Source organism: Nyctereutes procyonoides, unplaced genomic scaffold (genome assembly GCF_905146905.1).
Source record: "Nyctereutes procyonoides isolate TBG_1078 unplaced genomic scaffold, NYPRO_anot_genome, whole genome shotgun sequence".
Lineage (NCBI taxonomy): Eukaryota > Metazoa > Chordata > Mammalia > Carnivora > Canidae > Nyctereutes > Nyctereutes procyonoides.
This window is the reverse complement of record NW_026575042.1, coordinates 2396967-2541145: the sequence shown is the minus strand read 5'-3', so window position 1 is coordinate 2541145 and position 144179 is coordinate 2396967. Positions and strand designations below refer to the sequence as shown.

The 144179-nt window shown below is 41.3% G+C and overlaps 1 protein-coding gene and 2 pseudogenes across 1 annotated transcript; 2 read left to right on the top strand and 1 right to left on the bottom strand.

The window, feature by feature from the left end:
* The first annotated feature begins 70393 nt into the window (after positions 1–70393).
* On the top strand, positions 70394–87169 carry LOC129507289 (RNA cytosine C(5)-methyltransferase NSUN2-like; annotated as a pseudogene).
* Positions 87170–92120: 4951 nt separating this feature from the next.
* Positions 92121–120771, top strand: LOC129507288 (RNA polymerase II subunit A C-terminal domain phosphatase SSU72-like). Its single transcript, XM_055321628.1, has 3 exons — positions 92121–92208; positions 93525–93681; positions 120126–120771. The coding sequence occupies exons 1-3, from the start codon at positions 92121–92123 to the stop codon at positions 120754–120756; spliced, it is 876 nt and encodes a 291-aa protein (XP_055177603.1). The 3' UTR covers positions 120757–120771.
* Positions 120772–137023: 16252 nt separating this feature from the next.
* LOC129507416 (U4 spliceosomal RNA) lies at positions 137024–137087 on the bottom strand (annotated as a pseudogene).
* Between the last annotated feature and the right edge of the window lie 7092 nt (positions 137088–144179).

The window sequence follows — 144179 nt, the reverse complement described above, 5'->3', positions numbered from 1 at the left end:
TGTTCTGCCTGTAGGAAGTCTGTGCCTTCCCAAGTGCAGCATCAGTGTTTACATTCTTAGATAATCCAAAAGGCCCATTTTATTGCCAATTCCAGGCTTTCCAAAACTCCAGTTTAAGGAGGTGTGTCTAAAGCACGAATAAATGGAATGGCTTGAGTTGGTCTCCCTTCTGCATCCAGAGAATTTGGGAAACAGCGGAGAGTAGGTATACTGCCAACCTTCGAGAAGAGGAAAGACCACACCTCCTGACAACACCAGGGGGCTGGAGGACTGTGGCCAGGACCCAGGTTCTCCCCCATGACTGACCCAGAGCCCCTTCCTCCCCCCCTCCCTCCCCTCTGAGCTCCAGAGCATGCATTGTTTTCTCCTCATTTGGGGAGTGAAAACAATCCTCTCTTGTCACTGGGGGCACATATAGAGGTGGGTGGAGCACAGGGGTGAGGCCATGTCTCTATTTCATCACACATAACGTGGGGGCAATGTTATATCTCCCTCTCTGGGAGCCTTGGAGAGGTGTGGAGGGCACCTGGACCACCCAGCACACTTGGGAATTCCAGAAGCTGCCACCTTGTCCGCACATCACTGTCCCTTCTCGGCAAACCTAAAATCCATCTGTCTTTGATAACCATTCAAGATCTTTTGACATTTGGAGGAGAGAGAGAGGAATGTCTCGTGCTGGGAGGTAAATACTGGGGCCCAGCCTGCAAAGACTGTTTGAGAGGCAATTCTGAACAGCAATGCCATCAGGTCAGAGAACTCCAGGGCATTGCCTCAGGCTCATGCCTCTGGAACCCTTTCATGATCAGAAGGACTCTTTAATTTCAAAATCAAAATCTCTGGCAAGGGCAGCCCAGGTGGCTCAGCGATTTAGCACCGCCTTCAGCCAGGGCGTGATCCTGGAGACCCAGGGATCGAGTCCCATGTCAGGCTCTCTGCATGGAGCCTGCTTCTCCCTCTAACCTGTATTTCTGCCTCTCTCTTTCTGTGTCTCTCATGAATAAATAAATAAAATCTTTAAAAAAAAAATCTCTGGCAAAACACCAAAATAGAACTGAGCACCTTAGTCAGCAAATTTTGCTTCCTAAGGAACTGTCTCCACAAGTGGAAACACTGATGGTAACTAGGAGCAGAAAGAGTTGGGGCCCAGGAGCCCTGCCTCCACCAAGGCCTGACCCTCATGGGGTGGCCAGAGTAACGTCTGGTCCCCAGGGCAGTGTAACAGGGTGAGCCCAGGAGGGACATTCCTCCAAAAGGATTGCAAGGTTTTGGTAAATTATACTGGTGAAAGCCAGAGAAATGTTCAGGAATGGATTCTAAGGGTGTTTGACTAAGGAAGATGGAATAGAGAGATTCTGAATTCATGTGTTAGCTCAAGCAGTTGGAAGTGGCTCTAAAAGATTGCTTTGCTGATTGGCTATAAGTTAAACTCAGTGGTTCTACATTCAGTAGCAAGGTTCTAGAACTTTCCTGGGATAATGCAGAAGGAAGGACGCAAAAGCTTAGGATGGCTGGGAGGTTGGAGTAGGTTTATCACCTGCAGTCTGCACACCTACTTCCTCACCGTCCCCAGAGAGGGCTCAGAGGACACTCTGCTAAGGCTCTGAGAAATGTAGTGAGGTGGCACCAACTGCCTTGATGAGCTCTGTGGTGGTCGGGCTCTGTAGGCTGGGCAGGCTGGTGGGGATGATGGGGTCACTGTGTGCAGAAGCCAATGACAGAACTTAGTCTTCCGAGACAAGGTCGTAGTTACCAAATGGGCATCAAAATGTTTCCTCAATATTGCTAGCCAGCTCTCCTACTGACATTAATTGTATGTTTCCTTTTTCCATTATTTTTCTGTGATTTCATTATAGAAACACCTGAACACTCTGTAGCCCATGTTGGCTGTGAATCATCTGAGTCCCTCTACTTTGATCCTTTTTAATTTTTCTTCCTAACATTTGATATTGGAGGAAAACACTTCCAAGAACATAATAGGTTCTACCAACATGTTACGCTTTGGCATAAAGAACTCTGAGCATTATTTAGAAGGAATGTTCCAAAGTGTGTACCACTCCTCAGGGATCCCCAACACAGAGCTTTATAAGACCTCCCCAATGTGACATTTGGGTTATTTCTGTAATGAGCTGCCAGTGACAATGATGATGATGGTGATGATGGTGGTGGTGGCTGTATTTACTGAGCCTGTGGATTATCTCTTTTATTTCCTCTGACAGCCAAGGAGGAAAAGTGTTGTTATGGTCCTTATTTTACAGATAAAGAAACTGTCAGCTCATCTTTGGCAGTCTGTCTCACTGACCTTTACCCTTTACCTTTCCACCCCAGGTACCACCCACGCTCTGTGGGAGTCTTCTCTGAACTCCAGCCACACTGCCCTCTACTTGATGAGTACTAGGTGGTCAGACCCTCAGAAGCAACCACAAAAGGTGGGCAGTGTTTTACAGTTAAATGTGCTGAAGCATCAGCCCTGGGAAGGTGGATTTCATAAATGGCAAAGCCTCACGTGGACATGTTGTCTAGTTCAATTATGATAATGCAATCCCCTGTTCTACATGATGCAGATGAGGCTTGAGATAGATGAGTCAGTGCCTCAGGGTCATTCAGGGGTGAGTGATGGTAACTCTCATTTTCTGACTACAGAGCTTCCCCAGAAGAAGCAAGGTCATAATCTCAGACACCTCCAGAAGCCGCGCATGGTCCTATCAACAAATCGTTCAAACTGGAGGAGGCAATAGAAGTGGTGTTTCGAAATGTCTCCCCGTGCCCTTCTGGCAGTCAACCTGCTCCCCTGAGCTTCCCACCAGTTCAGTCTGAGTCAGTGTTGTGGATAAGCTGCCTCATTCTTCATTACCATTTCCTTGCTGGTCTGAAGCCATTGTGGAGTAAAGGAAATAAAAAGCATTAACTATGAAGCAAAATTTGCTCCAAAGGAAAGTTAAAAATGTTTACAAAGTACATCTAGCCCCTCACAAATTTTTATAAAGATTAAATTGGCTGCTCTCAGAAAAGTTTACTTTGAGACCCACTGCCTTGGTTTTCTCCATCTACAAAATGGGAACAACACTGTGATCTTTTTTGGTGCCTCTTGAGGACAAGGGGGATGGAAGTCAGGTCTATCTTCGGCTGAGAAGACAAGCTTTGCAGAGAGTCTTCTCCTTACAGCCCTTTCTCTTCAGCTTCCTTTGAAAGCCCTGCCCACTTCTCCTGAGCCCCCAGATCTGCAGCTGTTGCCTAAGAGTGAGAGGACAAAGCAATAACATCAGCTAGGTGGTGGGCTTGCTGCTTTGTCTAAAGAGCACTGTATCGCCAGCCAGCCTGGGTTTTGTTTTCTTTCTAAGAATGAAGAATGGAAGGAACAGAACTCCTGGACCCTGAAACAGGAAACTCTTCATCCTCTTGCCATCTGCGCTTAAAAGACCCATGAAAGCATGTCTCTAGAAGCATTGCGTGAAACGAGAGCTAAGAGGTACTTACAGGTTCTGTGACGTCAGCTGTGCCTTATCGGTATGTCTTTAAAAAATACACAAGTGCAGGAGAGAAATCCCCAGCGATCATGCCCACCACCCCTCCCAAGTTTTTTCAGCCCAGACTTAAAAACAGCAGGTCAGTGATTAGGTGAACTTCCTTTGGTGAAGAGAAAGCACGCCCCCATGACATTCAGCTGAGTTCCAAGGTTGCTTTGGCTGAGTCTGATGTTGAGTGACTAGAAGGGTGACCAGTTTCTGGAATTTTTTTGTAGAATGAAGGAGGCTGGACATCCTGTGTTGTGTCCAGAAAATGGATGGAGAAGCTCAGTGGTACCTGCAGGTCAGTAGGGCTTTGTGCCTTATGACGAGGTATTCTGAGTTGGTTGCAGCCTGGCTATGGACAAAGACACACATTGTCTGATTTTGAGGCTCCCATATTAGCAGTAAGGAAACTGAGGCATGGGGTGAATGGAAGCATGTGGACATATTCTAAGGCTGTTGAATGCAAGAAGGTCAGATGGAGCCACATCTTCATATCCGTGCTGATGTCCACCTTCCACCACATTGACATTCGTATGGGGAAGGGGTCCTTGGTCTTTCTGTGTCCTAGATGGACCTCTTCTCATAATATCATCTTTAAATACTTATGTTAAGATACCTAGGATCTTAAAAGTGCTTTATCTGAAGTGTCAGGGATATTTGTCTAAGTATTACTCATTCCATTTCATCCATAAGTTATTACACATAGAATTTTTTAAACAGTGTTACCAAGGAAGGTGTGTGGACGTCCCCTCTGCCTTGGTCCATCCTACCTTCCTGTTCCTCTGAATAACTCCCTACCCCAAGCATGTGAGCCCATTCATTTGCAGGAAAGCTGCTCCTGCCCCCAGGACTCAGAGGCATTTTTTGAAGTGTGCTGCAAATGGCCAGAGTGCCAGAGGAATTCACTAGCTCCAGTTGATCTTGGGCTTGTTTAGGAGCTAACAGAGGTGGGTCCTTGAGCCCCTCCAATAATGACATTCTACAAAAGTCATGTCAATGGTGTGCCTAGGTCTAGAGTCCGGGGAGTGGACCTTCCAGGACACAACTACTCCCAGCCACCAGAAACTGTCAGAAAGATTTAGACTTGTGATTTGTCCTTCACTTTTGCTAGTGATCTCTAAATAATGGCTGAGTAATCTCCTAACAGACTGTGAACATGACATTGCCGTGAGCCATCACAGGTGGGTGAGCACAGGTGTGAGTGTGTGCACCAGTATTTCCCCCAACTCAGGGCTGTGAGTGCAGGAAGGGTGGTGACTCATCATTCTCAGAAGTCTGTTCCCATTATCTTTTCTGGAGTGTTTTGTGCTGTTGTAGAGGTAGTTCATTCTGTTCAACAGAACCTCCCCTTGCTCCTGTGTTAAATCACATTTCATTAAAAGATTTTTTTTTTTCTTCAAGACTACATTAGTTGCTGCATTTTGTAAGAGATCAGAATGCAAACCTGGTGTGATAGAGGCCAGGAATTGTGAGAGGGAACAGGACTTCCTCATACAAAAAAAAAAAAAAAGAAAAAAAATTAGATCTGTGCTGAGAACCAGAACTGCCCAGCAAGGCTTTTGAAGTCTCAATGCCAGTCAAGGTCTTCAAACAACAACTTCTGTTCTTCCCTGAGAGGAGCTGCTTGATCAAGCTTCTCCAATGTATGTTTTGTCTGCAATGGAAGTGCCAGGGGTCAAGATAGGAGGGGCACACAGGAGCAGAGCGCAGCCCACCTGACTGGGGTGGCAGGGCTTGCTCTCAGCACAGCCACCTCCATCTGGGCTAGGGATGCTCAGGCGAGTTGGGAGGGCCTCTCCCCAGTCCTAAGCAGGCAGCAGGAGAGGAGAGGAGAGGCAAGGCGATAGGCAGGAGAGGAGAGGAGAAAGGAGAGGAGAGGAGAGGAGAGGAGAGGAGAGGAGAGGAGAGGAGAACAGAGGAAAGGAGAAAGAGGAGAGGAGAGGACAGCAACCCCGTGGCTGCCTCAGCTCCAGTCGTTGGGCGATGGGGCTTTGTGTTGGAGAGAAAATGGAGACAGGACTGGCTTGTTCATTTATTAATAGGCGTTTGTCACACACCAGGTTAGGAAATAATCCCCCTATTGTCATTATGTCTTAATCCTCCTGTTGTCAATATGTCTTCCAGGGCTTGCAGAGGAGGGAGGTGCTTTTTCAAAAGAAATCTCTTTTCAGAGATGAAAATGCGGATGAGCTTCTCTTTATACAATGGGGCATGGCCCTAAAATAAAATGTGTCTCAAACATGATACTTAAGATACAGAAGAAACTTAAGATATAGAAGAAACTTCCTTTTCAGTAGCGTTGTAGATCTCTTGAAGAAGTCACTCCTTAGGAGGTTTTTGTATCAATAGAGGTTTCTGTATATTAGGTTTCTTTAAAGCAAGGTTTTTCTGTATTTTGCTTGGATCCTAAAATAGTAATAAACAGCATCATTTAGGAAAGCCAAGGAGCTGACAGCCCTTTTGGAAGCTCTTAGTACCTCAACTAAGTCTAATCCACCTCTGATAAATGCATGTGGGACTTCCGCCTCCCTGGATCATTCCCTCACACACCCATTGAGATGACCCCAGTTTTTAAAAACTGCAACAGCTTTTGAGCAGTTTCAAACTCAATGAAGAATTACAAAAGCAGAGTCTCAGGAGCAAAGTAAAAACAGGCCTCTTTCAATCATGATTACCAGTTAAATCTTTCAGAGTAGAGAAACCTAAGCGCTTTCTATCCCTCTGACTGCATGTGAATGCTGAGTATATCCCTAGAACAACCAAAGGGACAGGATGTAGCCAACTTTCATTTAGCTGAAAAGAAAACAGGAAAACACACACACACAACACACACACACGCACACAACTAACTAAGGCACCACATTCACCGTAGAAAAGAAGAAATCCATGATGCTAGGTAGCATTCATGGCAAAAATGAATTTTCTGGCAGTGAATCAACCACTAAAAAAAGCTTCCTGGAGCACATGGCACAGAGCAGCCTTCTCAAACATGTCATGTGCTTATTATTTTGCTCCCAGCCTTTATTCCCCACACCACCCCAAGGCTGCATTCAGATACAGCAATTCAGTGCAAGGAGGAGCTTCTCTGTGAGATTAATCACCAGCAGGGACCACAAGTGTCTGGCTGGGATGTGTGATTGATCCTGCCAGAGGATATGCAATGGGAAGCTAAAGCTGCCTTTTATTCAGTAAGCAAGGTTCAGAGACGTTTGCATTCTGCTAGGTAAGCATGACTCTCTCAAGACCCAAGTTAGATGGACTGCCCACTCAGCAGGAATTCTTGCCAAGGTAACACACAGTTGTGCCTCAGTGGACTTGCCTGAGCCATGGAGGCCAGAGATTCAGAACTGCTCATTTTGCAAATAGCATGATTCCATCATGTTTTAATTACATGAAGTGTTACAAACCCATTCTATTCAAGAGACTGGCAGGTGGAAAATGGATTAAGATCCCTGCAGTAGACTTGAGGTATATAGGATTTTTCTAATCACTGGAGGGTGCTAGATGCTGGAATTTCCTAATTTTTGCAGAAAAAAAGAGTCTTAGGGTTTTGTAGACATTTTTGTCACATTCTCCTTTCTCCACACCCCTTAAAACTTAAGTGTAGGATTTATGAACAACCAAAATGAAAAGGAAAATACTGCATTTGGTATCACTGTAACTGGGAACAAATAAATGCTAAAGAGAGTTAGTAATTCAGGAGGTCTATCTGGATTCAGATGCCAGCAAAAGAAATGGTATCATGCCACCAATGTGTTTTGTAGCCTTGAGGCCTGGAGAGCCAGTAGGTCTGGGCTCAAAGCATGGCTGTATGGCGACTTTCTAGCTACAACTCTGGGTAAGTTAGTTGTAATTTCCAAGTTTCCATTTTATTTTATTTTAATTATTTAGTACTTTTATTTCTCCATTTTCTTAAGGTGGGAAATGGATAAAACAGTACTATCTCACCTCATTCAGAATTCAACCAGATAATGTGAAGCATCAAGTCTGGAAATAATAAGTACATAGACCTCCACTAATGATTGGGATTAATTTATCAGAAGACCTAGCAAGATCTGGAAGAAATAGGTGGTAGTTGCTTCCCATGTTGCCAAGGGAGGCATATAGCTCTTCCCAGGAGCAAAATACCCTCCTTGAATCAAGAGCAAAATCCTGTCTTGAAATATTAGTACCAAGCAGGTTTAATACTCTGCCCTCAAGGTTATCCTACAAGTGTCTAAATGCTCACATCAGAATGCACATTCAGCTCTGCCCACACATAGGGGCCATCTGAAACCTACGCATGTACACCGTCACTCAGAAACCACTCATTCCTCCATACAGGATGGTCTGTACATATATAACTGCTTTTTCCCTGCTCACTATGGTATACACATCCTTTTGTCATTTTAAATTGCTGCATAGTTATTTAACCAGTAAATTCTGGACATTTAGATTATTTCTCCTTTCCTTTTGCTATGAGTAACTGCAGTTAACATACTTAAACTTCTTGGCATATTTTTTTCTTAGAATCCTATGAAGGGAAGTGTCAAGCCGGTTATACTGGTTTTAAGGACTTTTGTTTCATTTTGCTAAATTATTTTCAAGAAAGAGGACAGTTAACACTCTATAAACAGTAAGTGAAAGTGCCAGTCTCCTCATATGCACACCGACTGGACTTAATAAATGTCTGATCTTCCAATAGCATTTTGAACACCCTGGAGCAGTTGAATTTGGATCATTAGATAAGGCAAAACATCTGAGGGGGGGGAAATAAAACCACCTGAGGAAATTCATGTATTTTCCTATAATGGCCTTAAACTAAATAGGGGAATTCTTTTTTTTGCTCTCTCTCCCTTCCTCCCTTATTTCCTACTTGCCTGCCTGCCTTTTCTTTTGAATCATAGCTGCATTGACATATTTTTCATAAAGCTCAGTAAGAAATTCAAACAGCGCTACTTAGAGTAACAGCCTGGTGCTATCTTAGAAAGTTAAACAGTCTATGAACCAAGCATACAGGTTGGAAAGACACTTGCATAAGAGCTTGAGAGTACCCAAGAATGCACACAGCAGCCCTAATCACCAAGCTAAGAAACTGACCTAGCTGTACATCCTCAGGAAAATGGATGAGGAAACTGTGCCATATTTCCACGGTGGACTGTCATGTGGCAGGGAAATGGGTTGAACCACCACTAAATGCAACCACATGGATGAATCTCAGAAACAACTTTGAGTGAAAATAGCAAGTTGCAGAAGATTAAGTCCAGTATGATACAATTTGTATCAAGCTCAAAAGCAAACCAACTTAAATAACATATTGCTTTAGGGGGGTACATACATATGTGATAAAAACATTTTTTCATCAGATAAAAAACTAAAGAAAACCCACCTAGCGGTCTCAGACTAAAGTTCGAAGCTAACTCTTATGCAAAAGGTACTCTAGGGGTCCTTTGGGGTAAGAGATATAAGCCAGGCTGGTCTATCACTTAACAGCAGTGAGTAGGGCTCCATGCCCTGAGCTCCTGTTGAGCAGCATGCCAGCTGCCTCCCCCAGCTTTTGCACATAACCCTCAATCACCCTGTAGTGTAGAATCAAGTCCCCCATTTCTCTTTTTTTTTTTTTAAGATTTTTATTTATTTATTCATGAGAGACACAGAGAGAGAGGCAGAGACACAGGCAGAGGGAGAAGCAGGCTCCATGCAGGGAGCCTGATGTGGGACTTGATCCTAGGACCCCGGGATCACGCCTTGGGCCAAAGGCAGGCGCTAAACCGCAGAGCCACCCAGGGATCCCCCAAGTCTCCCATTTCTAACATCAGGTCTGTAGGAGTCTAAGAGGTTGAGTACCTTGTCCAAGATCAGGAGGTGGCAGACCCAGGACTCAGTTCCCATGAATCTCAGTACAGATACTTGTTTTCTACCCTGGAATGCCTCTTAGCCACCAGAGCTACCAAGGACAACACAGAGGCCCGTGGTAGAGATGCTAGAAATGTCTCCTTATACCCAGATTTCTGTAATTAGCAGGTGACAGAGTGGAGTGTATATCTGAAGACCTTAAAAGACATGCCCGTGGGGAATTGTACCACAGACTTTGCATCTGGACTACAGTAAGCTGTAAATGATCGTGAGTTTTGACAAATTCTACAATCTATGCTAGGATTAATTTGTCTCTACCCAGTGCCTGCCTCATTCAGAGTGATTAACATGTATTAACTCACTGAATCTTCACAGCAATGCCATGCATTAGGTGCTGTGGCTATGCCCTTCTTACAGATGAGGAAACTGAGTCCAGAGAGGTAAAGCAATGTGCCTTAGATGTTACAGAGGTAGAAAACAGTCCAGCTAGGATTTGAACCTGGGAAAATCTGACTATAAGGCCCATGTTCCTAACTCCTCTGGGTCTGACAGGAGGTACTTTCCCCCTTGTCAGGTGCATACCAGATAAAGGTGCTTACAGGAAGGGGTACACCTCTTCCAATAATTCACACTAATGATCCCACAAAGCCGTAAGGAGGTTGGCATCAAAAATAGTGGGTGATATATGTTCACTCCATTCTGCCATCTTCAGGCCTCTGAGAGCCTAGGAGAAAGACATGCTTAGCAGATTTTGGAAAGAGTCTGGAGGCCTGCTGAGAGTCTTGACATTCTTGTCTGAATGACATTGGCAATGGCAGCTGTCCAAACACTGTGGTTGACTTTTAAGCCATTTCATTGAAACCATATTTAAAATTAAAAAAAAAAAAAAAGAGGAAGAGGAAGGAGTAGATGCCAGAATAGGAGAAAGATCTTGGCAAAAAACTTCCTATGCACTTTTTTCCACCATTGGATTGACCAGACAGGGCCACAAAGCTGATACAACAGGATTAGCAAAATTGCATTGTTGGACATAGGCACAGCATGACACGTGCTACAGCAAAGGCATTTGGCAGGATTAACCTGCCAAGGATAAAGATGTAGCAGACAAGGGACTGAATTAATGGACTGGCATGACGGAAGCGGGGAAATCTATTTGCATGCAATATTAACTGTTCTAATAAACTCTGGGCTGTGCTCGGCAGGCCAAGCCATCCTCCTTGAACCAGGAGTTTTTATTTTGAAGCCCACCTGGAAGGCATCAGCCAAGATGCACTAAAGAAAGCAGCATTCACAGCTTGCATTTGAGTTTATTTTTGCCATTATCCTAGAGTAGACATCCTGTCTTACATGCCTGAAACAGTTATTTGTGACTACTGGCTGTGCAGGATGATCGCGGTACCTCGGAGCTTTGATGCCAAGGGGTCCTCCATCTAGAGGGTTATTGTCTATGAAAAAGCAAGGAAGAAATGTAAGTACAAAACCACTCTAGAAAACACCTCCTTGGAGTGGATTCTTTTGCCTGATTTGTGTATTCTGATTCTCTTGAACATCAGGACGGGAGCAAGGTGAACAAACGAGACCGTCGATGACACAAATTTTAGGAGGTGCTCACCATCCTGCCCCTGCGAGTGGAGTCAGCATCTGAGAGCAAGTGACTCACAACCCTCACCCAGGCCTTGCCCTGCTGAAAGCGCACATAGAAACAACATAAGCTACACCTGTTCAAAACATGGGTGCACTTAAATCCACTGACCAGAGACACCAATGCACCACTGGGTTTAGGGAGGTGCAAAGGGAGGGGGCCACCCAACACAACAAGACTGTGTTGTCCACCAGGTTACTGCTATGAGTGGGTGGAGACCTCTGCTCCTCGAGGGGCAGGTGCAGGCGTCATCCATCAGCTCCAGTGTGTCACTGGTGGGTGCTGCTTGAGGATGTTAACTCCCTGACATCCCGCTGACACACTCCGGCTCTCCTTCCTGATCCAAGTAGCCCCCAGGCCTACCACATCCTGTATGTGGGAATGGTGATGCTGGACACCAACCGTGTCTGCCACATGCAAGATTTAATTTGCCTCTGAAGATGCTGGAGCTGTATCCAATTCCTCCTGCTCTGAGGCTTATTAGGAATGTCAGTTTTTCAGAGAGTCCTAGATTTAAACCTGGTTTATCAGATTGGAGTCCCTGGGATGGGAAGTGGATTCCTGAGCTTCAGTCCCAAACCAGCTGAAGCAGGATCTAGAGTGGGAGTGGAACCCTGAGCCAGCCAGACTGGGGCTGGTGTCTGTGGTGACCCTTGTTCAACATGTTGGGGTTGGGGGGTGGCTGATGAGGAAGCACCATGCATTTCTGTCACTGCCATCTTTTTCCAGAAGTAACAGGCAGGAAAACAGTTGACTTGAGACCTCTGATGTTATAAAGCTTAGATAAATGCCATGTACTTGGGATTGCCAAGGCAAGTAAGTGGTCTGGTCATCATGTTCCTAAAAACAAAACAAAACCGAATTAGTGGCCTTGACCCCACCAAGTGTGTAGTGAAGGAATGACACCAGCAAGGCCAGAATAGAGAATAATGAGGTAAAAGGCTTGGGTTAAAATCGGTGCAGAAGTTTAGAACACCAGAAATCTTACATTCTCTTAAAATGCCCCTGTGTGGCTCAGGTCCTCAGGAGGGCAGAAGCAGCTAAGAAGGCCCCACAGTGGGAGAGGACAGGGTACTCCACAGGGATGAACAATACAGGAGCCCCCAGCCCTGGGGCGGGTGGGGGCTCTAGCCAAGCCCAAGGCCACCCGCCAGGTCAAACACCCTGTTATAGGGAGAGGGGTACCTTCTTGAGCTCACAGAAGGCTCCATCCACAGGAAAGGCCCAATCATTGACATTGCAGAGGACATTAATGGTCTAGACCTGTGTTCCAAGATCCAAAAGAGAGGGCATGCAGCCAAGTCCACAGGGAGAGGTGGTGATGGTGGACAGTATAGGGAGCTGAGCCCCCAGGACCTGTGGGATCTCACAAGGAATTTGGATTGCATTCTGGGTGTGATGGGAAGGGAATAAGGGCCTAACATAGCAGAGTGACATGCTCTGATTTTATGTTTTAAAAGGATCACTCAAGCTGCAGAGTAAAGAATGACTCACAAAGGGACAAACTGGATGTGTATTGTGTTATCCTGATATGAGGGTGAGAGTCTCCTGGGGGTGCAGGGTGGCCATGGAGATGAAGAATGTACTTCAATGCCAGTGACCCAATGGCAAGCTTAGAACTGAGCAGAAGAGACGTCATGGACACTGTATAACAAGTGCCTTGAAGGAAGAGTACCAGATGCCTGGAGAGCATGTCATGGAGGAGTCCAATCTTGTCTGGGCGATGGGAGTCAGTCCAGGAAGTGACTTTGGAGTGGAAGTCTGAAGGAGGAGTTGGTACTAAACTATGCAAGGTGGGGAGGGAGGATTTCAGGTGAAGAGGCTTATGCAAAGGCCCTGTGGCAGGAAAGAGCAGTTAGAAGAGCACAGAGAGGAAGAGGACTGTGAAGAATAAGAGAAAAAGAGGGCCAGGCTGCCCTTGCACAGTGCCAACTGCTTCCAAGCATTTGAGGTTAAACCATGGTCACTTGTGGCTTTTGAGACAATCATTTCTTCATTTCACTTTGACACTCTGAGCACTGATAGGTTCTAGATAGAACCAAGAAGAGGTAGCTGTAGATAGCTCTATCCATGGCCCCAGCTTCTCACTTATTCCCAAGTCCCCTTTTGGCCCTCGGATATAGGAATGGGACAGTGTGAGTCCCTAGATATGGTGTTGTGGCTTCGTAGGAGTCTGTACAGGTGTCACTTGGCACCACTACAGCCTTCCCATGTGCATGGCCTTAGCCAAAATGCATTAACTTTGCTAAAGGCTCTGGCCACTCAACAGTAGCAGTTAATAGTCCCCCTTTGCCTTTTCTTTTTTTTTTTTTACAAGGAGCTAAGCTCACTTTCTAGGACTTGTTCATTCTCAGAGTAGGTGATTGTTAGTCCACAAGACAATCTACCAGACAGGCCAGCACCAACGGAAAGAAAAATCTTGAGGTCTCTCCCTCAAAGCTCAGAAAGCTAGCCACATAGCTCAGCACCAGTACTTACTGAATACACACATGTATCAAGCATTTGCTGTAGGCAAGGTTTTCTAATCTTACTACACTGTTCTGCAGATATTAGAACTGAGGCCTAGAGAGTTCTACAACAAGCCCTAGGAACACAGGGAGAGACAGGGTCAACCTGGGGCCCAACATAGGCAACACACATGTTGTAGACACCTCAGGCTAGCAGCGCTGTGGACCACAGAGGCCTCAGTATAGACATTATGGCCTGATGTCCCAGCAGGATTCTTTGATAGTAGGCATAAAAATCCAATTGTTTCTGAACTCAAAAGCAACGGTGATTTACATGGCACAGCTATGGTTGATCAATTACTCAAACTTTCTGCCTCCCCCAATTCTGGCAAGAACTTTGGTGGAACTTCTGTGTCACATCCAGTGCTAGGAACTTGCCAACTTGGTGTCCTTAAAATAAAGCAGGTTCTAAGATGGATGGCAGAAAGTGGAAAATATTTCTCTTGATTGGGTAGCTAAGAGCCACATGGCCAGGCAGGAGTCACTTTTTAGCCAAAGAAGCTATTCATTTAAGTATTTATTGACACCTGGAAGTGGGGATTCAACTTCAAATGCTATTTTCATGTCAGTTTATGTTACAGAATTTCATAATGGTGATAAAACACAAGCAAATACTGAAATGAGAACTGCTAAGTTCTCATATATCTCACATCTCTCACATATCTCTCATATATCTCACATATCTGCCAGCTGAAACTGAGTGCTGGATCAGGTCACCTGCTGATGGAAAGGCAGAGCATGGTGATCACTCGTTTTCACACTGACCCCCTGATTTCCTTTCAGGCACCCTCGGCTTCTGTTGGTTTGCATGACAACCCCAGATCCTCAGTGATGGCCCTGATTTTGTGCTTGGGATGTGTTTCCACCCTCTGGAGGATGAGTCCAGAAATACTCTCCATCCCTGGAGGATTCCACTCGGACTCTGGCTGTCCTCAGTAGGTGTGGGAACCTCTCCGTGCAGCCTTCAGGATCTGAGGACAGATGGAAAGACAGGAGGTGGCGGGGGGGGGGGGGGTCGTGGCAGTTACTCCTCAGAACATGAAGTGAGAATGGTCTCTGGTTTCTGTGTGTGGCAATGGAGTGATGGGAGTCCCCGCATCCCTGCCATGTAAATTTCAGTGAAGAAAAAACTTTTTCTTAGATTTGGTTACCATTGCACCTCCCAGGGCAGAGATGTGCAAGCTGTGGGGGGGTATGTTTCCCTTTGAGGATTTGTTGAAGGCAGTAGAGCCCCCTCCCAGAAAGGCACCAGTACACAGATAAGTTTGTGTCGCAGGGCCTGGGCTCCTTGGAGCTACTAATACCACCCATGAATCTGGAGGATGGCAAGGCTGGCAAAGGACACGACAAACAAAAGTGTGGGATAAAGATAGGGAGGGAGGGAGGGAGATGACATGTCGATTCTGCTTGCATTCCGTTCTAACCCACAGCTGTCTCTGTCCCCCCTCCACAGGCCAGCAGCAACAAGGTGGTGACCGCATGCCTGCCAGCCACCCCAGAGACCTCCAGGCATGGTGTGGTGGGGCAGCTGGTGTTGTGAATCAGGCCGTTGCCAATCAGAGAACGGCTACTTCACAACACCAGGGTCACACCCCATCACAGGCACCGGCTGCCGTCAAGGCTGCGCAGCGGCTCATCTCAGGGACACAGCCAAGCCCTCTGGAAGCCCAGCATGCATGCAGCTGTGGCTCTTCCTGCACAAACAGTTCTGCTCATAAAAGAAAAACCACTCCTGGCAGCACTGCCATCCGCCGAGGAATCAGTGCTATGGGCTTTCCACTGTGAAACGGAGCTTTCATCCCTGGAAGGGTTAAGTGCCACTAAACTGAATGTTTCCTCCCAGATGCCAGAAACCCAAAGGGTGGACTTGGGTCTTGGTTTTGATATGTGGCGGTGGTAGCTTTGGAAAGGGCAAGGTGGCAGGAAGGGAAGCCCTAGTTACAGGTGGTGGCCTCAGGGGACACCCCTGGAGAGATGGAGGCCTTTGGTAGCCACACAGACAGGGGACAGGTTCCCTGGAGAGTAAAGGCCTTTCTTTGAGTGTGAGAGTGCCACAGCTCTCCGGGAGGCCTGTGTCCCAGCGTGGCTGGATGAGAGCCAACAAAAGGACCCTTCCTAGAGGGTTGACTTCTCTGGCAGGCCCATCCTGGTAATATGTCACCTGTGCTGACAGGTGGGCTTTCTTCTACAGGACCTCACAGCCAGGGGGCCAGCAGCATTGAAATCTAACAGAGGTGCCCAGAGCTCATGCCTGACTTAAATCTTACACATGACACCATCATATTTCAGAGCCAAGCAGGGAGTTGAGAGATGGAGTGGCTGTGCTGGCCAGTGTCCTTTCTGAGGCTCTAAGGAACTGGCTGTCTGTGGGGCACAGAGAGCACCCGGAGCTACTCTGATTAGCCAGGCTCTGTGTCACCTCCATGCTGTGCCACTGTCCCATAGGAAGCAGAGGGACGTAGGAAGACAGCCTGGTGGAAACGCACCGAGCAAGGTTGCACAGAGCCTGAGATAAGCAGAACAGCCCTGGGTCCCTGTCCCCTTGGGTTCCGGGAGGGGAGTCTGCTGCCCCTCACCCACCCCAAACCACTGCATGTCTGACATTTGTACCAAGTTATGCCTGGGACAGGTATCTTAGAGTTGAGAGTCCTAGTTTCTCGGAAGTTCCTGCTGCCTTTTCCTGGAAACCCATGCGCCGCCTGCCTCGGAGAATCCATCCCCTCAGCAGCGCCCTGACCACCAGCACAGTCCAAGCCAATGTGGCCCGTGGCGTGGCCCTCAGGGCGGCCGGGGGCAGACGTGGAATCTGCCCGCACAGCACACCCCAGTGCAGCAGCCTCAGCGGGGGGCCGGGCGAGGCTGGGGCCTTCCCCAGCGCCCGCAGGTGCAGGCCCTTGTGCGGCTCCGCTGTCTGCAGCGCCCCGGCCCTCGCCATCCTCCCCGTGCTGTGCAACCAGTTCTCGGGCCCAGGCTCCCCACCCCGGAGGCCCGGTGAGGTACCCGGCGCAGTGAGCGCTGCAAGCTGGACTCTGCCTTTTCATTTAGCCATTGCGCATCCAGTCATGGGCCTTTCCCTGAGGGCGCGTCTTCCCCTGGCCGTTTATAGGCTCCCTGAGGGCAGGGACGTTCAGCTTCATTCACTGTGCACCTTCCAGCCCAGCTCCATGTCTGGCACTGAGTAGTAGCTCAGTATGTCGTTCAAGACACGAAAGAGGACAGCCCGGACTGTGAGGGCCTTTCAGGGTCACGCTCTAGTCCTCTTGCCCATTGGAGCTCCAGGTTTATTTTCCTTTCAGTGACATGATAATAAGAGCAGGCACTTACAGCATACAGACGGTATGCCAGGCACTGCTCTGGGCACATGGTATCCATTTAGCCACTCATTGCCTCGGTTTCCCCAAAATGGGCAGGTCGCATGACCATCTTATCAGCTAAGTACTGAGGTTGCACCATCCACGCTGTTGTTACCCAAACCCAGGTAGCCTGGCCCCAGGGTCCCCGCCGTGAGCCGCTGCTGCACACTGCCGAGGAGCTAAAATGCAGGGGACAAGGCTGGCATGGGAGGCCCCCGGGGCTTGCTCCCCGGAACCCAACAAAGCCCCCTCCATTCTCGGAAGCTTCCACTCTGGTTTCCTTAGCCAGATAGACCAGGCACTATTCTGTTTGTGCCTTCCTGAAAGGTTAGTTTCTAACCTTGTTAAAAGCACTTCATAGGGAAACCTGATTAAAAACCTAATAAAATAAAAAATGGGGTCAAGTCCAGAGAGAGAGAACTATTTAAGAAGCAGAGGAAGCTCTACTTAATTTTGTTGTTAAGCCAGTGAAGTCATCCGGAGGTTTGCACAGTTCCCGTCAGAGGTGGGAGGTTGCAAAGGCAAGTGTGTGCACTCAGAGAGCGGGCCCCGGAGGCACAACCTTGGGCCTCTCTGCACAGTGCTTAGCCCCAGGCAATGCCCCATGCCTGGGCCACCCTCCTCTGCCCACAGAATGATTTCCAAAATGCATCCTGCCTCACTGAGAAGGGCCTGCCCTCATTCAGGACACCCCAGACCCTCCACTTACGTAGACTAGATGTCACCTGAGCAGAAAGAAATTCAAGTGTCTACCCCCCCCCCCCACCCTCTTCTGAAACCCTGGCTTAGCGATCTGTACCACTCACCTAACCTTGGGGGTCCTGCATTTGCAGCTACCACATTTCCAAGTACAAGATTCTCTCAAGGGGTCCCACTGCAGACAACCGAAAGCCTTGGTGGTGCAGGGAGCTTATCGAAGACATACTTTTCCACCCGCCATCTTATCTTTCAAGCTGGTCACCATCTGCTGACCCTTGGTCAGTGCTTTTGGGGGAAGCTAGGTTTACAAAGGACTTTTGTTGAGTAAATACTTAACAAGAAAAGCAGAAGCAGTGGTTCTAAGTGTGAGCAGCATCAGCTCTGCCTGGGAACTTGACATGCAGATCCTCCGTGTCACCCTCCAGCCCTGCTGAATCAGAAACTCCGGACTGAGGCCTGGCAGTCTGTGTGTGAACCAGCCCTCCAGGTATTCTGAAGTGCCCCAAATTCGAGGACGATTAAAGTAGAGTGAAAGATGGGGAAAAACCCCTCTCGGTGCCATGTGATAAAAGGGCACAATAAGGGAATGCCCGTGCCTGCGGTCAGCACCAGTGTGAGAAATAGGGGATCTACTATATGTTGAATAATAACGTTTTTAAAGTCACTTTTTTGATTTTTAAAAGTAAATCCTCGGGTGTTCTGAACTATGGAAACCTGACCCTTCCCTTCTTCACCTGAATAAACATGCCCAGAACATTTTTTTCTCACACAAGGACGTTGGAAGGTGTATTATTTTCCACCAATCTACAGACTTCAGTTTTGCTTTGTTTTGTTTTTCACAATTACTGAAAATGTATTGAATTCTTAACACAGTATCTGGCATATTTTAAAGGCTTTATATTTCTTTAACCTGCACTCACGACCACCCCATTTAAAGAAGTGAAACTAGAAGCAAGAGAGGTTAAGTGGCCTGTCCCCCCACCCCCACCCCCCAGGAGGGTAGAGCCACAGACGTGCTCAAGCAGAGCAAGGGCGCAGACTGGAGCCCCATGGTGTCCTCAGGCCTGCGCTGAGACCTGCTTTTGATTTGCTACCTGCATACAGAACAACTGGGGACCAGGAAAGCTAGTGGTGCCAGGTCAGAGCACCCTGAGTCCGAGCACGTGAGAGCTATTTATGATTGGCAGCTTACTTGGGGAAATCTTGACTCTAAATGCCATAAAGACAAAACATACCAGGCAGTCATGGGAGGTAAATTATTTTACCTTGAGGTGGGGTTTTTTTTGGTTGGTTGGTTTGGTTTTGGTTTTTGTAGATGTTTTTGAGGAGTAGATTCTCTTGTTTTGTTTTGCTGTTGGTTCTCACTAGGCCCCGTGGATGGGCTTTTACGTTTTCCTTGTGCAACCACAGCCAAGGACACTTCCAGCTCCATGCATCAGTCTCTCGGTAGGTCCGGCCCCAGAGAAGAGGCTTAAAAAAAGGTAATTTGAGAGTTTCTGTTCATTGTGTAACAAGGCAAAAGTTTCCACATACTACAGTGAGATGGTCTGTAGGAAAGCTGTGCACAGACCCTTTGCTGGAATTGAAGAGTCCACAGGCCTCCCGAACAGAGTCGAAGTGGAACATTTTAACCATCACAGCTCCATTTTTTATAGTTGGAAAAGTGGAGGTTCAGGAAAGTCAGGTAACCAGCATTAGGCTCTACAGCCTCACCCTCTCTTTCCAGAACCATGATGGCCAGAGCTTTCTGCTCCTGAACAAACACAGTGACCCAGCTCCCCTGCAGGTGTTGACTGCCTGCAGGCACTGGCTGTGTCATCTCATTTAGGTACAGGACAGCTCTGGGAAGGGAAGCAGTGCTGTCAATCCCATTCTTCCGATGAGGAACAGTCTCAGAAGAGTGAAGAAATTTGCTCAAGGTCTCCCGGCTGGTGAATGGGCTGTCAGACTGTCGGACTTCTTCCGACCCTGCTGATGGGCTTCATCCTTCTCCTTCCTGGGCAGCTGTCCCCCTGCCCCACCAACAGACCGCACCTTACCCTGGGACTGCTTGCTTTCAGAATGTTCCAGCTGGGGGCACCCAGGTGGCTCAGTTGGTTAAGCTGCTGCCTTTGGTTCAGGTCCTGATCCCAGGGTCCTGGGATCCATCCCCACATTGGGACCCTTGCTCAACAGGGAGCCTGCTTCTCCCTCTTCGCCCCTGCCCCTATGCACACGCACGTGTACTCTATCAAATAAATAAAAGCTTTTTTAAAAAATGTTCCAGCTGACAGCGTAAAACACTGGAGCTTGGGGAGAGAAAGCACTGGAAGTGTGGGTTGCCCTCCTGTAGCGAACCTCCTCTATGCAGATTTTCTCAGGCCTCACTCAAGTGGACAAGGGTGTGTGTGTAATTGGCTTTTTGACTGTGAAACTCACCTTAATTCTCTTCTGTCTTTGCCTGTACCGTCTCTTCCTGTGCATTGCCTGCAGGAATACCCTTCAGTGTTTTAGAGGCACAAAACAAATAACAAAAAACAAAACATTGTTCCAGCACCAAACCATTCGAAATCAAAAGTATTATAGATGTATAGGGTAGAATGTGAAAGTTCCTTATAATCCTATCCCCAGAGAAAACCACTTAGTTTTTAATTTTTTTTTTTATGATTACCAAAGCCATACCCTTTTAACAATACATCAAAATGAATTAAAAGTAAATACAGGGCAGCCTGGGTGGCTCAGCGGTTTGGCGCCTGCCTTCGGCCCAGGGTGTGATCCTGGAAACCCAGGATCGAGTCCCACGTCGAGCTCCCTGGGTGGAGCCTGCTTCTCCCTCTGCCTGTGTCTCTGCCTCTCTCTCTCTCTCTCTCTCTCTCTCTCTCTCTCTCTGTGTGTCTCTCATGAATAAATAAAGAAAACCTTATTTAAATAAATAAATAAAAGTAAATACATGCTTCATTGCTCAGTCATCCTTGGCAGGCACAGGACCACATCCATGTGTACGGCTTGCCACATGAGTTACCAGGTCTCCCCATCATTGAGCCCTTGATTTTTGACCCAGAGTAAATAGAATAGGCAAGGGCTGACTTGTAGTGGTTTTGAAACACTCAGTCTTGAGGTTCTGACCTTCACTGCCCAGGGTTCCCTGGGATCCGCCCCCCCCCCCCCGCCCCCCACAACCTCACTCCACCTTCCTGCTAGTCCTCAGACTCCCTGCCCCTAAGGCCTTCTCACCCACCTTTCCCTGCAGAGACTTCTCTTCCCCCAGGTGTCAGGTTGACTCCCTTCCTCCCCTGAGGGCCACCCTGAACTTTCCTTTGAATGTGTGCCACTGGCCACAGCACAACCCTTCCCTCCCATCTCCCTACCTTGCTCCGCCTTGTCTCCAAGGCATATGTATCACCTTTAGACTCTGATATAATTCACCTGTGATCTGGTCTCCTCCCACTAGATGTAACCCCCTGAAGGCAGGGATTATTGTCAGCTCTGTTCCTTGATAACAGCTCCAGCATGGTGCTGGGCACACGCTAGGTGTTCAGGGCATGTCTGTCGGATGAGCAAATGTGGGACCCATCTTTGCCAAGGCCGAGGAGTAACAGCCCTTCTCCTGCTGGCCCCCAGCTTCTCCATCCCAGCCCCTCCCATAAATGGCTCCCTCTCCCCTCTCCCGCTGCATTCACATGGCATTTAAGCTCTGGGAAGCTTAAGTTTCCAGTGCCCACAGGAGAGGGCTCTTGGCAAAGGCAAGAATGACTTTTGTGGGGCATTGTGACCAGAGGCTGTCATAGACAAGCCCAGGAATTTTGGATGCATCTTGCCAAGTTTAAGGACACAGAATACAGCTTCCCTGAGCTCCAGACCAGGTCAAGTTCCCCCATTACTCACATGGCACCCTGTACTTTAAAACCCTTTACGCTCTTAAAGAACTGGTTTTGCAGTATCCTTTCTCCACCAAGCAGCAAGCTTCAGAAGTGGAGAAGTAAGACTCCCCAAGACCTGACGATACCCGATACCCGGCACATAGTAGGTGTTTTGACAGACTCTGTCTCCTGTAGTGCCTTGCTCTGTTCTGGCACACAGGGATACTTGACACTTTCCCCATTCTGCAAAAGACATTCAGTGCCTCTCTATTCCCAGAGCCACCAAACAAATTCAGAGACGACTGCCAAATGGATGGTACTACCAGCTTGGGAAGAGAGTGACTCGGTAAAGATGCTCCTATTTCTCCCCATGGAGTGGTAGGAGTGACCTAGGACCTAGAGGACAGACCTAAACTGTGACTTGCAGCCAAAAGCATTCATAATTTGTCTAACCAGAACTGTTCTATCCGAATTATCACCCACAACAAGAAGCCTGGAGGTAGGGAGTCCAGGACTGATGCTGTGATTTAAGGATGCGATTGAAAACCCAGGCTTCACCTTTCTGTTTTACCACCTTGTGGTCACAAGAGGGCTGCTACTGTTCAAGGCATCACCTCCACATTCCTCGAAGAAAAAAGGAGAGGCAGAATGGCCAGAAATATCCCTCTATTTATCAGGACACATAGCTTTCCCAGAAACCTCCACACAGCCACCTTCCACTTACATCTCACTGGCTAGAACTCCATCACATGGCCACCTGGAGCCCCTAGAAAGGTGAGGATTCACCTACGGAGAGTGGACAAGATGCAGCAGTGAGGGAGGAGTGGGTCTAAGAGCTGTAGAGTTAGCCAATAGCATCTGCCAAAACTATGAAAGTTATTTTTTATAGAACTGCTTTCTTACTACAAAAGCAATGTGTTCCAGTTGGCTGCATTTTTTTGACATGGATAAAACCATACTATAGGTTGCTTTATAATGACCTTTTCACTTGAAATGGTGAAAAATCTTTCCAAATTATTAAATAGTCTTTACAGAATCACACTTTATGTCTCTGTGTTCCATTGAATTAGAGACCATGGTTTATGCAGCCCCTTCATGTTGGGCCTTTCGAGGTTTATAAGGGTACAGTGTGACAAACCAACACCGGTGACTCTCCTCGTAGCTAAACGTTGCTCAGCATGCCCCTTTCTCAGAATGTATCATAAGGGAATAACCTTGAACATGCACAGTATTGAGAGCTTCAAGATGGCCTACCAAATAGCCTTCCTGGATGGATTATTCCAATGTACCATCCCCCCAGCAGATACCAGTGCCCTTTTCTCCCCCAGTTTTACCAACACTGACAAAAAGACTGGGGAAACAGGGACAGTAGCCTGACCCATTCCCCTCTTTCTTCAGATGAGGGGACAGAGGCAGCACTTGCACTAGAGTCTCAGCTCAGCCAGCCCTGGAGGCCGAGCCTCCACACTGCGTTGGGCCACATCCTGGAGCACCCTTGGGGTAGAGAGAAGCACCAGGATGTGGGAGAGTCTGAGGGGCCTCGGGAGGCAGGAGGAGGTGCCAAGCATTCTCAAGAAGAGAGGGCCAAGCCTGAATGCCTTGAGGGCACAATGCCCAGAAGGTCGTGGGTATTGGGAGTTCTGGGTCAGGGAGTCACCCTGGCAAGACAGATTTGCTTCTGACTTAGCACCGCAGTGCCACTCAAGCTGCAGGACCATAAACTGTTCACTTCCTTGTCTCTGGGACCAGTAAGATGGGGAAGTACGGCTCAGATCCAGGTCCTCTTGCTAGCTGTTCATGCCTTGGTATGAACTGAATTGTCTCCCTGAAAGTTCATATGTTAAAGCCCTAACCTCCGGTATCTTAGAATGGGATATTTGGAGATAGGTCCTTTAAGGAGGTAATTACAGTGAAATGAGGTCATAAGGGTGGAGCCTTGATCTGATAAGACTAGTCTCCTTACAAGAAGAGGAAGAGATACTAGATCTCTTCCTCCCTGAGTATACACTAGAAGAAAGGTGATGTGAGGACACAGCAAAAAGCTGGCCCCCTATAAGCCAAGTAGAAGGGCCCCAGAAGAAACCAAACATATCATCCCCTTGATCTTGGCCTTCCAGGCTACAGAACTGCAAGAAATACAATTGTGTGGTCTAAGGCCCCAGTGTGTGCCACTTGGCTGTGGCAGCCCGAGCCTACTAATGTGCTGCTCCCACAGGTGTGGGGATTGATGCTGCTTCCCTGGCGTTCTGAGCCACAGGTATCAGATACCCTGCAACCGGAGGCTGATTGTTTCCAAGCCTTGAATACTTGGTGGGGCAGATGCTGTGGACACCCACACATTATCCAGGTGGACTCTGGTCCCTGGCCATAATCAGCAGTTCCCGGCCTGCATTCCTCCTCAAGTTCTGTACCTGAGGCTCTTTCTGGTGTCCCCAGAGCCTGCTCAGCCTCTATGCAGGCCACATCTGCCAGCACATGGCAGGGAGCCAGCACCCCAGGGCTGTCTTCCACCAATGAGGAATAGAAGTCAAAATGGTCCCTGTATTCTGCATAGTTCCTCTGCATAGTCCCCAGCAGTCCTCAAGCACATGTTGACTGGCTCACTGATGCCCCTTTACAGGCTCATACTCCTCCTCTCTGTAACACCACCTGTCAGCTCCTGCTTCCTGGGATCTCCTCTCAAAGAAACTGCTCATCTCAGCATCTGCCTTTGAGGGGACTCAAACTAGGCACATAAGATAAACAACTGTGTTTTGAACCCAAGACAGACTTAGGTGCATATATATATGTGTGTGTGTATACACACACACACACACACACACACACACACACACACACTACCCAAATATAATGTATTCTCTGGGGACAATGAGCAGTCCCTGAAGCTGCAGAGCCCAAGTCCTTATCACAGGGATGACAGCAGCTGAAGCAATGCCCCCCCCCCACCCCCCAGAACATGGAACCAGGAGTGTTCAAGCCACACGGACCTGGTCAGATCCCAGCTCTGTCTGCCTCTCCCTAGCAGGGCCATCTCAGGGTAGATAACTGGCTAGGTCTCCATGTCATCAACTGTGGGACTAGAAATATCACCAGCCTCACAGGACCGGTGAGAAGCCCGAGGAAGATCAGGTGAGAAAAGCACCTGGCCCACAGTGGGCACTCAGCAGAAGGCAGCCGGCTTTTCTTTTTGAGGCAGCTGTGGAGATGTACTCCTCAGCTCTGGCTTCCAGAAAGAACTTGCTGCTCTGTGGCAAGGAGTAGAGTGGGTCGACAGCATCTTTAGCTGTGCCTGAGTCTCTGAGCAGGCTTCTGCTCAGGCAGCCCCCAGCCTATGACTGAGCACAGCAGAGTCCTAAGGCCAGCCCCTTACTTGCAACATGGACCTTCTCTGAGGGGAAGTCTTTGCTCAGGAGCCCCCCACTAGACGAGCTGAGACTCCATCAGACACACATGGCAGCTGGAAGTTCTCCTGCCCAATTCTACTTCCTCCCCTTTGTACCCTTCACTGGCATTGTCCCTCCATTCCCCACCCACACCCCCAAAACCTCTCTTATTCCTACTTCCCTCTCAGGTGAATCCTCCCAAAAGATGGTGCTAAGGCATCTTTCCCTTCCTGTCTTATTTCTGAATTTACACAAAATAGCAACAGAGACACATTTTCATAGGGTTCCATCTGAGGGTCTCAAGTCTTTTAACCTGGTGAGATCCCGCCAAAAAAATTAGGATCACTCAGGCTCTTCCACTGAAAGCCATAGAAACAACCTTAGTTAATTTAATAGGAAAAAGAACAAGAATTTATTGAAATGCTATGGAATACTCAGTTATTTAAGTAAAAGCTATAAAGAACCATGCTCCAAAAGGATGGGGGCCCAACAGCTCACAATCTCCTAGAATTATGAGCTTTTTTTTTTTCAGGACACTATTATTGACATCAATAGCTCCAGTCAAATTTTAGTTCTTATAACATCCTACTTAGAGTACAAACTCCAGGGGTTTGTAATTGGTGCAGGGTGATTGGGATACCTTGCAAAGCAACTATTTTTTTACTGATGGACAGAACCACTGACACTGCATCCAAAGTAAGACCAAGGTGTCATTAGGGTCTGCCAGATGGCTGTCAGTTTTGGTAGAACCAAATAGAAGAAGCAATGCCCATCCTGCCCCAAATCATGCCAAGAGCTCAACAGCAATGCGTTGCTAATATATCTCCACCTGTTCACTCCTGCCCAACCACTATCCATTCCTTCCCTAAGTGTTTTGAGGTTCTTGGTTTCATATTATTGCACCTAATCTTAACATTTTCATCTCCCCAAAGTATCAGATAAGCAGTCAAGTAGGTGTTATTTCAAAAGAAATATTTTGGTTGCCTCCAAAAGAAAAATGTGGAGGCCGAGAAAAATTAAGGCCATACCACCTTAAGTTCAGCGTTAGCACAAGTACAGCCATCCCAGGCCCCTGTGAATAAGAGCTGAAATTTACAGTACTTCAGTTACAGAAAAAAAAACAAAAACAAAAACAAAACACCTTACTGCTTAACGCCCTAGAAAGCCCCATATTAGAATGAGAACAGAGCCCAGCCAGTGGCAGGAAGCCCCATATCAGAATAAGAACAGAGCTCAATGCCCTTGAAAGCCCCATATCAGAATGTAAACAGAACTTGAGGAATTCCTTCCCCCCCCCCTTCTGAAAATCCTCTAGACCAGCCCATAAAAATCCAGCTGTAACCCACCTTGGGGTCCAAGTCCCTGCTCCACTGTGTCGGGTGCACTTGGACCCAAGCTCGAGCTTGTAAATAAACCCTCGTGCGCTTGAATCTGTGTCGGCTCCTTGGTGGTTTCGGCTCCTTGGTGGTTTCTCGGATTCGCAATCTTGGGCACAAAACAAAAAACATCCTTTCCCCATGCAATTCTTTCCTCCACTCTCCATCCTGATGAAAGACATTCTTGGTAGCACCAACTGCATCCTCAGGCTCTCTGGAATTCTGGCAACCTTTCAAAGGTCTCAAGATTTATTAAGATCTTTAAAGGCTATTTCACATTGTTCTAACTTCTCAGATTAAGCTCCTTATCCCAACCCTAGAACACTTTTGAGAGCTCAGGAAATCCATTAAGGTGCAAGAGGCTGACAGCTGGGCCAGGAGACCCACAGCAGGAGATGTGGCACCCTGTTCATATCCTCTAGGTAGGGATTCACCTTCAAACACTGAAGGCTGCTGCCTGCCAACACCTGTGATTCTCGGCCTAAGGACTTGTGGGGTTTTGTTTGTTTTTGTTCTGAATGTTTACAGGTCAAGCGGAGAATGTTAATGTCCCTGGGAGGAGCACTCACCCAAGGACAGAGGAGGCTTTGCTAGACAAATCCACCATCCTCCTTGCCCCTTGGGAGGGTAACACAGTCTCCAAAGTTCCTCAGGGGACAACCCTTTGTCTGTAGCAGTCATTTCTGAACCCGCACCTTTCCCAGCTGCTTCTCCTTCCCTACCTCACTTCCCCATTCTACTGATGATTCCATGGATCACCAAGTTACTTGCACATAAATCCTTGTCTCAGTGTGTGTTCCCCTGGAAGTAGACCTCAAGACAAAGCCCATCTTTGCATCTGTTAGTTTCTTTCCAGAAAGACTTGGAGAACAGCAGCACCCCTCCGCTGCTGGCAGAGGTGTGGGAAGGAAGCACCAGGCAGAGCCCCGGGCCAGCTGGGGAAATCCAAGTGGGAAGGCTGCAGCTTTCTCCCCTCAACCACCAGGAGACCCGCCTCTGTGTACCGAGCTGCAGGTCTGCCCCTGGGCCTGGGGGAGCCAGGAGGCTGCTTCTGGGAATAGAAGGGATGCAGATGCCAACAGCCTTTCACTGCCTATAGGCGTATTTCACACTGACAGACTACCGGGGGTGTAGGACTATTTTTATTTAAAACACTGGTTGCCATGGTAACGTCCACATGACCCAATACTTATTCTAAGTCACACAGAAAATACCCTTGGGAAGGGAGAGAGAGAAACCCTGTGAGAATGCAGTGCAGCTAGCGGCAGCTCCTGGGAAAGAAGGCCACCCCAGCTCGTGGTCTGAGCTCCTGCTCCTACACCTGCCCGAGTCCTCCAGGACTTTCACTTTGCAGTCAATGAAGAGGTTTAAAGGTGTGTGAGGAGTGCCACGATCTACCAACCTGCTATAGCTCCTCCTGGAAGGTCAGAAGTTTCCTCTGGAGTGACCTATTTCACCTCAAGATGGGTGCTCAGAATGGGCCCGGGGCACAGGGTGGGGATGCCGGCAGGGGGACCGATGCCCAGCCCCATTCAGCTTTCCAGAGTCTGCTTGGGCTGCAGGGAGGTCACAGGGCCACACACAGGCCCTGTGGCAGAAGAATGGGGGCTGGGAAGGCAGGGCCCACTGTGCCACCTGGAGAGTACCTCCAAGGAGAAAAGGAAGCCATGGGAAAGGAATTGGCTTTTAAGAGCCAGAGGAAGAGCTCATTCTACAGCAGCCTCCACCTGCATGCCTCCCTGACCCCGGTGCATTTCAGCTTCTGCACATCTTTAGAGGTTTCTTTACCTACCGGTTAGCATAAATCCCAGATTGGCAATGTTAACATCTGAGACCCTCAGAGACATGGAGGACCCAGGTGTCCTGGCCAGACCTGCTAGGGATTGGTCAGAGGCCGTGCAGCTATTGGTGGTTCAGTGTAGTAATTAGCATAATTCATAACTGTTCACATGAGTATGGGGGAGTGGATGTGGGCCATCCTTGAGGAGTGCCAACTGGACAAAGGACACCAGGCCTTTCCCTTGCCCCAGCAATTCAATAGTGATTACAATAATAACAACAGCTCACACTGATTGAACACTCAATATATGAGAATGCCTGGCTCATGTGACCTGCAAGGCACCACTGTACCATACACATGATAAACTCCAGTTTCCCATCACTGAGCTTCAGTAACTTTCCAAGCAGCTGCTATGCCACGGAGCTTCAACCTGAACCCAGATCTGTGTGACTCCTCAGTAAGTGCTTTTTTATCCACATAATGCTGTGAAAGTAACCATGTAGGACTGCCTTGCCCAGGAAGATGGAAGCAGAAGAGCAGATGGAAGTATACGTGGAAGCAGGGAGGAGCCAGCTCTGCCTTGTGGATGTGATAGAGCTGGAGGGTGATAGGTGCTGGCCACGTGTCTGTAGTTTCAGTTCTTTGTCCACTTTTGTTATGATCTCTTCACTGCCCAGGCCTGGTTTGGCTGCCGTAACAACCCCTCCACACTGTCAGTGGTCTACCGCTTTGTCCTCCAGCCACAACAGCGAACTCAACTGAACACGTGGGATGGTCCGCAAGCACCCAAGAGTTAAGGCTTCAAAAGCAGTGAAGATGGGGCTGGCAGAGATTCCTTCAAAGGGTCCCCATAGGGCTAGAGTCCTAAGTTCCGACTATGTAACCTGCACATTCACGTCCACCATGTCCATTGTCCTCCCTTCTCTGTCTCACTTCCCCACACTACCATCATGCTTCCTGGGATTACCTCCTAAGTAAAGCACCTGAGTCTTTGTTTCTGTATCTGCTTTGGAGAGAACCTGATGTAAGACACAACTTCAAATGGTCCAGGGAGTATTGAATGAGGCTGCATGCCAAGTTCCAAGTAAGGGAATACTTTAATGACATCTAATATCTTTTTACATATAATACATATCTGGGAATGGAGTGGTGTTTGGCTATGGGTTTAGTTTTGTACATTTTGTGGCTTGTACATTCCCTAAACTAGAAAGCCCCTAATCTGGGATTCAGTTTGGCTATGGTGATCATCCACCAAATTCTTAATCCTCACATGGATCACTAAGATTCTATCTTCTATATTAGTTTTTCTAATAAAATTCCCCTAAAACCCAAAGAAGTTGCATGGAGTAGATAAGGCATCAAACAAAACCTGCATTTGGTGATCTCGTCTGTCACCCTGCAGGCTCATGGTGTCTTCTTGCTGCCCAAAGAGAAACCTGCCCCCACATACATGAGAGCCACTATGCTTCTTCAATCTAACCTGCCTCAGCTACCAAAACTAAAGCTGCACCATGAACAAACCTGTACCGTTGTTCTTTATTGCAGCAGGCACCTCAGATGGAGGAGCAGAGTGGGCATACCCCTAGCTGTACAGTGGAAAGCTGGAAGTGGGTCGTTCCTTCCCCTCACACTTGCACCAGGCTTCAAGTTTCTTTTGAATACTCTGCTTTCAGCTGCAACTTTCATACGCTTTTTTAATTCTACTCCATAATGTATCCATATCTTAGAAAAATAGAATCGAGGCCACACCCCTGCCAACATGTTGAATAGGAGTCACATTTCCTGACCTCCAATATAAAACCCCTTGATTTTATTTAAGCTGTTGGCTTTTGTGTCCTCTAATTCCACAGGCTGCTTTGTGTTTTCAGAAAAGAAAAAAAAAAAAGAAATCAGAACACATGTGACAGGATATTTGAATCAGAAAATTAAAAAGAGGTTTTCTCGTCCACCCACAGCACCCTCTCCTATTTAGAGCAGTAAGCCTCAAACTTTCCTTTAGATGAGAGCCACGGGGAAGGGAGGAGCTTTTTAAATGCAGCTCCTTAGTCCCACTCCAGGAGGCTGATTTTAGGCTTTGAGATTCTTTTTTAAGCTGGGACGCTGGTCATTCCAATAAAGGTCATATTTGGACTCTCACTTTGTTCCTTTAAATCATAGTTTCTCAAAGAGAGGTTTCCCTAGGACACCCCTCTGCCCACCTCTGCCCTAAGCTCCCATAGATATTCAGAGGATCAGAGAATGCTGCCTCTTTGCCTGTCAAAGGCAAACAAACAGCTTGAAAATCTGATGCTTCACAAAGAATGATGTACCTCAAGGATTAAAGCCCTCAAATGAACCATACTGCATAAATTTGATTTTTTAAATCCATGATTATTTATAAATATTCTAGGACTATGAGCTACCCATCATGCACAGTCCCTAAAGATGAAATTTATTACATCAAATAGTAATGGAAAAAAACACACAAGCTGCCCCTTGGAGATGTTTGGCATGGACACAGCAGGTATATGTCCTGCAGAGAGAAGTCCTTTGGAGTTTCTTGACATCAAAAGGGGAACATCTCCACCTCCATCCAATATTCTTGGTTAATTCTGTTCAGAAATATTCCACCTGCACATTCCTTAGGCTTCTTGTTTCACACACAATTGTCTCCATTTGGATCAAAACTCAGGGAAATAAAAAATATACATACCAGCATCAAAATAGCTAATAATGAAAGAAATTTAATCTATTCGTTCCCTACAGGCACCTAAGCAAAAGCTTGCTCCTTTGCAGTAGATCTCGGGAGAGACTTTAGGGAACAAGAGCTTATGCTTGTTTTCGACTATGTTGCAGATTTAACTAACAGAAAGGGAAGGAAATTAGGAAGCCCTGAAATTCCAGTTAGAAAGAGATCTCCAATACATTTCTGTCATCATCAACCAACTCTGTCACAGATATGGAGGGAGCTATAAATCCACACATAGACATGGGGGATAACTTCTCTTTAGACATAGGTCCAGTCCACTTCCAGGAAGGAGTCATTCTTATAATTAGAAGATTTGAATACAGTACTTTAAGTTTTCCACTATGTCTCCATCAGTTTCCATGAAATATGTGTCCAGGAATACTGCATTACTGTTTCCAGTGGCTAGGAGAATGAAGAAGTAGGACATGGAAGTGTTCTTTATTGAGCTTGTTTACCCCTGGAGGCCACCAGAGTTTAATGCCACCCCCAAATATACTCTGAGAGCTGGTGTAGAATGAACACTTGAAAGAATTGGAGTTATTTGTACTTGAAGCCTACTCCCAGGGTCTGTTAATTCCCTGGAGCCTCTGGTGAGTCCATGGTTAGGAAAATGTCTTCTGCCACCAGACTAAGTCCTCAGGTGACAAAATGTAGATGCTGGAAGCTGGAAGTCTGATGGCAGGGTGGTAAGAGCAGGAGGACCTGGACACTAACAGAAAGAGTTACAGGATTCTTAGGCTAATAGAATTATTTGCCTCTTCACTATTTTATCAAAGACTGCTTTCTATTGGCAGTAAGACCAAGGGAAGGAAGGAAGGGGATGAAGGGGGAAAAATCCACACTTGTCACCATATTTCTAATGTAGCATTTCTCAAGTGTAGGAAGTGGAAGAATGATCTCCAGGGGGAAGACAACTGGTATGGAAACATTGTGATATAATATCACATGGAGCTAGAGCATACTGCTTTTTTAGAATATGAGTATAGAAAGAAAAACTTAGGAAAATGTGTTTGCCATACACAGAAAACAAAGCAGTGATTCCCAAGTTGATAACTCTTAAGTAATAAAGTCTTGGGACAGGTGGCAGATTCTGAGAAGTTTGGTGGTTAATAAATAGTTTGGAGTTTTAAAAGGTTGGAAAACACTGCCAGTGTGAGTAAGGCCAAGAGGCTAACCACTATGTGGCCAGAGACCTGGGAATAAATGAGAGCTTCCTGTGATTAAAAAAAGAGAGAGAGAGAGACTTTACAATAGAATGTGTTGAGCAACCCAGCCTCTCTTATGAAAAATCTGGCACCATCTGAGTTTTACCCTGAAAGGAATTTTAACCCTGTACCCTGGAGTGTCACCCTATTTTAGGGTGCTCTCACTCTGATCCCCAAGAAGTACTGACCACCAAGAACACTCAGCTTTTCAGATGTATTCTGAGCTCCTCAAAAAGCAAACTCTGAGGCAAGGTCTGTTTGAGAATAGTTTATTTGTAGAGTGCTAAGAAGCAGGAGTGAAGTAGTAGGAAACAGAAATTGGCAATAAAAAGTGCATTAATGAGGAGGTTACTACTGTGGATGGGTGGTTTCAGTCCTACTTGGGACCTTCTGGGGAACCATATGGAATCTGCTTTCTGTGAAAAGCTGCACAATTGTTCCTAAGTCTCTGTCCTCCAGAGGCATTAGCCCCCTTGCACTTTTGGGTGACTGCAAGTAGAGTTCCATGGACCTCGTCAGGTTTGGAGAAAGCTCAAGAGCAAAAAAGCCAAAATAAATAAAAGCTATGGGGACCATTCATAGTGTACATAGATATCTGCTCAGATATCTTTCAGTTCATCTGATGCAAGGCATCTCCTACTATTGCACCCTCATATCTGCCACAAGACTCACCCCAATGCCATGCTTCCATCTAACAGAAGTACAACAGAGGCACTGGAACTAAGTCATTCCTATCCAGTGCAGGACTCCTCTAAAGGGCAATCTCTGCACATGGATTCCCCATTGCCTTGGCCAAGATTGTCTCAGAGTTATACTGCGGTCTGAGGAACTCCCTGCCTACTTTTGCTTCCTCCCCTTTATGCTTCACAGAAGTTTCCCCTTATAAATCTTTTGTTCATCTAACTCTGCTTTGGGATCAGCCTCTGGGAGTACCTGAAGTGACACAAAGCTTTCAGAACACTATTAGTTTGGCGGGAGCTGTCCACCACTGTGGTGCTGAAATCAGAAGTAGGCCAAGGAGATGTAATACATCACAAAATATATCTGTGTTTTCCCTTCCTAGTTGTGAACCATTAAATGGTGCAACATATTCCCTTGGTTCTCCTCAGCCTGGGGGAAGTAGCTGGTACTTTCAAAAGACTTCTTTAAAAGGGAACCCTCTTACACTGTTGGTGGGAATGTGAACTGGTGCAGCCACTCTGGAAAACTGTGTGGAGGTTCCTCAAAGAGTTAAAAATAGACCTGCCCTACGACCCAGCAATTGCACTGTTGGGGATTTACCCCAAAGATTCAGATGCAATGAAACGTCGGGACACCTGCACCCCGATGTTTCTAGCAGCCATGTCCACAATAGCCAAACTGTGGAAGGAGCCTCGGTGTCCACCGAAAGATGAATGGATAAAGAAGATGTGGTTTATGTATACAATGGAATATTACTCAGCCATTAGAAACGACAAATACCCACCATTTGCTTCAACGTGGATGGAACTGGAGGGTATTATGCTGAGTGAAGTAAGTCAATCGGAGAAGGACAAACATTATATGTTCTCATTCATTCGGGGAATATGAATAATAGTGAAAGGGAATATAAGGGAAGGGAGAAGAAATGTGTGGGAAATATCAGAAAGGGAGACAGAACATAAAGACTCCTAACTCTGGGAAATGAACTAGGGGTGGTGGAAGGGGAGGAGGGCGGGGGGTGGGGGTGAATGGGTGACGGGCACTGAAGGAGACACTTGACGGGATGAGCACAGGGTGTTATTCTGTATGTTGGTAAATCAAACACCAATAAAAATTAATTTATTAAGAAAATATATACTATATGTTAACTAAATTGAAAAAAAAAAGACTTCTTTATGGGACGCCTGGGTGGCTCAGCAGTTGAGTGTCTGCCTTCCACTCAGGGTGTGATCTGGTCCAGGGATCAAGTCCTGCATCAGGCTTCCTGCAAGGAGTCTGCTTCTCCCTCTCTCTCTCTACTGTGTCTCTAATGAATAAATAAATAAATAAAATCTTAACAAACAAACAAAAAAAAACAAAAGACTTCTTTAAATGCCATGAGGTATAAAATGAAATTTCCACAAGACCACATAAAGTAGTTTCCACTGCTGTTCCTAGGAACGTGAATGCTGCTGAAATCTGGAGTCACTCTCAGATGTTCACAGCTCCAAAACCAGAAGTAGAGTGGCTTCTGCCTTTTCTGAATTCCAGATTCTTACAAATGTCTTACATCAGCAAAGCATGATAGGAACCCAGTTGGCAAGATTAATTAGAAATGAAGCTCCATATTCTCAGGCTTCAAAGTGCAACCTGGAAAGGAGAGCACTGGGGAATGTGAATAAAGTTGAAGTCCCATAGATGATTCCTGGGATAGAGGGCAACCTTTTATTGTCATCAGATGGGACAGTCTCATGAGGGATCAGGAATCTGCAAAGAGATGGTGAGGTAGAAAGGAGAGAGCACTAAGTTTGGATTCTGGCAACAAAGCTTAAGTCTCACCCCTGCTAGAGACCAGCTGTGTGACCTTGGGCAAGTAATATAATCTCCCTGAGTCCCAGCAACCTAATTTGTAAAGGAGAGGTGACCCAGAGATTCTCAAACAGTGTTCCAAGGAACCCTAGATTACTGAGAAGTTTGAAAGGAGAAAGGAAGCCAGGACCACCTGAGCCACAGTAACCTCACCTTTATCTGATTCGAATTCTAGTGTTTTCCAGGATTTTCTCTGAAACTTAAAATAAAAATTTGAAAAACTTATACCCAGATGATCTTTAAGGCATTTTCTATCCTTATCTTTTTTTAAAGATTTTATTTATTTATGAGAGAAGAGAGAGAGAGAGAGAGAGAAGCAGGCTCTGCGCAGGGAGCCCAATGTGGGACTCAATCCTGGAACTCTAGGATCATGTCCTGGGTCAAAGGCAGGCGCTAAACCACTGAGCCACCCAAGGATCCCCTATCCTTATCTTTCAAAAGTCTATGGGACTTGAACAAAATATGGTGCCTGCCTCACAGAAGTATATGAACTTTGGAAGCTACCTAACATCTCTGACTCACTCTTCTCATCTGTAAAATAATGACATCATCACTAAATAAATCCCTGTAATGATATTTTCAGGTGATTTTCACACATACCAATGCCACATTCATCCCTTTAAGGGACTTGCTATCAGTATCTCCATTTTATATTTGAGGAAGCTGAGGCTCAGAGAGCTTGAGTAACAAATCCCATTATTCAGCAAGCAAATATCCCAATATCCATCAGGCTCCAACATCTATGTTTTCTCAACTCTACCATCTATCTGTTTTGGAGTGGTATGAGGAAGAAATAAAATTATAAATGCCATGATGTTTTAAAAATCATGATATAAGCATAAAGAACTACTATTCTGTAGATAAGAAAAATAAGACCCATCTATATACTGCTTAGAAGAGACTCATTTTAGATGTAAGGACACACACAGACTGAAAGTGAAGGGATGGGAAAAAATACTCCATGAAAATGGAAATGAAAAGAAGGCTGAAGTGACTATACTTATTTTAGACAAAATAGAGTTTAATACAAAGACTGTAATAAGAGACAAAGAAGGACATTATAAAATGATAAAAGGGTCAATCCATCAAGACATAAAATTTGTAAATATTTATGCACCTAACTTAGGAACACCTAAATATATAAAGCAAATATTAATAGAACTAAAGGGAGAGATAGCATTACAATAATAGTAGGGGACTTTAATACCCCACTTACATCAATGGATAGATTATTCAGAGAGAAAATCAATAAGGAAATATTAGCCTTAAATGACACATTAGACAAGATGGATTTAACAGATATATACAGAACATCCCAATAAAAAAACAATAGAACACACATTCTTCTCAAGTGTACATAAAACATTCTCTAAGATAGACCATATGTTAGGCCATAAAACAGCTCAATAAATTTAAGAAGATTGGAATCCTATCAATCATCTTTCATCTTTTCATCTTTCTTGTAATTAGAAATCAATTACAAGAAGAAAATAGAAAAATTCACAAATATGTGGAGATTAAACAATATCCTTGTAAGCAACTAATAGATCAAAGAAATCAAAAGAGAAATTTAAAAAATATCTTGAGACAAATGAAAATGGAAACACAATATAACATAACTCATGGTATACAGCAAAAGAAGTTCTTTTAAGATTTTATTTATTTATTCATGAGAGACACAGAGAGAGAGGCAGAGACATAGGCAGAGGGAGAAGCAGGCTCCCATGGGGAGCCCCACACAGGACTCAATCCCAGGACCCTGGGATCATGACCTGAGCTCAAGGCAAACGCTTAACCACTGAGCTACCCAGTGCCCCAGCAAAAGAAGTTCTATGAGGGAAGTTCATAGTGATAAATACTTACCTCAAGAAACAAAGTCTCAAGTAAACAATCTAACTTTATATCTTAAGGAATTAGAAGAAGAAGAAAAAACAAAGCTCAAAGTTAGTAGAAGGAAAGAAAAAAGATCAGATTGGAAATAAATGAAATAGAGATTAAAAAGAAAATAGGAAATATCAATGAAACTAAGAGCTGGTTCTTTGAAAAAATAAATAAAATTGAAAAAAAATTTAGCTAGACTAACAAAGAAAAAGGAAAGAAGAGTCAAATAAATAAAAATCATCAATGAAAGAAGAGACATCATAACTGATAGCATAAAAATGCAAAGGATCAGAAGAGACTACTACAAAAAAAAATTATGTGCCAAAATTTGATCATCTAGAAGTAGACAAATTCCTAAAACCAATATTCCCAGACTGAATCAGGAAGAAATACCAAAATGAACAGATGGATTACTAGTAGTAAGGAGATTGACTCAAAAATCAAAAATCTCCAAACAATCAAAAATTTAGGTCCAGACGGCTTCACTGGAGAATTCTACCAAACATGTAAATAATTAGTACCAAACATTTTCAAAGTCTCCCAAAAAATAGTAGAGGAGGGAACATTTCCAAACTCACTTTATGAGGCCAGCATTATCTTGATACCAAAACAAACAGGACACCACAAGAAAACTATAAGTTAATATTCTTAATGAACATAGATGCAAAAATCCTCAACCAAATATTAAGAAAATGAATTTAACAATACATTAAAAGGATCGTAAATCATGATCCTGTGATATTATTCCATGCAAGGATGCAAAGATGGTTCAACATTTGTAATTCAATCAATGTGATACACATTAATAAAATGACAGATAAAAATCATGTGATCATCTTATTAAATGCAAAAAAAGCATTTGACAAAACTAACATTCATTTATGACAAAAACTCTCAACAAAGTGCTTACAGAGAGAATGTTCTTCAGCATAATAACAGTCACTATGACAAACCCACAGCTAACAACATATCTACTGGTGAAAAGCTAAAAGCTTTATTTCTAAGGTCAGGAATAAGACGAAGATGCCCACTCTTGCCACTTTTATTCAACATAGTATTGGAAGTTTTATCCAGAGCAATTAGGCAAGAAGAAGACATAAAAGGCATCCAGATTAGAAAGGAAGGAATAAAAAGGTCACCATTTGCAGATGCCATTATATTTAGAAAACCCTCAAGACTCCACCAAAAAACTGTTAGAGCTAATCAATAAATTCAGTAAAGTTGCAGGAAACAAAATCAGTAGATAAAAATTTGTTGTGTTTTCATATACTAATAATGAACTATCAGAAAGAAATCAGAAAGAACTATCAGAAATACATTTACAAATGTATCAAAAAGAATACAATACCTAAAAATAAATTTAACCAAGGAGGTAAAAGATCTGTATACTAAAAAGTGTAAGACATTGATGAAAGAAAAAATTTTTTTTTAAGATTTTATTTATTTATTCATGAGAAACAGAAAGAGAGAGGCAGAGACACAGGCAGAGGGAGAAGCAGGCTCCATGCAGGGAGCCTGACATAGGACCGATGCCGAGTCTCCAGGATCACAGCCTGGGCTGAAGATGGCGCTAAATTGCTGAGCCACCCAGGCTGCCCAATGAAAGAAATTGAAGAAAACATGTATCAATAGAAAGATATTCCATGTTCATGGATTGGAACAATCAATCTTGTGAAAAGGTCTGCACTACAAAACAACCTACAGATTCAATACAGCCCTTTTCAAAATTCCAATAGCTTTGTTCAGAAATAGAATAAACTATTCTAAAACGTGTATGGAACTACAAGAGACCCTGAACAGCTAAAGCAATCTTAAGAAAGAGTAACAAAAGTGAAAGTCTCATGCTTACTGATTTCAAATTATACTACAAAGCCATAGTAATTAAAATAGTATGCTATTGGCATAAAAACAGACAACATAAATCAATGGAAAAGAATAGAAAGCCCAGAAATAAATCCACACACATAAGGTCAATTAATTTACAACAAAGAGGCCAAGAATATACAATGGAGAAAGGACAGTCTCTTCAATAAATGGTGTTTGGAAAACTGGACAGCCACATGCAAAAGAATGAAACTGAACTACTATCTTACACCATATACAAAAAATTAATTGAAAATGTATTAAAAACTTCAACTCTGAAAACCACCTGGACCCAGGACCCATCTACGTATGAGAAAATGGTCAGCTACACATGGTCAATCTGGCCTTGGATGGTGTCAGGAGTAGCCTGCAGAAGCCAAGACCTTTCAGACTGTTTCCCAAAGGCTTCTCTGTGGAGCTTTGCATGAACAGGGAAGATGATACTGCACAGAAAGAGAAGACTGATCATTTCATCCTCACATATACCCGGGAGGGGAATCTTCGGTACTCTGCTAAGTCTCTCTTCGGCCTCATCCAGGGCTTTATCTCTGACAACGTTGATCACATTGATTCCCTTACTGGGAAGGAGAGACCTGAAACCATAAAACTCCCAGAGAAAACATAGAGGCAGTAAATTCCTTGACAAGGTCTTATCAATGACTTTTTTGGATTTGACACTAAAAGCAAAGGCAACACAAATATAGACAACAGCAAAAATAAACAAGTGGGACTACATCAAGCTAAAAAGCTTTTACACAGCAAAGGAAACCATCAACAAAATGAAAAGCAACCTACCAAATGGGATAAAATATTTTGCAAGTCATATATCTAATAAGAGGTTACTATTTCAACTATATTAAGAACTCACACAATACAATAGCAAAACACACAAACATTCCAATTAAAAATGGGTGATAGATCTAAATAGACATTTTCTAAAGGAACCATTCAGATGGCCAACAGACACAAGAAAAGATTCTCAACATCACTGGTTTCCAGGAAATTACAAATAAAAATGAGATATCACCTCATACCAATCAAAATGCCTAATGTCAAAAAAAAAAAAAGAAATAATAAATATTGGTGAGGACATGAAGAAAGGGAAACCTCGGTAGGAGATGTGCAAGACGGCGGAAGAGTAGGGTCCCCAAGTCACCTGTCCCCACCAAATTACCTAGATAACCTTCAAATCATCCTGAAAATCTACGAATTAGGCCTGAGATGTAAAGAGAGACCAGCTGGAACGCTACAGTGAGAAGAGTTCGCGCTTCTATCAGGCAGGAAGACGGGGGAAAAAGAAATAAAGACACAAAAGGCCTCCGAGGGGGAGGGGCCCCGCGAGGAGCCGGGCTGAGGCCCGGGCGAGTGTCCCCAGGACAGGAGAGCCCCGTCCCGGAGGAGCAGGAGCTGCACCAACTTTCCCAGGCGGAAAGGGGCTCGCAGGGAGTTGGAGCAGGACCCAGGAGGGCGGGGATGCCCTCGGGCTCCCGGGGACACTAACAGACACCTGCGCCCCGGGAGAGTGCGCCGAGCTCCCTAAGGGCTGCAGCGCGCACGGTGGGGCCGGAGCAGCTCGGAGGGGCTCGGGCGGCGGCTCCGCGGAGGGGGCTGCGGGGCGGGAGCGCGAATCCACCAGCGCAGGCCCCGGAGCACAGGGCGCCGGGACACAGCCCAGGATCCGGCCTCCCCCGGGACAGGCAGAGGCCGGGAGGGCCCAGGACAGCGAGGACGCTCCTGCCCCGAGCTGAGCACATCAGCGGCCCCGCCCCGGAGCCTCCAGGCCCTGCGGACGGAGAGCTCTGGAGCTACTGCGGGGGCTGACTCCAGGGCTCCAGAGCTGGCCCCGCCACTACGGTTGTTCCTCCTGGGGCCTCACGGGGTAAACAGCCCCCACTGAGCCCTGCACCAGGCAGGGGCAGAGCAGCTCCCCCAAGTGCTAACACTTGAAAATCAGCACAGCAGGCCCCTCCCCCAGAAGACCAGCTGGACGGACCAGTTCCAGGGGAAGTCAAGGGACTTACAGTATACAGAATCAGAAGATACTCCCCCGTGTTTTTGTTTGTTTGTTTTTTGTTTTTTGTTTTTGTTTTATTTCTGTTTGCTTCCCCCACCCTTTTTCCCCTTTCTTTCTTTTTCTTCTCTTTTTTCTTTTTTCTTCCTTTTTTCTTTTTTCTTTTTCTCTTTTCTTTCCTTCTTTCTCTCCTCTTTTTCTCCTTTTCCCAATACAACTTGTTTTTGGCCACTCTGCACTGAGCAAAATGACTAGAAGGAAAACCTCACCTCAAAAGAAAGAATCAGAAACAGTCCTCTCTCCCACACAGTTACAAAATCTGGATTACAATTCAATGTCAGAAAGCCAATTCAGAAGCACTATTATAAAGCTACAGGTGGCTCTAGAAAAAAGCATAAAGGACTCAAGAGACTTCATGACTACAGAATTTAGATCTAATCAGGCAGAAATTAAAAATCAATTGAATGAGATGCAATCCAAACTAGAAGTCCTAACGACGAGGGTTAATGAGGTGGAAGAACGAGTGAGCGACATAGAAGACAAGTTGATGGGAAAGAGGGAAACTGAGGAAAAAAGAGACAAAAGACCATGAGGATAAATTAAGGGAAATAAATGACAGCCTGAGGAAGAAAAACCTATGTTTAATTGGGGTTCCCAAGGGTGCCGAAAGGGACAGAGGGCCAGAATATGTATTTGAACAAATCATAGCTGAAAACTTTCCTAATCTGGGAAGGGAAACAGGCATTCAGATCCAGGAAATAGAGAGATCCCCCCCTAAAATCAATAAAAACCGTTCAACACCTCGACATTTAATAGTGAAGTTTGCAAATTCCAAAGATAAAGAGAAGATCCTTAAAGCAGCAAGAGACAAGAAATCCCTGACTTTTATGGGGAGGAATATTAGGGTAACAGCAGACCTCTCCACAGAGACCTGGCAGGCCAGAAAGGACTGGCAGGATATATTCAGGGTCCTAAATGAGAAAAACATGCAACCAAGAATACTTTATCCAGCAAGGCTCTCATTCAGAATGGAAGGAGAGATAAAGAGCTTCCAAGACAGGCAGGAACTGAAAGAATATGTGACCTCCAAACCAGCTCTGCAAGAAATTTTAAGGGGACTCTTAAAATTCCCCTTTAAGAAGAAGTCCAGTGGAACAATCCACAAAAACAAGGACTGAATAGATATCATGATGACACTAAACTCATATCTGTCAATAGTAACTCTGAACGTCAGTGGACTTAATGACCCCATCAAAAGGCGCAGGGTTTCAGACTGGATAAAAAAGCAGGACCCATCTATTTGCTGTCTACAAGAGACTCATTTTAGACAGAAGGACACCTACAGCCTGAAAATAAAAGGTTGGAGAACCATTTACCATTCAAATGGTCCTCAAAAGAAAGCAGGGGTAGCCATCCTTATATCAGATAAACTAAAATTTACCCCGAAGACTGTAGTGAGAGATGAAGAGGGACACTATATCATACTTAAAGGATCTATCCAAGAAGAGGATTTAACAATCCTCAATATATACGCCCCAAATGTGGGAGCTGCCAAATATATCAATCAATTAATAACCAAAGTTAAGACATACTTAGATAATAATACACTTATACTTGGTGACTTCAATCTAGCGCTTTCTACACTCGATAGGTCTTCTAAGCACAACATCTCCAAAGAAACGAGAGCTTTAAATGATACACTGGACCAGATGGATTTCACAGATATCTACAGAACTTTACATCCAAACGCAACCGAATACACATTCTTCTCAAGTGCACATGGAACTTTCTCCAGAATAGACCACATACTGGGTCACAAATCAGGTCTGAACCGATACCTAAAGATTGGGATCATCCCCTGCATATTCTCAGACCATAATGCCTTGAAATTAGAACTAAATGACAACAAGAAGTTTGGAAGGACCTCAAACACGTGGACCATCCTGCTAAAAGATGAAAGGAAATTCAACCAGGAAATTAAGGAAGAATTAAAAAGATTCTTGGAAACTAATGAGAATGAAGATACAACTGTTCAAAATCTTTGGGATGCAGCAAAAGCAGTCCTGGGGGGGAAATACATAGCAATACAAGCATCCATTCAAAAACTGGAAAGAACTCAAATACAAAAGCTAAGCTTGCACCTAAAGGAGCTAGAGAAAAAACAGCAAATGGATCCTATACCCAGCAGAAGAAGAGAGTTAATAAAGATTCGAGCAGAACTCAACAAAATCGAGACCAGAAGAACTGTGGAACAGATCAACAAAACCAGGAGTTGGTTCTTTGAAAGAATTAGTAAGATAGATAAACCATTAGGCAGCCTTATTAAAAAGAAGACAGAGAAGACTCAAATTAACAAAATCATGAATGAGAAAGGAGAGATCACTACCAACACCAAGGAAATACAAACGATTTTAAAAACATATTATGAACAGCTATACGCCAATAAATTAGGCAATCTAGAAGAAATGGACGCATTCCTGGAAAGCCACAACTACCAAAACTGGAACAGGAAGAAATAGAAAACCTGAACAGGCCAATAACTAGGGAAGAAATTGAAGCAGTCATCAAAAACCTCCCAAGACACAAGAGTCCAGGGCCAGATGGCTTCCCAGGGGAATTCTATCAAACGTTTAAAGAAGAAATCATACCTATTCTACTAAAGCTGTTTGGAAAGATAGAAAGAGATGGAGTACTTCCAAATTCATTCTATGAGGCCAGCATCACCTTAATTCCAAAACCGGACAAAGACTCCACCAAAAAGGAGAATTATAGACCAATATCCCTGATGACCATGGATGCAAAAATTCTCAACAAGATACTAGCCAATAAGATCCAACAATACATTAAGAAAATTATTCACCATGACCACGTATGATTTATTCCCGGGACACAAGGCTGGTTCAACACTCGTAAAACAATCAATGTGATTCATCGTATCAGCAAGAGAAAAACGAAGAACGATATGATCCTCTCATTAGATGCAGAGAAAGCATTTGACAAAATACAGCATCCATTCCTGATCAAAACTCTTCAGAGCGTAGGGATAGAGGGAACATTCCTCAACATCTTAAAAGCCATCTACAAAAAGCCCACAGCAAATATCATTCTCAATGGGGAAGCACTGGGAGCCTTTCCCCTAAGATCAGGAACAAGACAGGGATGTCTGCTCTCACCACTGCTATTCAACATAGTACTGGAAGTCCTAGCCTCAGCAATCAGACAACAAAATGAAATGAAAGGCATTCAAATTGACAAAGAAGAAGTCAAACTCTCTCTCTTCACCGATGACATGATACTCTACATAGAAACCCCAAAAGCCTCCACCCCAAGATTGCTAGAACTCATACAGCAATTTGGCAGCGTGGCAGGATACAAAATCAATGCCCAGAAGTCAGTGGCATTTCTATACACTAACAATGAGACTGAAGAAAGAGAAATTAAGGAGTCAATCCCATTTACAATTGCACCCAAAAGCATAAGATACCTTGGAATAAACCTAACAAAAGAGGTAAAGGATCTGAACCCTAAAAACTATAGAACACTTCTGAAAGAAATTGAGGAAGACACAAAGAGATGGAAAAATATTCCATGCTCATGGATTGGCAGAATTAATATTGTGAAAATGTCGATGTTACCCAGGGCAATTTACACGTTTAATGCAATCCCTATCAAAATACCATGGACTTTCTTCAGAGAGTTAGAACAAATTATTTTAAGATTTGTGTGGAATCAGAAAAGACCCCGAATAGCCAGAGGAATTTTAAAAAAGAAAACCATAGCTGGGGGCATCACAATGCCAGATTTCAGGTTGTACTACAAAGCTGTGGTCATCAAGACAGTGTGGTCCTGGCACAAAAACAGACACATAGATCAATGGAACAGACTAGAGAATCCAGAAGTGGACCCTCAACTTTATGGTCAACTAATATTCGATAAAGGAGGAAAGACTATCCACTGGAAGAAAGACAGTCTCTTCAATAAATGGTGCTGGGAAAATTGGACATCCACATGCAAAAGAATGAAACTAGACCACTCTCTTGCACCAGACACAAAGATAAACTCAAAATGGACGAAATATCTAAATGTGAGACAAATTCCATTAAAATCCTAGAGAACACAGGCAACACCCTTTTTGAACACAGTAACTTCTTGCAAGATACATCCACGAAGGCAAAAGAAACAAAAGCAAAAATGAACTATTGGGACTTCATCAAGATAAGAAGCTTTTGCACAGTAAAAGATACAGTCAACAAAACTAAAAGACAACCTACAGAATGGGGAAAGATATTTGCAAATGACGTATCAGACAAAGGGCTAGTTTCCAAGATCTATAATGAACTTACTAAACTCAACAGCAAAGAAACAAACAATCCAATCATGAAATGGGCAAAAGACATGAAGAGAAATCTCACAGAGTGAGACATAGACATGGCCAACATGCACATGAGAAAATGCTCTGCATCACTTGCCATCAGGGAAATACAAATCAAAACCACAATGAGGGGGATCCCTAGGTGGCTCAGAGGTTTAGCACCTGCCTTTGGCCCAGGGCGTGATCCTGGAGTCCCAGGATTGAGTCCCACGTTGGGCTCCCGGCATGGAGACTGTTTCTCCCTCCTCCTGTGTCTCTGCCTCTCTCTCTCTCTATCATAAATAAATAAATAAATCTTAAAAAAAAAAAACATAATGTGATACCACCTCACACCAGTGAGAATGAGGAAAATTAACATGGCAGGAAACCACAAATGTTGGCGAGGATGCAGAGAAAAGAGAACCCTCTTGCACTGTTGGTGGGAATGTGAACTGGTGCAGCCACTCTGGAAAACTGTGTGGAGGTTCCTCAAAGAGTTAAAAATAGACCTGCCCTACGACCCAGCAATTGCACTGTTGAGGATTTACCCCAAAGATACAGATGCAATTAAATGCCAGGACACCTGCACCCCGATGTTTCTAGCATCAATGTCCACAATAGCCAAACTGTGGAAGGAGCCTCGGTGTCCACTGAAAGATGAATGGATAAAGAAGCTGTGGTTTATGTATACAGTGGAATATTCCTCAGCCATTAGAAATGACAAATACCATTTGCTTCAACGTGGATGGAACTGGAGGGTATTTTTTTTTTAAGATTTATTTATTTATTTATGATAGACATAGAGGGAGAGAGAGGCAGAGACACAGGCAGAGGGAGAAGCAGGCTCCATGCAGGGAACCCAACATGGGACTCGATCCCGGGACTCCAAGATTGCGCCCTGGGCCAAAGGCAGGCGCTAAACCGCTGAGCCACCCAGGGATCCCCCAGAACTGGAGGGTATTATGCTGAGTGAAGTAAGTCAATCGGAGAAGGACAAACATTATATGTTCTCATTCATTTGGGGAATATAAATAATAGTGAAAGGGAAGAGAAGGGAAGGGAGAAGAAATGTGTGGGAAATATCAGAAAGGGAGACAGAACATGAAGACTCCTAACTCTGGGAAATGAACTAGGGGTGGTGGAAGGGGAGGAGGGCAGGGGGTGGGGGTGAATGGGTGACGGGCACTGAGGGGGGCACTTGACGGGATGAGCACTGGGTGTTATTCTGTATGTTGGCAAATTAAACACCAATAAAAAATAAATTTATTATTTAAAAAAAGAAAGGGGAAACCTTTGTGCTCCATTGGTAAGAATGTAAACTGGTGCAGCCATAACGGAAAACAGTATGGAATTTCCTTAAAAATTTCAAAATAGAACTACTATATGATCCAGTGATCTCACCTCTGGGTATTTATCTGAAGGAAACAAACACATTAACTCAACAAATATATGCACCCTCATGTTCATTATATATATATATAATATTCATTATATATATATTATTCAGCCATTAAAAAGATAAGGAAATCTTGCTGTATATGACATCATGGATGGCACTTTAGGGTATTATGCTAAGTAAAATAAGTCAGTGAAAGACAAATACTGTATGATCCTGTTTATATGTGGAATCTAAACAAAGAAAATAAGCTTATAGATACAGAGAACATATTGGTGTTTGCCAGAGATGGGTGAAATGGGTGAAATGGGTCAACAGTACAAAAAGAAAGAAAAAAAAGAAAGAAAGAATTGCTATTCTATTTTAGAGTCAGAATTACTTTTGTACAAGTGAACGTAACTCCTTTCCATAGTACAATATCATGTTAAAAGTCTCTCTGGTTTATAACTCACTTTCAACAGAATTTACAATACTTTCCCATTATACATTCTGGACTCAGTCCATGCACCACTCCTGACAAGCTGGGCCCTGCCTCCCCCTTCCACCATGGATCTCAGCCTCTTTCTTTGTATAAGTGTCACATGTTTGTTAGGGACTAGTTTGGCTCTGGAGCTAGATGGCCTAGGTGTGAGGTGGCTTCTGCATTTACAAGTCTTATGGCCTGGCGTAAGTTACTTACCTTCTTTGCCTCAGTTTTCTCACCTGGCAAATGGGGATGCAGTGAGCTTAACTAGCTGTTCAGTTTGAGGGAACAATCCTCCATAAAAGTGAAGGATTCTCACTTCTGACTCCAACTGCAAGCTGGAGAAATTCCCAAAACTACCCACAGGTTCAATAATTTGCTGGTAAGACTCACAGAACTCACTGAAAACAATTATACTCAGAGTTTATTACAGTGAAAAGATGCAGGTTAAAATTAGCCTCAGGAAGCGACTCACAGGGCTGAGTCTAGGAGGGGTCCAAATATAGAGCTTCCAGTTGTCCTCTTCCTATGGAGTCCTGGATGGCATTACCTTTTCTAGCCACAGTGTAACAATACACACGGGATATTGCCAGCCTGGGAAGGTCACTGAGTGTCTACTGGTGATTGACCAAATACTGCTTAGGTGGCTAACCTTTAGTCCCCTCTTCCTCCAGAAGTCAGAACTGATAAAGCATGGCCTAAAGTCTCTATCATGAATAACGTTGTTGGAATATCTGGTGGCTGAAGCCCCCAGGCACCTATCAGGCAAGACATACCAGGGTCTAAAGATCAACCAGACCTAGGGTCAAGTTCATTCTTCAATACAGCAGTTCAATAACAGCTCTTATTTCATGGGCTCATTGTGAGGAGTAAATGAGTTAACACAAGTCTACCCAATGCAATTCCAAAATCCCAAATACTCTGAAAACTGGAATTTTCTCACAAATCAGTTAGTGGCAAAACTTACAGCGCAATTAGTGGGAATTTTCATTTTCCCACAAATATCCTGCATTTTCCTACAGAAATATCACTTGGGTGTGATTTAGGAGAGAGTGCTACAAACCCCTCCAGGGGGTACAATAGTATACTCAGCATCTACCACACATTGCCCTTCTAAAACCCCAAAGTCTACCTGGCCCCAGGGACTTGGATTAGGAGTTGTGGGGTATAAATGCAGGTGCTAATAAGCTTCTAGCATATAGTAACCATTCAATAAATGACAACTATTATTTTTTTTAAGTCAGTGGCTTTATTTTTTAAAATTTATTTTTATTTATTTTTGATAGACATAGAGAGAGAGAGAGAGACAGCGACACAGGCAGAGGGAGAAGCAGGCTCCATGCCGGGAGCCCCACAAGGGACCCGATCCCGGGACTCCAGGATTGCGCCCTGGGCCAAAGGCAGGTGCGAAACCACTGAGCCACCCAGGGATCCCCATGACAACTATTATTATTATCTAGTGACATAAATAAAAATGTAGTAAAAGAAGAAAACACCCCTGGAAGTGATCAAGACCACTGACTGAATATTCCTCCGGCAAAATTTTACCCCAACAAATTTTCACGAGAAAATTCCAGCAGAATATACAGTAAAAATAAACTTTGTAGAATATTGTCCTTGTTAGCTTTAGTATCATAAGTATTACATATTATACATTTTGACATAAATACAAATTAAACATTGCCATAACAAAGTTAAGCAGGGTTTGCTGAGAATTGGGGGAACAGAGACTGTATCATGGTAGTTTTGAGGGTTTGCCACAGGCTTTCAGCCCTTTGTGTTTATTGACAAACTTAATGTATATTTAGTTCTGAACTGCCTGAAACTTGTCACCTGGTGAATTTCTTAGCACTTCCTACCAATGTTTAGACAATTCCATTTGTTGCTCCCTGAGGCTACTAATTAAGCGTTTACATTATTGTTTTTCCCTCTCTAAAAAAAAATTCTTTAAAACCGTCCTTATGCGATTGTGTCAAAGGAGTAGAGTCATGCCTGAAACCAGACCACTGGGAAAGGCAAATTAGGATAGAAATGTCACAGAAGAAAGGGAAATTCACAAGAGCCTACTCACATTACAAGCAGGGAGGAAAACAGAGCTATCCGGGAGCTAGCCTTTCCACTTGTTTCCACATGGTCCTTTCTGGAAGCAGTAGGGAAATGGATACGTGGACAGAGAGATTGATCAGAAGACAACTACCTGGGGGGGGCAGCCCCGGTGGCGCAGCGGTTTGGCGCCGCCTGCAGCCCAGGGCGTGGTCCTGGAGACCCGGGATCGCCGGCGTCAGGCTCCCTGCATGGAGCCTGCTTCTCCCTCTGCTTTGTCTCTGCCTCTCTCTCTCTCTCTCTCTCTCTCTCTCTCTCTGTGTCGCTCATGAATAAATAAATAAAATCTTTAAAAAAAGAAAAAAAAAGAAGAAGACCTCTAATTTCCAATCCCCAAATCCAAAGAGCTCTGAAAACAGAAAGATTTATCTGTCACTTAGTTACAGACCTGCCCTGGACTGATGAGGGGCTATTTTCAGTCTTTATGCTGTTCAATGTGAAATATTCATAGTTTTGGCTACAGAAATATTAATGTCTTTGATTACAGGGTACTTCCCCAGGCTCCACTGGGGGTGTTAAATAATATATGTGCTGAATTACCTTTCTAAAAATCCCCAAAATTCTGAATTTAGAAATACATCAAGGTTTTTGGATAAGGGATTACAGTCTTAAAATTGCATTAAACCCCAAGGAGTAGATGTTATCTTTTATCTTAAGGATTATAAAACATATGTAGAGATGTTAAGTAACTTGCTCAAGGTCACACAATAAGCAGCAAAATATTATAAACTTTGATAGGACAACTATGTCAGTTGCAACTTCCAATGAACAAGACTTTGAATGACACAACTAGGAAACTGATGGTTCCTGAAGGTACACTGAAAATTATGAAGAGAGCTTTTGCCACTGGCAAAGTTATGCTGCTGAGATTTCAGACCAGGTCCCAGAGAGGCCTTCTATCCCCAATTTCAAAGAAACCATGCCCTCTGACTTTAAGAAAATAAATTTCTTCTCATCCCTGAAAAGTAGAGGAATATGAAAAAGAAGTTGCCTGGCAAAGAAAAAAAAAACTCACCAGACTGAAATCAAAACAAATCATTTTTTGCATATTAATCAGGCTTTTGATTGAAACTGTGATGGTTGCTTCGAGAGAGGAATATTAACAGTAAAGTGCTGCTAATTTAAGCACAACCAATTTAAAAAGATGTACCTAGAAATGGCCACATGGGAGAATCACTTAAGCTGCATCAACCACCCACTTCATTTGGTGGGATATGCCTGGTTTGGGAGCTCCAATGTCATGACATTTGCTCGTCCCTGAGGGGGACGTAATCCACAGATCTCTGGTTTTCAAGATTCCATCCCAATTTACTCCTTCCAAGTAAGCAAGAAAGGTCTGGAGGAAGGAGCCTGATCTTGGGCTAAAAAAACTATCGAGGAACTGCCACAAAGTTTGAGCTCCATTCCCATGATGCTAGAAGGCCACCCCTTCCAAGAAGGCAGTAACATAAAATCAGCATTGGGCTCAATGGTAAACTTCACCTGTTAGAGCTCTTCCCAGATCCCCTCTCACTGGTTCCGTTTGTCCCTCCATGAGCTTCTTAATGCTTGTAGCCATAAGTCTCTTGGAAAGACTACTGGAGCTACTGGTGCAGCTTTGCCTGCAAGCACCATGCTTTCATCCCTGGGGTGACTGTAGACAAAGCCTGACTAATGCAAGAGTGTGAAGCTTTGCTACCTTGCCTCCAGTCCAAGCAAAATTTAGGCCCCGGAGCTCCTTTGAGGGATCAAGTCAAAGCTGTGACTTTGCCTGAAATTGCCTTTCTGGACTGCTTCTCCCTCTTTCCCCACAGTCCTTTACTGATATTCTAAGAGCTTATCCTTTTAAAAAATCATCCCTTGTGTGTTATCCCACCCAAAACCATTATATCCAAGGTTTTGAGATCTCCATATAGAAAGTACATGTTACACGTTGAGGTGAATCATGAACCTCAAGTAAATCCTCTGTATTTCTGGAAAGGACCTACTTATTTAAAGATTATTTCATGGGTGAGCTCATCATTTGCCACCTAGGTCTGCATGGGGATGAGGCAAAAGAGAATAAGCTAGAACCAGAACAGAAAACATGATCCACTCAGGTGCTCATCTTTCCTCTCTCCAGAGCTATGGATAACACAAAAGTATATCTGTGGTGGAGGCTTGTAGCTATCCCAAGGACTGGCCTCCCTTCTCTCTCATAACCATGGAACCACAGTTATAAACTAGACAGATACCTACCCAGTCAGCTACCATTCTAGTTAGATGTGGCCATGTGGCTAGATTCAAGTAAATAGGGTGTGAACTTCAGTGATTTGCACTTCTGAGGCATGCTTCCCTTCTCCATCACCCTATGTGGACATGGTGAGAAGCCATCACAGACAATTTGGATGAAGGATACACTGATGTATGTCAATTATTTCTCAATAAAACTAGGCGCGCGCGCGCGCACACACACACACACACACACACCACACACACACCCTTACAGACCCCTGATAATCTCTTTCTATTACTACCAGGCTCACTAAGCACCAGAACAAGTAGATTTGATTTTAAAGGTTCTAATCATTTTGTTGGTAAATACAATTTTTTTTGTTCCCAGATATAAAAATTCCCTGGCACTACCAGCTATCTATGTGCAGAGCAGGTCCAGCAGCCTATAGGTGGGTGCTAGCCATTGGAAGTGAAAACACACTGGGGGCCACATGCATAAAAATGGTACTTGAATCCAAGGGAACATGAGTAAAGTGCTGACAAGGCCTGCTTAAAAAGGTTCTTTCTAAAATTTTCGCCTGGAGATCCCAAGTGATTACTTGTGGCACTTATTCATGTAATCCTTTTTATAGGAAACAAGTCCGACTTTCACCTGGACATTTCTATTAGTTATGTTTTCAAGGGCCTAACATGGCATTTTTGTGGCAGCAACAATGAGAGACAGTTACATTTCATAGGTTTCTGCAAGTTCTAGAGAAAGGATAACAAATTTTAGGAGTTCCTGAGAGGGTCCTTTATTCCCCACTGATAGCTCAAAATATTCAGCAGCAGAAGGGATCCCTGGGTGGCTCAGCAGTTTTGCACCTGCCTTTGGCCCAGGGTGTGATCCTGGAGTTTCAGGATCGAGTCCCACATCAGGCTCCCTGTATGGAGCCTGCTTTCCCTTCTGCCTGTGTCTCTGCTTCTCTCTCTCTCTCTCTCTCTCTCTCTCTCTCTCTCTCTCTCTCATGAATAAATAAATAAAGTCTTTAAAAAAATATTCAGCAGCAGAAGTCATCTGTCTGATTCCCGAATATAGAATAACAGTGACCAGATTTATTCCATACCTATTTAGGAACAATCACAGCATTTCATTATATAAAAAGGCACTTGACAATATGGCCTGAGATGGATACATGTAACTCAAAACAAACTAGGGCTGAATGACTGAAAGCTGTACACACACACACACACACACACAGGCACATGCACACTCCCTCTCTTCTCCTCCTTCTCTCTCTCTCTTTTAAAAAGCTCATCTAACATCATTTATACATATTAAATTGGAAAAGATGATAAAGAGTAGTAAGTCTTGGTGATGGTGAGTGAGGGTGCAGGAGCATAGGCACCCTTAGGTGCTGTTGATTGGGAGGCAAATTATATCAACACTTCTGAAAGCCAATATGTTTCAAAAGACTAAATATATGCATGTACTTTGACCCTCAAAAGATCTGTGTTTAGGAAATTTGAGGGGTGTATAGTTCAATGAATTTTATACATATGTAGATTCAGGAAACCACCAACAATAAGCATACATTAAAAACCTCAAAAAATAAATAAAAAATAAAAACCTCTGGTGTGGGACACCTGGGGGGGCTCAGCAGTTGAGAGTCTGCCTTTGGCTCAGGTCTTGATCCCAGGGTTCTGGGATGGAGTTCCGAATTGGGCTCCCTGCAGGGAGCCTGCTTCTTCCACTGCCTGTGTTTCTGCCTCTCTCTGTGTGTCTCTCATGAATAAATAAATAAAATCTTTAAAAAATAAAAATAAAAACCTCTGGTGCTATTCCCTTGAAGTCATTCTCTTCCTACCATAATTACTGGGAACCAGTGATTTGTTTTTCAATCCCTTCAGTTTATTTTTTCGAGAATGTCCTATAACTAGAATAATATTATGTAACCTTCTTTCACTCGATACAATGTGTTTTAGGCTCATCTAGGTTGTTGCCTTATCAATAATTTGTTTCTTTTTATTGTTGGCAGTGTATTCCATTGTATACATGTACTGTAGTTTATCCATTTGCTAATTAAATGATATTTGGGGGATGCCTGGATGGCTCAGCGGTTAAGCCTCTGCCTTTGGCTCAGGGCGTGATCCTGGAGTCCCCAGATCGAGTCCCACATCGGGGGACTCCCTGAATGGAGCCTGCTTCTCTCTCTGTCTGTGTCTCTGCCTCTCTCTCTCATGAATAAATAAGTAAAATCTGTAAAAAAATAAATAAAAAATAAATGATATTTGGGTTATTTGCAGTTTTGGGCAGTTATGAATACAGCTGCTACAAATATTTGTGTACAGGTTTTTAATAAACATAGGACTTCAATTCTCTGGATATCCAGTAGTGGATTGCTGAGTTATACTGTAAATAATTGGTTAACTATTAAAGAAACTATATTTTTACAAACAGCTGAACTATTTTCAAAATTTACATTCCTACCAACAACATAAGAGTTTCAATTATTCCACATCCTTTTAACACTCAGAATTGTATTACTTGTTTTCATCTTCTGCTAGATGTATAGTGTTATCTCATCACAGTTTTAAAGTACACTTATCTAATGATTGTGTTGAATATCTTTTTGTGTGCTTATTTGCCATCTGTATACTATCACCAATGAAATGTCTGTTCATGTCTTTTGCTAATTTTTTTTAATTGTTGAGTTTGAGAGTTCTTTATATTTTGGATATGATTCCTTTGTCAGGTATATGATTTCTAAATATTTTCTACCAATCTGTAGCTTCTGTATCATTCTCTCAAAAGTGTTATTTGCAGACCAAATTTTTAAATTTTAGTGAGGTCCAATATATCAGTATTTTTCCCTTATGGATCATGCTTTGGTGTCATTGTCTAAGAGCTCTTTATCTAAATTTAAGTCCTAAAAACTGTGTCCTATGTTTTATTATAAAAGTTTTATAGTTTAATGTTTTACATTTGGATCTTTATTATTTCAGTTAACTTTTGTATAAAGTATAAGGTGTAGATTGAGGTTTATTTTTTTTTACCTGAGGATGCTCAATTCTTCCAACACTGTTGAAAAAGCTATCCTTTCCCCCATTGAATTACTTTGAGTCCTTGTAAAAAAAACAGTTGGGCATATTCAAGTGAATCTATTTTTGTAGTCTCTAACCTATGTTTATTTGATTGTTATGCCTATCTCTTCATCAATATCATACTCTCTTGGTTACTGTAAGTATTAAAATCAAGTAGTCTAGTTTTTCCAACTATATTCTTCTCTTTCAAAATTGTTTTAGCTGTTCCAATTTATCTGTTTTCTGTAAAATTTAGGATAGTTTTATCTACATTTACCAAAAAACCTTTCTGGGAATTTGACTGATACTAAATAATCACTGTACATTATTAGTATATAGAAATATGACTAGTTTTTATATATTGATCTTGTATCCTGCAAACTTGCTTACCTCACTTATCAGTTCTAGGAGATTTTTTTGATGATTCATTGAGATTTTCTACATAGAAAGTCATGTTGTCTATGAAAGGGTATCATTTTATTTCTTCCTTTGCAACTTATACATATTTTTAGTTGTTGTTCTTTTGTTTCATTTTGTTATTTGTTTCTTTTTTCCCAATTCCATTAGCTAAGACTTCCAGTGTCATGTTGAATAGCGGTGGTGAGAAGACATCTTTGCCTTGTTCCTAGTGTTCTAATGTTAGAAGGAAATTATTCTACCTTTTACTAACAAGCATGTTAACTGTAGATTTTTTTTTGTAGGCATCCTATATCAGGCTGAGGAGATTCTCTTCTACAATTCTGCACCCACTTCTGATATGTGTGTTTTCTACACCACTAAGCAATTCTGACACCAGCTCGGCATCTTACATTTCAATTCAATTCTGACACTATCTGGAAATAGCATGAGATTCCATGGGCTCAGTCCCACGAGACCACTCCCCTTCCCACTTCAGACAGCAATCACAAGACCAGGTTGTCACCTGTGCTTCTGACCAGCTGGCTACAGATTGGAAGTTGCAACAAACATCTCCTCTGATTTGACTAATTTGCTAGAGCAGCTCAGGACTCAGAGAAACATTTTACTAGATTATCAGTTTGTTATAAAAGGATCTAACTCAGGAACAGCCAGATGGAAGAGATGTGTAGGGCAGGGTATGTGGGAAGGGATGTGGAGCTTCCATGTCCTTTCCAGGCATACCACTCTCTCAGAACCCACCACATATTTACCAACTCAGAAGTTCTCTAAACCCATCCCTTTTGAGGGTTTTTGGGAAACTTCATTACATAAGCATGTTAATTAAATCATCGATGATAAAATTCAATCTCTGGCCTTTCTCTCTTCCCAGGAGGTATGTGTGTTGGAAAGTAGTGGCTGAAAGTTCCAACCATTTTTTTTTAAAGATTTTTATTTGTTTGAGAGAGAGAAAGAGAGCACAAATGGGGGGAAGGGCAGAGAGAGGAGGAGAAGCAGACTCCCTGCTGAACTTGGAGCCCTGGGCAGCCCCACTGTGGATCACTCTGAATCAAGGCGGGGATCACCAAGGGTTTCAACCCTAGGACTCTGACATCAGGATCTGAGCTGAAGTCAGGCACTTAACAGACTGAACCACTAAGGCATCCCTAAAAGTTACAACTTGCAAATCACACTGTTGATTCTCCTGGCAACCACCCCTATACTTAGGTGCTTTGTAAAAGTCATCTATTAACACAATAAGAGACACTTTTATTGCTCTTATCACAGGAAATTCCAAGGGTTTTAGGAGCTCTGCCAGGAACAAGGACCTAATATATATATTTTATTATAAATCCCAATAATGCCTTAAATTCTTAGTTTGTTGAGAATTTTTATCAGGAATGTGATGTGGGGCCACATAGCAAATGGTCAAGAAAGAATTTTTGAGACATTTTTGATGCAAAAAAAATGTGCTTTTTTTTATGGAACAGGGAGAGGATCTATGGGCAGAAAGAGCTGCACTGTGATTGTGTGGAGCAACTGATTATATACTTTTTAAGTTGGGTAGGGTAAGGATAACAGAAGTCTCTAAAGGGATTTCCATATGTTAAAGAAGACACAGAATCCTGGAGATGGGGCTATATTGTCAAGCTAAGGTTGCTTTTACTCTCTAGCAAAACATCAACATTAAGGCGGGCCTTGAGTTCCTTAAGGAATGTCACACTCTGCATGTCTCAGATACCTTTCACTGGGTTACAAATTGTCAGGAAATTTAATTGTATCTACATTTCTCTTGTCTTTGTTCTCATCAGAATGGCTGTTGGAATTTGTCAAATGTCTTTTCTGCATCTATTGATTTGATCATATGGGGTCTTTTTTCTTTAGACTACCAATGGTGAATTACATGGATCAATTTCTGAATATCGAATCAGCTTGCATTCCCAAACTAAACCCCACTTGGTCACATGTATTATCCTTTTTATATATTGCCTTTTATAATTATAATTTGCTAATATTTTCTTGAGCACTTTTATATCTACTTTCATGAACAATGTTGGTATGTACTTTCATTTTTGTACTATCTCTGTTTTGGTATCAGGGTAATGCCAGACTCATAAAATGAATTGGGAAGTATTTCTCCTTCTCTTGGTATCAACTACTATCCCCACTTGACAGGATTACCTGGGGACTGGGATATAAGACAAAATAAATCCAGGAGGATTTCTGCCTTTCTTTTTCTTTCTCCCACCGCACCCAACCGCCCACCCCCGCCCCCGCGCCCGTGTGTGTGTGTGTGTGTGTGTGTGTGTGTGTGTGTGTTAAGTGTTAGCTTTCAGGGATCCCTGAGTGGCTCAGAGGTTTAGCGCCCCCTTCCGCCCAGAGCCTGATGCTGGAGTCCTGGGATAGAGTCAGGTCGGGCTCCCTGCATAGAGCCTGCTTCTCCCTCTGCCTGTGTCTCTGCCTCTCTCTCTCTCTCTCTCTCTCTCATAAATAAATGAATAAAATCTTAAAAAAAAAAAAAAGAGTTAGCTATCCAACTCTTCAAGCAAGAAAGACTAAGGGATTCTCCTGGAGCTTTTCTGTGCCACAGCGCTCACTTCTGAGTCTCTGATTACATGGAGTTTGACTACTGCAGGGGGAAAAAAAAAACAGTAAACTCCCTACCAAATTGGTGGTACTTTTGTTTCTGGGTTCTTCCTCAGTCCGCCTCTACTATTTATTTTTCAAAGTCCTCAAATAGCTATTTCATGCACTCTGTCCACGTTTCCTAGTCACATAAGGTTGAAGTGATGGGTGGGTGCTTATTCTATCTTATTCAGAAAAAGAAAAGCAAGTTTAGGAATGTATCCTAAGGAAATAATCAAGTCATGTACTGATAATTGTTGCAGTAGCCCTCCCCCCACCCCCCTTATCCACAGTTTTGCTTTCTATAGTTGCATTTACTCAGTAAACCAGGGTCAAAAAGGTGATGATGATCCTTCTTGTGACAGGTTTTCTTTCTTTTTTTTAAAGATTTTCTTTATTTATGTGTCTCATGAGAGACACACACAGAGAGGTAGAGACACAGGCAGAGGAGAAGCAGGGGAGCCTGATGTGGGACTCTATCCCAGGACCCTGGAATCATGACCTGGGCCAAAGGTAGATGCTCAACCACTGAGCAAACCTGGGTGCCCCTATGACATATTTCCAGAAAGTCAATAGTAGCCTAACATTGCATCACAATGCCCACATCATTTGCCTTATTCCATCTCATCATGTAGGCATTTTATCATCTCACATCATCACAAGAAGTAGAAGGGTGAGTACAGTGCAATAAGATATTTTGAGAGAGAGAGAGAGAAAGAAACTAGATTACATAATTTTAATTACAGTATATTGTTATAATTGTTCTTTTATTATTGTTGATCTCCTACTGTTCTGAATTTATAAATTAAATTTTATAATAGGTATATATGTATAGAAAAAGCATAGTAAAAGTCTAGGTACTATTTGCAGTTTCAGGCATCCACTAGGAGTTTTGGGATGTATCACAAGAAGATAAGGGGGTCAGCTATATCCTTAAAGGATTTTCATCACAGCCATGTTTAAAATAATTGTATAGTCTGTGTTATTTTTTAAGCAATAAAATCTGTTTATTTTAACTTAAATCTAGCAGATTTAAGCAGAATATGTATTTTTAAAGGGATATTGAATGGCTTAAAGAATGCCAAGAAGGATAAAGAAGAATTAATATCTATTTTTCTGAAAATGTTCCAAAAAATAGAAATGGAAGGCAAACTTCCAAACTCATTCTATGAGGCCAGCATTATCTTGATCCCAAAACCAGACAAAGGCCCTACTAAAATGGAGAATTACAGACCAATATCTCTGATGAACATGGATGCAAAAATTCTCAACAAGATACTAGCACATCATATCCAACAGTACACCAAAAGAATTATTCATCACGACTAAGTAGGATTTATTCCTGGGCTGCAGGGGTGGTTCAACATCTGCATATCAATCAATATGATACACTACATTAATAAAAGAAAGGATAAGAACTATATGATCCTCTCAATAGATGCGGAAAAAGCATTTGACAAAATACAGCATCCTTTCTTGATAAAACCTCCACAGTGTAGGGATAGAGAGAACATACCTCAATATCATAAAAGCCATCTATGAAAGACCCACAGCAAATGTCATCCTCAACAGGGAAAAATTTAGAGCTTTTTCCCTAAGGTCAGAAACATAAAAGGGATGTTCACTCTCACCACTGTTGTTCAACATAGTACTGGAAGTCCTAGCCTCAGCAATCAGACAACAAAAAGAAATAAAGGCATCCAAATCAGCAAAGAAGTCAAACTTTCACTCTTTGCAGGTGACATGATATTCTATGAAAAAAACCCAAAAAAACTCCACCAAAAAATTATTAGAACTAATACACAATGTCAGCAAAGTTGCAGGATTTAAAATCAACACACAAAAGTAAGTGGCATTTCTAGACACTAACAATGAAGCAGCAGAAAGAGAAATCAAAGAATTGATCCCATTTACAATTGCACTAAAAGCCATAAGATACCTAGGAATTAACCTAACCAAAGAGGTAAAAGATCTGTACTTTGAAAACTATAGAACACTTATGAAAGAAATTGAGGAAGACACAATATGGAAAATCCATGCCCATGGATTAGAAGAACAAATATTGTTAAAATGTCTATACTACACAAAGTATTCTACACATTCATTGCAATCCCTATCAGCATTTTTCACAGAGCTAGAACAAACAATCCTAAAATTTGTATGGAACCAGAAAAGACCCCGAATAACCAAAAGAATGTTGAGGGGGAGAATCAAGGCTGGAGGCATCATAGTTCCTGACTTCGAGCTCCATTACACTGCTGTAGCCATCAAGTCAGTGTGGTACTGGCACAAAACAGACACATACATCAATGGAACAGAAGAGAAAACCCACAAATGGGCCCTCACCTCTATGGTCAACTAATATTTGACAAAGCAGAGACTATCCAGTGGAAAAAAGAACAGCCACATGTAGAAGAATGAAACTGGACCACTTTCTTACACCATACACAAAAATCAATTCAAAATGGATGAAATACCTTAATGTGAGACAGGAAACCATCAAAATCCTGGAGGGGAACACAGCTTTTTGTTAGACACATTTCCAGAGGCTAGGGAAACAGAAGCAAACTTGAACTATTGGGACTTCATCAGGACAAAAAGCATCTACACAGCAAAGGAAACAGTCAACAAAACTTAAAAGGCACCTATGGAAAGGGATATTCTCAAATGACATAGCAGATTATGGGCTAGAATCCAAAATCTATAAAGAACTTATTAACTCAGCACCTGAAAACAAAAAATCTGGTCAAGAAATGGGCAGAAGACATGAACAGACATTTTTCCAAAGAAGAAAGACAAATAGCTAATAGACACAAGAAAAATTATCACTTGTCATGAGGGAAATACAAATCAAAACCACAATGAGATACCGCCTCACACCTGTCTGAATGGCTAAAATTAACCACTCAGGAAACAGCAGATGTTGGCAAGGTTGCAGAGAAAGGAGAACTCTGTTGGTAGGAATGCAAACTTGTATAACCACTTTGGAAAACAGTATGGAGGTTTCTCAAAAAGTTAAAAACAGAACTACCCTACAATGCAGCCATTTCACTACTAGGTATTCATCCAAAGGATATAAAAATAGTGATTTGAAGGGGCACCTGCACCCCAGTGTTTATAGCAGCAATGCCCACAGTAGCCAGATTATGGAAAGAGCCTAGATGTCCATTGACAGATGAATGGATAAAGAAAATATGGCACATATATTGAATGGAATATTACTCAGCCATCAGAAAGAATGAAATCTTGCTATTTGCAATCATTTGCTAAGCAAAATAAGTGAGTCAGAGAAAGACAAATAACTTACGATTTCACTCATATGTGGAACTTAAGAAACAAAACAGATGAACATAGGGGAAGGTAAGGAAAAATAAAATAAGTAGAAAACAGAGAGAGGCAAACCATGAGACTAGAGAACAAACTGAGTGTTGCTGGGGGTGGGAAATGGTTGGGAGGATGGGGTAATTGGGTGATGGGCATTAAGGAGGGCACATGATATAATGAGCACTGAGTGTTATATGCAACTGATGAATCACTAAATTCTACCCCTGAAACTAATATGTTTCACTATATATTAACTAAAATGAATTAAAAATTAAAAAAATAAAACAAAAAGAATGCCAAGGAGGATGAGAAACTAGCTTAAGAGATTGTGTAATCTCAAACAATGCCCAAATTCAAGCCACTAGTGACTACCTCACAACATCATTATCCAGCTTTGGCTACTGTGAATTACACTGGAGTCTGATCACCATTAATCATACTGTAGCCATTGCTGTCCTCAGATGCCACCATCAACAAAGACAATTAGCTGTTGTTCTCTCTTGCATCCCTTGAGCCACTCATAGTGTCTCTTCTCTATAACACTTCCAGAAGGCCAGTGAAGGCTTTGTGTTTTTTAATTTATTTTTACTAACACAAGTATTAACTTTAAGCACTAAACTATGTACCAAAGGTGATAAAGGTAGAATTTTAGAGGGCAGGACACCACTGAGAACATGAGTCATAGGAAAAAAGATTTTTTGTAGAGTAGGGGCAGAGCTGGGTCATGAAGTATGATATCAGAAGGAGGGTTGTACAAGTCAGCTATTGTACAGACTGAAGTGTAACTATTTTTAAACAGTATTTCCCACTAATGGACTTAGAGCCAACCAGGGAAGTTCTAATTCTGGTATTAATTTTGTTTTCTCTCAAAGACAACCTACAGAATGGGAGAAGATATTTGCAAATAACATATCAGATAAAGGGCTAGTTTCCAAAATCTATAAAGAACTTCTTAAACTCAACACCAAAGAAACAAACAATCCAATCATGAAATGGGCAAAAGACATGAAGAGAAATCTCACAGAGGAAGACATAGACATGGCCAACACGCACATGAGAAAATGCTCTGCATCATTTGCCATCAGGGAAATACAAATCAAAACCACCATGAGATAACACCTCACACCAGTGAGAATGGGGAAAATTAACAAGGCAGGAAACCACAAATGTTGGAGAGGATGCGGAGAAAGGGGAACCCTCTTGCACTGTTGGTGGGAATGTGAACTGGTGCAGCCACTCTGGAAAACTGTGTGGAGGTTCCTCAAAGAGTTAAAAATAGACCTGAATAGACCTGCCCAATGACCCAGCAATTGCACTGTTGGGGATTTACCCCAAAGATTCAGATGCAATGAAACGCTGGGACACCTGCACCCCGATGTTTCTAGCAGCCATGTCCACAATAGCCAAACTGTGGAAGGAGCCTCAGTGCCCATCGAAAGATGAATGGATAAAGAAGATATGGTTTATGTATACAATGGAATATTACTCAGCCATTAGAAACGACAAATACCCACCATTTGCTTCAACGTGGATGGAACTGGAGGGTATTATGCTGAGTGAAGTAAGTCAACCGGAGAAGGACAAACAGTGTATGTTCTCATTCATTTGGGGAATATGAATAATAGTGAAGGGGAATATAAGGGAAGGGAGAAGAAATGTGTGGGAGATATCAGAAAGGGAGACAGAACATAGAGACTTCTAACTCTGGGAAATGAACTAGGGGTGGTGGAAGGGGAGGAGGGCGGGGGGTGGGGGTGAATGGGTGACGGGCACTGAGGGGGACACTTGACGGGATGAGCACTGGGTGTTATTCTGTATGTTGGTAAATTGAACACCAATAAAAATTAATTTATTAAAAAAAAAAGAAAAATTAAACTTAATTAAAAGACCATAAAAAAAATTTTGTTTTCTACAGTTCTATGGACACTTGTGGTTTACATCTTCATATATCTCATAGCTTTCAACCTGGCAGCGTTAAGTTGTCCCAAGTTTGCATTGCAACAACCTGGCCTCACCAGTTCCTATAAGAATTTACTCATGTCAAATATTTTGTGGTTTTGTTATACTTCATCAAGGATTTGAGGGATCATGTGAAAGGGTCCCATCTTGAAATACATGGCCTTCATCCACCTTGCTGGCTATTTTCTCTCTCTGTTTCTCCTCTTCCCCCTCCTTCTCCCTTTTTCATTCATTTCCACGTCCCCCTCCTCTCTCAACCACAAATATCTTCTCTTTGCTTTCACTAACCATTTTACTTTCACCCTGTCCCCTCAGGGTCTCACCTGCTTCCCAATGGCTTAACAAAGTACTTCTTTCAAACATATCCAGTACTCTACTCAAGAGAACACCTGGTAAAGAATATTCTCTCTCAAAGCAATCCCAGTTATGTATTTTCTTCTATTGTGAATCAGTTATTCTTACTTAAGTTTTTATTCAATAATAACTAGACATGCAATAAGCAAATGATCTGTAGAAGATTTAACCTATTTAAAAGGGGAAGAAATGAGATGTAGCTACCTATGTACTATCCCTTGAAGAAGCTTATAAAAGTACAGCCCCAGTAGCTGGGATGCTCTGAGGAGAACCCCATTGGGGAGAACAATGGCTAAAAATAGCACTTGACCTTGGGTATCTGAAAGGAAAATGATCAGAAGTGTTGACCAAAGAGTTTAAAGTATCTTTGAAGAAAAAAGAAAAATAAAAGCACACATACTTTTTTTTTTTTTTTTTTTTTTTTTTTAAGTGCATGGAAGTCACCTTCTGCACTTTCTGGAAAGGAAAAGCTATTCAGCCAAGATGTAGGCTTTCGGGCATGACCTTCAATAGGCAACAGGCAGCACTCCACATACCAAGAAGATGGTAGAGGCAACAGGGCAGCAAAGGAGAGTGATAGATGCCCCCCCAAATACTGGAGAGATCACAAAGTAAGTTGCCAGATCAGGAGGCAGAGCTATCATGGAATCGAAACTAAAAAGGGCTGCTTTCTCTCTCAGCAAAGAGATACATGTCAGATGGGCTGCAGGTTCTGGGACTGATGGCATTCATGGGGACTGAATGTTCCCACAGAGCAATGAGGGAGGAAGAATCTGATTCTAACATCTTACTACAAATGTGTTCACCAATGCCAGCACCCTAGCCACTTTGCAATGGAGATTCTTCTTAATGGGAGGAAACGAAAAAGTAAAAGAGGTTTCTTTTTGACTCTCACACTCCCCAGTTGCTGTCTTGCTCTGATCTTTCCCTTGTGTTATTCCCCTTACTCTTAACTACAAGAGAGCTCACCATGTGCTACCAACTGTGAAGAGCTCAGAAAGGAATGAGACCATCAGGATCCAGGCTGTACAGAACCTAGTAAAATTAACAGGATAATGAAACATATGTAAAATAATAATAATAATAATTGTGTCCTTAGAAATAAGGAGGAAGACTGGTTCATGTAAGAAGTAGCTTTAAGTAAAGCCACGAAGAACATACTATACTGGGTAGAGCTGGGCTGGGAAAAAAGATCTTTAGTGGGTAGAGGTAAGTCTATCTGCCACGAGCTAGTTAGTTAAATTTGTAATAACAATTTACTGACTGATACTAGATGTCAGGCTCCAGGGAACCGGCTATGAACAGAGGAATCAGTTTCTTCACTGACAACTTTGTTGTCTGATGGTATGACAGGCAGAATAATGGCCTTCCAACGTGTCTACATCCTAATCCTTAGAACCTATGAATATGTTATGTGGCAAAGAAGGATTAAGGTAGTGGGTGGTTAACTGATAGACATCTTAAATAGCTTGATGATCTTCATTGTAATGACAAAAATTCCCTAAATGTGGAATAGAGAGGCAAAAGACAAAGTGTCAGTGATTGATGTGAAAGACTTGACCAGTCATTGCTGGCTTTGAAGATGGGAGAGGCCTTCAGCAAAGAGCATAGGCTGCCTCTAGAATCTGGAAAAGGCAATAAAATAGAGCCTTGAGAAAGGAACACAGTCCTACTGACATATGGATTTTAGCCCAGTAGCATTCATTTTGGACTGCTGACCTCCATAGCTATAAGATAAGTTTGTGCTGTTTCAAGTCACTAACTTTTGGGGAACTACATGTTGCTGCCAATGCTTTTCTCTGATTAAGGAGTAAGGCAGAAAGGGCTATAGAAGGTGTGTTGCAGTGAGAGATGGCAAAATGCTTTATAAGAGAGGACTAGACAACGAAGGCATCCCCTCATTTGCTCATTTTGTGAGACTTGGTGCTATGGGAGAGATAAGGATATGACTTCCTTTGACAGATAGCATATCCTGATTAGGGAGACACCTATATGATGCAGTTGGAAGTGGTGGGGTTCAGAGCCAATGGCCAAGAAAGAATTTGAGATGTCTTTGGTGCAAAAAGGGGGTTTTATTAAAGGATGAAGATAGAACCCATGGACAGAAAGAGCTGCACTGAGGTTGTGAGGAGAGAGATTTTCTATCCTAAGGCAGGGAGGGTGATGTTAGGGCTCCAGGAAATTGAGTCTATAGGTTTCTGGAGATTACCTTTTTTCTTGTAAATCATGAAGATAGTTGCAAACTGATGAAGACTCATATCCTGTGTGACTGTGATGTCTATCAGTTAACCATTTGTTTTTCCCTTTCCTTTGTTCAAGGGCAGTCAGGAATACCAGAGGAATGTTACACATATCCCACCTTGGGGGTAGGGGGGAGGGAGGCAGTTGCAAGGTGTTAGCTTGTGCTTTGCCCTCAGCTTGCCTTCTGCTCCCTCATCATATAGAGCACCTCTCTTACTAGGCTCTTTGACCAAGCATTATGATAAATCTCCGCAAGTCAATGGATTGATAACAGTCACAAAACAAAGCATTTTGCTTGATTGGAAAGGCTAATCAGATTCTCTCAAAGCTATGTGAGCCCAGCCACTCCTGATTCCACACCATAGCTCAATGGCTGGAACTTCCAACTTCCCCTGTCATGCCCAAGGTTTCTTTTTTCCATACTTTTTACCAACTTCAAATGTAATAAACATGATAAATAGGTAAATCTGAATATGCTTATTTGTCCTCAACTAGAATATTAACTCCCAGTTCGCGATTCCCGAAAGCTTAGACATGTGGCCAGCATGTAATAGATGTTCTAATATTTGTTAACAAATTTTGAAATAATGTAAATTACTTCTGTTAGGTTTTTTCCAAAATGAACGGCGGAGAAATAAAAAAAACAGCAGAGCCAGGCAGTAGGTTCGAGAGCGCTTCCAGGGAGGTTCCGTGACTCGGAGAGGAAGCACCGGCGTTGGGGAGTGTGGGGGTTCCGGGTCCGCATCCGGGTAGGTCCCTTGCCTAATCTGGAACACTGTGTACCTAGGTGATTGGCTGGGGGTGGGTGGTCCCTGGCTGGAAAGTCCCGTCTAGGCTTTGATTTACTGGTGGTCACGGCTGCTTTGGCGGGAAGATCAGCCATTTTGACCCAATTTGAGATGTCCGCCATTTTGGGTACCCCTGTCTCTCAGCCAGCCCAACAACTTCCAAATTTTAAGTTCAAAGATCATGGTCCAAAGCTGGTGGGCTGAGTGTCAGTGGTGTTTGTTATTAGAGAAGCCATTTGAGTATTACTGTTTATGAAAAGAAGAGTCCTGAATTATGCAAAGCTTAAATTATGCAAGATTGTCATAAATGTCTCCTCATGTAAAATATAACCAGTTTGTAATTTATTACGTATTCATGCAATAAATTAGTGTGCAATCATTAAGTAAGATTTAAAATATATTTAAATATATTTTAAGATATATATATATTAAATATATATATTTAATGATATATGAAAAATATATGTTACAGTTATGTTACTTACAGTTTTGAGTTCAGATAATGGGACATAAAACTACACATAGAGGGGTTGGTGGATGGCTCACTCAGTTAAGTGTCTGACTCTGGATTTCAGCTCAGGTTATAATCTTCCGGTTGTGAGATTGAGCCCCATATTGGGCTCCATGCTCAGTAGGAAGCTGCTTCTCTCCTCCCTCTCCTTTCACTCCACCCCCTGCTGTCTCTCTCACACATGCTCTCTTTTTTAAAGGATGTAAATAAATAAATCTTAAAACTACATATAGGGACGCCTGGGTGGCTCAGTGGTTGAGCGTCTGCCTTCTGCCCAGAGCATGATCCCGGAGTCCAGGGATCGAGTCCAACATCGGGTTCCCTGCATGGAGCCTGCTTCTCTCTCTGCCTGTATCTCTCTGTGTCTTTCATGAATAAGTAAATAAAATCTTAAAAAAAAAAACCCACTACATATAGAATATGAGAAGCACATTTCTGAAATGGGAATAAAGTTAATCAGAAACACACATAAACCCAGAGTATATACCAAAACAGTTTTCTTTGCATCCTTTTGGTTTTCTTCTATTAACATGTAAAACTTGTACAATAAGAAAACACAAACCATCAATAAGTTGAGAGTCCCTGGATGACAATTTTCTCTCAGAACTGAAGGCACTTTTAGGAACACCAAAGAAAGCATCATTGAACTAACCTGAGAGGTCCTACGGCCTCCTAGAAATCAGCCATGAAAGGAAGGAGGGGCCAGCAGCCATGGGAATGCATTAGTTTTGTCTGAGAGTATTTCTCAGTTGGATTGGGCCCTCTTCATATTAAAGTTTTGTGGTTGCCCCTGGGCCTTTCCAAAATGCCAGATATTCACCCTCACCTACCTTTCCAAATAACAACACCTAAAGCTGTAGGTAACAGAAAACCAATTTATCTGGTCTCAGCTACAAGAACACTATTTCACATAAAAGAATCCAAAATGGGCAGGGCTTGGATTAGGCTTATAAAAGCCAGGTTATGGTTTCCCTTTCAATCATTCCAGTGCTTCAGTCTACCTCTAATTCTGATGCTGCAACAGCTATGGACATTTCTGGCCTCACTTGCAGGCAGATGGACAGGCAGAAGAGGTTCTGCCTCTTTCTTACACATAGAGAATGAGACTATCTTTCAAGAAAGACACCAGCTGGAGAAAGCTCGGGAGAATAGAAAAGTAAGAGGATCCTGAGCTAACCTTCTTCCATGGACACATTGAGGCAACAACTACATATAATGCAACTTACTCTGAAAACAATCTGAAGACTCCCTGAACAGATCATCCGCAGCTAAAGACATAAAGGAAAAGCTATATAAGAAGGGCAGGAGGGGCAGAAACATAATCAGAAAACAAACCCCCAGTGTGGTGACCCATAAGCAGGAGGGGTATCACAGGTGCAGAAGTCCTCCCTGAGTAGTGAAGGGATCAAGACCCACATCAGGCACCCTTAGCCCTAGAGACCTGAACCAGGAAGATAAGCCCCCATAATGTCTGCTTTTGAAAATTGGTAGCCATTAACTCGGGGAGAACCAGAGGGCTACAGGAAACCAAGTCTTCATTCCTAAAGGAGTAGCATTCTATATAACTCCAGCACAGAGGTTTGAAAAGAGCCTGGGTTGCACCTGAAGATTTACTTCAGAGTAAATCAGAGGAGCAAGGATCTGAAGGAGCTTTCTCTGGAGATAGAAGTGTTGGTGGTTGCCATTTTTCTTGTTTTCCTTCAGCTTAGCTATCTGGATGCTTGTGAGAATCAGTTCTGACAGTCTCTTCAATAAATGGTGCTGGGAAAATTGGACATCCACATGCAGAAGAATGAAACTGGACTATTCTCTTACACCAGACACAAAGATAAACTCAAAATGGATGAAATATCTAACTGTGAGACGAGATTCCATCAAAATCCTAGAGGAGAACACAAGCAACACCCTTTATGAACTTGGCCACAGTAACTTCTTGCAATATACATCCATGAAAGCAAGAGAAACAAAAGCAAAAATGAACTATTGGGACTTCATCAAGAAAAAAAGCTTTTGCACAGCAAACACTCAACAAATGTAAAAGACAACCTACAGAATGGGAGAAGATATTTGCCAATGACCTATCAGATAAAGGACTAGTATCCAAGATATATAAAGAACTTATTAAACTCAACACCAAAGAAACAAACAATCCAATCATGAAATGGGCAAAAGACATGAACAGAAGTTTCATCAAAGAAGACATACACATGGCCAACAAGCACATGAGAAAATGCTCTGCATCACTTGCCATCAGGGAAATACAAATCAAAACCACAATGAGATACCACCTCACACCAGTGAGAATGGGAAAAATGAACAAGGCAGGAAACAACAAATGTTGGAGAGGCTGTGGAGAAAGGGGAACCCTCTTGCACTGTTGGTGGGAATGTGAACTGGTGCAGCCACTCTGGAAAACTGTGGAGGTTCCTCAAAGAGTTAAAAATAGATCTGCCCTACGACCCAGCAATAGCACTGCTGGGGATTTACCCCAAAGATACAGATGCAGTGAAACGCCGGGACAGCTGCACCCTGATGTTTATAGCAACAATGTCCACAATAGCCAAACTGTGGAAGGAGCTTCAGTGTCCATTGAAAGATGAATGGATAAAGAAGCTGTGGTCTATGTATACAATGGAATATTACTCAGCCATTAGAAACGACAAATACCCACCATTTGCTTCAACGTGGATGGAACTGGAGGGTATTATGCTGAGTGAAATAAGTCAATTGGAGAAGGACAAACATATATGGTCTCATTCATTTAGGGAATATAAAAAATAGTGGAAGGGAATAAAGGGGAAAGGAAAAAAAATGAGTGGGAAATATCAGAAAGGGAGACAGAACATGAGAGACTTCTAACTCTGGGAAAGGAACAAGGGGTGGTGGAAAGGGAGGTGGGCAGGGGGTGGGGGTGACTGGGTGATGGGCACTGAGGGAGGCATTTGATGGGATGAGCACTGGGTGTTATGCTATATGTTGGCAAATTGAACTCCAATAATAAAAAAAAAGAACCAGTTCTGAAACTTTCCATTTACTTTACTAGTACTGCTCACCCTGGATTATTATTCCCTTGTACAGCTGCCCCACCTAACACAACTGCTCCAGAACGTACCCTTCCAATGTAGCTTCTTCCCTGCCATGCTCAGCTGGTAGTCTCAGTTGGGACCAGTGTTCCCTCAAAGTGACTACTGCCCTGCCAAACCCAGAAGACAGCCTAGGCACTCTGATGCTCTTTCTAGAGGGATTCCTGCCCCATTGAGGCGACCGCACCACCCACCCGTGCATCTGCAGCCACTACAGTGGTATATAAGCCAGCCACACCCATCAACATACTCACAGCAGTCACAGCCCAGTTACAACAGGAGGGCACATACAGCCCACACAGAAGATTTTTCTGAAACACCTTGTTCTGGTGGCAAGAGGAATTGCACTACTGGGCCTCACAGGATGCCTTCTACATGAGGCTACTACTTTCAAGACCAGAAGACATAGCTGACCTACCAAATGCATAGAAACAAACACAGACATTAGACAAAATGGAGGAAAGAAAGAATTTTCAAACTAAAGAACAAAACAAAACCTCAGAAAGAGCTAAACAGAATGGAGATTAGCAATCTACCTGATAGAGTTCAAAGTAATGGTCCTGAAGGTGCTCATCAGACCTGAGAGAAGTATGGCTGAATTCAGAGAAAACCTCAACAGAGAGAGAGAAAATATAAAAAGGAACCAATCAGAGCTGAAGAACACAAGAACTAAAATGAACTAGAGGGATTCAACAGCAGATTCGAAGATACAGAAGAATGGCTCAATAATCTAAAAGAGCAGTGGGGGCACCTGGCTGGCTCAGTTGGAGGAGGATGTGACTCTTGATCTCAGGTTGTGAGTTCAAGCCCCACATTGGGTATAAAAATTACTTAAATAAAGCTTTAAAAAATAAACAATTTTTTAAAAGATTGGGCAGTGGAAAGCAACAAGCAGAAAAGAAAAAAATTTTAAAAAAGCATTTTTTTAAAAAAGCAGGCTCCATACCTAGCACTGAGCCCAACACGGGGCTTAAACACACAACCCTGTGATCAAGACCTGGCTGACATCAAAAGTCAAACATTTAACTGACTGAGCCACCCCAGGTAACCCCCCCAATATTTTTTCCTGAGAAAAGGGACTGAAGGGACTTCTGGGACATTTCCTGAGAAAAAGGACTGAAGGGACTTCTGGGACAACATTGAGTACACTAGCATTCATATTTTAAGGGCTTCAGAAGGAGAAGAGAAAAAAAGAGGTACAGAAAAATTATTTGAAGAACTAATAGTTGGAAACTTTCCTAACCTGGGGAAGAAAAAGATACCCAGGTCCAGAAAGCAAAGAGAGCTCCAAAGAAGATGAGCCCAAGGAGGTCTACACCAAGACACATAATAATTAAAATATCAGGTCCCCCCAGCCAGTGGTGGCTGGTAGGTATGTGTGGGTGTGGGTAGCTACCTGCGCCATGGAGGTTGCTGGCTGCAGCTCCAGCAGCAGCAGTGGGAGCAGCAGCAGGGCACAAAGGATGGTGCCAAGATGCAGGGAATGCAATGAAGTGGATGAGAAGGCAAATATCCCCAGCTTTTCCAGGAATAATACCAGGAGCTTAAGATTATGCCTAAGGATGAGTAGGACCATGTCATGGAAGCACTCAGGGAGCCCCTCCTGGCCACGTTAGAATTACTGTTTACAAAAGCCACACAAAAGAGACTCTATTGCTTAAAGAACAAGTATTTCAAGGAACCGGATGACTTGGAAATGAAAGGTCAGAAAGTTGAAGTTCCACAGCCCCTGAGTTGATATTCTGAAGAACATGCCTGGCATACATATTTAAGTGGAAACATCTGAGAAGGTCTCCGCAATTGGAAACGTTTCAACAGTTTCTGGTTAGTGAAATTGAATATGAAAATATCAGTTGTCGGGGATCCCTGGGTGGCGCATCGGTTTGGCATCTGCCTTTGGCCCAGGGCGCGATCCTGGAGACCCGGGATCGAATCCCACATCGGGCTCCCGGTGCATGGAGCCTGCTTCTCCCTCTGCCTATGTCTCTGCCTCTCTCTCTCTCTCTCTCTGTGTGTGTGTGTGTGTGTGTGTGTGTGTGACTATCATAAATTTAAAAAAAATTAAAAAAAAAAGAAAATATCAGTTGTCAAGAAGCCATTAGCAAGGTTCCACCACTGTTACTTAATACCATCTCCATAAGATCCTAGATATGTGTACAGCATCTGGATCAAAGACCACACAACTAATCGAAATGTTACATGTTGACATGAATGTCTCTTTTCCGGAAGGGCTTGTCATCGTGGTGATGGGGACAAGTGTTGCTATCTGCTCTTTCATCAGGCTAAAATGCTGAGCAGCCTCTGCATCCATGGTGATCAACCTCGATGTGTCCAGTATATCCAGACTCAAAACAGATGTATATAAGAGGAAAGAGATTATCTTTTATAATTGCATTTTTGTTATGTCCCTTGCAGTAGAGATGGCACTATGAGAAAAAACATTGATGTTTGGAAAAAGAGACAACCTTATATAACTTGCAGCTGTAAGGTTTATAGCTGTGATATGCAATGCAAGGCTCTAAGAAGCTACTGGAAGGTGGTAAATTGGTGTCTTCTACATGTTCAATAAACCCTCATTGAAGATGGAATAGTAATAGCATCTTTGCTGGAAAAAAAAAAGTAAAGGTGCTTTGGAGCTTGCTGATATGTCTTCTGAGCTACCAGGATGAAAATGGATGCCTGGAATCACATATTGGAAGGTAGGGATGAAAGATGGACAGTGATTTACATAGTGGGATGATATTCCTCGCAGCAGACGTACCCAGGTCTGGCCTACCACACTCCCATCAAAGGATCCAGATGCACTTAGAGTGGTGTCTGAGAATATTACCAAATAATCAAAATACTGGAAGGTTCTTTGTAACAGTATGAGTGAAAAAGTCTTCAATGCTATGGCATAAACATCCACCAAAGCTGCAGGGTGAATCTGTGGAGCCCAGAGAAACTGATACAACTCTGCAAATCCCACAGAAGGAAAAACTACAGACCCCCCTGAGCTGGAAAGTAAACCAGTCAGCAGAATTGACACCACTGAGATAATGGAAAGGACTAAGAATTTAGAGAACAACCAAAATAAGAAATATGGAGTGTGTGGTCCTCCTCCATCTAAGAACAAAGTTATTTGGAATAATTTATTTTTATTTTTTTAAGATTTTATTTATTTATTCATTAGAGACAGAGAGAGAGTCAGAGACACAGGAGGAGAGAGAAGCAGGCTCCTCACAGGGAGCCTGATGTAGAACTCAATCCCAGGACCCCAGGATCATGCCCTGAGCCAAAGGCAGACACTCAATCTCCTGAGCCACCCAGGCATCGCTATTTGGAAGAATTTGAAGAAGATCCATATGTATTTATTCCTGATGATGGTCCATTATTTCCACCTATTCAGAAATTCTATGCATTGGATCCTTCATTCCCTAAGATAAATTTGTTAACTCAAACTACTGAAGAGAAGAAAGAGCAACTCTATATAGTCTCCATGTAGCTGAGGAATGTGCTGCTGAATAACAGTGACAGGATGAAGGTTATACACTGGGATAAAAGATCTATAACTCATTATGAACTGTTGGAAAACCATACTGTAAGCTTTAATGATTATATTAAGTTGTACATTAGCATTATGATATTGGTATGCAGTAGATTAATATCTGAGGTCTCAGATGACTTCTGTGCCTTTGTAATAAAAGGTAAAATAAACTGTTTCTCAGAGTTTAAAAAAATTAAAATATCAAAAGTTAAAAATAAAGAATCTTAAAAATGGCAAGAGCAAAGCAAATAGTTACATACAAGGTAAGTTTCATAAGGCTATCAGCTGACTTTTCAGCAGAAATTTTGCAGGCCAGAAGAGAGTGGTATGATATATTCAAAGTGCTAAAAAGAAAAAACCTACAACCTAAAATACTCTACTTGGTAAGGTTATCATCAGAATTGAAGGAGAGATAAAGTGTTTCCCAGACAAACACAAGTTGAAGGAGTTCATCACCACTAACCTGGCCATACAAGAAATATTAGAGGAGTTTCTTTAAGCAGAAAAGAAAAAGCCATAAGTAGAAGTAACAAAATTATAAAAGGAGAAAATTTCATTGGTAAAAGCAAATATATACTAAAGGTAGTAGATCACTTATAAAGCTTGTATACAGACTAAAAGACAAAAGTAGTAATATCAATCATGTCTATAAAAGCTAGTTAAGGGACATGCAAAATAAAAGGCAAAATATGATATCATATACATAAAACATGTGGAAAGGAGTAAAAATGTAATGCTTTTAGAATGTGTTCAAACTTAAGCAACATCAACTTAATATAGACTTCTATATACATAGGCTGTTATTGTAAACTTTATGGTAACCACAAACCAAAAACCTGTAATAGATATGCAAAATATAAAAAGAAAGGAATCCAAGCATAACACTAACAAAAGTCATCAAATCACAAGGAAAGACAGAAAGAGCAGAAAGAAACAGAGAATAACTACAAAAACAACTGAAAACAATTAAAATGGCACTAAGCACATATCTATCAATAGTTACTTTGTAAATGGACTAAGTGCTCCAATCAAGAGACATAGGGTGACAGCATAAAGAAAAATACAAGACCTATCTTTATGCTATCTAAAAGTGATTCACTCAGACTTGTAGACATATACAGACTGAAGGTGAAGGGAAGGAAAAAAGAAATTCCACGTAAATGGAAACAATAAGAGGCTGTTGTAGTAATACTTATATCAGACAAAATAGACAACAAAGACTGTAACGAGACAAATAAGAGCATTACATAATGATCAATAATCAATCCAATGAGAAGATATAACAATTATAAATATCTATGCATCCAACACTGGAGCATCTAAATGTCTAAAGCAAATATTAACAGAACTAAAGGGAAAGAAACTGACAACAATATAATAGTAGAGGACTTTAACACCCCACTTATTTCAATGGATAAATCACCCAGATGGAAAATCAGTAAGGAAACTTGGCTTTGAGCAACATATTAGATCAGATGGACTTAACAGATATATATAGAACATTCCATCCATAAACAGCAGAATACACATTTTTTTTCAAGTGCCTAGGGAACATTCTTCTGAACAGATCACTTATTGGGCCACAAAATAAGTCTCAGTAAATTTAAGAAAACTGAAATTATATCTAGCCTTTTTCTTTTTTAACCACATGGTATGAAACTAGCAATTAATTACAAGGGAAAAACCTGGAAAAAACACAAACACATGGAGATTAAACAATATGCTACTAAACTACCAATGGGTCGATGAAGAAATTAAATGGGAAATCAAAAAGTACCTTGAGATGCAATAAAAACAGTTTTTAAGAGGGAAATTTAGAGGAGTTTGGAAAGATGGCAGAGTAGGAGGACCATGAGATCCCCATCCCACTTTTTCAACTGGATATTGTGCATATCCAAGTCAACAAACTGGGCAATCTGAAGACTGGCAGAAGAAACTCCACAACTAAATGTGGAGAAGAAGCTGCTTCTGAAAGGTTAGGAAGGTCAGAAAGGCAGAGTGAGGCTGCCTGCAGGAGGGAGAGAGCTGTGCACCTAGAGGGGGTAGAGAAATGGGCCCTTGTACCAGGGAGCTCACATGGGGAAGACTAATGCTGATAATGTTTGGCTTTAAAAACCAGAGGGGCTGAATTCTATGAATTTATACAACCAATGGTACTTAACACCCTAGAGCTTTAAAATTCTGCTGACACAGCAGTGGGTAAGGAGGGGAGGATGAGTAATAGCTCTATCCACCACCTTTAGAGAGACAGCTGCCTACATGGAGAGGCAACATAAAAATGGCAATTTACACAAAGCCATGGGCAAATGGGAGACATCTTGTTTTGGAGTGTGTTGGGGTACTTCTCCAAAAATGAGGGAGGTGACAGGTGCCATTTTCCTTCCCTGTTGCCCAGCATAAACACAGAGTCACCTGTAAGAGGTGGGACTACACAGACACTTGCTACTTAACACACTAGTATGAGTTCTCCTGAAGACTAGTCTGCTCCAAACCTGATAGCCTTGGCCCTGGGCTAAGGACAAATTTTGTTAAAGCCACACATGGTCCCTAAAAGCCACTGGGTACACAGCTGCTGTGCACCATGCAGAACTGCCATGCTTGGCTCACCTACTACTCAGGGCCTAGCTACTACACTGCAGCTGGCTACACACTCTAAGCCACCATCACACACTAGGTCCAGCCCTGCCCAGCCTTGTGTCCCTGACAATCCTGGCACACAGCCCCCAACCACCACAGTGATTGGAGGAATATCACATAGAATTAGCAGCCCAGCACAAATTTTACTAACACCACTGTCCCACTTCCAAGTTCCTCAGTGAGTACACCCCCTCACAGCTGGCCTTCCTGGGTCCCACTAACAAAGAGCAAACACAGCCCACAACAGGAGTTCAGATGACTGCACTGAAAGGAAAAGTGACTCAGACTCAACAGCCAGGTGTAAGCAGCACACATAGGACAGTCTCCTAAAGTACCAGGTTCTGATAAACAGGGAACATTGCACTCCAGGACACTCCAGGAACTCTTCTTCATAAAGTCACTACTTTCAAGAGCAGAAAACACGGGTGACATTCTAAACACACAGAAATAGACACAGAGAGGCAGACAAAAGGAGACAGAAATTTCTCCCAAATGAAAACAGGACAAGGCCACAGCCAAACATCTAAGTAATACACCTAAAGAGAATTTAAAGCAATGATCATGAGAATACTCACTGGACTTGAGGAAAGAGTGGAAGACATGAGCAAGACCCTTAACACAGAGATAAGGAATAACATTGCAGAGATAAATAAACTTAATGAAATGAATAGCAGGATAGAAGAAGCAGAGGAACAAATTATTGACCTAGAAAACTGAGTAATGGGAAGTATTCAAGCCAAACAAAAGAGAGAAAAGAATTTTCAAAATGAGAATAGATTTATGACCCCATCAAATGTAATAACATATTACAGGAGATCCTGAAGAAGAAGAGAAAGAAAAGGTGGCAGAAAAATTTTTTAAGAAATAAGAGCTGAGGGGATCCCTGGGTGGCGCAGCGATTTGGCACCTGCCTTTGGCCCAGGGCACGATCCTGGAGACCCAGGATTGAATCCCACGTCGGGCTCCCGGTGCATGGAGCCTGCTTCTCCCTCTGCCTGTGTCTCTGCCTCTCTCTCTCTCTCTCTGTGTGTGTGTGTGTGTGTGTGTGACTATCATAAATAAATAAAAAATTTTTTAAAAAAAGAAATAATAGCTGAAAATTTCCTTAATCTGGGGAAAGAAACAGATATCCATATCCAGGAGGCATAGAAAACCTCCAAAGAAATGAACTAGGGGGGGTGGAAAGGGTGGGGGGTGGGGGGTGGGGGTGACTGGGTGACGGGCACTGAGGGGGGCACTTGATTGGATGAGCACTGGGTGTTATTCTATATGTTGGCAAATTGAACACTAATAAAAAATAAATTTATAAAAAAAAAAAGAAAACCCCCAACAAAAGCAGGCCCACACCAAGATATATTATAATTAACTTGCAAAATATAATGATAAATAAAAAAATCTTAAAAGCATGAGGACAAAAGAAGTTGGTAACTTACAAAAGAAAACCCATAAAGGCCTGCAGATTTTTCAACAGAAATTTTGCAAGCCAGAAGAAAATGGCATAATATATTCAAGGTGCTGAAGGGGAAAAATCTGTAGTCAAGAATACTTTATCTAGCAAGGCTATCATTGGGAATAGAAGAATAGAAAAAGTGTCTCAGACAAACAAAAGCCAAAGGAGTTTATGACAACTGGGCCGGTCTTGCAAGAACTATTAAAAGGGACTCTGAGTGGAGAGGAGAGAACAAAATGACAGTATAGGGGTAGGAAACACAAAAGCAGTAAAGATAAATATTTCTATAAAAAAATTCATCAAAGAATTCATAAAAAAAAGATATAAAATATAATAACATATGCCTAACACATGGGGAGGAGAGAAAAGAATGGGTTCAAATTTCAATGACCATCAACTTAATATAGACTGCTATATGCAGAAGGTGTTATATACAAACCAAATATCAAAAACCACTAATAAATATGTAAAGAAAAAAAGAAAGAATCCAGATATATCACTAAAGAAAATTTTTTAAAAACATGAAAGAGAGAAGCACAAGAAAGGATCAGAGAAAACCTCTCTAAACAACCACCAAAAAAAGTAATAAAATGGCAATATATATCTATCAGTAATTACTTTGAATATAAATGGACTAAACACTCAAAACCAGACACATAAGGTGAAAGAATGCATTAATAAACAAGAGCCATCTATATGCAGCCTAAGAGACAGATTTTAGACCTAAAGACACATGCAGATTGAAAGCCAAAATACAATAGCAGAATACTCATTCTGATACATTTCCTGAAGTGCCAGCTCCTGACTGTATAGGACCTCTTCATTTGGCCATTACTCTCAGGAGCAGGAAATTTAATAGGCTTTCCTAACACACCAAGAAAAACAAAACAATGACCTAGACAAAATGCCAAGACAGAGAAATTTGCCCCAAAAGAAAGAACATGAAGAGGTTAAGTAATATGCTTGAACCAGAATTTAAAGCAACAATCATAAGGATACTAGTCAGGCTTCAGAAAAGCATAGCAGACACTAGAGAATCCCTTACTGCAGAGATAAAAGAACTAAAGACTGGTCAGGCTGAAATACAAATTCTAAAACCAAGATGCAAAACTGAATGGATGTAATGACAATGAGGATGGACAAAGTAGAGAAATCAGTGATATAGAAGATAAAATTATAGAAAATAATGAAGCTAAAAAGAAGAGGGAAAGAAAAGTACTGGATCACGAATGTAGACATAGGGAACTCAGCAACTCCTTAACATATAACATTCATATCATAGGAGCCCCAGAAGAAGAAGAGAGGGGAAAGGGGGCAGAAGATTTATTTGAGTAAATTATAGCTGAAAACTTCTCTAATGTGGGGGAGGAAACAGACATCCAAATCCAGGAGGCACAGAGAACTCCCATCAAATTCAACAAAAGCTGGACAACACCAAGATATATTGTAGTAAAAAATTTTAAATATAGAGATAGTGAAAGAATCCTGAAAACAGCACATGAAAAGAAATCCCTAACCTATAAGGGAAATCACGTTCTCAGATCTTTCCACAGAAATCTTGCAGGTCAGAAGTAAGTGGCATGATATATTCAAGGTGCTGAAGGGGGAAAATATGTAGCCAAGAATACTTTACCTAGCAAGGCTGCCATTTCAAATACAGAGTTTCGCAGACAAACAAAAACTAAAGGAGTTCATGACCACTAAGCCAGCCTTGCAAGAAACAGTAAAGGGGACTCTTTGGGAAAGAAAGGCAAAAAGCAACAAAGACTAGAATGGAACAGAGAAAATCTCTAGAATCAGCAGCTTAGGGATAATACAATGCAACTAAATTCTTATCTATCAATAATTACTCTGATTGTAAATGGAATGTAAAACAGACTCCAATCAAAAGACATAGGGTATCAGAATGAATAAAAAAAACAATCCAAAAAGACCCATCTTTATCTGCTTATAAGAGACTCATTTTAGAGCGAAAGCCATCTGCATATTGAAAGTGAGGGGATGGAGAACCATTTCTCATGTTAATGGACGTCAAAAGAAACCAGAGTAGCCATGCTTCTACCATACAAACTGGATCTTAAAACAAAGACAATAACAAGAGATAGAGAAAGACAATTATATCATAATTAAGGGGTATATCCAACAAGAAGATCTAATAATTGTAAATATCTATGCACCCAACTTGGGACCCTCCCAAATATGCAAATCAATTAATAACAAACATAAAAAAACCTCATTGATAATAATACAATAATAGTATGGGACTTTGGGGAGCCTGGGTGGCTCAGTCACTTGAGCATCTGCCTTTGGCTCAGGTCATGATCCCGGAGTCCTGGGACAGAGCCCTGCATCAGGTTCCCTGCTTAGCAGGGAGTCTGTTTCTCCCTCTCCCTCTGCTCTTTCCCCTCATTTGTGCTCTCTTACTCTATTTCTGAAATAAATGTGTTAGGTTTTTTAGTAACTAAATGGAAATGAGACCGCCAAGGCAAGCGAGGGTCCAAGAACAGATTTTATTGCAGGCACCCTCGGGCGAGGTTCCACGACTCACGGAGGAAAAGAGTGAGTCGGGGAAGTCGTGCCAAGACAAGGTGGCAGGGGGTTTACATAACGTTGTAAGGCAGAACGGTTTCCTATTGGTCGGCTCATATGCAAAGGAAGGATTGCAATCCAACCAGTCAGAGTGACCCTCACTATGCAAAGGAAGGATTGCAGTTCGGCCAGTCAAAGGTGACTTCCTCCTCTGGGGTTTGAAGGGCATTGGGTCCGGTTGGGGAAGTCCAAAGGAGAGGTCTAAGGGTCTGCATCAAGCTGTCAGCAGGTCATTGGTCCATTGGCGTCCCAGGTGGAGGTGGTGACAGGAACCTCAGCCATTTGGGGTATCCGCCATCTTGAGGAGTTTCCCTTCCCGCCTGGCCCCAACAAAATGAATTAAAGCTTTAAAAAAAAATAGCAGAGGACTTTAACAATCCACTTAAAGCAATGGACAGACCATCTAAAAGAAAATCAACAAGGAAAAAATGGCTTTGACACTGGACCAGATGGACCTAACAGATATATTCAGAACATTTCATCTTAAAGCAGTAGAATACACATTCTTTTCAAGGGCACATGGTACATTCTCCAGAATAGATCACATACAGGGTCACACATCAGACCTCAACAAGTAAAAGAGATCATACCATACATATTTTCAGACCACAACACTATGAAACTTGAAGTCAACCATAAAAAAAATTTGGAAAGATCCAAATACATGGAGGTTAAAGAACATCCTACTAACAAAATGAATGGATAAACCAGGAAATTAAAGAAGAAATTAAAAAGTACACAGGGCTCAGCGGTTTGGCACTGCCTTCAGCCCAGGGTGTGATCCTGGAGACCCAGGATCTAGTCCCACGTCTGGATCCCCGCGTGGAGCTTGCTTCTCCCTCTGCGCGTGTCTCTGCCTCACTCTCTCTCTGTCTCTCACGAATAAATACATAAATAAATAGTACATGGAAGCAAATAAAAATGAAAACGTGATAGTCCAGAACTTTTGGGATACAGCAAAGGCAGTCCTAACAGGAAAGTATATTGCATTACATGCCTTTCTCAAGAAACAAGAAAAGTCTCAGATACACAACCTAATCTTACACCTAGAGGACCTAGAAAATGAACAGCAAATAACATCTAAAGCCAGCAAAAGAAGGGAAATAATAAAGATGAGAGCAGAAATAAACTATAGAATCAAAACAAAACAAAAAAACCTCCAGAACAGATCAATGAGCTAGTTCTTTGAAAGAATTAATAAGATCTATAAACCTCTAGCCAAAAACAAAATCACAAATGAAAGGGGAGAGATCACAACCAACACCATAGAAATATTAACAATTATAAAAAATATTATGAAAATTTATATGCCAACAAACTGGGCAGTTTGGAAGAAATGGACAAATTCCTAGAAACATACAAACTACCAAATATGAAACAGGAAGAAATAGAAAACTTGTATAGACCAATACCAGCAAAGAAATTGAATCAGTAATCAAAAATCTCCCAACAGACAAAAGTCCAAGGCCAGATGGCTTCCCAGGGGAATTCTACTAGACATTTAATGAAGAGTTAACTCCTATTCTTCTCAAACTGTTCAAAAAAAAAAAAAAGAGGGAACACTTCCAAACTCCTTCTATGAGGCCAGCATTACTTTGATTCCAAAACCAGACAGAGATCCCCCTAAAAAGGAGAATTATAGGCCAATATCCCTAATGGACATGCATCCAAAAATTATCAACAAGATACTAGCACATCAAATCTAATAGCACATTAAAAGAATTATTCACCACAATCAAGTGGGATTTACTCCTGGGCTACAAGTGTTGTTCAATATTCACAAATCAATCAATGTGAGACACCACATTAATAAAGGAAAGAATCAGAACCATATGATGCTCAGTAGATGCGTAAAAAAAGCATTTGACAAAATACAGCATCCATTCTTGATAAAAACCCTCAGCAAAGTAGGGATAGATGGAACATACATACCTCAACTTCATAAAAGCTATATACAAAAGACCCATAGCTAATATTTTCAATGGGGAAAAACTAACGGCCTTTCTTCTATGATCAGGAACAAGACAGGGATGGCCAACCTCACCATTACTATTTAACATAGTACTGGTAGTCTTAGCCTTAGCAATCAAACAACAAAAAGAAATAAAAAGTATCCAAATCAGCAAAGAAGAAGTCAAACTTTCACTATTCACAGACAATATGATACTTTATGTAGAAAACCCAAAAGACTCCACAAAAAAAATTATTTGAACTAATACACAAATTCAGCAAAGTCACAGTATTTAAAATCAACATAAGAAATCTGTTGTTTTTCCATACATCAGTAATGTGTGGAGGCCGAGAAAAATTAAGGCCATTCCATCTCAAGTTTAGCATTAGCACAAGTACAGCCATCTTAGGCCCCTGTGAATAAGAGTTGAACTTTACAGGAAAACCTGCAGAATGCCCTCAGGACATCCCATATCAGAAAGACAACAAAGCTCAGAATTGCCCTCAGCAAAGAATCCCATATCAGCTCTTAAGAAACTCACCCACCCTTTCCCCCATATTGGAATGGGAAAAAAAATCCTCCACCCCTTCTGAAAATCCCCTAGACCAGCCCATAAAAAACCCAGCTGTAACCCACTTCAGGGTCCAAGCGCCTGCTCTGCTGTGTGGAGTATACTTGGACCCAAGCTCGAGCTTGTAAATAAACCCTCATGTACTTGCATCGGTGTCAGCTCCTTGGTGGTTTCTTGGATTCACAATCTTGGGCACAACAAATGAAGCAGCAGAAAAAGAAATCAAGGAATCAATCCCACCTACAATTGCTCCAAAAACCATAAGAAACCTAGGAACAGATCTAACCAAAGAGATAAAAGATCTGTACTCTGAAAACTATAGAACACTTGTGAAAGAAATAGAAGAGGACACAAGGAAATCAGAAAAAGTTCCATGCTCATGTAAGAAAAAATATTGTTTAAATGTCCATACTACTCAAAGCAATCTACACATTCAGTGCAATCCCTATCAAAATACCACCAGCATTTTTCACAGAGCTAGAATAAACAATCCTAAAATTTGTATGGAACCACAAAAGACCCCAAATAACCAAAGCAACCCTGAAAAAAAGCAAAGTTGGAGGCATCACAATTCCAGAATTTAAGCTACACTACCAAGCTATAGTCATCAAGACAGTGTGGTACTGATACAATAACAGATACATAGATCAATGGAGGAGAAGAGAGAACCAAAAATGGCCCTAAAACTAATTTCAACAAAGTAAGAAAGAATACTCAATGGGAAAAAAAAACGCAGTCTCCTCAGATGGTATTGGGAAAACTGGACAGCCACATGCAGAAGAATGAAATGGACCACTTCCTTATACCATACAAAAAAATAAATTCAAAATGGTGAAAGATCTAAATGTGAGACTGGAAACCATCAACATCCTAGAGCTGAACACAGGTAGCAACCTCTTTGACATTGGCTAGCAATTTCTTACTAGTTGTCATAGGAAGCAAGGGAAACAAAAAGCAAAAATGAACTATTGGGACACCATCAAGATAAAAAGCTTCTAGATAGCAAAGGAAACAAATCTAAAAAGCAGCCTACAGAATGAGAGAAGATATTTGCAGGTGACATATCTGATAAAGGGATAATATCCAGGGGCACCTGGGTAGCTCTGTTGGTTAAGTGTCTGACTCCTGATCTCAGCTTAGGTGTTGATCTCAGGATTGTGAATTCAAGTTCCCCACTGGGCTCCACACTGGGTGCAGAGCCTACTTTTAAAAAAAGAGTTAGTATCCAAAATGTATAAAGAACTTATCAAATCAACACCCAAAAAACAAATAATCCAGTTAAGAAATGGGCAGAAGACATGAATAGACATTTTCTTTTTTAAAGATTTTATTTATTTATTCATGAGAGACAGAGAGAGAGAGAGAGGCAGAGACACAGGCAGAGGGAGAAGCAGGCTCCATGCAGGGAGCCCGATGTGGGACTCGATCCTGGGTTTCCGGGATCAGGCCCTGAGCTGAAAGCAGCACTAAACCACTGAGCCACCTGGGCTGCCCATGAATAGATATTTTCATGAATAGCCACTTACAAGTGGCTAAGAGACACATGAAAAGGTGTTCAATATCAGTCATCATCAGAGAAATACAAATCAAAACCACAATGAGATATCACCTCACACCCATCAGAATGGCTAAAATTAACAATACGGGAAACAACAGATGTGGTGAGGATGCAGAGAAAGGAAAACCCTCATACACTGTTGGTGCAAATGGAAACAGCATGGAGGTTCCTCAAAAAATTAAAAATAGAGCTACCCTACAATGCAGCCATTGCACTACTAGGTATTCATCCAAAGGATATAAAAATAATGATTTGAAGGGGCACCTGCACCCCAATGTTTATAGCAGCAATGTCCACAATAGCCAGATTATGGAAAGAGCCTAGACGTCCACTGACAGATGAATGGATAAAGAAAATATGGCACATATATATAGTGGAATATTATTCAGCCATCAGAAAGAATGAAATCTTGCCATTTGCAATCATTTGCTAAGCAAAATAAGTGAGTCAGAGAAAGACAAATAACTTATGATTTCACTCATATGTGGAATTTAAGATATGATACAGATGAATATAAAGGAAGGGGGGAAAATGAGAGAGAGGAACAAACCGTAAGAGACTCTAATGATAGAGAACAAACTGAGGTTTGATGGAGGGAGGTAGATGGGCTGAATGGGTAATAAGGAGGACACTTGTTATGATAAACACTGGGTATTATATGTAGATGATGAATCACTAAATTCTACTCTTGAAACAAATATTGCACTATATGTCAACTAACTAGAATTTAAATAAAACTTCTGGGGGGGAAAAAAGAAAAGAGAACACTCCTACACTATTTATGGGAAGGTAAATTGGTACAGCCAGTATGGAAAACAGTAGGAAGGTTCCTCAAAAAATTAAAAATAGAAATACCAAATGATCCAGTAATTCCACTTCTGGGTATTTACCCAGAGAAAATGAAAACACTAATTCAAAAAGATATACGCAACACTATATGTATTGCAGCATTATTTACAATGGCCAAGATAGGGAAGCAACCTAAGTGTACATTTATAGAAGAATGGATAAAGAAGATGTGAAACATATATATAATGGAACATTACTCAGCCATATAAAAGAATGAGATCTTTCCATTTGTGACAACACGGATGGACCTAGAGAGTATTATGGTAAGTGAAATAAGTCAGATGGAGAAAGACAAATACCACATGATCTCACTTGTATGTCCAATGTAAAAAACAAAGAGAAAAAAAGAAATAGAGTCATAAATAAAGTCATAAATACAGAGAACAAACTAGGGGTTGTCAGTGGGGAAGTGGATTGGGGGATGGGTGACATAGATGGAAGGTATTAAGAAGTACAAACTTCCAGTAATAAAATAAAGAAGTCACTAGGATAAAAAGTACAGCATTGGGAATATAGTCAATAATATTGTAATAAATTAATATGCATAAGATGATAAGCATTTTGTAATGTATATAATTGTCAAATCATTATGTTGTGCAGCTGAAACTAATACAATGTATTGTATATCAACTGTATTTCAATTAAAAAAGAACCTTCAGCACCTATTTCTAATATTCTTTGTGTCATCCAACTTTGCCAATCCAATTACCAACAAGACAATAGTTCTCTGAATGCACCAATCAAACCCACCCCTGAGGGTCAGCGTCCTCTGAAACCGAGATGTGTGAATACCAGGAGTTATTTGGGAACACAGGAAGAGTGTGTGGTTGCCAAACTGGCAGTCAACAGCATCTGCTATGACCACTGGATTCTCCCTACCAGCCAACAGGTTTTCTCGTTCCTAACTGGAGGAAGGAAGCCACATGAGGTTTCTCTTTGGACCAGCCTGGCCTCAAAACATGAGGCCTTCCTAGAGATCCATAGAAATTCCTTCAAAACACACTTGGAAACAAGATTTACAATATGGAGGACTTGCATCTCTGTTCCATAATGTCTGGTTAACCTGCATTTCCTCCTTCTGGTAGTACTTTTTATTTAACTGAGCTAAGTTATGGATTATCAAATTTGTGAGTTGCTCAGAGTTAGACCACAGCAACATCTCCCAGGAAGTCACAACCTACATCTCTGCTTTGAAGAGCAGAAGTGCTCATACAGTTGGTTGTGGATTGCAGCAAGGCAGCACAGGATGGAGTGAAAAAAACCATGGGTTTTTGTCAAAAAAATCTGGATTTGAATCCTGCCTTTGTTAGTTAATTACTGAGTGATTTAGCCTCTCTGAAACTACTTTCTCATCACAAAATGGAAATACTATACCCACCCAGAGGGCTGTTGGTGTGATTAAATCTTTTCTCTCTCTTTTCTTAGAGAAGTCTGTATAGGGATTAATCAGATCATATAAGTGCAACCAATGCACAGGTTCACCTTTATGTTTGTAGTTTTCAACATTTTGGCTCAAATTCTCTTTGGACTGAACCAGAATAACACAAAACAAGTTGACTGGCTTTTAGCAATTGTACTATAGAGAGTGGTGCTTCCTTGCACACATAGCTGAGATCAGAAGGCAATCTGTAATTCAGAGAAGTCATGAAATGCTTGCCTGGCATTTGATTTTTCTATAGAGGAAAAGTCATGATGTTTTCCAATATATTTGGAGGCATTTGTGAAATTCAAAATGGTGTAAGCAGTCACTCTGAGCACTGTCAAAACTGAACATTGTTAGTGGGGTGGATAATTTACGTTAGTGCTACTTAAATTATTGCATACTAAACACAGAATGTGCTACAAACCAAATTTTCTAAAATATGTAGGATGAGAATAAATGTTTCCATCAAGAGCATTAATTTTCAGCAAAATTCTCTTTATCTCCATTGAAGTCCCAAGGGGGAATTAATTTCTAGGTGCTCACTTCGGCAGCACATATACTGAGTGGGAATTTCTAAAAGTTCCTAATGTCTTAGAGTTTATTTCTCCTTCAAAATTAAAAAAGAAAAGCACTTTAGTTGCAGTTTTCCAAATAGGTTTGTGTACTTGAGTTTTGTTTTTTACACTTCTCATCTGATGTCAGCTATGGCAAGTTGCCTATGGGTCTAATGGCTTACACTGTGAGTAGTATGAAGGGCTTCATCAATCCTCCATTTGCGCAAACCCTGTGTCACCACAAGGAAAGGGGGTAATTCCCTCGTTAGCCTCCTTTACCACACTTGCCAGCGGACGGCCCGGAGCCAGGTGTGGGAGTCCTCAGCCTCACCGCGCGGATCTTGGCACACTTGCCGCTGACGCCTAATCAAGCTGGTCCCAAGGAGGCCAGTGCAGCTACGAAGCAAGCCGCAGCCAAGGACGCAGGGTGCTGGTGGGACGGTGGGGGGGGGGGGTGTTGAGAATGGAATGATGGCTCCCCATTTCCCGGAATAATAAATGCCATTTTCTCTTTTTCAAAAGACAGCTTTAAAAGTGTTGGGCTGGGGGATCCCTGGGTGGCGCAGCGGTTTGGCGCCCGCCTTTGGCCCAGGGCGCGATCCTGGAGACCCGGGATCGAGTCCCACGTCGGGCTCCCGGTGCATGGAGCCTGCTTCTCCCTCTGCCTGTGTCTCTGCGTCTCTCTCTCTCTCTGTGACTATCATAAATTAAAAAAAAAAAAAAAAAAAAAAAGCGTTGGGCTGGCGAGACTGGGGACCTCGAAACGGCGGAGCCGAGGCCAGCAACCTCCCAAGAGCGCCGCCTTGCCGCCCTGCCAACTTGGCTTGCGAAGACCTGGGACCCTTGCCCTAACCGGAATGCCGCCCTGCCCCCACCTTCCCGCGGAAAACTCTTTACAGACCCCCTGCGGCTGGCCTGGCCGACTGCCCGGGCTCCACCCCCTCCCCCTCCCAGGCCGGAGGCCCGGACCTCGCCCGCCGGCGGGAGCGCTCCCCGTTAAAGCCCTCTCCCAAGCACTCTCCCACCCACCGCCTGGCCCTGCTGTCTTCAATTTTCTCCGCCGCTCATTAAAAGAAAACAAAAACGTCTTTAGAGTTCTGCAGTTCACCTTCTGAAATGCTGGTACCATGCTCCAATCCTTCACTATGCGGTGGGCGCACAGATTTTTACTCTTTCCAGCAGGCGAGCAAGGACACCCGGCGCTGTGCCTGAAGGAGGGAACCGAATGCTCTCTGTGGCAATTCTCACACACAGAATTCTCACACAAGCTCTCACACAGGAGCTTTTAGGCTTGCAGCTTATCTAACCCTGATGCAAATGCTGGCCATATCATTCTCCTCAATTTATTTCCACTTCCTGTATCTTTTTCTTTTCACTAGTCACATAGTCATCTATTTTCAACAAAGGCTATATGACCTTTCATTTAGGTTTATTGGTCATAGAAACAGCAAGGCTGAAGACAATTGGAAAGGACTAACTTTGATGGGAATCCCTTTAACTGACAAAAGAGCGGCCCAAATTTAAGTGCAGGGTGGTCATGTTTGTGCTATGTCCAATCTTGCCTTGTGTCTGTGTTTCTATGTCACTGAGAGAAATGATGAAAAATGGAGAGTAATGAGTACTCAGTGTTCCAACACCTGCTTTGGAGACCACGCTCTGAAAGAAGAGTTCAGAAGCTCCAATAGCTGATAATAGCAGCTATCATTTATGGAGTGTGCTGTATATACTAAATACTGTGCATCAGTTTTCATGTATTGCATCCTTACTTTCTCAAACAGTCCTCTCTGTGAGCTGCTGTTTTCTCTACTTTAGAAGAGGGATAGCAAAGCTGTGAGGAAGAGAGGTTGAGTGTCTTGCTCAATGTTCAACAGTAATGCCATAGGATTATATCGTGGCTTCCTATGAAGCAGTGAAGGAATATCTTGTTAGAAGATCTCCACTCAATGCATAGGCCTACAGCAGTCCCAGCCAGACTCTGTAGGCAGCTTTCCAAGCTCATAGGCTAGATTTCTCTCTTCCAGAGCCTGAAAATCTTTACCCAAGGTCATTCATTGGCCACCAGAGCCCCTCTGTCAATGTGTTCAGCAGATTGTGCTAGGAAATTAATGCCCAATGATTGATCAGGACAACTCTGAGGTGTGTGTTTAGAATAGGATTCTCCAGAGAAACAGAAGTAATGAGATGTGTGTGTGTGTGTGTGTGCATGTGTGTGTATGTGTATGTGTGTGTGGAGAGAGAGAGACAGAGACAGAGAGAAAGAGAGTTTAAGGAATTGGGTCACATGACTGTGTAGACTGGCAAGTCCAAAATTTGTAGGTTCAGCTGGCATGCTGGAGACCCAGAGAAAAGTTGATGTAATAGCCCAAATCCAAAGGAAGACTGCGGCAGAATTCCTTTCTTGTTTGGGAGAGGTTAGTCTCTTTCTACTCAGGCCCTCAACAGTATGGAGGGAATATCTGCTTTACTCCAAGTCAGCTGATTTAAATGTTAATCATCTAAAAAATCAGACAGCCCAGGTGGCTCAGCGGTTTAGTGCTGCCTTCAGCCCAGGGTGTGATCCTGGAGACCCGCGATCGAGTCCCATGTCAGGCTCCCTGCATAGAGCCTGCTTCTCTCTTTGCCTGTGTCTGTGTGTGTGTGTGTGTGTGTGTGTGTGTGTGTGTGTGTGTGGTGAATAAATAAATAACATCTTTTTTAAAAATAAAATATAGGGATCCCTGGGTGGCGCAGCGGTTTAGCGCCTGCCTTTGGCCCAGGGCGCGATCCTGGAGACCCGGGATCGAGTCCCACATCGGGCTCCCGGTGCATGGAGCCTGCTTCTCCCTCTGCCTGTGTCTCTGCCTCTCTCTCTCTCTCTGTGTGACTATCATAAATAAATAAAAAAAATTAAAAAAAAAAAGTTTAAAAAAAAAAAAATAAAATAAAATATAAAAAAAAATACCTTGACAGAAAAATCCTAAATAATGTTTAATCAAGTATCTGGATATGGTGGCCTAGCCAAATTAACACATAAAATCAGCCATCACAATGTTCTGCAGTATCCTCCAAGTTTCCCAGCAGAACTAAACTCCAGGTACTCACAGTGATCTCTGCCTTGAGGATGCACTGTACTGACCCGTTTCTCTCCTCTCTCACTTCTCCAGATTTCTATCTAGTGCCTCCTGGGCTCACTTCCCAAATGTACAATGTGGCTAACTCCACATCTCCCAAAGAGAAGTCTGATCGGCTGTATTGATGCTATCAAATCAGGCCCCTTGGCCATTGACTAGTGTATATTTGGACTTCCTTTGGGTCACTTTACTCAATGTCCAGATAACCAGGGTTAGAGAAGTGGGGTCAGTGGAACAGATGTGGTAAATGCTCAATTGTCCCTCAAAAGATTATGCTGAGAGTCTTCCCATCAGTAGGAGGAAGGGCAGAAAGACCCAAAACCCAATGTGGACGGAAATCACTGTATAAATATTAGGCAGATTCCCTAAAGAAAGACTAGATTGGCTAGGATTCATTTTCACGGTCACATTATGAACTCTGGGTGAGGCAAAATAAAAAATAATTAACTTGTTTACATCCAAAGTACTTCCTTGCATTTTCTCTTTTTGAAGAGCTAGTTAACATGATATGAGAGGTATTTGAAGCTGATACAGCTTTCAGCACCCAGGAGTGATTACTTGATCTTTGTAAAGTCACAGAAATTAAACCAGATACAGAGTCAAGACTAAGCCTACAGACACCTGAATTCACATTTCAAAGCAGAAATCAAAATATCCCAAATTTACAGTCATTTCACAATAGATATGTGTATAAAGTAATCATATTGTACATTTTATTTTTTGCATGTCTATAAAAATTATTTTTAATTTATATTTTGTTGTTGATATATAATTGACATACAATATTATATTTGTTTCAGGTGTACAACATAATGACTCAGTATTTGTATACATTGTGAAATGATCACCACAGTAATTCATTTATGTAAACTATAAGACAGACAAAACCAAAGTGATAGAGGTTAGAAAGGGCTGAGGAGAGATAAGGGAGTTCCTGAGATATTCGTAAGTGATGGAAACGTCTGTACCTTGCTTTGAGTGCTGGTTATCTGGGTCTGTACAATTTTTAAAACAGTAAACTGCACACTTAAGATGTTATATTTTAATTAAAAGAAGGATGGGTCCAATATAAATAGTTGAATCAGGAAAGAAACATCCATGGACACTGAAACAATTAAGAAAAAAGGGGCAGCCCCGGTGGCACAGCGCTTTAGCGCTGCCTGCAGCCTGGGGTGTGATCCTGGAGACCTGGTATCTAGCCCCATGTGGGGCTCCCTGCATGGAGCCTGATTCTCCCTCTGCCTGTGTCTCTGCCTCTCTCTCTCTCTGAATAAATAAATTTTTTAAATTGTTGGGGAATAGGATATTTGCTTGATTGCAAAGTATCATGCCTCAAGGAAAAACCTATCTATTCCATGGCAGTTACCACCTTGGGACCAGGCATAGCACATATCAGCAGGATAATTGTTGCATGATTTGTGATACAATGCAATGGGAATTAGCACCACCTACGAAATATCTTTGCCAAAATGTATGACTTGAATCTAATCAAGCCTTTAGACTAAATTTCCAGGATACAGAAAATACAGGAAATAAAACAGTTAAGTGACACCATGAAGAAACAATCAGAAAAATCCAGAATGTAGGATACTCTGCAAGTGGCTTGGATGCAAAGTCAGTATTACTGGGCGGGGGGATGGGAGGACGGGGGGAAGAAGTAGGAAGACTATTCTAGATTAAAAGAAACTAAGCACAGATAAAAATCAAATGTGTCAGCCTAGCTGGCTCAGGCAGTAGAGCATGCAGCTCTTAATCTTGGGATTATGAGTTCAAGCCCTATGTTGGGTATAGAGCCTGCTCAATAAAAAATAAGATAGGGAGATTACTCTTTTAAAAAATTGGGTGCAGGGGCAGCCTGGGTGGCTCAGTGGTTTAGCGCTGCCTGGAGACCCGGGATCAAGTCCCAGGTCAGGCTCCCTGCCTGGAGCCTGCTTCTCCCTCTGCCTGTGTCTCTGCCTCTCTCTCTCTCTCTCTCTCTATCTCTATCTATATGTGTGTGTGTGTGTCTCTCATGAATAAATAAGTAAAATATTTTTAAAAAAATTGGGTGCAGAGCCTAGTTAATAAAAAATAAAATAGGGAGATTATTTTTTTAATGTAAAGCACAGACTTTAATTAAATCCTGATTTTTAAAAAAGGCTATAAAAGCTTTTTGGGGACAAATGGGAAAATTCAAATCAGGGAACTAGATATTAAATATTATAGAATGATTATTAATTTTTAAGGTGTGATAACAGATCATAATTATATAGGAGAATGTTCCCATTCATAGGAGACGAATGCTAAAGGCTAAAGCATTTAAAAGTGGGATGTCATGAACTCTGTAACTTCCTTTCATGGTTGAGAAAGAAATTGTAGTCACACAAATATATGGTACAACTTAAGAAATGGCAGAATATTAACAACTGATGCAGAATATAGAGGTGTGCATAGTACTCATCATTCAAATTTTCTATATATTTAAAATGTTTCATAATAAAAACACTGGAATGTGATTTGGTTAAAAGGAGGCTAAATGCAATATGGTACCCAGATAGTTCCTGAAACAGAGCAACAACATTAGCAGAAAACCTGGTAAAATAGGAATTATATCTATCATATAGTTAATATTATTGTACCAATGCTAATGTCTTAATAAAGATACTATAGTTATATAAGATTTTAACATTAGAGAAAGCTGGATAAAGGGAACTCCTTGTGCTATCTTTGGGAATTTTCTATAGATCTAAAATTATTTCAAAAAAAGTCTTAAAAAGTGGCAACCAGTAATGTAAAACCCAGAAATTTTTATTATATTTTAATATGTATATAATCAAACAGCTTCAAGATCCAGTATCTACAACAATGACCTCCCACAAATCCCTAGTTTGGCATAAAGAGAGTTCAAACATGAAAAACATTTCCACAGGACCATGTATGAGACAGAAAGGAAGCACGTTGGTACCCACAGCCTGGACGTTAGTCCTGCAGGTCTAACAGCAGCCTTGATCCTTGAAGAGGGTGAAGTCACCATCTGGGCAGCTGCCACCTGTTCTCCTGGCTCAGTGGAGCTTTCCCCCAGCAAAGACTAGGGTTGAGCTGTCTGCTTGTGCAACACTGACTGAAGAACTGACAGTGGGTTCTAGAAGGTCTGGTTTCTCCCCCAAATAGTGAATGATTGGCACACTTGGGGGCATCCCAAAGGGACAGCTCTCTTGGAGGGCACTGCTAGAAGCAGGGGAGGGAAAACAGACCTTTGAGATTGACCAATCCTGTTGTGGAAGGAGAGCTCCTCCTGGTCTGTCTCCTAACAATGGGGACATGGCAGGAAGGGGGGAATGAAGGCCTGAAAAGAATCACTTTCCAGAGGTTGGAAGAAGTGGAGGTGGCTTGCCCTCAATGGCTGTATTCCTGCCTTGAAATGAGGAGTGATCATTGCTAATCAAAGACTCCAGGGTCTCCAAGCCTTCTAGTTACCCTTTCCTGGTCTTCTGGTGGTCAATGAGAAGTTCAAGTCACTCCTGTACAAATGCTTTCTCTCAGTCAACAGGAAGAGAAGGTACTGAATGCCAGAAGGCACAGAATAACTGATGAGGCCCAAGCCAAGCCACTCCCAAGCCAAGAAGTCCTCCACCAGATCTCATGGCTACAGAGCAATTCAGCACATTGATGCTGCCCCTGTGTAGAGAAAAATCTTCTGTATTCTTTAGCTAAGGCATTGTCCAGGGGCATATAAGATGCATTTTGATAGACCCATGAAGCATAATTGTGGTACAAGAAGAAAGTTTTACATTAGACTGTTCAACAAGAATGCAAAATGGGGACCCATCATCTTTAACTTTCTAGGGTGCTTGTGCAAGACTCAACTTGGCAGGGAGGTGAGCCATTTCCACCACAAAGCCATGATCCTGCCACTGATGACCTATGAGTGCTGCATATTCCCCGTGTCCTTTGTTGATAGAAACTATAACACTATCCAAAGGCATCTCTCAATCACCTTCTTTCTGAACCACTTGATAAAAGTGCCCTGCTTTCTGAGTGTCCCTGCTGCTGGCATCACCTGAGTATATTGGTATCACTCATGGTTCTCTTCATTCACTTTTGAATAATCAGCCACATTCTGCTGTAATGTGGCTGATTATTTAATGCTTAGCATGTCTTCACTCTCCTTTAAGTAGTTCTCTTTGGGAGAATAAGTTGGAAGAAAAGGTTTCTATGGCTTACTGCCAAAACCTTGAGGACAAGGCATAGCATTCTCTCCTGAGCATGAAGCTGGCTCTGGGGGCTGCTTCTGAAGCTGCCTTTTGCATTGATAATCATTCTTCTCTTCCTTTTAGCTACTGAAGATCTCCCATATTGTCTTCTGAGAAGCCTGACTGATGAAGACATCTTAAGTCCTGAATGTGAACGTTGCAAACACCTCTGGGCAGGAGGTTCCAGAGGCCTTACAGGAATATGCTGTTTCCTCGCTGAGAATCTAAAATTGCCAGTGAGGTATCTCAGTTGGCTTTTGGTAGAACCTCCAGATTTATTGAATGTCAGCTCCTGAGATCACACAGCTGGTAAGTGGCACAGTACTGATAAGCTGCGAAAATTTTGTCCATGGAAGAATGACAAAGTCCATGTGTAAAGCTCAGCTGCTGAGCACTCCCCAAAAGTACTACCTATGTTGTAAGCTTTAAACTTACATATGTTGTATGTTAATAATGTCACAATAAGGCTGGAAAAATAAATAAAAATCAGTGCAGTAAAAAAAGAAAAAAATACATATATACCATATATACCACACACACACACATACATAAATACATAAATCTTGGCCAAGTAGAGCTCTAATAAAACTTGGAAAGTCTTCATTGGCTTTATCACTCCACTGATTACTTTGAAGCTTTTGTTTTTAAACATTCTGCAAGTAATTGTGAGGATGTCTATATTTCAAGTAATGAGAAACAAAAGACAAGAAGAATACTGCAGCATTTCTAAAGGTAATAATGATGATTCATTGTATTTCACCAGCACTAAATATGTAGTTAAAATGGAAGCCTGGTTTTCTTTCTGCTCATTGCCCACCATGTGCATTGGAAGTCCATTCTGACAACATGTGTCCCCAGGTTCTCAGTCAATTAATACTTCCCAAGTGACTGCAGCCATCTGGTGCTCTGTGAGGGCAGAAGCAAGTCCATCACATGCAGTGTTAGATCACCAATGCCCATCAACATTTGATGAATGAATTAGCAAAATGCCCACTAATGTACCAGGCTCTATGAAAAATGAAGAGGAACCCACCACACCCAACAATAAGAACTCATAGAGAAATTAATCATTCTGTCACTATTATGGATTTGTTAGTTTCTCTCTATATTTCTGCCCTTTAGCTATCTCTCCCTACCATCCCCATGTTCCTCACTATAAGCAACCTCTAGTCTACTTTATGTATCTATAGATTTGCCTGTTCTGAACATTTCATATAAATGGAATCACGTAATATGTGGTCTTTTGTGACTGTCTTCTTTCACTTATGTTTTTATGATTCATCCATACAAAGTGACATATAAGCACTTTATTCTTTGCTATGGATCAATAATATTCCAGTGAATAGATATACTATATTTTGTTTATACATTCATCTATCAATGGACATTAGGGTTATTTCCACCTCTTGGCTACTATGAATAATGCTGCCATAAACATTTGTGTGCAGTTTTGTATAGATAGGTGTTTTCAGTTCTCTCAGGTGGATACCTAGGAGTGGATTACTGGGTCAAATGGTAACTCTATGCCGAACATATTTTTGCTATCTAATTTTGCTTTTTCTTTTCCAAGGCATCAGTTTCTTAAACCAGTACTACCACCTACATACCTTTTTCCTGATTTGTTGAATTAAGTCTCCTAAATTCCAGTTTTTTCTTCTACTAGTTAGAAATTTATATATTCTATATTCTTTTAGTAATTTATCCTTTAACTTTTACCCTTTAATTTTAAGCTTTAAATGTTTAAGCCAGGGCAGCCCAGGGCTTAAGTTTAGCTCAGCAGTTTAGCGCCACCGTCAGCCCAGGGCGTGATCCTGGAGACCTGGGATCGAGTCCTACGTCCGGCTCCCTGAATGGAGCCTGCTTCTCCCTCTGCCTGTGTCTCTGCCTCTCTCTCTGTGTCTCTCATGAATAAATAAATAAAATCTTTAAAAAATGTTTAAGTCACAAACATTTTTTTCTAATCAGGTCCTTTTCTATATCTCTCCCTGCCAAGACTGGGCAAGAAGCATAAAGTTTTTTATACCTCTCTACTCCCCCCACCACCTGCTGCCCCACTTCCATATTGAAATCATCTGGAATTCTAATTCCAGATAATTCTTTTAAAACACTTCCTCAATTAGTACTAATTTAGTTCTAGATTTTATTCACCATTGCATCTCGCCCCTTTCTGCTGAACTAATTTTTCTTCTTGCTGAATTATAACATCTAGTATTTTTTTCAGAGTCCACGAATGGTATGTTTTAAATCCAACCTTTGAAAAAACCTGTATATAAATCACATATTCAAATGTCCCTTCTTGATTAAACCATGCAATGGGCCCTAATTTTACTCACAGCAAAAGCCACACTTCCTAAATGCTAGTATGACCTGGCTCCCATTCCTCTCAGGCTACATCATTGGCCACTCAGATTTTCATTGTGCTCTAGTAACCCTCCTCACTATTCCTCTAATATGAGCTGGCAGGCAGATTCCATCTCACGTTATGCATTTGTTCTAGCTCTTTTCTCTTTGGAATATAATATCCTTACCCTAGACAATTATTTAGCCAACTCCCTCACCTCAATTCTTTGCTCACATGTCACCTTCTCAGTGTGGTCTCCTCCATACTTATTGCCTCCTTCTAACCTAGAACACTCAGTTCCCTTTATTTCACTCTATAGCTTTTTTTTTCCATAAGAAAAACAAAAACAAAAAAACTTTAACCTCCCAAGAAACAAAAGTCTAGGACCAGATGGCTTCACTATTGAATTCTACCAAACATTCAGGATTAATACCAATCCTTCTCAAATTCTTCCAAAAAATAGAAAAGGAAGGAACATTCCAAAATTATTTTATAAGGCTGGCATTACCCTGTTAGCAAAATCAAACAAGGACATCACACACAAAAAGGAAAATCACAGGCCAATGTCCCTGATGAATATAGATGCAAAAATCCTCAACAAAATATTAGTAAACTAAATTCCACAAATATTAAAGGAATTATACACCATGATTAGGTGGGATGTATTACACAGATGCAAGGTGGTTCAACATTCACAAATCATAGATACAGAGAATGGCAGTTGTCAGAGGTGGGGCATAGGTCATGTACAAAATGGGTGAAGGGAGTCAAAGGGTATAAACTTCTATTATAAAATTAATAAATCCTGAGGATATAATGTACAGCAGAGTGACTATAGCCAATAATACTATATTGCATATTTGAAAGTTGCTAAGAGAGTAGATCTTAAAAGTTGAGATCCCAAGGGAAAAATATTTTGTAACCATATATGGTGATGGATGTTAACTAGACTTATTGTGGTGGTAGTTGTGCAATGTATACAGATATCCAATCATTATATTGTAGACCTAAAATTAATATGTTGTAGGTAAATTATACTTAAGGTTTTTAAAGGTGATTTAAAGTCTGATAAAATGTATATCTAACGCATTTGCTTTAAATAATTTAATGATTTCTTTTAGTACATATATGTTAGTAATATGTTTTATTGGTATATTACTTGCCCAGTGCTAAGATTGATGTCTAATTTATATTAATAGCTCAGTGTATTTTCACTGAATAAAGGAATAAATGAATGAGATGTCTAGAAATTATGTATTTGAGTCGTAAAAAAAAAAAAACTTTGAAAACGTTTCGCCTTGTAAGCATACTATATTGTTCAATGGTGGTTTGCTCTCAGATGGGTCCCCACTGTTCTGCCCTTTTCTATACCAGGGATCTAGGTTTGCCAGGCTCACATTCCCCCTGGCTTCTGGGAGCTTCTGCCAATGGAAGGCTCTGGCAGAAGACTGAAGAATGGGAAGAAGAGACAGCCTCCAGTACTTCTCCTCTCTCTGCTTCCTGTGCACATCCAACAGTATCTATGTCTTCTCCGTGGCTCCATCTATGTCCACATATGCCCTTTTTCTGCGGTCCAGTGCATGCCAAGCTAAGCCCCCACCAATAGCCTCAACTCCTAGATTCTTGTAAAACTGCCTCTTTGTTTTGACCTTCTGGCCCTAGAAGTGGCAACAATTTTCTACTGTTTCTAACTCTGGGTAACTTAGATCCTCTTTTGTTTCCCTACTGTCCCAACACCTATAGTAATCTTATGCACAAAATCCCTTCCATATTAAAATTCTAACATGGTTTACTTATACATTTTTTATTGAAGTATAGTTGACACACAATGTTACATTAATTTCAGGCATACACATAGTAATTCAACAACTTTACACATTATGCTATGCTCACCACAAGTATAGCTACCATCTGTCACCATAGAACACTACTGTAATCCCATTGACTACATTCCTTGACTTTCATCCCCATGATTTATCATTCCATAACAAAAACCTATACCCCCCACTCCCCTTTACCCATTTTGCCCATCTCCCCCCACCCTTTTCACTCTGGCAACCACCAGTTTGTTCTATGGGTTTACGGGTCTATTTCTGTTTTTTGGTTTGTTTATTTATTCATTTTTTTTTTGTTTTTTAGATTCCACATGTAAGTGAAATCACGTGGTATTTGTCTTTCTCTGTTTGACTTATTTCACTTAGCATAATACTCCTTAGGTCCAACCATGTTGCCACAAATGGCAAGATCTCATTCTTTGTTATGGCTGAGTAATATTCCAGTGTGTGTGTGTGTGTGTGTGTGTGTGTGTGTGTGTGTGTAAAGAAGATGTGACATATATATGTGACATATATAAAGAAGATCTTCTTTATCCATTCATCTATCAATGAACACTTAGGCTGCTTCCCTATGTTGGCTACTGTAAATAATGCTGCAATAAATATAGGTTGCATATATCTTTTTGAATTAGTGTTTTCATTTTCTTTGGATAAATACCCAGTTGTACAATACTGAATTATATTATATTTCTATTTTTACTTTTTTGAGAGATTTCTATACTGTTTCCCACAGCGGTAGCACCGATCTACATTCCCACCAACAGTGTAGGAGGGTTTCCTTTTCTCCATATCCTTGCCAATCCTTGTTGTTTCTTGTCTTTTTGATATTAGCAATTCTGACAGATGATATCTCCTGATGGTTTTGATTTACATTTTTATGATAATTAGTGTTTTTGAACATCTTTTCATGTCTCTGTTGGCAATCTGTAGGTCTTCTTTGGAAAAATGCCTATTTAGGTTCTCTGCCTATTTTTAATTGGATTATTTGGTTTTTGGTGTTGAGTTATGTAAGTTCTTTATATACTTTTGATATTAACCCCTTATTGGATATATCATTTGCAAACATGTTCTCTTACTCAGTAAATTGTCTTTTCATTTTTTAAATGGTTTCCTTCACTGTACAAAAATTTTTATTTTGATGTAGCCCCAACAGAACCACAAAAGACCCCATATTGACAAAACAATCTTCAGAAAGAAGAACAAAACTGGAGGTATCATAATCTCAGACTTCAATATATACTACAAAGCTATAATAATCAAATCAGTATAGTATGGACACAAAAATGGGCACATTGATCAATAGGACAGGATAGAGAATCCAGATACAAATTAATGCTTATATGGTCAATTAATCTACAACAATGGAGGAAAGAATATACAATGGGAAAAAGACAGTCTCTTCAATAAGTGGTGCTAGGAAAACTGGGAAGCTACATGTAAAAGAATGAAACTAGGCCATTTCTTATACTATACACAAAAATAAACTCAAAATGGATTAAAGACTGAAATGTAAGACCTGAAACCATAAAACCCCTAAAAGAAAACATCAGCAGTAATTTGTTGGACATCAGCCTTAGTAAAATCTTTCTAGATACATCTCTTCAGACAAGGGAAATAAAAGCAAAAGTAAATTATTGGGTCTAACAGGATTTTGATACTGATTGATACCCAACTATATAATTTACTTATTTATTACACTTTAAGTTTGTATTCCCATAAGCTCCACAAAGGCAGGGATATTTGGAGTTACTTTATTTACTTGATATGTGGCAAATGCCTAGAATAGTATCTGGCACTTAGTAGGTGCTAAATAAATATTTGTTGGATAAATGTTAATTTCTGTGCTGGATGCTGGGATGTGACTCCCCAGATCCCCCTGTCAAGACTGAAGAGCTTACTGCCAGTGCTGCAGGCAGACAGGCATATCTTAGTTTTCAGGCCACTCCAGAAATGGCCCTCAGCTAGAGAGAGCTGATTCATCCAATGCTTATCCCTTTCCTGGGGGCATCCTATGCCCAATAACTGACCCATATAAAAGCAGAAAGACCCAATTCCTCACTATAATGTGGGACAACTGTGAAGTCCATCTCACCTTAGAGCTCCTCTTGGGTTCAGCAGAAGCCTTTTCCAGGGCTTCACTGCAGCCCAACTTTTCTCTTTGCCTAATCCGGCCTCCTTCTCTTCCCCTAGAAGTGCTGATCCCTCATAAAACTGTATGCAAGTCATCTCAGTGTCTGCTTTCTAGTGAGCCCAATCTAAAGCAATTTAGTTGGGTATAAAGCTCTAGATAAGGTTCTTTTCCTTCACTACGTCGAAGCACTAGTTCTGTTGCCTTGTTTCTAGAGATACTGACTAGTATTTTAATTCCTTCTGAATCCAAATCTTTTACAGTTGTGACAAACAGTCAGTTGCCTTCCTCTCTTCCCTGCTGACAGTTCCAGAGCATTCTGGTTTCTGAAATGGCTAGTATTCCTTGGTCTTCTTATCTAGCCTCAGGAACAAAGATGAATTACTCTTAGCCATTGCCTCCCATCCTTCTTCATATCCAGTCCCACACAGGATATGATTCTTATATGTCACCTTTTAAGTGCTTCCATTTATCTTGAAAGGTGACTATCCTGGGAGGCTCTAGATACCACAAGTTCCACATAGATTGCCCTAAGCACCAATGGAATCAAAGTCTCAGAATTGTCACCCACTTTCAGCACTGGCCCACTAGCTAAGACTCTGTTCCAAGTCAGTCATTTGGTCATAATAACATTCTTTGTCTTGGTCATGCTTTTGTTATGGAAGACAGAGTTGCCTTTTCTAGCCTTTGGTTATTGTTGGGTTGATAAATGATATGTGCAGATGTGCCCATCTTGTAACCATGGGGGTAACTAAAAACAAAAAGCAAATGCTCTATGGGAGGCCAAGGCAAAAAAAAAAAGAAATATTCTGGATATCTGATGACATTGAGCCACTGAATTAATACTGGAACCTTCCTCTCCTAGGACTTGCAAGTAAAGAATTTTCCTTGTTTTTAAAATCTTCTTTTGAGTCTGCCATTGTTTGGACTGAAAAGCATCCTATCCAATGCAATGATTAATCTTGTTTGTTTCTAGTAATTTTTTGAATAACATGTAAAAATAGCAAACACCTTTTTGTCCTTTTCCTGCTGTTTCCTTCCTGAGGTCAAGAATGTACACTTCTTGTTTGAAGCTCTAGAAGCCATTTCTAGCTTTAAAAGAAAAGCCAAGCAAATGAAGACACCTCAGTCTTTAACCAGTGGCAGCAACATCCTCCCTCTGAATGAATTACAAAAGCAAACAAATCCTCAAGTCTTTAAGCTAGTACAGATGGGTCTCTGTCAAATGCAGTCAAACATAACTCCTTACTGATTCAATATCCTTTGCATATTCATCTAGCAGATTATCTATTTCTTGTCAAATTTTATGAGCTCTTTATGTATTATAAATATTTACCCTTACCTGCACTACATTTTTTCAAGCAGTCTCTTGTCTATTAACTTTTATAGTATTTTGCCATGCAAATGATTTATATTTTCATATAAGCAGATTTTTTAAGGCTTCTGAGAGTCTCTTGGTTACTGTGGTAGTGTTAAAGATAAACCCATATATTCTGACCTTGAATCAGAACCACCCAGCTAGCTAAGTGACTCCAAGATTCCTAGAAAGCCTGTGAGATGATAAATGTTTGCTGGAGTGCTGGAGTAATCTATTACACAACAATAGATAAAGGAATTCAGTTACAAACTATGTCCATTTTCCCAGATTATAACTGTACTGTCTTGCATTTTCTTGTAAGATTTTAACTTTTTAAAAATAAATATTTTAAGATCTTGACTCTGTTAGATTTGATTAATTATATGGCATAAATTAAGTTCACATACTTTTCCAGTATGAGTATCATGTATTATATAATCTATTATAAATCTCTTAGTTCCTCAAAATACTACATTTTTATAGAAATCGGGATCTTTCTAAATTCTCTCCTAGAACAGAGACATAACTTATCTATTTGCCAATCCCTAGGCCAATAGAAATCACTTGATTACAGAGACCACCGGGTGAGTCTAGAGGTTCAGTGGGGGCAGTGTGGAGGGGATTGGACCATAGAGGCCAAGGGTATGTTACATGGACAGAGATGCAGATGTGAGAGAAACATAAGGAGATATCACTGGAGGTGCCATAGGAAGCAAAAAGAGGAGGAGAAGGACCCTGTCTTTTCCTCTCCTTCCATTTTCCAATCTTCTGCCAATGACTAACTTTGGCTGGACCTCCCAGAAAGAAAGAAAGGAGGAGACAAGGTAGAGTAGGAAAAGTCTAAGATTGCAATATAGTTCCAAAAAAGTTTCAACCCAGCCAACTGGGAGTCCTCAAGCAAAAACTGTTAGAGGGGTCCAACATTCCACTAGAATGCCCCCCATACTTGGTCACTGGTTGTGAATAGCCCAGGAAAGCATGATTTCAATGCAAACATGGTAAGGAATTCAGAAGAGCAGCAGCTAGAGCTGTCAGTCAACTACATTCCCCTTGGCAGGAGATCTGATCAGTGCATTTCCACAGTCACCACCTTTGGTTTTAAATTCAATATATATTTAAATTACTGAAATAGAACCACCAGTGATTTCTAACTGCAAGGCCAGAGTTATATACTTTCTGACTATATATAAATACTTGGCATTGTGCATTTTGTCAAAATACCATGTTATAAGAAAATGCATGCCATATTCTACTTTCATCAACTGTCACAAAATAACTATCTTTTATACTTGAGGGAAAATCAAAATATATTTGTTATGTTCAAATTGAATGGCTATCATGTTCCAAGCAATGTTTTTAGGCCTGGGGTGGGGGTAAGGAGACAAAAGGGTTAAAAAAAAAAAGACAAATAGCCTCTGCCCATGCAGAGCTTACATTCTAGGGAACATGGCAGAATGCAAAATAAAAGAGGGTAATATAATGAAAACCCCTGATTTATAGGGTGGAGGATATTCAAAGGAAAGGAGAGAGGGGAAGACATTAGATAGAATAACTCAGGCCACTAAAGAGGTGACAACGGAGCCGGTACTTGAATGAAATCACTTTTGCTGTCTCAAAATGTTTCATAAATTATGTTCAGTGCTTTAAGTGCTTTTGGATAGTCTTGATCAGTGATAAATAGCAGTCAATATATTCGATATTTAGAATTCTTATATTTTGAGACAAAATCAAATGGCTTCTTTTTATAATCTTTATGATTTTCTGTTAAATGACAAATTTAGAGAGACAGTTTTAGGTTATTTGCAAGCATTTATTTACAAATAAGACATTACAGATGTGGATTGTATTAATTCACAATAAAAAGAAAGCCAAATTGAAGTAATTCTCTCTTAGCACCACTTGCCTAAGTAAGAGAGACATATTGACCTGCTGTATAAAGATCTCAACCAAAAAAATGCAACTTATAGATCTAAGAACATCTTGAGGAAAATTTGAGGAATTATCACTTATCTTCTGGAACATATATTTCAATGTTCGTCACGTCTCCTATGTTCCATCAAGTGTTCATTACAGCTATGAATTAAATACTATGACTAAGAAAAACAATTTAAAACATACAGTGGTTAAGGTAATTGCAATGTCCACCCTGCTCTACTTTCTACAGTAAACTTGGTTTAGATAGACAATCAAAATCTTAAGACACAATAGGCTCCACCTAGCATCGAATTTATTTAGCTTTACTAAAGGATAGAGGACATGTTAGTATCCTGACATCCATCACATGAGAGCCCATGATTCTTAGGCACAAGCATTTTGAATGTGATGAGACCTGTGTGCTCACACGAGACAAGAGTGAGTGCAGATGGCCCCAGTTGAGGGAAGCCATCAGCTCTGAGCCCTCCTCAGCTTTATGCCAGCTGGCCATGGAGCCCCTGAAGCATGCGAATACCCCCTCATTCTTTAGGACAGCATCTCATCCATGTCAATGACTCAGTGCTAAAGAACCGATTTTGACAGTGTGTATGCCTAGACTAAGCACCTGTCCATAATCCTCAACCATATATCATCCCAACAATTCCTTAAGTTTAATATTGCAAAGAGAAAAGATCAGGATTCAAATCCTCAGATATTCCTAAGCCTACAGGAAAACCACAGAACCAGTTGTTAACCTTTTCCTTCGTTTACCTCCTGGTCCCCATTCAAACCTCCTGGATACATATTTTAGGCATTTTCTTATTCTTAGTACAGCAATTTCTATAATAGTGGTACAAAAAGATATATACTACAATATAGACAATCTCCAAGACTTGTATCCTCCAATGAGGATTTGCAATTCTTCAAATTCTCTTTACAAAACAAGTTAATAAGACTCTGCTCCATTTACAAGTTTTCCAATATATATTCCTTTACCAGTTGCTCCATTCCTCTCTCCTCCCTCTTCCTCCCCTGCATTGTTTGCCCTTTTCTATAGGTATTGATAGAAGCATTCAACTTCATAGTGTCTTTTGGCAAGTTTCCATGGGTAGTACATCAATTGGGGATCTTAAGTCAACTCCCCAAAACATCTATTCATCCCGGAGATCATTTTCTACATTGCCTTGATTTTCATTTAGCTTTATATGTAAAACTAAAAACCTTTTATTATACTCTGTAACTATAACAGAGATTAAAATAATGCTTAATACATCATATGTTAGTTAATATTATGGTGTCATTTTTCCAATTTTCCAAGCAAAAATACCTTTTTACAGACACTACTTATTTCCCTTAACTAAGGTGGTCATTATAGGTCACTGCTTGGTAAACTCTAGGTTCCATCTGGTCTGGGGCATGACCATGTCCCAGCTACCAGGAAGCAAGTTTTCATTATGCCAGGCTTTCAGTTTCCACTGTGCAGCACCACCCTTTGCTTTCCCAAATTCCAGGGGTATCAATGGGACATGGCCATCATATCACACAGATGGTCACCCTCTTGGACATCATTCTGATTCCACAAACGCTTGCTTGTATAGTTTTTATAGTCAAAGTCACGTCTGACATGGTCAAATGCAAAGTAGATTCTGAGATACTGTGTAAATAGCAGGATGCAGCTCTTTTTATGTCCTTAAATAGAGGCCTTATTGGCTCTCAAAAAAAATCACAGTTAAATTCCAAGATAATGAAATTGTATCCTGAGTGGCAAAGTCTCTTGTCTCTATAGTCTCAACCCAACTTATTCCCAAGAACTGAACCGATTAAGTCTTACCTTTTAGACAATCAATTGACCATCTTTAGCTGTGCTGTATATGCTGTTGGAGTTCCCCGATTTTCCCTTGTTGCTTCTTCTGAAAAGAGCATCATAATATCATCAATGTGGAAAAAAAAACAACTTAATTTTGATGGTTGTGAGCATATACTGGAGACCTCAGTTACTGCTGTGGGAAGATTGAATGCATACTGCATTCCTTCCATAAGAAAACAAATTGTGCCTGGCCTCTTTCCAAAAATTCATACAGAAATGTAGGCATTAATCTAATCTGTCAACCTTTAATTTGCTATACTTCCTAAACACCTTTCACTATGTCTATAGCTTGCTGAAAAGACCAAAAAGACCAACATGTGGTCTCTAGGAGCCACCTGCTTTACTCTTAGACCAAATGAGACTACTAATATGAAAGTGGAGAGATTATCAGTCCTGCTTCTTGCATTTAGTCTTCCCACAATGCAGTATTATTTAATATTCAGTTGAGAGTGTGTATGGTGGAGAAAGGAGAGACTATTATATTTGGGAACTGAATTCCACATCCAAATAGCAGCATATTCTTTTTTTTAAGATTTCATTTTATTATTTATTAATGAGAGACACACACAGAGAGAGAGGCAGAGACACAAGCAGAGGGAGAAGCAGGCTCCCTGCAGGGAGCCCAAAGTGGGACTCGATCCCGGGTCTCCAGGATCAGGCCCAGGGCTGAAGGCAGCACTAACCCACTGAGCCACCGGGGCTGCCCCCAATAGCAGCCTATTCAATACTCAGACAAGCACGTTTGATCTTCCCTGTGGTGGGTTTTCTTCCCAATCACATTGGAATGGTGTCAATAACTACAGAGGGTCTGAGATTTTACCCTACTTGCAAGCTAAAAAATTTAGTCTGCTGCAGTGTCATAGTAGAAGGTCAAAATACTTTATTACTTATGGAACAGGAAACATATGGTTCGTGTTAGCATGGTTCCCCTGGCACCAGGTAAATGTAGCACTGCAGATATCAAAGTCCCAAGGTGGGAAAGGCATCATCATGATTAAGAGTAGGAAGAGTACTAGGGTGCCTGGGTGGCTCAGTTGGTTGAGCATTGAATGCTTGATTTCGGTTCAGGTCATTATCTTAGGGTCATGAGATTGAGCCCTGCATCAGCTCTGGGTTCAGTGTGGAGTCTGCTTGAGATTCTCTCACTCCCCCTCTCTCTGCCCCTTACCCTGCTCATGCTCTCTACCTCTCCCTCCCTACAATAAATAAATATTTAAAAATAAAATAAAAGAAATTTTTTTAAAAAAAAGAACAGGAAGAGTCAAGTGTGCCTGAAGGCTGATCATCAAAGGGAGAAGCAGAATGAAGAGATTAGCAAGGTAAGTAGGAGCCAGATTTTCAGAACCTATGGATCATGGTAAGAAGTCTTGAATTTTATTTTTATTTTTTTAAAAGATTTTATTTTATTTATTCATGAGACACACACAGAGAGAGAGAGAGAGAGAGAGAGGCAGAGACACAGGCAGAGAGAGAAGCAGGCTCCACACAGGAAACCCAATGTGGGACTCGATCCCGGGACTCCAGGATCATGCCCTAAGCCGAAGGCAAGCACCAAACTGCTGAGCCACCCAGGGATCCCCCTAAGTCTTGAATTTTATTCTTGTAGAGAGGGACTCATGCAACTCTTCAAAGTAGGAAATGCCATAATGTGATTTATGCCTGAAGAAGATCATTCTGGTTGCAATGTGGAGAGAAGATAGAAGGTCAAGAGTGAAACGTTTAGTCCAAGTGAGAGGTAAGGATAGTTTGATTAGGAGGTGGTAGAAATATGGAAAGACATAGATTTCAGGCCATATGGGGCTCAAATCAACATGTCTTGCCAATGGATTGGTGAGGAGAGGCTCTGTGCTAGAGGTAAAGGAAGAATTAAGGATGAGTTCTATGTTTTTTGGCTTGAAGAAAAACTAAACATACAAGAGGTGAGAAGCTAGGAAACAAGATTTGGGCAACCAGAAGGGCATCATAAGCTCTCCTTTTGAGCAAAAGTGCCTTGAAATACATATAAACCTCGGACTGTTAGTATGTTGGATATAAGTAAAGGAATGGAAGTAGACAATGTGGCCCAGTGAAGGAGTATAGAGAGAAGACCAGATCAATATCACAGATGTGGGCAAAGATTCAGCTACAAGTGTGGACAACATGGTGTTTATCATAACAGAACAAAACAGTAGCCCCAAATCCATCAATAGGAGAGTGATTAAACAATACTACTCCATCACTTAAAATTGTGTTCTATAATGTATTTGCTCACATAGAAGAGGTTCATATTAAAAGAGTTATGCAGCTACATATTCCATTTTTATTCAAGAACTCTCTGTAGGCAGGCATAAAAGTAAGAATAAAAGAAACAAATATACATAAAAATATTAATGATAGTCTGAATGGCTAGATTACCTTTTTTTTTTTTACATTTCTACAGCTTCCTCAATGAACATGTATCATTTGTATAATAGGAGAACAGCTATGAAAAAATGAATTGACTTCTCAAAGCTCATCTTTCTAGGGATTTGTGTGTAGGAATTAAGCTAACCCCAGGAAATCAGAACAGTCCAATCTGTCTTATTTCTTTGCATCATTGGTGTAGCCAGCGGTTCTGAATCTTCATTGCACATTAGAATCAGCTGGGAAACTTGCATTTCTATGCCAGGGCCCTCCCCCTAGAGATTCTGACTGAAGTGGTCCGGACTGCGCCCAGGCATACCTATTTGGAGGCCCATGTGATTCTGATGGGCAGGTAGAGATGAGAACCATTGGCAAGCCCTGGCTTGGTCTCCAAATCATGGTCTGTGAAAAGTGGGAGAAGTGAAGAGGGTAGAGAAGGTAGAGAAGGAGGAATTGTGAAAGAAAGAAGACTTAGAATAAAGCATTAAAGAGAAATTAATCAGGACACAAAATGCAAGGAGGAAAAGGTTGAGAACTCCTCCCACCTTAAAATAGCTTTTATTTCACACCAGGCACTAGTTAGTTGCAAAAATCTGATCCTTGCACAGAAGCTGATAATAAGAGGCCGTTCCCAAAGCTGCTGGAGCAGGTGTTTCCTCCCAAAAGAGGGTGGGCCAGAACTGTAAATCTCATTTTGGAAGTTTCAAGCCCTGGGGATACTATTCTGTGTTGCTGCCACTCTTGCTGCCATCTGTACTGAATCTCAGCTCCCGTTTCTGGGGCAGCCCTCCATCCAACTGGCAGCCCTACGGTTTGCATTCTTGCACAGTGTGTGAATGAATGCCTTACCTTTGGCAAGGCAGCCCTGGGGTCTCCTTCCCTCAAAAGATTTGCCAGTGATCCTTGCCCTGCTGGCGTCTTTAATTGCTCCACTATGGGGAACAATTGAGATTAAATGGCTGCTTGTGGGTGGCTGTGTAATGCAGGGCCTATGCGGCCCTATTTGGAGCATTTGTTGTATCCCAGGATTGAATGAAGCAACTGCTGCTGTTGCTGAAACTCCCGGAGTGTTCCTTGAAGCCATGTCAAAGCAGGCTCTTAATTTTGCAAAACAGCCTCCAAAGTCAAACCAGCTCTGTACTGGAGTCATTACAGATAGAAGGATGTCACAAACAGAAGCCAGAAAGCACAGAAAGAACGGGCAGAAGGAAATTTAGGGCTATGAGCCAAGAAAATGGGTTCTCATAGAAGTTCAGGTTGCTCTGAATAGCCAGCAGGGGAGAAAAAGACCCCACACTCCTAGAGGTTCCACACTTCTCTAATAAAGCTGGGCAGCCTCTGGGGCAAAGGTCATCCCAAGAAAGTCCAGAAGTTCTGTGTTTTGGATGCTCAGGCCCAGAGTAAGGTACTACTACTGACTATAGCCTTGGACAAGTTGCCAAGCTTCCTAAAACCTCGAGTCACTAAACTTGCAAGACGGTAAAAGGAAAACATAGGAAATCAAGGTGTGTTTACATCTTCTCTTGGAAGTGTTTTCAAAGATGAGCTTTGATGGTACACCTGGGCGGCTCAGTGGTTGAACGTCTACCTCCAGCTCAGGGTGTGATCCCAGGGTCCCAGGATGGAGTCCTGCATCAGGCTCCCCACAGGAAGCCTGCTTCTCCCTCTGCCTATGTCTCTGCCTTTCTCTTTGTGTCTCTCATGAATAAAAAAAAAAAATTGAGCCCTGTTCAACTTCATCATACAGAATGGACTGGGGACCTCATTTAGATTGATCCAATACAAATACCAAATCTCTTGGCAACCCCAGAAACTGACCAGTTCCTATCACATATTAGAGAGTAAATTAAACTTCTAGTAGAAAGGCCAAGCATTTCCATTTAGGAAAGATCTCTTCAGGCAACTACTGCAAATGAATCACAAAATGTATATATCAAGGCAGACTAACCAGGGAAATTAATGCTTGATTATTATCAACTATTAGCTATAAACTAATTATAAACTGGCAGTTGTCTACCCCACAGAAAACTTTGCTTACTCAGGCCTTGGATCTGGGCAAAATCAGTTGACAGGGCCTATTATTTACTAAGGCCCTTCCTAATTTTTAATATTTAAATTACCTAGTTCTAACTTTATTCTGCTTACATCTAGTTCAGCCCAATGTGTTAGGCAATCATTAAATGCAGGAGAAAAACATCTCAATCAGCCTACGAGATGTGAGGGAACAACCCAAGAAACTAGAGCAACAGTCAGACAAGCTTATCAGGTGATAAGCAAGGATAAAGGGGGCAGATGCAGACAGGAGGGGCAGGTTTCATGTAGGGGGGCAACTCCTGCTCAGCACTAGCCAATTACTACTCCTTGGAAATGTGGATGTGGTGCTACCAGATATGATTTTTCAGTGTAAGCCAAAAACCCAAATTTAAGAGAAATTCCTGTTTTTAAATATCTACACCTAATTCAAATTGCAAACAAAAAGTGTCATGGGTCAAACTATATCTTTGGGACAGATTCAGCAAACAGACTGCCAATTTGTGAGATCTAGATTGACACAGAGAAGGATGCAGTAAATAAGGAATGAAACCAACAGAGCTCTAAAAATGAGTGAAGAGTGGTGACCCCTAAACTTGGGGTCAGGAAAGATGTCAGAAAGAAAACAAGACTTACGACAGTGCCCAAAGAAAATAATTTGGGGTTGCAGGCAAGTGTGTATACATCTGCCAGACTTCAGAACAGTCAGTAAAGGAATGAAAACAAGATGGAAAATGCAGAGCCCAGTGAACTGAAGTACAGCAAGTATGCTAGAGCAGTAGGATATTTAACCTTTCCTTTTATTTCCCATATTTTCACCTTTTAAGAATATAGGCAGCCCTGTGCTCATTGCTTCAGGGAAGAAGTCACAGCAGCTGGGACTACAGAGCTTGTTTCCAGAACTCCCTGGGTCTAGGGTATAATTCCCAAGAAAGGTGGTCACAAAATGAAGTGAATAGCCTAGAAAGAACTTTCCCTTGATTGTGGAAGTGAAATCAAACAGAGAAGCTGAGAAGTATAGTGGCAGAAGTAACCTGCTCCCTATTTGCCAGGAAGAACCATGTGGGAAGGTGCCAGAAAGAAAAGGGATGTAGTATACCCAGGCAGATGAATTTCTATATGGCTGCCCAGATAGATTCCCAGATACAGTCTGGAAGTAGCAGAGAATCCCAGGAAAATGCATATCCCATTTTACCACACATAAGCATGTGTTGACAAATGCTTCAAAACCAAGAAGATCCCGCCCCATACCTTGGCTACCCTGAAAAAGAATGAAGTTCACATTTCTAAGGACGCAGTAAAATGAAAGCTTAAAATAAAAGCTTTGCTTTGTTTTTCGTATATCTGGGTTTGTAGACTGAGATTCAAACTGGCTCCCTCATAGGAGTTAAAAGTGAAGGCGGATAGGTCAGAAGCAGTATCTGAACTTGAATCTAAGCTCCTCTGCCAATGATCAGAGGCAATTTCCAATATGGCCCCCAAAGAACCCCATGCCCTTGTGTAGTCCCCTTCTACATTGTACCAGGATTGGTCTGTGTGTGACCAATAGCATACAGCAGACGTGATTGCATACAACTTTCAGGACTAGGTTATAAAAAGACTGTAACTCTATCTCACTTTTGTGCCCTCTCTCTCTCTCTCTCTTTCTCTCTCTCATCACTCTCTCTGGGAGAAGTAAGCTGTCATGTTGTGAACAGCTTTAGGAGAAGCTCACATGGCAAAGAACTAAAGCCTCTGGAAAATAGCCAGTGAGGCGCTGAGGCCAATCACTGACTATGAGTAAAATGAGAAGCAGATTCTATGTCCTCACTCAAGCCTTGAGATGACTACAACATCACAAGAGAGACTGAACCAGAACACCCTAGCTATGCCACTCATGGATTCCTGACCCTTATAAATTCTGAGATAATAAATGTTTGGTGTTTTTACCTGTTAAGTAATTTGTTATACAGCAATAGGTTAACTAATACATCCTCACCTCAAAAGACACAGCGGATGTTGAACCTAATAAATAGGAATTAGATGACTGGCCAGTAGCAAAGTGCAGAAGTTTTGTCCTTTCCCTGCTAAGATGGTGTCACTAACCTTCTGCCAGAGGAGTGGATTCAGGAGAGAGACATAAATAAGGTGAGTAGTCTGGGATAGATCATAACCTTGAGTTTATTCAAAAGAGAGGATTCAGGTAGACAGTCAGGTATGGGTGCTAAGCTGTGCTAAGCATTAGGCACTTCTGGGTGTTACAGGACAAATCTTTACAGAAATTATGTCAGCAGAGGCAAATTTGCCATCATGGTTTACAACGGTTAAGAAACTAAGAGCTAGTTCCCAAGTATTCTGGAAACTTCAAGCCAAAGCCCCACAGGCTGGGCAACATAGTCAGTTGCATTGGGTGATTTAAGGTAAAGACTAATTTTCAAGAGCAGCAAATCTTTGCAAGTCACTTCTTCCCTCCCACTCATTTTTTTACACAGAAGGGGAACATTTGCTGTTTTTTTAGTGCCTAGAGCCTTAGCATCTGCCCCCTTGTCATTTGGGAATTGAGTATTTCAGCACTTGCTGATTTTCAAAGTAGCCACTAATCACCTATGACAAACAAGAAGCAGTTATAAACTGGTGCACTGAAGGATTAACCCAGGGCTTCTTTATCTCTGATGTGTCTGACATTTATTTTTCATGGTCTGTGAAGCTGGTGGGTGTAAACTGGGTACCCCAGAACCCAGGAGAGAGCCTGGGCTGGGAAGGCCTGGAATCCAGCTCTCTCTGGAGAGGTTTCCTGAAGTCTTTCTTCCAGTGCCAAGGCTTTGCCCACAGGTATCCTTCCGTCTTAGCAGAGCCACAAAAGGGTGCTTCCAAAATGGTGCCAGTGACTTCCCTATAGTACAGAGTTTTTTCTCAAGGATAGTCATTCCTATCACCTCATCCTGGTGATTCTTCCCTTTAACCTTGTGACAAAGTATCCATTCACAAAGGACTGAGTTTGATTTTAAACTCTCTTATCTGGAAGCAGGGAAGAACTGAACGTAAGCTTGTGGTATCAGGGGAAGGGCAACTCATGATGAGTAGCCTCTGTCAAATGTTAAGAAAATGTTGAGGTGAATGACAGTGGTCTTCTGGGTGTTTGGATGGACCAGTGGTCACTGGATGTTTGGATGGACTGAACTGGTCTCTGGGTGGCCAGAGCCAAATCCTCTGTTACCTTGAGTCTCTCTTTGCAAGCAGAGCTTTTGCTTCCTAACTGTAGGAAGAAGAGGAGGTTTGGGCTGGCAAAGGAGGAGTAGAAAGAAAGCTGACTGGGGGAAGAACTAGGGGTAGTATGGAGACAGCTCTTTTCCTGGCCCCTTGGATGGCTTTGAATACCTATGGGTAGGAGCATAAAGAAGAGTGAGAATAATAGTTCATGAGAATCTTGAAGACACTCTGGAAACAGGCAGAGCTGCTTCTGGGCCTAGGGATAGAGTCGGACACAGCTGTTGGAGAAGGTCTATCTCAGCAGAGCTTAACATGCCTCTGGTCCCTCAAAGAAGGGGAATTCCTAAAACCATTCACATCCCTAACTCCATCTGCTTTCCATAGAATCCAATCTGTGATTTGTACACATTGGCCTTGTCAGAATCTTGTTCCAATCAGAATTAGAATCATTATAAAAGATTTGAGAAAAATTAATACACAGGGGCTTTTCTAGAAGGCTCTCCACAGCCAGACACATGGAAAAATGTTTTTAGAAGCCTCTTCTAGTTTCCCATTCCCAGGCCTCCTGATACATTTAGGTCTAAAGCATGAGCCTCAGGCTCCAGCCCAGCTTCTTCAGACTCTGTATAGGGTCCTGGGGAGTATATGTCACAGACTCAGCTAAAGTGACTGTTGGTCTTCCATGAACTATTGTTCCTTGAGTGTGGAGCTTCCTTGAGGACCTCCCAGGAAAGGTATTACTGAACCAAGGTATGATACAGGGTCTATCACCACTTTGAAGGCAACAGAGCACCTGTCTTTACCCATGGTATTTACCTGGGCAAAGGTGTAAATGATATAATCCAGCAATAACCTGAAGCTCTTCTTTATAGGTTTCAGTTTTAGTTACCAGAACTGTTTACCTTAAGTTATTATTTCCAAATAGATTTGAAAACCAATTCCTCTTTGCCTTTTGGGGAATATCCTTTATCAAAATTGTCAGCATGTAAAGCAGAAGTAAAATAAAGCTTAGGGTTGGAATTCTGGCCATAATTATGTAACAATCTCAATACATTATCACTGGCAAAGTATCAAAGTAAATTATGAATTAAGTAAAGAGTTCTGAGTTCATTAGTTTCTTCTAAGCTTAAGTTTCTATTAATTTCATTCTTCATTCCTATTATTACTATAGCACTAACATTTGCAGCCACTAAACACTTTTCTCAGCAAAGAATTTCTCTGTAAGTCTAAAAAAACTTTTCTCAGTTAACCAATTTCTTTTTCCAACCCACTAAGTGGAAGAGAGCTCTTATAATAGTTTTTTCTACAAGGAAAGAATAGTGATCCAAACAGCATTAATGGGTGTGAAGACATTAAAGATGATAGCTATTAAAGCATAATATCTGTGTCCTATACCATTATATAGGCAAGAGCTATAAGGTGAACTGTCATTGACAAATAGGGGTGCTAACTCAGGGAAGAGGCAGCCTATTTCAGTACTACAGTCAGAAACTGCCATCATGCTTGCTCTCACTTTTAACCCAAACTCTCTCTTCCCTTCCAATTGCTCTTTTGGCCAGAGAAAGCTCTTCAAGCAGCCATACTACAACACATTGAAGGATCTTCCATCTGACTTTAGCTTTGATATAAGTGTTAGCAAACCTCCATGTTCATATCAGGACAAATACCAGGATTTGGTATTCTACACTTAAAACCTCTGTTTATTCAGCACTTAAAGTTTAGAGAGATTAAGATTATCCCATGTCATAATTTAAAGAACACAGACATGTTCTCTATAATAGCCCAACATATGATGTAAAAAAGTATTATGGGAAGCATACACAGGCCAGTGGTCATGGCAGTTGCCAAAGAAGAAACAATGACTGTGTATTGACATCTTGTCACAGGTAGATGCCTCTCTCCTCCCCTTTTGGAGAAACGCTCCCCTACACTCTCTAGTCATATAGCTCTGGTCACTCTGCCAATCACAGGCTGAGCTGATCAGTGATTTGCCACATGTCCTTGTCCCAGCCAAATTCAGGCCAATCTAAGTCCCTCCTTGGAATTTTTCTTATTGAAGTTGTTGTGGGAATGCCTTTTTCTCTCTGATCATGTAGAATTGTGTTCACCTGCTGACTTTTATTTTAGTGGTTGCTTTATGGATTATAATATATATCCTTACCTTAGTCTATTTTGGGTTAATATCATATTATTTCACCTAAACTATCCTTACAGTCATATACTTCCATTTACTTACCTTATCCTTTGTAAGATAGCTATTATACATATATACATGTATATGTATACATATACATATATATACATATACATATATACATATATATTATAAGGCTCACAATTTAGTGTATTTGTCAAAATTATTTGCTATTTAATGTTTGCATATATATGTTCTATTTCTGGTGTTCTTAATCTTCATTGAAAAGTCAGGTTTTCATCTGGTGTTATTTTCCTTTAGTGTGTAGAACATCCTTTTATTTATTTATTTTTTATGGAACAAATCTGCTGGTGATTAATTTTCTTAGATATTGCTTATCAGAAAATGTTTTTATTTTGTCCTTTATTCTTGAAGGATATTTTGGCTGGATGTACAATTCTGAGTCGACAGTTTTCTTTCAGCACAAAATTCTTTTAAAAAAAAAGGTTTTATTTATTTATCTGAGAAAGAGAGCAAGCAAGAGAGAGAGAGCACAAGTGGTGGAAAGGGGCAGAAGGAGAGGGAGAAACAGACTCCCCACTGAGCAGGGAGCCTAACTCAGACCTGGATCTCAGGATTCAGAGATAATGACCTGAGCTGAAGACAGATGCTTAACCAACTAAGCCACCCAGGTGCCCCAAAAATAAATTTCTTAAAAAAAAACCACACACACACACACACAAAGAAGATAGGAAAGAAAGAACAAAGGAGCAAGTAAGACAAGCAGAACACAAATAGCAAAATGGCAACCCTAAATCTAACCATAATTACACTAAATGTAAGTAGATTAAACACTCAAGAGGCAGAGATTGTCAATCTGGTTGAGGAAAAAAAGACATACCTAACATGCTATCTACAATAGATATTAACTTTGTATTTAAATTCAATTTACTTAACATACAATGTAGTATTAGTTTCAGGTGTACATTAGAGGGATTTATCACTTACAACACTGGATGCTCATTACAGCAAGCACACTCCTCGATCCACATCACTTATTTCACCCATCCCCCCCACCCACTTCCCCTCTGGTAATCATCAGTCTTTGATTATTTGTTTTGTTTCTCAAATTCCAGTTATGAGTAGAAATCATATGGTATTTGTCTTTCTTTGACTGACTTATTTAGCCTAGCAAAATACTCTCTAGCTCCATCCATGTTGTTGCAAATGAAAATATTTCATTCTTTTTTATGGCTGAATAATAGTATTCATATATGTAATACTAATATTCATTCATATATATGACATTTTCTTTATCCAGTCATCTATCAATGAATACTTGGACTGTTTCCATACTTTGGCCTTTGTAGACAATGCTACTATAAACATTAGGGTGCATGTGTCCCTTTGAATTATGATTTTTGTAGATGAGATATTTTAAATACAAAGATATAGACACCTTTAAGTAAACCTATAAAAGGGAATATATGGTGCAAAAAAGAAGCATAAGAAAATTAAATTTGCCACATTAAGATTGTATGTGGTACTTTGTAAGACAAAGAATTGTCATCAATAAAGAGACATTTCAAACTATAGAAGAATAAATTCTCCAGGAAGATAAAATAGTCAAATTTTAAATGTATAGGTCAACTAACAGAACTTGCAACTACATGAAACAAAAATGGATAGAATAAAGATGAGAAAAAAATCTATAATTATACTTGGAGATCTAACATTTCTCTCTCAGTTACTGATAGAAAAACTAGACATCCCCCAAAATCAGTAAGGACAGAGAGACTTGAAAAATACTGTTGATCAACTTGACCTAAATGACATCTGTAGAACACTTTACCAATTGTGGAATATATATGGGACATTCATCAAGATAGATCATGTGCTGAACCAGAAATTGTCAATAAATTCAAAAGATAAAATTCATACAACATATGTTCTCTGTCTACAATGGACTTAGAAATCAATGACAGTGAGTTATTTAGGAAAAAAATAAACTGCAAATACTTGGAAATTAAACATACTTCTAATAAGTCAAAGAAGAAATAAAAGGAAATTATAAAATATTTTGAACTGATTAATAATTAAATAAAGCATATTAAAATGTGTGAGATGCAGCTGAAAGATGCTTAGAGTCTCAGAGGAAAATTGTATCTATAAATATTTATTTTAGAAAGGAAATTCTTAAATCAATAATTTAAGGTTCTGTGTTAAATAGGTATGATAAAGAGCAAAGTAAACCCAAAGCAAGACCAATATAAATAAGAGAATTGATAAAATAAAGAAAATTTGTAGCCCATAAAAGATAAGTACAGAAAATACAAAAATGGAGCATATTAGGAATATGAGAGGTTGGTTCTAAGATTAACAAATTGATGAGCCTCTAGTTACACTAATCAAGAAAATAAAAAGAACATGAATTACCATTACTATGGATGAAAATACATTAAAAGGATAAGCAAACATTATGAACAATTTTATGACATTAAATAATTTAGGCAAAATGAATGAAGTCCATGAAAAATAAAAATTATTAAAGCTTCAAGGAGAAGTAAGTAATCTCAATGCCTATACCTATTAAAGATACTATTATCAAAATTCTTCTCATAAGACTTTAGGCCAGATGGTTTCATTAGCACATTCTTTCAATAATTTAAGGGAAAAACACCAGTCTTACACAAACTCTTCCAGAAAAAGGAGTGGAAAACATTTCCTAATCTATCTTATGAAGCCAGCATTTTCTTAATACCAACACCCGACAAAGGCTATACGAGGGTACTGTAGACCAGTATCTCTCATATACATATATATGGTATTTAGCAGAGGTATTAATAAATCAATGCATTTGAACAAATGAATTTTATGCTTGGAATTGGTTTAAGTTTTGAAAACTAATCAGTAAAATTCCCCATGTTAACATAATAAAAGGGAAAAAACACATGATTTCAATAGATGCAGAAAAAGCATTTAACAAAGTTCCACACGAATTTAGGATAAAAATCATTCAGTATACTAGGAGTAGAAGGAAATTTCCTCAATCTGGTAAAAGGCATCAACAAAAGACTTGCAGCAAACAGCATACTCACTGATGAAATGCTGAATACTTTCCACCTACAATCAGTGACAAAGCAAGGATATCCATGCTCACCATTTCTATTCAACTGTGTACTAGAAATTGTAGCCACTGCAACAAAGTAAGAAAAAGGAAAGCCATAAAGATTAGAGGAAGAAGTCAAACTTTCTCTATTCATAGATGACATGGTTGTTTATGTAGAAAGTTTTTAAAAATCTATGTATTGGGATGCCTGAGTGGCTCAGTGGTTGAGTATCTGCCTTCAGCTCAGGGCATGATCCCAGAGTTCTGGGATCAAGTCCCACATTGGGAGCCCTGCATGGAGCCTGCTACTCTCTCTGTCTATGTCTCTGCCTCTCTCTCTGTGTCTCTAATGAATAAATAAATAAAATCTTTTTAAAAATCTATGTATCAATTACTAGAACTAACAAGTGAATGTGTAAGGTCACAAGATACAAGGTCAACATTGGAAAAAAAATAATTTTATCTGTTACATACCAATTTAAAAACCAACACCTTCTACAATAGCTTTCCAGCCTCCTTGGCATTTGGTATGGCCTGTCACCAAGCTCTAGTCAATGGAACATGATGAGAAGTGTTCTGCACCCCTCCTGACATGGCCCAAGAATTCCTCAATCATCAGTCCTCCCTCTCCTTATAATTATCAGAAACCTTGGCAGCCTTGCCTTGGATACCTTAGTTTGAAGATGACAGAGCTATAAGATAGATGCCTGGGTACCTGAAGTCCTATTTTAGAAGAGAGATGCCTGCTATCAGGAATAAGTGTTTTGATACTTCTCATAACAAATTTATCATGTTTTATCCATTAGCTGATATGACCTTAACTGATGTAGTGGCTATCACTTGGGGATCAGATAAGGAATGAGTGGTGGGTGAATAGTCTAGAACTCCATGCTGTAGTTAAATGCCATGGTATGATATATCCATATGGCCGTGCATACTTCTAAGAATTGAGTTGACAGAGGCCATAGCAGCATTTTTCTAGATATGTCTCCTGAGGCAAGGAAAATAAAAGCAAAAATAAACTACTGATACTACACCAAAATAAAAAGTACAGTGAAGGAAACAATCAATAAGGCAACCTACTGAAAGGGAGAAGATATTTACAAATGACATATCCAATAAAGTGTTAGTGTCCAAAATTTATAAAGAACTTATACAACTCAATACCCAAAAACCAAATAATCCAATTTAAAAATGGGCAGAAGACATGAATAGACATTTCTCTAAGGAAGACATCCTGATGGCCAAAAGACCCATGAAAAGATGCTCAACATCACTAATCATCAGGGAAATGTAAATCAAAACTAAAATGAGATATCTCACACCTGTCAGAATGGCAAAAATCAAAATCACAAAAAACAGCAGGTGTTGGCAAGGATATGGAGAAAAGGGAACCCTCTTGCACTATTGGGGAGACTACAAACTGGTGTGGCCACTGTGGAAAACAGTATGGAGTTTGGAAAACAGTATCCAAAAAATTAAAAATAAAGGGGGTGCCTGGATAGCTCTGTCAGTTAGGGAGCCAACTCTTGATTTCTACTTAGGTTGTGATCTCAGAGTTGTGGGATCAGGCCCAGACTGGGCTCTGCACTCAGTGGGAAGTCTGCTTGAGATTCCCTCTCTCCCTCTCCCCCTGTCCTTACCACAACTCCCTCCTGCTTTTTCTTGCTCTAAAATGACAAATGGATAAAAATCTTTAAAAATTTTTTAAGTTAAGAATAGAACTACCCTACAATCCAGTAATTGCACTGCTTTATATTTACCAAATATATATATATACATATATACATATATAAACACTAATTCAAAAGGATATAAACATGCACCTCAATGTTTATAGTAGCATTATCTACAATAGCCAAAGTATGGAAACAGCCCAAGTGTCCATCAATAGATGAATGGATAAAGAAGATGTGTGTGTGTGTATTCCACTAATACATAAACAATATTATATGTATACATATATAATGTATGTATAATATATACATAATGGGATGTAATTCAGCCATAAAAAAGAATGGAATCTTGCCACTTGCAACAACATAGATGGAGCTAGACAAAATGAGTCAGAGAAAGACAAATACCATATGATTGCACTTGTATGTGGAATTTAAGAAATAAAGCAAACAAGCAAAGGGAAACATTTAAAAGAGAGACAAATCAAGAGACAGACTCTTAATTACAGAGAACAAACTGATAGTTATCAGAGTGGTGGAGCTTGAGGGATGGGTGAAATAGGTGATAGGGATTAAGGAGCGCACTTGTCATGGTGAGTAATGAGTGATGATGTACAGATTGTTGAATCACTATATTGTACATCCCAAAATAATAGAACACTGTATGATATATATATCATATATTGGATTTAAAATTTTTCAAAGATCCATAAAAGAATTAGAACAAAAAAAGAGTTGAGTAGACAATACTGCTCGCACGGAAGCGCCGCGGCTGGGTGGCCGCTGCGGGTGGCGGTGGTGTGCTCGAGCACCCAGAACCGGAGTATGGAGGCGCACAAAATCCTCAACAAACGTGGATTCAGTGTCCGGTCCTTTGGAACAGGAACTCATGTGAAGCTCCCAGGACCAGCACCTGACAAGCCAAATGTTTGTGTTTTCAAAACTACATATGATCAGATGTACAATGATCTCCTTAGGAAGGATAAAGAACTCTATACGCAGAATGACATCTTACATATGTTGGACAGAAATAAGAGGATCAAGCCTCGGCCAGAAAGGTTCCAGGACTGCAGAGACCTGTTCGATCTGATCCTCACCTGTGAAGAGAGAGTGTACGATCAGGTGGTAGAAGATCTGAATTCCAGAGAGCAGGAGACCTGCCAGCCCGTGCCTGTGATCAATGTGGACATTCAGGACAACCACGAGGAGGCCACGCTGGGGGCATTCCTCATCTGTGAGCTCTGCCAGTGTATTCAGCACACCGAGGACATGGAGAACGAGGTCGACGAGCTGCTTCAGGAGTTCGAGGAGAAGAGTGGCAGAGCCTTCCTGCACACGGTCGGCTTCTACTGAGCCGCCTGGCCTGGCACACCGCCCCCTCCTGAAGCGCCTTGTTGAGCTTCCTTGTGTTAATACTTTTTCCCTCCTGATATTTGTTTTTACCTTTAGGTATTCTGCCGGACGGCGGTAGCAGTACCCAATAAATTGTACATATGAAACGCAAAGCTACACATAAATGCCAGATTAAAAACAATCAAGTTTTTCTGTCCGCTTTGACTTAACGAGTGGGATGTTGATTAAAGTTTTTTTTCTTTAACCAAAACAGTGAACAACGGTTTCTAGTACCTTTCCCCCATGCATTTGTGGCTTCATTGTGGCTCCTTCGTTCCACCCTCAAACTTGCTGTAATGTACAAATAATCTGAATAAAGCAATGGGCTTGGTCTTACTAGGAAAGAGCTTTAAAAAAAAAAAAGAATTGAGTAGACAGAAAGATTAGACCCATAATGTGGATCCATTTAAATAACTTGAAATACTGTCTAAACTGAAGGAATTATACACATACAAAGACATATTATTAAGTGCACTAGAAAAGCTGGAGTGGAATGCAAGTGGATTTTAGGGACAAGGAGAAAAAAAACATGGGACCATAAAATGATGCTGAACTCAGCAGGCACAAGGAGATAACACAAAGAGACAACAGGTTGGAAGATGGGGAGTCTAAAAGTAGATGCTATTAGGAGTCTATGTGAGGTCAGCACACAAAGACAATGTTAAGGATTGTTTAGGAAGAAGTCCGGTGGCACAGTTAACTTTACAGAAATAGCAAATAAAAGTATATTTAGTTTTTAAAAATCCATTTGATATTCATTGTCACATTTGCAAGACAGGATGGTATATTTTTTTCTGGCAGATGCAAAAATATCATTAGGTCATAATAGGGCTTATCTATGTGTTTCAAAGGAAAGGTTATTGGAAACAGTAATCTGATAACCCAGGGGGCTATTGATGGGAGCCTAAAAACAGGAATGTTAAAATTGAGACTATCATTTAACCAAAAGCTCTGCTATGGATCTATAAAGAACTTCAAAGACCTTGAACATATCTTGCATGCAACGATTCATATTTGGCCTTATTTCTCTTCTAGAAAAAAATAGCTCAAGACTGTTAGACATTTCATCAGACACACATGAGAAGGAAAAGATCTGACTGCATAATAATCCTATTGTTTAAATTCCTATGTAAGGGAGAAGAGACATAGTTCCAGTCTGGCCATTTGGTATGCGAATTATATATGATGTTTGAAAGGGTTCTTTAGACACTCATCTCAGTCTCTGCTGAAAAGGGTGCAATAAAAATATATTTAAGGCCCTATGGAAATAGCAACAGCCATTAAAGTTGTACCCCTTAAAGAAAAAATTGTAATTGAATGACATTGCTATAGTACTCACATATAGCTTGAGAAGAGACAGCACCTAGAGATGCAAAATACATTTTGAATATTTGCCTATATTTGGGTAAGTTTCTGAAAGCTCACCAATAACAGCAGAGAATATCAAAGTAGAATTCTATTTAAGAGGACAAAGTATAGGGAAAGGTAAAGAGTCAAAATGTTCATGTCTCATTACTGATTTCAGCAATAAAATATTTCAACACACACTTGTGGCTTCTGTGTTACTGTGGTTCTCAAAACTTCAATGCTTTAGAATCTGTGCACTATAAGAACTTTGTAAAGATGTCAAGATAAAATGCCTTTCCTTCACAGCTTTATACTATAGAGTGAAGCTTAAGATATATCCCTTGGTGGCTAGCATTCTGATAGGAAATAGCCTTTGGCACACCACCATCTAGTGGCATCCAAGAAGAACTCAAAAGCTTTTTTTTTTTTCCTTTAAATTCACTGGAACAGAGGAAGTGGAGTCTACCCAACCTGATAACCTCCTTTCTTTGCACTTTAAGCCCTCTGTAATTATAGAGGACGCATTCTCTCAGGAGTTTAATAATGGCCATGTAGACTGCACTTGTCTGAATGAATCCTGTCACCTTCCATCATGACTTGTTTTTTAGGGGTTGGTGAGGAGCAGAGGGAGAGAGAGAGATAATCTCAAGTAGGCTCCATGCTGGGCTGGATCTCACAACCCTGAGATCATGACCTGGGTTGAAATCAAGAGTCAGACACTTAACCTACTGAGCCACCCAGGTACCCCAGTCTTTCATCATCTTGAGTGAGGATCATAGTATGTATCCCTAAATCTATTGTGAGACTAAAAAGGACTCACATGTGTAGTGTTCACAACTATGCCAGGTATAGAGTAAGCACTCAAATATCCTCACCAGTAACTAGTTAGAGTTAATGAGATTCCATGCTTAAAAATTTAACTCACCAGTCGTTAGAGTTAAATCAAGCCATCTAGGTTTGTCAGGTTGCCCTACCACTATCATTCACAAACATAGGTGGGCAGAGGCAGCAGCACTTCCACTGAGTAAGAGCAAAAAAGAAATGAAGGAAAAGCACCCTTTCCCCTCCTATTTTTAGGACATTATTCTTTCCATTACCTCCAAATAATATTAGAATTAATCAATGTGCATTTCACAAACACCTTTGGGAATCTGGTAAAACGTGGATTTACCTGAAAAAAAAAATGCACACAAATCTTACATTTGGTTTTGGGCAGTTCACTGAGCTCCAAAGCTTATTCCCATGAACATCAAGGTCAATACTACCTCATCGAGAAGCTGCAGGGCTATCAGAATGATAGGAGGAGTTGACTTTCCTCCAATCCCTTTTTAAGCTCCTTACTTCTAATTCCATGGAGAAGAGTTATTAGTAAACAGAGGGCTACATTTTTATGTGTCCTCATCTGTGCCCTGGGGTAAATGGGTTTGCCATTCACTCATTCACTGAGAAGAAGCTAACAGAATTTCTTTATGGCTGCAGTTGCTTTTTATTCTCAAGCTTTATTCTCTTCTTCCTCCAAACCAGGAATAGGGGTTTAGGGGCTGTTCTAATGCAATATGACAGCTGTAAGCAGAGGATGAAGGGTCTATAAAATACACTGACATTAAGAACCCAGACATCTGTCGGGTAATTTAGGATTTTAAACAATAAATAGAACAGGTGTTCAGGATTGCCAGCAGGCCTGGATAGTCATATCTTCATGAAAGCCACATCTTTTATGAAAGAAGTGCCCAAGAAGGGGTGACCTAAGTTGTTGCTCACTGAGAACCACAGGATTTTCCTCAGCCCTATCACCAAACACTCCTGGATCATGGCAGATATTTGTTGGATCACAGTAGACATTCTCAAGTTCAAAAGTTATACAAGGTTCATTGTGATTTTAGGGATGTCAATGTAGTTTTATATAGTTGAATATTATCTGGTTTATATGGGGAGGATATGCATAGTTGAACATTCTGTCCTTGCCAGGTCAAATATATCAGAAACCCAAGTGGACTGCAGGATAAAGCAGGAAGAAGAAAATTGGTGTTAGTGGCAATCTTTTGATTTTTTTTTCTCTGCCTCCCCACCCCATAAGAAGTTAACATGGGGTTAACTCTATTTTGTAATTTTGGTCGCAATTTCCTAAATTGTATGCAAGCCAAATAGTGCCTCTGTGGACAATCATGCCGCACTAAACCTAGCCACCTTTCTGATGAGCCATGGTCCCCATCTTGCTTTTTGGTCTCCCAAACATATATTACAGTTTCTTTTATCCTTTCTTAATGATTTTATATTCCTTTTCATCTGATCTTTCATCTTAGCAATTCATTCTTTGGCTGTATCTACTACTGTTTATCCTATATATGTGCTCTTTATCGTACTTTTCTCATATTTCTTCTTGGTTCTTTGATTTCTAGCTCTTGCTTCATGCTGCTAACACCATTATTGATCATCCCTATTTTAGGTTCTTGACCTGTCTGTTCCAAAATTCTGTTTCAGAGAGTTTGTATTATTCAATTTGTGGTCTTTTATTATAGTTATGGTGACTCCAGGCTATTTCCTTGAGTGTATCTGCCACCCTACCTAGTCATGAGGAAAGCTAAAAGGCAGGTTCTCTTCTTTTTCAGTTCTGGTGAGCCTGAAGAATAAACAGGAGAGGAATCCTGGGTACCACAGAGCTGCCTTTGAAATTTCTTCGAGGCAGTTCTCACCTTTAAATACTATATATAATATTTAAAGATATATATTCATATTATTTATATTCTATAGTGCATATATGTTTTCCTATTACTTGGTATTTGAGTAATTAATATATTTAGTATACTAATATGTATATACTACTAAGAAAAACACTGTTCCCAGAAGGATACAATGAAAAGAATGTGACTCTTAGGCCACATTCAGACTCTATGAGCCTTAACTTAAGCCTCTATGCGCCTACACTTCAGACAGGATTGTAAGGATTAAAGAAAATGTGTCTAGGCTAACACAATCCTGGCAGAGTAGACACTACTCTGTGTTAGCAAAGAGTTCCCTTCTACAAACTACCTCATAGTCTTCTTACTCTTGACATTCAGAATATCTTTCAGATATCAAGATAAAAAATACTAAGGAATCAATCCAATAATGAAAGTAAGGGTTGGGACTCTGTCATTAGCAGTTCTATACTACAAAAAAAAAAAAACAGATGAGGAAAATCAATCTCATACATGGTGTCTATCATTTTCATAGATGCATAATTCATAAATTTACAATTAAAAAGTGGTGAAAGTAGATTGAAGCTCTCTATGGAGGTTCCATTCAAAGCTCTAGCTTTAAGGGTAAAATTGGCTCTTGGGAGCCAAGGCCAAAAACATAAACATGGTTGAATGCTTTCTGCCAAAAGCAATGATAATTTAATCCAAATGAAAGGAAAGACTGACTGAGCTCCTTCACTAACATAGTCTTTGGGATTGCAAAAGAGTCTTTTAGGGTTTTTGGAACCTGTGTCAGATGGAGACAAGAGAGATAGATGGAGCCACAGCTGGAGAGTGGCCAGAAGGAAATGACTACTTCTGAAAGAGGAAAGACTATATGGGGAAGTAAACCAGCCATTTGGGCCCCTGAAAGCTATATCTGTTCAGGAACCAACTGACTGTAAAAGCACATGGGTACACACACTAAGAATTGGAAATAAAATCTGAGGAGGACTGTTCCCAGAGTCCAGGCTGGCAAACTTCTGAAGGCAAGTGTTAAGTAGATAAGCTGAACAGTTCTGTAAACCCACCATAGCTATCTGCCATAGGCAAGTGGATGAGATGTGATGGGCAATGTATTCAGTATCAGGCCAGACCCCTAATACCAGTACCCTAATGGCACCCTACCATTAACTAGTTATAGAAAAATCTAATATCTGAGTTTTAATTGTAGAGTTGTAAAGGAAGAGTATTCTTGTCATTTTATGAAAGAAAAAAGAGTGATAGATTAGACTAGATTATCACTAAGACCCTTTAGCTGAATTTCTCAGTGTCTCAAGCACTGGAACCTTAGGCATATAATAGTTTCCTTTCAATCAAGATCATGCATGGTTTACATATTTACTGTAGAACTCATCTTAGATTAGGGTCCTCTCACAAGCATACCTGGGATTTTCTTAAGACTTTCAAATGCCAGAGAACCTGCATTCATTTTTAAATCAGCACTTTGAGTAGCTACTTCACACTAGGCACTGAGTTAACCCAATGTGAGTAATGGGAATGTAGGAACTGTTCCCTATTGTCAGGGTATTTGGTCATCTGAAAGGGGAGAAGTCACAGTGAAGAAATTATTGTGGCTTAAAAACTAGTAAAAAAAAATTCCCTTTATTAGAAGTCAAGCTCAACATTAGAAACTTTTGATCCATATCCCAAGCAGACAAGGGAAAAGCCAAGTTCTTTGGCTGCTTCATTCCACTCACTCACCTTTCCTGGGTTGGGCATAGCCATATAAGCCAATACAATACAACACTGGGGAAGAAGGACCAGGACATCTCCAGGTTCAAAATTGATGGGCTTCTCTCATTAACTTATTTATTCAGAGTAGCAGCGGCCTACCATGGAAGTGAATGGGAAAAAGCTGGTAAGGTCTTGATGTGTAGATGGGGCTTTAAGGCAGGACTTAGACTAGATACAGTGCCATTTTGGTTTTGGTGATTTGGCAGGCTGTACTGGTGACCTAGGCTGGGTGGCCAAGGACAGACGTGTTCCAGGCTAATAAAGGAAACTTAAATCAAGGACTAACAAACTAAGCAGGTGCCCAAGGAGGTACTATTTTTTTTTATTTATTTAGTAATATTCACATCTGGCAGGATTTAATCCTGGCTTGTCCACAGATACATTACAGCCATGAAACAGAATCAAGATCCAACACCCAAACTGAGTTGAAAACAGAAACCCAGGACTTTACTACCAAATAAAATTGCATGTATCTGGCCTCTTAATGGTTATGATCAAAATTAAAAAGACTGAGTGGTGTTGCCATTGCAATTAAGTTATTACCATTGTAGACTGGCCTCTCTTTTGGGTAGAGAACAAAGTCCCTGTGAGCCTCACACGGTAGTGTACTTTGCTCTTTTTTTCTGATCATTACAATTCAATTTCAGACTTTTGTTTCTAACCAAAGGCTCAAGGTTTCATGAAATATACCAATAATACAACCCCGTTTCAAGTGCCATTGTCCCAGGCAGGCTGCATGGCTTAAATAACTCCAGGGTCTACACTCTTCTAGGGATGATTCTAATGTCAGAAATGATATTTCTCTATAGTTAGAACTTAAAAACAAAGTTAAAATTCAACCTTTTAGAAAAGCCATAAAAGCCAAACTAAGAAAGAATAGCTTGGAACCAAAAGTTACTCCACTGAAGCAATTAAAAAATACCAGTCCCTCAGGTGGGGCTCCTTAGACACTTCACAAAAACAATAGTTGGCTTAGGACCCTGCTATTCCCTTTCACAACTACATAAAAAACTAATTCTTCAGAGCAAAGTTTGGATGGATGGCATGACTGGAGGCTATATTCTTCAGAAGAGCAGATTAAATGCACAGAGTAGTTAATATCTATGAAGATAGGGAGACACATAGCTGACCTTGGCTCTCTTCCACTCCTGGGGACTCAGCTTTTTCTATAATCCCCTTTGTTCAACCTGGGCTTATCTTTCAAAGATCATAAACTTCTCATCACAGTGACCCAAGCAGTAGGTTTCAAAAAAGGACTCTAGGCCTTTTGGATGGATTCCCCCACCACCCATGAAGACAGAAGCTGTTGGGCTAGAGAAATTTACAGCTTGTGACTAGATTTAATGCTCAGGGAAACATGAGAGGGAGGGGAGCTCATAAGACCACTCAGTTGCCTTGCACAAAGGATGCTTCATTTGAGCAACAGTACACTGTTTCTAACCAGCAATAAACATTCCTTATGATTACAAAGAATATGTTAGGTAGGTTCTTAAGAAAATTTGGAGAGGCAATATAAGAAACAGCGTAAAGGATCATAGCAGAAGGGAGGGAAAACTGAATGGGAAGTCATCAAAGAGGGAGAAAACCCTCCCTATGAGGGTTATGAGAGACTCATAACTATGGAAAATAAACTGAAGGTTGTTGGAAGGAAGGTGGGTGAGGGGATGGGGTAATTGGGTGGTGGGTATTTTTTTTTTTGGGTGGTGGGTATTAAAGAGGGCACATGATGTGATGAGCACTGGGTGTTCAAACGCAACTGATAAATTACTGAACACTACATCTGGAACTAATGATGTACTTATATGTTGGCTTAATGAGTTTAAAGAAAAAAAAAAACTCGGAGTGGCTATATTTTTGAGGGAAGTACAAAATCATTCCCCAGAGTCTAATGTGCCATTGGGGAAAAACTACTGCCCAAACAGCACTTGGAAGCATGGGTTAAGTAAGTGGTCCTCAGACCTCATTGAAAGTGGGTGATACCTTGGGAGCTTATTAAGGTACAAGTTCCTGAGTCCCACCACAAGAGATTTGGAGTCAGTGGTCTGTGAGTCTTCATTTGTATCAAACACCAAGATAATAACAATGTAATTGTTCCATGATTTACACACCTGAAGGAACAAACCTTTAGTTGGGACCAAGATCCACACAGCCCAGCTGGACCTTACACTTTCAGGAATACACCTATGACTCCATAACATGGGTGGTCTGCTCCAAGATTTGTTTGGGATACCACCATACACTGAAACTGACTCCACACCTGTGTCTGTGCTATGAACAGAAGTGGCTCCGGGACTTCTCCATAGGTCAGGGATTTGGGGTTCTGGACAGAGGAACTGGGAAGTAATGCTTGAGCTTAAATAATGAGCTTCTTTGGGGTAGCTTGGGAAGGGCCTGGTGCTGATTGTTGGGCAAATGACCCTGATTTTATTGTTAGAATGACAGTAGCCTACAAAGATGGCTGATTCATACAGTGGTTGCAGGTGTCAAATTTTCCATCTTACACTGGATTCTAAGCTCATTGAAGATGAGAACTGTGTGTTACACATTTAGTGCCCCAGAAGAGCATTCGAAATAGTAGGTGTTAAAGTTAATTGCCCTAACTGCACATCCCCTAAACCTTGCCCTAATGCCTATAGACAAGTATAGTTCCTTGCACATTAAAAGGCATACCACAAGTAATTACAGATATGACTTAACACTAGAGTCTCCTAAGTCAGAGCTGCCACACAGGGCTACACAGGATGTGCACTGAAAAAAAATCTATCACATGGAAGAGGCCATCATTTACACTGCAGTCATCAAAGATCTAAGTGTAAGAGGTACAAACACAAAACTCAGAAGAAAACACAGATGTGAATCTTCATGACCTGGGATTATATACTCCATGAAAAGCACAAGGAACAAAAGAAAAAATAGAATAATTGGTCTTCATAAAAATTAAAACTTTGGTGCTTCAATAGACACCATCAGAAAGTGAAAAGACAATCCACAGAATGGGAGAAAATTTGTGTAAATCACCTATCTGATAAGAGACTTGTGTCTAGAATATGTAAAGAACCTCTATGCCTCAGTAGTAACATGACAACTCAATTTTTAAAAAAATATATTATTATTTAATTAATTAATTAAATTAGAGAAAGCACAAGTGGGGGGAGAAGCAGAGGTAGAGGGAGAGAGAGAACCCCAAGCACACTCCACACTGAGCATGGAGCCCAGCATATGGGCTTACTCCCATGATCCTGAGATCATGACCTGAGCCAAAATCGAGTCTGACACCAACTGACTGAGCCACTCAGGTGCTCCAAAATAACTCAGTTTTTTAAATGAGCAAAGTATTTGAACAGACATTTCTCCAAAGAAGATATCAAATGGTCAATATGCACATGAAAAGCTCAATATGTTTGTTTAATCATTAGGGAAATGACATAAAAATCATAATGAGGTATCATGTCATACTTACTAATATGGATGGAATCAGAAAGATGGATAAATCTTTATGATGATGTGGAAAAATTAGAATTTTCATACACTGCTGATGGAAATGCAAAAAGCGGTCTGGCAGGGCAGCCTGGGTGGCTCAGCGGTTTGGCGCCGCCTTCAGCCCAGGGCCTGATCCTGGAGACCTGAGATTGAGTCCCACGTCAGGCTCCCAGCATGGGGCCTGCTTCTTACTCTGCCTGTGTCTCTGCCTCTCTCTCCTTCTGTGTCTCTCATGAATAAATAAATAAAATCTTTAAAAAAAAAAAAACAGTCTGGCAGTTTCTTTAATGGTATATACCTAAGAGAAATGTAAAAAATAATTCCACACAAAAACATGTACACAAGTATTCAAAGCATTGTTGTTTATAATAGCCAAAAAGTGGACACAACCCAATTGCCCATCAACTAATGAATAAGTAAACAAAATGTGGTATATATCCATACAATGGAATATTATTTGGCAATAAGGAGGAATAAAGTATTAATACACACTACAACATGGATGAATCTTAAAACAGGCAAAGGCAAAGGGAAAGAAGCCAGATACAAAAGATCACATATGATTCTATTAATATGAAATTCCCAAAATAGGCAAATTCATACAGATAAAAAGTATATTGGTGGTCACCAAGGGGTGGGATGGTTGGAAGGAAATGGGGAGTGACTGCTACTGAGAATGGAGTTTCTTTTGGGCATGTGAAATGTTCTAAAATTAATTGTGAGGATAGTTTCACAATCCTGAATGTATCAAAGACCATTGAGTTGTATACTTTAAATGGATTAAATATAAGGTATGTGAATTATATTTTAATAAAGCTGTTATTTCATTTAAAAAACATTGCAATAAAACTGACAAGAAAACATCTAGAGGAACAAAGGTGTTCAATATTTTGAAAATCTTTGATAGGGGATCCCTGGGTGGCGCAGCGGTTTGGCGCCTGCCTTTGGCCCAGGGCGCGATCCTGGAGACCCGGGATCGAATCCCACGTTGGGCTCCCGGTGCATGCAGCGTGCTTCTCCCTCTGCCTGTGTCTCTGCGCCTCTCTCTCTCTCTGTGTGTGACTATCATAAATGAATAAAAAAAATTAAAAAAAGAAAAAAGAAAATCTTTGATAAATTTGTATAATATTAGATTTATACAATAAGAAATTCTTCTAAGTGTGTTTCATACCAGCTGAGCCACTGTGTATGGTTGGGCAAACTGTACACTCAACAATGTGCTCAGCAGTTTGTAAGAACCTTGCCCAAGGTAAACTCCATCTCAGACTGTATGCTTTTCTAGCCTGGGAGGTAGAGGTGACCTGTGCCATGACTCTACATTGTATCAAGACTCAAACAGTTATTCTTCATTTCCACTCATTCCTCCCCACTTCAAATGGCCTAGTTCACCTATATTCCCTAAACAATTACCTTGAAATGCATAGCACATGAAAAAAGGCCAGGGTTGAGCAGAATGGATAGGAAACCCCAGCCTTCTTCCAGGTTGGGTCTCAAGCATTTCTATTTACTTTCTGAGTCTGTACTGACCAACGGGGAACTCCATGTATCTCCTTCAAGGCCCTGAAACCCTGGATTGTGATTCTTGCTAACAATTTATTTCTGTGACTTCATTTTAGCAAAATGATTTGGAGTTCTACCTTGAGTGCTGAAGAACTCTTAATTATTTCCTAATGGGCTAAAATGGATAACATATTTTAACTGCTAAAGGAAATTGAACACTGACTAACTGAACAGTTTGGTACACTAATATTTTGAGAATAAAATAAGATGATACATATGAAAAAAACTTGAATGCATATAGAGAATAAATGGTCTTTAGCTAGAAATAGGAAGATACTATTTAAAGGACTTCAAGGCACGTGTCCTTAGGTTAATTATTTTGCTTCTTTGGGCCTCATTTTATCCATTAGTGAAGTGGGGAGGGAAATAGCAGTACCCTTTTTATAAGGTTGTTAGGAAGATTAAATGAATTAATATATATTAAGAACTTTAGGAAAATATCCATTTCAGGCTCTTCTATTATTACAATGTTTGCTATTCTATTTCATAGCATATTCCAGATTTTACTTTGATTGAATTTTGGAAAGATCTGCTCCAATGTATTGGCCAGCAGCTTGTGAGCTTCCTCTTACCTTGATCTTAATTTTTCTAAATATATGACAATTAAACAGCATAATTTAGTGGTTAAGAACCTAGTTCTGGAGCTGGACATCTTGATATTAAACCTGATTCTGTTATTTCCCTATAACCTCTTGGAGCCTCAGTTTCACCATCTGTTAAATATATAGTTGCTGTATAATAAATGAATTATTACATGTAAAGTCTTAGAACATAGTAAGCACTGCATAAGCATTTGCTATTATTAAGTTAGATTCAAAATATGAAAATGTTATTGTTGGTTTTATGATCAGAATTACTTATTCTTCTGGATTGCTGCTTTAAAAAAACCCTCAGGTACACAATCAGGTACAATCTAAGTGTATTATCTCTAGACCTCATTACTGGAGAAGAATCTTAGGGCAACCATTATGAGTTTAAAGCCCAGAATTTATATCAGTCTAAACAAATACAAAGGAAAACAACTAATAGGAACCAATCAAGGTGGTTGTTTTCTCATGCAAATTCATATTTCAGGAGCGATATAAAAGTACAATTGAAAGCAAGATTTTTAAAAATCTTCATGGTATTAGGCTGACTGGTCCTGGGAATAATTTCTGGCGTTAAAAATTAAAGACAGCAGTCCATATTAAAGCTTAAGTCAGTGTAGGAACCCAAACCTACATGAATATGGTCATAAATCCTGGACTTCAGGTCTTAAAAAGAGGCAATATTCTCTTGTAAATATTGATTAACTAATTAATAATTCACGGGGAAGTCATTACACAAAACCTCTTTAGTGGCTACTGACTGCAGTGCTCCCTCCGTGCGCTCAGCGCTGTTCTTTGATTGTCCTGCAAATGTGGCTTGAAATCGCTCTGGTCCTCTCACTCCCCTGGTATCCAAACCAGTAAATTCCAGACGAATTCGTTACAGCCCCTCACCCGGTCCTGCCCGCGCATTCACAAATCGCAGTACGTGCATTAAGATGTTACTTTTGTTTGTTTGTTTGTTTGAGATTAAACAGGCGGGTTTTTTTTAATTTTTTTTAAAATTTTATTTATTTATGATAGGCACACAGTGAGAGAGAGAGAGAGGCAGAAGCAGGCTCCATGCACCGGGAGCCCGACGTGGGATTCGATCCCGGGTCTCCAGGATCACGCCCTGGGCCAAAGGCAGGCGCTAAACCACTGCGCCACCCAGGGATCCCAACAGGCGGGTTTTTATTATCAAATGTAATAATTCTACGAAAACTCAGTGGTATTGTGGTAAAGTATTACTTCCTATCTTAAAGTCTTTCAGAGCTTTGAGCAGACAGCATCTTAAAGCATCCGGTATAAACAACTCTTTTTCTGATCTTTAAGTGCCAGTTTTCACCAATCTTCACGCAAAATGTTTTTTTGTGTGTTTGTTTGTTTGTTTGTTTTTCCCTACTGCAGTTAAAGGGCCATTCCTGGTCAGGTGAAGAGGGAACGTTTAGCTCTCCATTCAAGATGTTAATCAAAGTAATGCAAAGTAAATAAAAATAGCAGCCACATAAATCTGCAGGGCATTGCATCCAAACACTAAGGACAGCAGGAGGAACTTAAGAAACACATGTACACTTAATCAAATCCTATTTTCCTCTTTGGAGTTACTCAAGGCAGCAGTACTAGCTAGCCAGTGTCTAATATTGCACTTTTGTAGCTAAACACATAGTGCTAAACACTGACAGCATCAATAGCTGTTCTAGATTAGGAGTTGGCTGGATTAGAAGTTGAAGGGTCAGAAGGAATTTGACAGAATATGCACACTGAAAGAGTTACCTCTGAAGAGTTTCTTATGATCCACACAGAAATTATTGAACCATCTAAAAAATTCAGTGAATCACAAAACCAAATGATGAATGCTAATGTCACCCAATGATGAAGAAAATGTACATAAACATAAGCATTAATTTTGATTTGCTATTATATATCCACAGCATACATATGAGAATATAGGCCCCCAAATTAAAATGCATGGGAAGATTCATTGCTTTCCTACTTAAGGGTATCTTATTAGACAGAAAATAGCTATCTCTCAGAAAGGAGGCCTCCTTCCTCAAGAGCTCTCTTCTCATAGAGGTTTATATTAAAACCAAGTGTGGAGAGGAAATCACTGGCAGATTGAACACATGCAAATTCAGATCTTTTATTTAACAAAAGATATCATAGAATCAAAAGACAAGCTACCAATGGGAGAAAATGCCAGTGATATACATAATCAGGAAGGTAGTGATATCTGTAATATAGACAGAGAATATGTAAATCCACAGGAAAAAACCCTCCATAATTGGCAAAGGATATGAATACAAATTCACAGAAGAAACAATAACTGAAACCTCATAAAAATATGTTGAGCCTCAATAATGTTCAATGAAGTGCAAATTAGATATAGAAGATGCCATTCTAGTCCATCACAAGGTAAAAAATTAAAATATCAACATATAACACTAAGAATATATTTTATATTGTAATTTCCATTTCCATTAAAATAAAAAGAATTTGAAAATCTCTTCATGACTAACTTCATTTATTCAACCAGTATTTATTGACTGCTACTAAAGCTGATCACAGGGCTAGACCATGTAGTAGTTACTATATGAATAAAAAGACATCTGCAAGTAAACTATAGTTTAGGGAGAAAGAAACCGGTATCCAAGCAACCTACTGCATATAAGACAGAGTGAAATAGGTACATGATAGATATGGAAGATCAGAGGGTTCCCAGGGGGAGACATTCTCAAGAATAGCTGGCATTTGAACAGATCCAATAATGTTGAGCTGAAATAATATGGGCAGAAGAAAGAGGAAAAATATCCAGCTACAGTTTTTTTTTAAAGTAAAATCACAGAATTAAGAAAAGCCATGAATAATTAGAACATTGAAGCTAGTGTGAACATGGTAGCCAGATTGCAGGTGGTAAGACCAGTAAATAGAAGATGATTTGATGGTTTTCAGCCTAGAATCTATAAATTCCCAACCAAATATCCTCATGTCTGTGAAGGCATTTGCTTCCAAAACTTCTTACTAAACCATGATATAAGTGGGCTTTATCCTCAGGGCAAGAATGTTTCAGCCATCACCTGGGTATGTTGCCCAGGATTAAATGGACAAATTGCTAGAAAAAAATAAATTACCTTCCCAACAATAAATAGAAAACTTGAATAGTTCCATGACCACTAAAGAAATTGACTCAATGGTAAAAAAGAAAACAAAACAACAACCACAAACCCTGCCTCTTTCCCCACAAAAAAATTCCAGATTCAGAAATGTCCAGCATTATGAAAGATATAACTATAATCTAGCCCTAACTATTCCAGAGTATAGATAAAAGAAGAAAATGCCCAAATCATCTTATGAGGCAAGAGTAACCTTGACATCAAAACTTGGCAAGAATTATATAAGAAAAAGGAGCACCTGCATGGCTCAGCTGGCTAAGCATCTGCCTTCAGCTGGGTCATGATCCTGGAATTCAGGATTAAGCCCAGTGTTGGGCTCCCTGCTCAGTGGGGAGCCTGCTTCTCCTTCTCCTTCTCCCTGTGCCCCTCCCCCTTCCCATGCTTGCTTGCTTTCTCTCTCTGAAATAAATGAATATAATCTTTTTTTAAAAAAAGAACTATGTGGGATCCCTGGGTGGCGCAGCGGTTTGGCGCCTGCCTTTGGCCCAGGGCGCGATCCTGGAGACCCGGGATCGAATCCCACGTCGGGCTCCCGGTGCATGGAGCCTGCTTCTCCCTCTGCCTGTGTCTCTGCCTCTCTCTCTCTCTGTGACTATCATAAATTAAAAATAAATAAATAAATAAAATAAAAAATAAAAAATAAAAAAAGAACTATGTAAGACAGAAAAAGTATAAGGCAACCTCATTCTTGAACATAAATACAAAAATCTAAAAAAAAAAAAAATACAGGTGGGGCTCCTGGCTGGCTCAGTTGGTTAAGGGTCTGCCTTCAGCTCTGATCATAATCTCCAGGTCCTGGAATCAAGCCCTGCATCAGGCTCCTTGCTCAGCAGGGAGCCTGATTCTCCCTCTGCCTTTGCCTGCCACTCCCCCTCCTGTGTTCACTCTCTCTCTGTGTCAAATAAATAAATAAACACCTTAAAAAATACAGGCAACAAAAATTAATGAATAAATGAAAATGATATTATACCATGACCAAGGTGAGTTTATTCCAGGAATGCAAGTATGTTTTAATATTTGAAAACAAATTAACTCATCACATTAACAGATTAAAGGAGAAAAATGATATGATCATTTCAACATAGAGTAAGCATTTTATAAATGACCTTGTAAAATACATGAAATTGTAAAAGCCAGGAAGATCCAAACAGGCTTAAGCAGAAGCATATGATTAGAGGATTTGTTCCACCAGATACCAATTCTTTTTATAAAACTATAGTAATGGAGAAAGTGATATTGATATAGGACTAGACAAATGAGCCATTGAGAAAAAAAATGGCCTAGAAATAGAGTCTTAAATATGAAGACACTCTTTAAAATGAAAGTGCATTGCATAATACTGGGGAAAGGATTTTTTTTTTTTTTGCAATAAATGGTACTAAGACAACTGAGTAGTCATATAGGAAAAATAACTTTGAAACCCATATCTCATGTGGGAGGCAAATCTAAGCTTTCAGCAAATAATGTAGAATATTGTCTGGACGTGTGAGCAGGAAAATATTTTTTTAAACAAAGAACAATGACTTTAGAGAAAAGCTTAATAAATTCACATTAAATTTAAAAATTTGTTTAACAAAAGACATCATAAAGTGAAAAGGCAAGCCAGCCATAAAACTCAAATTCAGAATATGTAAAGAACTCCTACAAATAATTAGCAATAATCACTCCTCGGATAAACCTCATTGGCTACGATACTGCTACTGCACAAAGCTTCCTACAAATAATTAAAACTAAAATGGCTACATGTCATTATAAATTTATCCAAATCCAAGGAATATACGAAAGTAAACCGTAATGTAAACTATGCATTTGAGGTAATGCTGATGTCAGTGTAGGTTCATCAACTATAACAAATGTACCACTGTGAGGGGAGTGTTTATAACGGAGGAGACTATGCATGTGTGAGGGTAGAGGGCATATGGGAAATAGCGATACCTCCTGCTCAATGTTGGTAGGGGCCTAAAACTGCTCTAAAAATAAAAATTTATTTTTAAAAAATAGGAGTCAAGAGAACTTTTTTAAGAACCAAAAAATTTGGATAAACACAGCACAAAAGAGGATATCCAAATAGTCAATAATTAGGGAAGAATGGTTCATAGACTAAAATCTCAATAAGTTACCATTGTAGACGCACCAGAGTAGCAAAAAGTGGAAAGTCTTAAAAAATAAAAATAAAAATAAAAAATCTTAAAAATGTGGGAAGTCTTATAATTCTAAATGTTGTTGAACATGTTATGGTGGAAATTCTCATATTCTCCGGGTGTGAATGAAAACTGGAATAACCACTTTGTATGTTTACAACTATTGGAAACCAGATTTATCTAATAATGTAGAAAGAGCTATACCCTGAGCCAACCACTTTATTCTTGGATCCTAAAGAAATTTGTTGACATATGCATCAGGATACACATAAAAGAATATTCATGGCAACATTTTTATGATAGACAAAACCCATATGCAAACCAAATGCACATCAACAATAAAAATAGGCACATTAAGATACATTAATATGATGAAATATTATGCAGCAATGAGAATGACCAAACTGGAGCAATGGATGAATATTGGCCACAAAAAAAAAAAAAAAAAAAAAAGGAGGAAAGGAGGAAGACAAAAAAATTCATACAATATGACCCATTTAAATAAAGTTCAAAAAGAGCCAAACTCTACTTAGGCCATTTAAAGAAGAGGTATATATGGGACAAAACTATAAAGGAAACAACAAATCATTGTCACAAGAAGCAAGAAAGGATAGAAGTGGCCAAGCATCTCATAATCGGGCAATGTTCCCTTTATTGGTCCCTGGTGGTAGTTACACAGGTGTTTGCTTTACTATTATGGATTAAAATATTCATCTATCGGGAGGCGGGGCAAGATGGCGGAAGAGCAGGGTCCCCGAGTCACCTGTCCCCACCAAATTACCTAGATAACCTTCAAATCATCCTGAAAATCTACGAATTCGGCCTGAGATGTAAAGAGAGACCAGCTGGAACGCTACAGTGAGAAGAGTTCGCGCTTCTATCAAGGCAGGAAGACGGGGAAAAAGAGATAAAGAAACAAAAGGCCTCCGAGGGGGAGGGGCCCCGCGAGGAGCCGGGCTGAGGCCGGGGCGAGTGTCCCCAGGACAGGAGAGCCCCGTCCCGGAGGAGCAGGAGCTGCACCAACCTTCCCGGGCGGAAAGGGGCTCGCAGGGAGTTGGAGCAGGACCCAGGAGGGCGGGGATGCCCTCGGGCTCCCGGGGACACTAACAGACACCTGCGCCCCGGGAGAGTGCTCCGAGCTCCCTAAGGGCTGCAGCTCGGAGGGGCTCGGGAGCGGCTCCAGGGAGGGAGCTGCGGGGCGGGAGCACAAATCCAACAGCGCAGGCCCCGGAGCACAGGGCGCCGGGACACAGCCCAGGATCCGGCCTCCCCCGGGACAGGCAGAGGCCGGGAGGGCCCAGGACAGCGAGGACGCTCCTGCCCCGAGCTGAGCAGATCAGCGGCCCCGCCCCGGAGCCTCCAGGCCCTGCGGACGGAGAGCCGAGAGCCCCGAGCCCCGTAGTTCCTGCGGAGGCTGAATCCAGGCTTCCAGAGTTGCCATAGCAACTGCGACTGTTCCTCCTGGGGCCTGACGGGGTAAACAACCCCCGCTGAGCCCTGCAGCAGGCAGGGGCAGAGCAGCTCACCCAAGTGCTAACACCTGAGAATCAGCGCAACAGGCCCCTCCCCCAGAAGACCAGCTAGAGGGACCAGTGATACTCCCCCGTGTTCCAATACAACTTGTTTTTGGCCACTCTGCACTGAGCAAAATGACTAGAAGGAAAACCTCACTTCAAAAGAAAGAATCAGAAACAGCCCTCTTTCCCACAGAGTTACAAAATCTGGATTACACTTCAATGTCAGAAAGCCAATTCAGAAGCACCATTATACAGCTACTGGTGGCTCTAGAAAAAAGCATTAAGGTCTCACGAGACTTCATGACTGCAGAATTTAGATCCAATCAGGCAGAAATTAAAAATCAATTGAATGAGATGCAATCCAAACTAGAAGTCCTAACGACGAGGGTTAACGAGGTGGAAGAACGAGTGAGTGACATAGAAGACAAGTTAATGGCAAAGAGGGAAACTGAGGAAAAAAGAGATAAACAATTAAAGAACCATGAAGACAGATTAAGGGAAATAAATGACACTCTAAGGAAGAAAAACCTACGTTTAATTGGGGTTCCCGAGGGCGCCGAAAGGGACAGAGGGCCAGAATATGTATTTGAACAAATCCTAGCTGAAAACTTTCCCAATCTGGGAAGGGAAACAGGCATTCAGATCCAGGAAATAGAGAGATCCCCCCCTAAAATCAATAAAAACCGTTCAACACCTCGACATCTAATAGTGAAGCTTGCAAATTCCAAAGATAAAGAGAAGATCCTTAAAGCAGCAAGAGACAAGAAGTCCCTGACTTTCATGGGGAGGAATATTAGGGTAACAGCAGACCTCTCCACAGAGACGTGGCAGGCCAGAAAGGGCTGGCAGGATATATTCAGGGTCCTAAATGAGAAGAACATGCAACCAAGAATACTTTATCCAGCAAGGCTCTCATTCAAAATGGAAGGAGAGATAAAGAGCTTCCAAGACAGGAAGGAACTGAAAGAATATGTGACCTCCAAACCAGCTCTGCAAGAAATTTTAAGGGGGACTCTTAAAATTCCCCTTTAAGAAGAAGTTCAGTGGAACAATCCACAAAAACAAGGACTAAATAGATATCATGATGACACTAAACTCATATCTGTCAATAGTAACTCTGAACGTGAACGGGCTTAATGACCCCATCAAAAGGCGCAGGGTTTCAGACTGGATAAAAAAGCAGGACCCATCTATTTGCTGTCTACAAGAGACTCATTTTAGACAGAAGGACACCTACAACCTGAAAATAAAAGGTTGGAGAACCATTTACCATTCAAATAGTTCTCAAAATATATCCTAAAAACTATAGAACACTTCTGAAAGAAATTGAGGAAGACACAAAGAGATGGAAAAATATTCCACGCTCATGGATTGGCAGAATTAATATTGTGAAAATGTCAATTTTACCCAGAGCAATTTACACGTATAATGCAATCCCTATCAAAATACCATGGACTTTCTTCAGAGACTTAGAACAAGTTATTTTAAGATTTGTGTGGAATCAGAAAAGACCCCGAACAGCCAGGGGAATTTTAAAAAAGAAAACCATATCTGGGGGCATCACAATGCCAGATTTCAGGTTGTACTACAAAGCTGTGTTCATCAAGACAGTGTGGTACTGGCACAAAAACAGACATATAGATCAATGGAACAGAATAGAGAACCCAGAAGTGGACCCTGAACTTTATGGTCAACTAATATACGATAAAGGAGGAAAGACGATCCACTGGAAGAAAGACAGTCTCTTCAATAAATGGTGCTGGGAAAATTGGACATCCACATGCAGAAGAATGAAACTGGACCACTCTCTTGCACCATACACAAAGATAAACTCAAAATAGATGAAAGATCTAAATGTGAGACAAGATTCCATCAAAATCCCAGAGGAGAACTCAGGCAACACCCTTTTTGAACTTGGCCACAGTAACCGGAGAAGGACAAACAGTGTATGTTCTCATTCATTTGGGGAATATGAACAATAGTGAAAGGGAATATAAGGGAAGGGAGAAGAAATGTGTGAGAAATATCAGAAAGGGAGACAGAACATAAAGACTTCTAACTCTGGGAAATGAACTAGGGGTGGTGGAGGGGGAGGAGGGCGGGGGGTGGGGGTGAATGGGTGACGGGCACTGAGGGGGACACTTGACGGGATGAGCACTGGGTGTTATTCTGTATGTTGGTAAATTGAACACCAATAAAAATTAATTTATATATATAAAAAAATATTCATCTATCAATGCTACATTTCAGAAATAAAAGCATAATTTTGTTATGTTTTTAAATGTATGTTTGGTTCTCCTTTGTGTTCTAAAGTATTTGATAAGATTTGTTTTTAGGTGTTTACATGAAATAGTTTATAACAAGTAGAAATCAGTCCTTCTGCCTTTATGAGAATTTTAATATTAAACTATGAAGTACAATTCAATTTTATGGATATCAACCCTGAAGGGAGGAGAAGAGGGATGATGAACTCAGAATTCACTCAGCATCACATTATTAACAAGCTCTGTGCTGCCACACATTCAGCTGAACTGACTCAGCTAATAAGCAGGAAGGTGGTATAAGAGGAAGGATGGGCCAGAACCTGCTAGTCTTGAGTCAGTTAGGCATGATGGGTGGAGATGTCAAGAAAATAGTTTTTTGAGCAGGTCAAACCTGGCAGGGAGAGGGAACACAAAGCTTGAATCCAGAAATGGAAAGACTTCTCAGCAACTGCACAGGAAAGGGCTGCAGCCTTACAAAGGGCTTTGTTATGGTGTATGAGGTGAAATACACTGGCCCTACAGAGACTCTAGCTGACAAGGCTTTTTGTGCATGGGTGGGGGGAGATTGAGTACAGAACCCACATCCCCCTTTTCTTTAGTCACTTCAATCAATGCTCACAATGCCCAGCTGCTTTCTTGAGTTGGAAAATATCTTTTTTGTTTGTTTGATGGGCTTTGCTCTTTATGAGTGAGGTATTTTGAGGCTTCTCTTATTCCCCAAAGAGTGGTCAGTGACCAAGAGAATATCTATCAAAGAGCCTGGAAAATGGAAAATTTGTGACCAAAAACAAAACACAATTTTCGTCTGCGTATTGGCAGTATACCATGATTAAGAACTTGTTATCTCTATGCTGAATTGTCTTAACTGGAGAGCTAACACTAGTGTGAAAACTTGCCTTTCAAACATCTCTAATGTTCTATGTACTAAAGTGAATCACTTCTTTGGTCTACCTTCCACCCAAATCTTCTCCCGCTACTGGTGTGCTCTTGCTCTGCTTGCAGTGATTCTTCCTTTTGACTTGGGAATCCCTAGCTTTTTGCAAAGGGGCACCTGGACGGTGAAGGGTGTAGATGGGTAACATCTAGGTTACCTATCCATAAACACGTCCCGTTTATACCGTTCTGTGCTTACTGCCTCCATGTAATATTCTTACTTCAACAAAGGAGGGGTCATTATCAACAGTGGTACAGGATGGGGTGAAAGGGTGTTATGGAGATTTGGGGCTCACCAGATTTTTGGAAGCAAGACCTGACACACTTATAAAAAATCTTAGCACCTAATATTGAAAATTAGATCTCTTCCCAAAAAGTATTCCTTCACAAAATCTTGTTCAAAGGAACCAAAGGCCAGAACTCTTTATTTCCTTTTTCTGAGATAGAGAAGGTCATTCTTAGGGAGGTGATGTCTGTCTTGGTTTAGAGATTTGCATGGAAAAAGAAGCAAAGGGCTACCTAAAATGCCTAAGTCTCTAAGCTGTTTTGAATTGGAGGTTCACTAAGAAACTTAGCAGTTTGGGATCAGCGTTCAGGTTGACAGGTGGAAGCAATGAACCAACATTAATTCCCTTCTCCCTTAAGGAGCTAGCAGTTCCCCCAGTGACCTTTAGTCAAGTACACCAATATGGGAACAAAATCTGGCAATAAGGAAGATAGCACTTCTCAAGCTTTCTAAGAAGTTGAAGGGAGATATAACAAGTAAGTACCTCAAGATTTGAATTGAATTTGTTTGAATCCCAATTCTTCATTCCTTTGGAGGTGCTAAGAAAGAGGAGACTAGGAAAAGGCAGATTATCAAGGAAAGGACAAAGAGCAAAGGCAAGGTGGAGGGCTGGAATATAGAGGGTAACATTACTTTATAGGAGGAAGTGCCTGAGCTGTGTCCATGTCACAAGTTCCCAGTTGCCTGAGTCTCTGCCTTTTCCCAAATTCCTACTATTCTCGAATTGGTAAGATAAAAGGGTCAATAAATAACTTCAAGATAACCACTTGGAAGTTACAGGAGATAGGAAGAAAAGTGCACACTTTATGGACAAACTTGGAGTTGTCTCCCTGTTGTATCTGCTTCCCACTTGAGGGAACCCAGTAGAAGAATTGGTTGGGGAAAATGCACAGCTGGTACTCAAGGACGGTACCTGGCTTATTGAAGAGGCTTGAAAAGCAAAGACAGGTGCCCCCTGTTGGTTTCCTGCTGCACTGGCCTCTCTGGCAGTTGAGTGAGCCCATTTTCCCCCCAAGCTTAGAAGTCTCTATGCCTTACTACTTGAAACCACAGGCTTGGACACATGCTGGAACAAATGGCAGAGAGTTATTGGGGATGTGAACTGGCTGCAGTTCCTGGGGAAGGGGGGCGGGGAACCAGGTCACACTGCATAGAAATCTTCTACCTCCATGGGTAAGCTATGCAAAGGGGAAAAGAAACTGCTAAATGATGTAGGGTTGGTTTGTACTTTCCTATAGTGATTCCAGTTGACTTTAAGGTGAATTATAGGGTGGGTAGGCAGTAGTGACTGCGGTCCAAGCCAATCTCAGGAAAAAAACCATAGACACACACAATGTGAATGTAGCTTATCACAATGATAGTGCAGTACATAAACTCTCCCTGGATTCTGCTGAGGTGAACAAATGCTTCTAGAGTACACTTATGCCAGGCGTCTTACAGAATCTTCACTTAGGAGCACAAGGCATGCAGCAAGTGATTTATCACCCAGGTCTCTTAGATCAGCGTTCTCAAACCAGAGCTTGCATCAGGATCCCCTGCAGGGCTTGTTAAAACACAGATTGCAGGGCTCCACCCCAGAGTTTCTTATTCAGAAGATCTGCAGGAGGGCCTGAGAATTTGCACTTCTAACAAGTTTCCAGGTGAAGCTGATGTGTTGCTTAGG

Bases quoted from the DNA above. Each gene is read 5' to 3' on its own strand.
- LOC129507288 (XM_055321628.1), top strand. From the start codon at position 92,121: ATGTATGAGACAGAAAGGAAGCACGTTGGTACCCACAGCCTGGACGTT. The intron at 92,209-93,524 runs GTGAAGTCACCA...TCTTCCTTTTAG, and splicing joins AGCCTTGATCCTTGAAGAGG to CTACTGAAGATCTCCCATAT. The intron at 93,682-120,125 runs GTATCTCAGTTG...TAAAAGAATTAG, and splicing joins AATCTAAAATTGCCAGTGAG to AACAAAAAAAGAGTTGAGTA.